At 41.1% G+C, this 121,896-nt stretch overlaps 1 protein-coding gene across 1 annotated transcript; it reads left to right on the forward strand.

Moving 5' to 3' along the window:
• The first annotated feature begins 4,087 nt into the window (after positions 1-4,087).
• SPRED1 (sprouty related EVH1 domain containing 1) lies at positions 4,088-116,464 on the forward strand. Its single transcript, XM_039537951.1, has 6 exons — positions 4,088-5,129; positions 59,485-59,659; positions 79,470-79,638; positions 81,221-81,270; positions 103,264-103,419; positions 113,412-116,464. The coding sequence occupies exons 1-6, from the start codon at positions 5,098-5,100 to the stop codon at positions 114,069-114,071; spliced, it is 1,242 nt and encodes a 413-aa protein (XP_039393885.1). The 5' UTR covers positions 4,088-5,097; the 3' UTR covers positions 114,072-116,464.
• The last annotated feature ends 5,432 nt before the right edge of the window (positions 116,465-121,896 follow it).

A 121,896-nucleotide genomic window follows, 5' to 3' on the forward strand; every position in this document is an offset into this window, starting at 1 on the left:
CCCTTTCCTAGTGGTTCCTAACATTCTGTTAGCTTTTTTGACTGCTGCTGCCCACTGAGCAAATGTTTTTAGAGAAATAGTCACAATGACTCCAAGATCTTTTTTCTGAGTGGTATCAGCTAATCTAGCTCCAATCTTTTTGTATACATAGTTGGGATTACGTTTTCCAATGTGTATTACTTTGCATTTATCAACATTGAATTTCCGATGCCATTTTGTTGCCTGGTCATCCAGTTTTGTGAGATCCCTTTGTAATGCTTTGCAGTCTGCTTTGGACTTATCTATCTTGAGTAATTTTATATCATCTGCAAATTTTGCGACCTCACTGTTTACCATTTTTTCCAGATCATTTAGCCCTTGCAAATATTTTAGGACAGTGATGTCCAACCTTTTACCCCATGGGCCTAAAATATTATTTTTAAAAAGTAAAGGTGCCACAATCAACACAGAGGCAGATTCCCTGCCTTGTTCTGCTCTCTTTGCCTCTCCCAGACACTGCCTAAGGGAGCAGAAACCACTCACATGTCTCCTGCTACAGATTCTCCAGCATAGGAATGTTCCCAGGAGCAGAGCTGGCATAGCTGGTTGAAGATGTGGTGGGAGGCACTGGAGGACCTGGAATCCCCACCTCTTCCATGTACTTGACAGTACTGATTATAACACTTAGATAAAAAGATGCAAGGTGCAGCTCACATTTTCTTCTTACGACACACCCTTGAATGCCTCTGTTTAAAAGGCTACAGGTTCCACACCACTATTCCGGGATATGAAGATATGTTGCAATTATTTGAAATTCTTTGTGTCTTCATGATATTCTGCAAAATGTTTCATCTCGTGAACTACCACAGTGAAACAACATATTTTAAAACCCTTTTAAAAAAACCTCTCCAAACATTCTCTTCTACTTCATGAGCCTCTGTCTCTGCTGCATTTGGATCTAAACGGAGCTATATCATCATCTGACAAAGTGAACTGATTCCTGAGCATTTCTTGTACTGGAACATATTAATCAACTTATCTTTGTAAACTATTAACTTACAGGATCTTAGCCGTTTAAACTTTGAAACCAGTATAAAACAAGGATTAAATTAACAGGAAATCACATTATCTGCCAGTCTCAAAACAGAAAGTAAACTGAAAAACACTCTCACTTAGATAACTAGAATAATCCTGCGTCTATGGCTCAGAGTAAAAAATATTTTCCTTCTTTCGCATGAATGCTGTGATACAAATAACAATTTTACTCTTCTAGATTATATTTAGGGTTTATGGTTTTTGGTTTTAACTGATAAACACCGATATAACAACCCCAAGAAAAGAAACGGAGTGTTTATCCAGTAAACACTGGAAATAATTACTAGTATGTAAGGGTTTGTCTGCACAGAGCAGTAATGCAGACTATGGGAATGTGATTTCCAAAGCACGCTATCATGTTGCACATTAATTGGCCCGGGTAGGCTCTGCTGGTGTGCACTAAAGGTTCCCTATTTTGCCTTAATGTTCGAAACAACACTACATAAAAGTAGAACATTATAAAGAGATTATTCATTACAGTATATACAAAGAGAAAAATACTATTGCTGTATGTTTGAGACATGTGTTAAAGGCCATTATTAGAGAATGGGCGATAGTAGTTTACTGTAATTGTTCCATTATATTTAAGTTAGAACTCTTTTTATACAAACACAAAATTGCTATCAGTAGGAATATTATAGGGAATTTAAATTATGTATAAAAGAAGGACCTTCTTGCATCAATATATCATGCTGTGTTCGATAAAAATGGTTCTATTGAAATTAATTGACAGAAAGAACAAACAAAACAAAAAAAGTGTAAGCTCTTGGGGCAGAGATCATCATTGTTGCTGTATGTTTGTACAGCTCCTAGCACAATCGAGTCTTGGTCCATAACTAGAGATTTTAGGTGCTATGGTAATACAAATAAATATAATATACCTCTCATTGTAGCATCTTCGTGGACAGCTTCACCCATTGAACAAAGGACAGTTCCTCACAAAAACATTTCTGTGAGCAATTGCTGAAACTTGAATGGAAAAGGCACCACATCTACTGAGAAAGGGAAACCTGTCCTAAGCAACTACCCAAGGTGGCCAGTAAGAAACTGTTTGACCAACAGAAGTGAAACAAAATTATACTGGAAACGTGGAATAATTTTAAGTGGCCCCATAAAAGAGGGAGATAATCTTTAGTGCAAGTTTCACTGTATCTCTAATTTTCAATTAAATCAGGCAAAGAAGCTCTTCTACAGTAACATGTTTACTATATAAACTGAAAAGGCTTAGGGCTGGGTTTTTTAACCTCCGCCTCCTGCATACCTATCCTGGAACAGTGACAAATACTTCCATTTTATTGTGTGTTTGTTTTAGAGATGAGGCCAAGTCTGTGTTTCATATATTTTTCATGAGAGGCAAGGTGGGTGAAGTAATATCTTTTACTGAACCAACTTCTGTTGGTCAGAGAGATAAGCTTTCAAGCTCACACAGAGCTCTTCTTCCCAGCTCCCTGTAAGTGCAAAAGGTTCTCTCTCTCTCAGCAACAGAAGTTGGTCCAATACAAGATATTACCTGCCCACCTTCTCTTGCTAATATCCTGGAACCAACACAGCTACAACATCACTGCATATGCCTTTTAATATTGTTTCTCTTCTGTCATAATGTAAACTACACAGGTAAACTGCTTCCAGATTTACAATAAACAAACTAATTATAAAGGAGGCTCTCTTCAAAACTGAAAAGGTACAGTGAGTAATGTGCATTTTATGGATAGTACATCCACAAGGATTTAAACTGGATAAATTAAAGGCAAGCATGGCACATCCTTAAAAATGTTTCTAGATTTTCCATTCTATCCTTGTTCCTAAAAGCAGCATCAATACGGAATTACATAGAGGAGGACACACTGAAAACATAATCTACTAACGATTCCGTTCTGTCCTTTTCTAATCGCCTCCTCCTCTCCCCAGGACAAAACAAAGAGACATTGGTGCTGTTGTTGCTGATATCCCAGAGGTGCATCCACATTGGTAAAGAAGCCTGCCAACCCTATAGGAGAGTTTAACGAGGAAATATTCGATTAACTAAAAACACTTTGCATGTGTCTATGCGAACTCTGAAAGTAATGATAAATTGCAGTCACGGGCCTCCTACGTGTACTGTAGAAGGAGAGGCATTTGTTTGAAGTGTGTCAGGCCACGCTTCAACAACCTCTGACGGCAAACACTATCCCTTCTCGCATTCCTCCATGTCTGCAATCTTACACCTCGTGCTTATTAGCAAATCCCTTCCAAGCATGTCAGAAACAAATCTATGCATTAAAAAATGGACTGAATAGACAGAAAAGTATTGGCTCAGACTTACAGAAAGTATATTGATTCCTTGCATTGGCAAGAAGATTAATGCACGCAATAAGCATGTTCTGCAGCAGCTATTGGCATGTAACCGGAGCAGCATCCTGTTCCCACAGAACTCAACGGCAAAAATCCCATTGCCTTCCATGGGAGCAGGCTCCTTGTAGATTAACCATTCCCTCCTTCGCGAATAGAAGCAAATGCAGTTTAGCCCAGCAGCACTCGGTGAATACCGTGCAATATTTTGTGGTGCAGCAATGCAACCTCAGCACTAGCGCTGCGTGCATTAACCCGGTCCGCCCCCTTGCAGTGTGGCAGCAGAGCCCACTTTATGAGCAGAGTAACAGATGAGTGTGTGCCATGTACACGCTTTGTGCTGCACCAGGGCAGCCTCCCTGCCTGCCAACGACTCCAGCCCTTATAGGAAGGGAACAGCACCGGCCGATCCAACTTTGCAGGACAGGAAGCGAGTTGCCTGCACAGTGCAAGGGTTGCCTTACAGCCCTGCAGCCTCTCTGGGCCCTCACCCTCCCAGACCTCGCAGCAGGCAGCAGCTCTAGCTCTCTTGCTAACTCTCTTCAGTTCTCCCTCACATATGTACAGCCACAGGCTCTCGCTCTCTCGCACACAGAGGAGGGAGAGGGGGTCGCTTGCAGTGCTTTATAGATCCCTCCGCGATCCGCGCGAGTGTATGTGTGTGTGTGTGACACTGACAACTCCTTGGGAAGTGAGTGGAAGGGAAGGAACTACTTTCAGGAAACTAGCTTGCCCTGGAGGCACTGTAGGGGAGGCGCTGCAGGCCTCTACAGCGGCGGGCGTGGGAGGGGGGCCCGAGGGGATTATTTTCTCTGCCGCCCCCCTCTCTCCCCTGGTTATTTGGAATTAAGCTGTGGCGGCGGAAGGAGCCTGAAGTCAACGCTTCCGCCCAGTTTTCCTGCGAGGAGGAGGTGGGAGCAGAGCGCGGGGCTACGGCTAATGGAGTTGCTGCTGCTGCTGCTGGGGACGGAGCGCGGCTGCTGAACTTATCGCCGGCTCCGGCTGGGGGCTTCTGCCTTCCGCCCCCCCACGGGACGCCCGCTGGCTCCTTCCCCCCATTCCCCCTCTCCTCGCACAAACAGCCGTGACGCATCCCGCCGCCCCATCCCCCCCGGCTGCCTTGCAGCGCCTCCCCGCTCCACCCCCACCCCCCGGGCCGCCCGGCTTCTTCCCTGCTCGGGGCTGTTGCTCGCCAGGGAGGGGTGGGTGATTTGCCCCCCCCCCGCTCGAATCGCAGCCGCTGCTGTTCGGAGGAATTTCTGCCGCGGCTGCTCCCCTCCCTGCTGCCCCGGGGCGCGCTGCGAGGGGAGAGCCCGCTCGGCGAGGAGGAGGAGGAGGGCACTGGAGGTAGCTGCATCGGGAGATGAGCTGCAGCAGGAGGACGGCGGCGTGGAGTTCACTGCAGCTGGGAGCCTTCCTCTTCCACCAGCGCCAGCCTGTTCCCGTTAAAGAGCAGAGGGGCTGCGGCTACCAGCCTCGCTGAGGCAGGGGGCTGCGCTCCAGCGCCGGACAGCAAAGCCCCTGCGGCTCTCGGATAAAAGGCTCGCCCCCTGCCCCTGCAGCCTTGAGAGCGATTCTCGTTGGGGAGGCAGATCTGGGGGTTAACAATGGTGAGGTTTCTGGTGAGTTCCTGCTGCGCCCTGGCTGCGTCGGTGCTGCTGCTCCATCTCGCTGTCGGATCACGGTGAGGAGAAAATGAGCGAAGAGACGGCGACTTCTAACAACGAGTAAGCAAATATTACTCCTCTTCTTCGGATTCCTCTATTTCCTGGCTCCCCTGCCTTTACATTTTGGCATTTCCACGCTGTATTGCTCTAGCTTTTTGGATCTGTGTCCGTGTGTATGTTTATATTGCGCATATGTGCGTACATGTATAGAAATCCGGAGGGTCTCTTCTTGTGTTTTAGGAGCTTATTTCATAAAGATGGGGAGCCAGTCTCCATGAAAGTGCCGTGCAATTACAGCATGACAGAAAAGTGGCCAGGTAGTGGCGGCGGCGGCGGCGTGTGTTGAAGTTGGGGAACGGTGGGGGTTTAATGTCCAAACAGATACCAACAGTGCACCCCACTCCTCCGCACGCCGCCTGGGATCAAATCTTATCTCGTAGATGTTCCACATGGAAACTAATGTGTGGGAGCTTCATCCTGCAGGAAACTGCTCCTGAATTTTAATTGGATGAGTCAGTCAATGTAAATAAAGTTTAAATCTTCCCCTAAAGCTTTTTTTGTTGTTGTTTTCAAATGAGCTGTTGGGACTTCTTTTTTAAGGGGAAAGAAAGTCTCTTAAATTTTAATGTACCTAGCTTGGATGAAATAATTCGGCCTCGTGGTTTTTAGATATGTCTTACTGCATTTAGTCTGTGATACTTACATTTTGGATGGAGGGGAAGAAATAATATTCTACTAGTAAATGTGTCTTATGGCGTTCAAAAACAGAAGTGCAACGTGTTTTGCGGTAGGTTGATCTTAGTCTTTATCAGAAACATTTACGGGTATAAAGTGCGTAAGGGTTACTCTTGGCTCTGACTGTTACAGGCTGTGTAATCCTTTCCAGAATAATGATTTGCAATTTAGTCATTTGCTGTAATTTGTTTTACGAGTGATGTGGCTCGTCATAGTGCAGAGACAACTCTTGGTGATGGAAAATAACCGTCGTGTGCTTTTTTTTTAAAAAGTATTTTCAATAGCGAGTTAATTTATTTGACAAAAATCTCATTGGCAGTGGAAGGCAGATTGTCATTTGCTTGCATTCCTCTAAATAAAACCTTCATTCCTTAAGATGTACCTCCTTAAGGAAAAGCATTTTTCTTTTTAAAACATTGACTACATTTTCAAAGTTGGATAACCAGAGTTTTGAGAGACCCTGAGCTCCAGTCTGTAAAGCACGAAGCATTACACTGAGGTGGTTTAGAAGGTGAATTTGCTTCAGTATCAGTGTAACGAGGCAGAAGCAGTCGCCATGTTTTCTTTTTTGTGAATCGTTCTAATTTGCATACCACAATCTCCATTCATAAAAAAATAAAAAAAAAATAAACCACCACCACCGTTGACATTCAACAAGACCTGCCGTGCAAATTGTATAGGCCTTTTCCTGCACGTCAACGACTGGTTATTGTAGGAAGCTTTGAACGTTAGGATTTTCAGGTCTACTTGTATTTTTTTTTAAATTGCTTGTTGACATAGTTATGTGGGAAATATCAGCTTGGGGAGGTGCTGGGAGCACGTGATCTACTCCATTCATAAAATACCTGGCTGTCCATTCACAGTGCAGTACACTGTGCTAACAGACTTGCAGATTAGATCTGCATAGATAGAGGAGAGACTAAGAGGTTTATGTCAAGAGTGCAATGGGGGAGAGACCGCTTATTGCTAGCGAGCCTGGAGAAACCTGTACTTTTTGTTGCTGGTTTTCTTTTTTTTGTTTTTGTTTTTCAAATAAAATTCTTTTATTAAATTTCAAAATGTATTAAGGAAAGGAGTGTTGAGAAGTTAGAGTAATTTCATCATTAGAAACAGTGAATTAAAAATAAAATACTGAAAAACCAAATTCACCGGGGGGAGGGATAGCTCAGTGGTTTGAGCATTGGCCTGCTAAACCCAGGGTTGTGAGTTCAATTCTTGAGGAGGCCACTTAGGGATCTGGGGAAAAAATTGGTCCTGCTAGTGAAGGCAGGGGCTGGACCAGATGACCTTTCAAGGTCCCTTCCAATTCTAGGAGATTGGTATATCTCCAATTATTAATTATTAAATTTTGTTGCATTGCTTTCAAGACAAAATATTAACCATTTTGCCAATTCCCATAGCAATAAACAATTGAAATTACTTTTTATGATATCGGTATAACACTACTATTTATTTCTATACCAAGGAATATCAAATGCTAGTGTTTCCAATAAGTCTAACCTTAATGAGATGATACTGGCTTGAAAATCACTTCTCAGATAATGCTGTATCTTCTGTTAACAAATGCCTCAGATGGTTAAAATTGAAAAGTCAGTGAAAAGGAAATATTTTTCTCTTTTTGTGAATTTTTACAGCACTTCTGTATAGTCACTTTCCTATTTAAACAGACTTTTTTTTTCTCTTGCTGAAAAGACCTTTTTAAATATCAAAGAAGCAGAACACTTAAAAAAAAATTGAACCAATGTAGAGGATGCTGTATGAGAAATTATATTTAATTAGTCTGTTAAAAAAAATTTTGAGCATCCCAATTAAAAAAATAATCAAATATTCAAGGACACTTAGTTGTTGGATTCTAGTTACCCAGCCACAAAACAAATTGAATCTGGTTACCTGAACCCCTTGTTAGAAGTACTGAGTGGGTTGCTGTGTTAAAATGCTTATGTACAGTGTTGATAAACTATCCAAACAATATATTTAACAAATATATGATGGAGGCTTTTTGGAGGGATTGGGGGAGTTTTGTTGTTAACAGACCAGCAGAATGATGTTTGAGTGACTTCAACACTTTATCAGAAATGAGGGGTGAAATTTTGCTTATGGTATTTCAGTTGGGTCCATTTTTATTTTTTCTATATGCTTGAATGTAAACAGATTAATGTAAACATTTACAAGGCACTGTCAACTTAAAGATCATTTTTCTGTGTGAACAGCTTTTTTACCTACTGTGATTGTAGGTAACACTCAAAATTACTATAACTGAAAAATTTTAAACGACCTCTAACTTTTTCATTTTATTTACTTTGTGGTTTGACAGCACTTGGTTTTACTATTTTACCTGTTTGTGTGCATTTTTCACACAGCAACAGAGGAGAGAACATTATTGTCTTAATGTATTCATCTACAAATTTCTCATCAAGTAAAGGCAAATACGGGTACTTGGAAAGACATTTTGTTGCAATGTATGTAACTGAGAACTATGGTTGAAGCTTGGTCATTAGTCTTTGTGCTTGCAAAACTCCCATTCATGCAGAAGGACTAAAGGCTTGAGCTATGTGCTTGTTTAGTTTGATCTCATCTAAGAATATATTGTATCTTACTGTAAATGATGTCCGTGAAATAAAAGGGTGTGAAAGTTAAAAGCTATATGAGGTGTCACTGCTTCTTGTATTTTTAAATGAATATGTAGAAGGCAGCCATAGAAAATTCTGCTTACTATGGACAGCTATTTTTGTAGTTGGGCAAATAGTTGTAGTTTTTTTGTTTAGTTTTTGTTTTAATTTTCATCTTTGTGGTAAAGGGTGAACAAGCAGATTTTTTGTGTGTGCTGGGCTTGGCTGGGACTGTTTTCATGGCAGTTTGACTTGGCTGATGGACAATAAAAAGAACATTGAATCATTTTTGTCATTTTGATATAGTGGAAGAGAGAAGATTTTTCTTGATGCTCTTGGACATGAGCTAATTATGCATAGCTCAAACCAGCATTACGTGAACAGGCACCTTGCAAAGTTTTACCCTCTCCTGTATATACCTCCATTCTTAACCAGAAGCACCCCAATAATTCCACCACTGGGCCTCTGTTAAACAGAATAAACTTACTACTAAATAGAGAGAGAAGGTGGGTGAGGTAATATCTTTTATTGGGCCAACTTCACCCACCATCTCTCTATAATATCCTGAGACCAACACAGCTACAGCAACACTGCATATGACAGTTAAAATTAAGTGGCATTTTTTTATGTGGACAAATAACCACTAAACTTGGATGAAATTATTAAACTCATTTTGTAATACAATGCTGTTTTGGGACCCATTAATCCAAAAGTAAGTGACATCCTACTAGCAGTTTTTTCTCGATATATTGTTGCATATGTTAGTTTCAGGTTGCCCTTCAGTGAGAGAAGTGGTGCCTGATTTTGTAAGCCCTCTTTACTGTTTCTCCTGAACTGAATTTTGGGGGTCGTTTGTGCATATTGTAGGCTTGTACATTTAGGTTCTGATTTGTAAATTGTTCTGAGATTCTTATGGATGAAAGGTGATCTTGTGTTCATATGGCCCTCTCATTTCCTTTAACTATCAAGTCATATATTTCTCCTGTTAAATATATTTACATTTTTTTTTGTGATGGAGGTATGTTGCTGTCCATAGTTTTGACAATGAACGGACAGTGTTATCAGAGAGGTATATCAATCTGTCATGTCATGGCAGATCTGAGCTATCCAGTTGCAAGACGTACGGAACACTCAGTGTGGAGGGAAAAATGTTGGGTTAGATGTATCCCCCAAAACTAGCCTAAAATAATAATAAATGTTTAAAAATAAAATTAGGTTATACAGAATCTAAAACAAATGTAAATATTTTCCTAGAACTTTAAAATAAAATTGCAATGGAATTAATATTTTTAAGTATCCCCTTGTATTTCCATCCAAAATATTGACTGATTAGGTTAATGAGACCTTGACCCTGGAAATGAAACTACTGGTCTGTTTTCTTTCTTCCTTTCTTTCTTATTATATAATGCACCTTTGCAACTTGGACAAACTCTCTAAATAGAAACAAAAATTCGATTTCTAAAATTCTGTCACTTTTAATACATCTTATGTGTACTACAAACAGATTATATAAAACGAGAGAGATTTAAAAACTGTAAATTGATGGTGTCCCTTCTGAATGCACTAATTAGATTGTCACTGCCATTTTATAACTTGTTTCTTTCTGGGGCATAGTTTATTTTGGATTTCTGGAGAGTCATTCCAATTTTATTGGCACTCTCATACTCTTTACTTGGCCTTATGTCCCAGCTATTACTCTGAAGGCAAATGAACTTTCAGGTTACATAGTAATTTGAAAAGTCAAGAAAAAACACGTATGGGTTAGCTTTAGCAGCATTCGTTGATTGTTGTGATATCACAGAATTTTTTTTTCTAGGATGTCATAGTAGAACTGGAGTCAGTGGCATTATTTGGAGAAACTAAAGAAGTTGGTTGTTTTAAAGGTGATTGTGTTACATCAACAGTTGAACTGATTAGTAGGGACATTCAGTATGTATTTTGGAAATTAATGAAATTTATTAATTTTGGTCCTGATCACACGCAGAGGGGACTATTAATGAGTAAAGGTTAGGTGTATGATTTATGTCTGCATGACTGAAGCATCATTTTGCAGGTCTTCTTTAATTTGTCCTTTAGTCATTTTCTGCATATCTATAAAGGTATATGCAGGTTAGTTCTTCATTGTGACAGATATCTGTGTATATGCTGTTTGTCTGTTCTGCATATTTTACAGTCTGTGTCCATGCATCTCTGCTGTGCTTCTGAAATTTATATGTTTAAGTGCGTGGAGATGCATCCATTTACTTAACAAAGTGAACTCTGAGTTTAAACATTTCAAGTTTACAATTTAATTTTAAGACTGAAAGAATATCAAGTAAATTTAAAAATCCTAATTTCAAAATGGATCAACATATGATACTGTTGTAATTTTCCTGATTATAAAGGCAGGATGGGGAACTTCTCTGCCTAGTTTATTGTGATAATCTGGAATTGGACATGGAGAGAGAATTCATTAGGGAGAGCCAGTGTCAGCGTAAATGGATTAAGAGAATTCAGAGATAGAAGTATGAAAAGTTAATGCTGGAAGTGATGAAAAAATAATACAACACAATGTTGAAATGGAAGGCAAAAAGGGAAGAGAATAAGGGTGGATTAAAAATTAATAGATTTTTTTAAAATGAATTTTTTAAATGTAACAGGCTATTTTTAAAAATAAATCTGTTTTTAAAATTGGACATTGAACACCTATGTTAAGGCCTAAATTTATTATAATCTATTTTAAGTTAAGTACCAAAAATAATACTAAGCAGCAACTGTCTGCTTCAACCACCGTTCCAGAGGACATGCTTCCATGCTGAAAACTAGTTCTGCTTGATAACAGTCCAAAACAGTGGGAACTGACGCACGTTCACTTTCATCAACTGGGTCAGATGCCACCAACAAAAGGTTGATTTCCTTTTTGGTGGTTTGGTTTCTGTAATTTCTGCATCTGAGTGTTGCTCTTTTAAGACTGATAGCATGTTCCACACCTTGTCCCTCTCAGATTTTGGAAGGCACATCAGATTGCTAAGGACAGCTTACAGCACTTGACTCAAGATTTATTGGTACCTTCTTTGCATTTTGTCAGATCTGCAGTGAAAGTGTTCTTAAATCGAATAATGTGCTGGAACGTCATCTGAGACTGCCATAACACGAAATATATGGCAGAATGTGGGTAAAACCACAGAGCAGGAGACATACAATTCTCCCCCAAGGAGTTCAGTCACAAATTTAATGCATTTTTTTTAACGAGTGGCATCAGCATGGAAACATGTCCTCTGGAATGGTGGCTGAAGCATGAAGGGACATACAAATGTCTAGCATATCTAGTATGTAATGCAGTGCCAGCTACAAAAGTGCCATGCCAATGCCTGTTCTCACTTTCAGGTGACGTAAATAAGAAGTGGGCAGCATTATCCTCTGTAAATGTAAACAAACTTGTTTGTCTTCGTGATTGGCTGAACAAGTAGTAGGATTGAGTTTACTTGTACGGGCTGTTTCTAATAGGATGAGGTCTACTAGTTCTACAGTCTTGAAGGGCATTGTGACCAGAAACAGTCAATTCAGCTCACTAACTACAAGTAATCCTTCCTTTGTTTAATAAATCAGCATTATATATAACATTGTTTGATAAACCTTTTTTCTTATGTATCCAGCACACTTAAGGTAGTTTCATTTAATAAAAATATGCTGGTTTTGTGCATATTTGTAAGTTAATCTGTATTTCCATTCAGCTAAAATTTAACACAAATCAGAAGTAAAATATTAATCATCTAGTAAATACGAAATGCATCATTCACCATTTTCTAGCATAAAAATGTAAAAATTGAGACTCTGGATAAATTAAGTTAAAACATATAATTACTGACATTACACTTGTATACCTTTATCCTCCTGGTTAGTGTCCCTCCCCCCCCACCCCCCAAAGTCCAAATTTAGCATAAGAGTTATGTTTAGTTACAAATAAGTATATTTTAATGGTTTCCAACCAATGAGAATCAACCATTCTTTGGAGAAATAACTAAAAGTGCAATTGCAAAACAAGATTGAAATTATTTATTTAAATATAGGCTTCCTGCTTGCTGATTTAAATCAGGATTATGTTGGTGATTTTGTTGCTTTGATTTAAATGAATCTGCCCTGCAGAGAAGTGATCTTAGTATTTCTAAGATAAGGGACAGTGTATTTAATTTATGCAAAAAAAATCAGAAAGAAATTACAATATGCATAGAGTTTTAATGTAAATGACATAAAAACATCACATAAAGTGGTATGAAATTTTGTGCTGGCCTAAATATGCAAATATACCCTGCAGATTCCCCCTGGGTTAAGCATGTTTCAATGAATTTGGATAGCACACAGGAACTGCCATATTTATTGGACCTAATGTCCATCTATTCTAGTACTATCTCTCTGACAGTGGCCAGTACCAGGTGCTTTAGGGGGTAGGTATAAGAATCCCACGCTAGGTACTTCTGGAATATTCTGCCCCTATATTAGATCTCATCATAATTCTAAATTGATTTAAGCCATGAAGCATAATATCCCTTCCACACAATTTTTATCTTCAATTATGATAAATTCTTGATATTGACATCCCTTCTTGAATCTTGTTAATTCTTGGCCTCAACTTCCCATAGCAATGAATTCCATGGTAATTCCTTGAATTGTATTTGAATCTCCCGCCTATTAATTTCATTGAATGTCCCCTTGTTCTTGTGTTATGAGACAGGGAGAACAGAAGTTCTTGATTCGCTTTCTTTATGCCATTCTTTATTTTACATACTTTTATCTTGTCCTCTCTTAAACATCTCCTTTTCTAAGGTAAACAGTCCCAACATTTCATCCTTGCTTCATATGAAGAGTTTCCATATCCTTGACTCATGTTGCTCTTTACTGAAACCCACTCTAGTTCTGTTGTATCCTGTTTAAAATGGGATGATGAGTAATATACCCAGTATTGCAGATGAGACTCCACCACTGATGTAGAAAAAGCATTTTAATGGTAATATTTATCACAATCCCATTCTTCGTGCTGCTTAACATTTTGTTCACTTTTTTTTACCACAGCCTCACATGAAGCAGAAGTCTTCATTGATCTGTTTGCAGTGATGCCGAGATACCTTTGCTGAGGAAAGAAAGAAATCTTTAGCACAGCATACTAGAAAAGCTTACTTATCAAGCAACTGAGAGTAATAGGTGGAATAGCTTATTTATAAAACAGCTATCCTGCATAAGAGTAGCATAGCAAAATATGGATCACCTTGGTTCTCCTTTTCATTTATCCAGTATTGGATAAGAAGAGAACAAGTTTTTGACTCAAGACATTAGCTTAAGAAGAAGCAGTTGGTGATTTAAAAATTGCTGGCCCATATCTCCCAGTGGCTTTTGTTGATATATGCCACTGAGAACATGAATATGCTGTATGTCTTTATCAAGAAGGATCTGTAAAAAAGACCAGCCTCTAGATCTAGGGAGGGCTTTAAACACATTTTATCAATATAGAGACCAAGATGACATTTCTTGGTCTTGAATTCATCTAATCCTTATCTACCATTCTCATAATCGTAAGACTGTAAGGCCTGGTCTACACTGGGGGGAGTGGGGCGGTCGACCTAAGATAAGCAACTTCAGCTACGAGAATAGCGTCGCTGAAGTTGACGTATCTTAGTTCGACTTACCTCGTGTCCTCACGGCGCAAGGTCGATTGCCACAGCTCCCCCATCGATTTTGCTTCCGCCTCTCACCGAGCTGGAGTCAGCAGTCGACGGGAGAGTGATCAGGGATCGATTTATCGTGTCTGCACTACACACGATAAATCGATCCTCAGTAGATCGATTGCTACCCACCGATCCGTCAGGTAGTGTAGACGTACCCTAAGGAATCTCAAGAGATCATCTAGCTCAGTCCTACCTTAAGTGCAGGAGACTAAGTAATTATCTAGATTCTAAGTCATTCCTGTCAGGTGTTTGTCTAACCTGATATTAAAAGAATCTCCAATAATGGAGATTCTACAACCTCCCTAGGCAATTTATTTCAATGCTTAACTACCCTGACAAGAAGGTTTTCCTGATGTCCAACCTAAATAGCCCTTGCTGCAATTTAATCCCATTGCTTCTTGTTCTATCCTCAGAGGTTTAAAGGAGAACAATTTTTCTCCCTCCTTCTTGTAACAACCTTTTATATACTTGAAAACTGTTGTGTTCCCTCTGAGTCTTCTATTCTCCAGGTTAAACAAACCAAATGTTTTCAATCTTCCCTCATAGGTCATGTTTTCTAGACCTTTAATCATTTTTGTTGCTCTTCTCTGGGCTTTCTCCAATTTGTCCACATTTTTCCTGAAATTTGGTATCCAGAATTGGACACAATACTCCAGCTAAGTCCTCATCAGTGCAGAGTGGAGCGGAACAATTACTTCTTGTGTCTTACTTAAAACACTCCTGCTACTGTATCCCAAAATGGTGTTTGCTTTTTTTGCAACCGTGTTACACTGTTAACTCATATTTAGCTTGTGATCCACTATGACCCCCCAGATCCCGTATTGTTGGTCCATTATTTCAGTTTATCAGCTATAAAAATGATGGCTTGGATACTATTTTATTTCTACTGTTTGCTTCCTTTAAGGTAGACAAGAATTAATATCAATTTCTTCAAGTATGTTCTTGAAGGGGAGAACATGCATTTAAGTGTTCTAAATACTGCAGTTCACTATGAAAAACACCGTTAGTTCAATAGTGAGTGGTTTCCTGCATATAATTGTAGTCCTGAATAAAATCCCAACTCAATCCAAGTAACATGGGAGAAGAAAAAAAAAAAAAGTAATTCCCAAAGTAATAAATCATGATCATTGTATTTATAGATTCTGTCAGTCGTGCGGAAATAGAAAAGAACACATGAACATTAAAAGCTTCTATTCCACTGGTTCATAGTGCCACCACAGATTCATTAAAAATAGATTAAATAAGTGTATAGCAAGCTTGAAAAAGCTGCACTTAAACTCAGTAGTTTGGGACCTAATTCCCTTATAGGCAGATAGACCAAAAACCACAGATGTCTTAACTATATCCTGCTTCCTAGCACTAACAGAACACTTTTTGTGCCACAGATTTTTATCTCAGATGTACTTGCTTTTGAAGATTTATTTTAAAATATCATTAGAGTTTAACACAAGTTGACATTACAACTATATTGTTTTATCTCATGATCTTTGTGTTAACTTGAAAGGGAAAAAGTCCATGTGTTGTCATTTTAGTGCCTCTTTTGTAAGAATGTATTGCTTTTGACAACATAATATTTGAATAAAGTGATTAGTGATATGATGCCACAGAAATGTAAGTAGTTAGGTTCTTCCCTTCTGACAAGCACAGATTTTAGTTCAGTGAGCAATGCAAATGACCAAATAATAGGATCCCAATGTGTGTCACAGAAGAATGTCACAAACAGTACCAGAATTTGAAATATTTATTTTAGTTAAAGAAAGGAGATGGAGGCCTTCAAAGATAAGAATAAATGCATAGAAGTAAAAACAGATGTGTTCCCCACCCTTCACAAGGTTCCACCCCAAATTCTTAATTAGTATATGCGTATTTTCAAAAGCCAAATATTTCTTTGTTTAAAACAATGAAAGGAATATTGTCAACTTGCATTTGTTCCCATATTTAATTTTTGTAAGAACAAGCTTCTCTAAAACTGTAGAAATGCTTTCCTGTCCATTTTAAAATAACTCAATAAAGAACAATTTTAAACAAATAAACATTTACCTGTAATGTGTGACACCCCATCACTGCAGCACTGAAGCTGAAATTGATTATTAACAGAAATAAAATTGATTTGATTTTTTTTTCCAGGAGCTGAGACTAATGCAGAGAGTAAACAAGAAGCACAGTGAAGAGTAAATTGGATTTGTAAAATGATCTTATTAATTTATATCATTGTTGGTAACATAGCTAAATAAGTTTGTTAAAATAATAGTTTTTTAAAACTGACATGTCCTGTTTTTAAAAAGCTAAAACAGAATCAATAAGGTGTAGCTCACAACATGATGTACTGCCTGTGATTTCCCACTCTGGAACAGCGCAGCCCTATTTTGGTGAAGTAGCAGGTCCTGAATGACAGCAGGAGTGGCTTCTGCCATGCCATTGACATTCAGGAAGGCAGGGGACAAAAAGGGAAGTGGGGAAGGGGATTACTCAAGTTGTTCCCTTTTATGGCATCTTTATGTGGCTGCCTGAGAGCGTGGCTGCAGTCCAGAATTACTGAAGTGCTCCATGCTCTGGTGCTTCCGCTCCTGCTCCCAGTAAACTACTATGCTGGAGCCATGATGGAGGGGCAGGATAGCAGTATGTATGCCAGCTCTATGCCGGGGGACTCTTTCTGTGGGCCTCTCTTCTCCCCTTGTAGCTCCTTACACATCTTGAATGTTATAAAGGGGTAGTAGCAGGGATTTGAATCTGGTCCCAGGTCTCCAGTAGGATTTATTCGATTCTTAATCATACTGCCTTTGAGAATGAATATGGTGAAACTATTTGTTTGGCAATGTTGTCTTTTTTCCCCCCTTTTCCAGAAGAAATAGAATCCAAAATTCCCAATTGCCTTCATTCCTCTGTCTATCAAATACTTTTAAGGCAATGGCAAAGTGCGTCTTAAATCCCCTTCTGGTCTCCAGAGGATAACTGCCTACTTCTGTTACAAGGTACTCATGTAGTTCAAGTGTTAGAGGTCTGTGCCATGGCTTTTAAAGGTCCTGGGCTCCGGCCCGTGTGGGCAGTTACTGTGATTCCTCATGATGGCATTTTTCTATTTTCACTTGGGTCTTTAAAAACACTTGCAAATGGCATACAAAAATATGCCCAAAGAACATTTAATATTGCAAAGTCAAGCACTCAAAAGTTTGAAAATGCCAGCATTTGCTTATTTAACCTTAGTGCAAGCACATAAGTGGGAAGACTTCTGACAGGGTTGCAGAGCCAGGAATAGAACCCTCCAGTACAATGCCTTAAACACAAGGAAACATCCTTACTCTTCTTGCAACCCTCTGCCTCATTCACTGTTCGTCCTGCAGACAGAATGAGGCAGGAGTAGAACAAATAGCATGTGATCATATAATTAGACTATCATGTCTATGGTCAAAGGGCAGAAATAGGGTTTCTAGCCTTAATTCTGACACGATCAAACTTCTGAGTAATGTTCTTTGAAACGTTGACCTTGTCCTAATTTTTTTTGTATGTAATTTAGACAGGATTTTACTCTGACTCTTTTCTTCATATACTAATAAAAGGCTCTCTTGTTTACTGCAGTTTTCAGATATCAGTGGTGTTACTCCTGGGCAAGTCTGTACAATACCCTATAATATTTCTAGCCAGGATTGTTGTGAACTGCTTCTTAAAACTCTTCGTCTTGATGGTACTTTTTCGGCGCATAAAAGGATATTTTAATGCTTACCTGGAAGCTGAGTTATTACATATCAGTTTGGAAGCTTACCTCTCTCCCCGATCTCTTATTCACCTTTCTCTTTCATTGAGGGAAAATTTTTACTCTTAAATATGCTTTAGTCATATTCTTTTCTTAGTCTTCCTAAAACATTATGTGATTCTCCTCATCACACTAAACATTTGAGGGTTTTTTTTTCTGCGTAATTGGTAGTGCACATCTGACAGAAGCACACTTTGCAGGTAAGGGTTAGGGCCAGTGTCTTTTACGGTGTCTATTAATTTGGTGCTTCATTTATTGGGTTCTCTACAAAACTAGTGCCAGGCCTCCTTGTTTTTATTTTCTAGACGTATAAAGCACCTGAGCTGAAGTAAATGAGATTTCTGGGTGCTCACCATCTCTAAAACTGAAAAATAGATGTTTTAAAGGAGATCTTAAAAACTAGTGGACACACTTGAAAACGTTGGCCTTCCTCTGTTTTTTTGCTGATATCAGTGAAAGCATATTGAAATTATTTTTAAGAGATGGTGAGTACCCAGGAGGTCAGAAGAAGGTGGTGGGAGCTGCAGATGCTCAACACTTCTAAAAATCAGACCCTTAATGCATACAAAATCACTAGAAAATAAGTCCTGACGATGAGCAGGCTGAATTTTAATTCCCCTTAACCTGTGCCACCCTTCAGGAAACTTAATTTTTTAGTAGATGAGTAACAAATGTTGAAACTTAATCCTGATAAGGTTTCCAGTATGTTATCCTTTCTATATGCATCCTGAAATTCTCTAGTTTAAAACATCTAAGATAACATAGTATTGATATCATAAACTTTAAACATCCTCTTGTAGAGGCTGCCCCTCCACACACACCCCCTCCAACATTTCATGCAGTGTTGCTATGGCAGTGGGAAAGAATTCTGCATGTTAACAAGCCCATGTTAGGTATTGGAGGTTTTTCACAAATCAGTTAAGTGCTTGCCTGGGGCACTGAAAATTGAGGCTACAAAACAATAAAAGCTACTTACTAACTAGAATTGGCAGCAACATTTTAGAGATTGGGGAATCATGCTCTACCATTTGATATAGACACTTCAGTATTCTATGCAGTGATACTTTTCTGTTTGAAAACCATATCCAAAAAAATTGGAACAGTGTTGCCCTCATAGGTGCCAGGTTTCTATAACTTTTGCTGGTGCCCAGAACGGATCCAAGTCCCGCCCCCTACATGGGAGCAAGGCCATGTCTCTGGGAGGGGCTAGGTGGACAGAGGTAAGGGGGCTGAGGCTGGGGCCACAGCTGGGGATGTGTGTGGGCAGGGGACCGGGCCTCGCTGGCAGTGGAGCCCCAAACATTGGTGGAGCTGGGCCCACGTTCCTGAATATTGGTGGAGCACCATGGGCCCATGGGCCCATATAACTTGCCGCCTATGCCCTATATTTTGTATTATAGGCAAGCAGCACAGAGCATTGATGTGAAGGGAGATGCTTGTGTAAGTATTTTATGGGTATGTTTGTCTTTAATGCAAAAAATACACCTCCCTTTGTTTTAAAATGTACCTTGGCCCTTACTAAGTTCTTGGAGTTTTAAGTGTACAGTTATCAGTCTCTAGTTTTTGATGTTAATATATCTGCCTTTTAATGCAACAAAGATAGACTGCACCCACATTAGTTGCTATGAAGTAAGGTGAAAATCATTACATTTTCATTTGCTAATTAATATCTTGAACAGGGGCTTGTGTACATGGAGCAGTTATTCCAGAATAAGGTAGAGTGCTACCTTATTTCAAGTGCTGTAGCTATTCAAGATTAACTGTCTGTGTGGACACTCTTATTCTAGACACTCTGTATGTTGGTCACTTTCCCCAGAAAACATGATCCTGGCCACTATGAATATAGAAGCCCTCTACGCCAACATTCCATTCAAGCTGTCAGGAACAGTATCCCCGATTTAATGTCACAGCAAACCTGGTGGCTGAACTTTGTGACTTTGTCCTCACCCACAACTATTTCACATTTGGGGACAATGTATACCTTCAAGTCAGCAGCACTGCTGTGGGTACCCGCATAGCCCCACAGTATGCCAACATTTTTATGGCTGATTTAGAACAACGCTTCCTCAGCTCTCGTCCCCTAATGCCCCTACTCTGCTTGTGCTACATTGATGACATCTTCATCATCTGGACCCATGGAAAAGAAGCCCTTGAGGAATTCCACCATGATTTCAACAATTTCCATCCCACCATCAACCTCAGCCTGGACCAGTCCACATAAGAGATCCACTTTCTGGACACTACAGTGCTAATAAATGATGGTCACATAAACACCACCCCATACCGAAAACCTACTGACCGCTATACTTACCTGCATACCTCCAGCTTTCATCCAGACCACATCACACGATCCATTGTCTACAGCCAAGCTCTAAGATACAACTGCATTTGCTCCAATCCCTCAGACAGAGACAAATACCTACAAGATCTCTAGCAAGTGTTCTTAAAACTACAATACCCACTTGCTGAAGTGAAGAAACAGATTGACAGAGCCAGAAGAGTACCCAGAAGTCAGCTACTCCAGGACAGACCTAACAAAGAAAACAACAGAATGCCACTAGCCTTCACCTTCAGCCCCCAACTAAAACCTCTCCAGCGCATCATCAAGGATCTACAACCTATCCTGAAGGACAATCCCTCACTCTCACAGACCTTGGGAGACAGGCCAGTCCTCGCTTACAGACAACCCCCCAACCTGAAGCAAATACTCACTAGCAACCACACAACAAAAACACTAACCCAGGAACCTATCCTTGCCACAAAGCCCGTTGCCAACTCTGTCCACATATCTATTCAAGGGATGCCATCATAGGACCCAATCACATCAACCACACCATCAGAGGCTCATTCACCTGAACATCTACCAATGTGAGATATGCCATCATGTACCAGCAATGCCCCTCTGCCATGTCCATTGGCCAAACCGGACAGTCTCTACGCAAAAGAATAAATAGACACAAATCAGACCATAAAGAATTATAACATTCAAAAACCAGTTGGAGGAATACTTCAGCCTCCCTGATCACTCAATTACAGATGTAAAAGTCGCAGTACTCCAACAAAAAAACTTCAAAAACAGACTCCAATGAGAAACTGCTGAATTGGAATTAATTTGCAAACTGGACACCATTAAATTAGGCTTGAATAAAGACTGGGAGTGAATGGGTCATTACACAAAGTAAAACTATTTCCCCATGCTAATTTTCCCCCTACTGTTACTCACACCTTCTTGTCAACTGTTGGAAATGGGCCATCCTGATTATCACTACAAACATGTTTTGTTTTTTTTCTCCTGCTGGTAATAGGAGGACTTTAATTCATTACTCTCGTTATATTTGGTATGGCAACACCCATTTTTTCATGTTCTCCATGTATATATATATATATCTTCCTACTGTATTTTCCACTGCATGCATCCAATGAAGTAGGTTTTAGCCCATGAAAGCTTATGCCCAAATAAATTTGTTAGTCTCTAAGGTGCCACAAATACTCCTCATTCTTTTTGCTGATACAGACTAACATGGCTACCACGCTGAAACTTGTAAAGCTGTTATCCTAGTGCATTATCACAAGCTAGGGAAAACCCTATCGTCAGTCAGCCTGGGAAAACAAAAAATGGGCTAGTAAAATTTAATTTCTTCATATTGTAAGGTCCACACTTCAATTTGTGCACCATATCTGCTGTAATTTCAGATCAATGTTATTAACTTTTTTATTTTTATTAACTCAGTCTCCAGTTAGTTCATAAAATAAGGGTTCTATTGTATGCATTAATGTGGTACAAAGTGTGCCTTATTGGGTTTATTAAATTTAATAAAATCCTTAATGGTAAATGCAGGGAAGATTTTTTTTTTTTTAAGGAAGCTTATTCTAAGTCTTAAGGGCTTCTTTCTGTTAAAAGGATTGTCAGTTTTTTCAGCCCTCCTCTCTAATTTACCTGTGACTTGTTTTAACTCCTACAGCGCCTCTTTTTTTCCTCCTCATAAGAATTTATTGTTCCTGTAAAAATGTATTTCCTTGGGCATCTTTGAATCCTAAATCTGTGGTTTTGTACTGTGCTGTGTCTTTTCATCATCCTGCTGTAGAAAATGAGTTTCAGTGTTAGAGGAAGGCCTGTAGTGCGGATATTGGCTACTAAATAGAGCAGCTTTTCTGTTCACCTTATAGCTGTTAAATGTTTTATTTTGCATCTGTTACAGAGGATGGGTTAGTAACTGTCATCATATGAAACAAAAATACAACTTAGTCAATCGGTGTCAGTTGTTAAAACAGAAATGAAGTCAGTTATTTTCTCCTGATAGAGAAAAATCTGTTAATTTCCCTTTTACTGAGTATGTAAGAATGTACATAACCTGAATCCATGATTGCTTGATCTCCTTACTCTGTCTGTCTACTTTAAAACTTGTAATTTAGTCATAATACTTATAAGATCATGTTACATTTCTGGGGTTAAATCTATTTGACCCATATGAGAAAAGCCCTTAACAAATAATGGTGTTTGCATGATAATTTAAGGTTTAGTCAATATTAGGATTATAAAACCTGGTTTTAAGGAGGAATTGCAGTTTATATCATAATGGATGATTTTTATACTTTTGTTTAAACCATTAAGCAGAAATTTCAAAGTTAGAAAGGTTATCCTAACTTAATCAGCAAGACTGAAGTGTAAGTGTGTGTGGAAAATGTGCAGACTGGTAGGACCCTTGAATTACTTTGTCTTAAATTTGATGCCCAAATGAGGAACAGTTTCCACCATTCCAGTCCCTTTACAGCTACATTGGAACCTGTAAAGCTTGGGGCGCAGGGGTGTTTAATATCTTGTTTTCCATAAAACGATGCAAAAAAAATACAAGAAAATTATGCTGTTGTTGTTGTAGCTAGGTATCAAATCAAATGTTATGAGGATAACATTAAAACAACCCCCCCAGATGACATTTTCTTCTGTGCTAAAGTACAGTGTTTTCAGTAGCAAAAAAACCCTCTTTTCCTGATGTCACTTAGCAATTAAAATTATTCAGTCACAGCAATTGTGTGTGTAAATAATTTGTTTAAACCTTGCAAGGGGGAGGGGGAGACAGTGAATACTCAGGGAGGAGAGCAATATAATTGACCACTGCTACTAGCTTGCTTATAACATTGGTATGTGGTGAAATGTTAAGACTTTGTTTGGAGGTTTCATCATTAGAAAAATGCTGAATTCATTTTTAACCAGTTAGCAATCAGATTCTCTAGGACTTCATAAATATAATTTAAAAATACTGAAGTTAAGTTTTTCCCTTTGCATTTCCATAGATAGATAGAAGTTTTTTCTCTGAGTCAACAGTAAGTATTGTATTAACTTCCTAATTGTGGGGAGGGAATAAGGATTTGGTCCATGATGAATCTGAATGTTCAGATCAGAGTTATAACCAATGAAATTCCAGTAAGTAATCTTTCCTGTTTTGAAATGTCTTTCCAGATTTAAAGCTCTGATATGCCTTTACTGTCAACACAAAATCTTTAAAAGCAGCTACAGCAACATGCTTTTCTGAAGTTAAAATGGATGCCACATGCTCATGTATTGAAATTTTTGTGGGTCTCTGAATACAGTTTATTGGACTACTGAGACACTTGTGAAGTGATGGGACAGTATTACATGTGGGTCTCAAATGGCAAGTCAGTTTACGTAGCATACAACTGGTAATAGGTAGTGCATAATGATTTAATAGCAGATTTTTATGAATCTGAGTGAATTGTTGCATTTATGGTTTATGCTTAGTTACATACATAATTTTTAATATGATGGAATCAGTAGATGTCTGTGTGCTTTTCCAGAGGAGAATGTGCAGGTGCTGGAGCTAGATTGAGTTCACAAGCTTTTCCTTCTTAACAGGCCCATTTGTTACTATAATTGATTACTATTATAAAAGTATTATTATAATGTGCTTATAATTACAGGGGAAAGTAATGGAGTGCAGACAACAGGGCAAGGTAATTAATTCAGTTATTGTTTTATCATATGACAAAATGAGGTTTGATTACCCTTACTCGCAGAAAATGGTCTAGGGCAAGAAACTTCTGTAAATAAGTATAATAATGTGGGGTTATGAGCACAGGGCAAAGGTAGCTTGCTTTTTATGGTTTTTTTTTTTTGGTTTTTGTTTGAAATAAATTCACATTCACTTAAACAACTTTAATTAAAATCTAAGCAATTTTTAAGGGTTTTAACTGTGATCTTTCAAATTTGCCCTGCTATTAAAAACCGAATATAGTCTCTGCACCAGAATTGTAAAGCAAAATGATGTAGTTTGAGAGAGACTGGAAATAAGCTCTTCTTAACATCTCTAGTTAAACTATCAAGGAAAGGAAACTAACATAATCCTATTCTAGTGCATTTGATCATATAATCCTAGAGCAAAACACTCTTTGACTTTATAAGTCATGGGGCTATGCCCTTGTGAGAAATTTATTCCCACCCTCTCTGCTAAGGAAGAGGGTATGCTTACCCAGATGCTGTCTCTGAGCATTGTTTGTGGATTCTTTCATCTCAGCTATTAGGTGTCTAAAACTCAGACCATTCTCCCTCATCAGCTTTGGAAGTGAGGAGAATCTCTCTCCTTTCCCCTCTTGAGTCTACTATGCTGTACTCCATACCCCGCTTCCTCTGAAGAGGTATGTCTTTACTGCGGTCAGTGGGAGCTGCAGGGGCTGTGTCTGTAGATGGGGGCAGCACGTGGAGCCACCTGCACACCACCACCACCACCCCGCCACTAGGAGCAGAATGGGGTCAGGGCAGGCAGGGAGCCTGCTTTAGCCCCGCTGAGCTGCCGCCCGGGAGCTGCCTGAGATAAGCGGTGCCTGAAGCCCATCTGCACCCTGGCCCCAGCCCTGAGCCCCCTCGCACCTCTTCCCAGAGCCCACACCCTGCACCCCAACCTGCTGCCTGAGCCCTGGGCCCCCTCCTGCACCCAAACTCTCTCCCAGGGCCCACACTCTAAACCCCTGCCTGAACCCCAACCCATGCCTCAGGCTCAGCCCGCAGCCCCTCCCACAGTCCGAACCTCTTGGCCCCAACCCAGAGCCCACACCCACTCCTACATCCCAACCTCCTATCCCAGCCTGGTGAAAGTGAGGGAGGGTGGAGGAGACAGTGACGAAGGTAGGAGGATGGAGTGAGTGGGGCGGGGCCTCAGAGAAGGGGCAGGGGTGTTTGGGTTTGTGTGATTACTGTTATTTCTACATTTTCTTTAAGGTAGATCCTGGGTTGCACTTAAATTCAAAAAGTGATCTTGTGCTTAAAAAGGTTGCAGACCACTGCTCTAAGACGTGGCTAGTTCACGTTAATGTAGTTCTGTGGAGGAACCTTCTAGAGTGCACCAGCATGGTCTAGATAGCATAGTTTGAGCACAGCATGAAATCACCCCTCTCTGGTGTGCTTCTATTGCAGCACCATGTAGAAAAGCCATTACTCTAGCTTTGCACATCAGTACTGTAATACTGTATTGAAATCTGTCCCTTGTGTAAGTAGAGCGTTTTTTTGCTGCTATTAGAATAAACAGACCTGCTAGTTTGAGTTTTATCCAACGTAATGTTTATCAATGTATCTGAAATACAAAATTTAGTCAGTAAAATATGAACTGCAAATCATTATGTGTAATACTAAGTTACAGGACACTGTGCCAAACATAGAGGATACTGATACATGTGTGGAAATTCACATATATGACCAGACTTCACATGCGAGTAAAGCTATGCAGGTACTTTGGTGTTTGCTGGCGTATGGCCCAAATTGATATTGATTGCACTAGGCAGAGGAATTTCTACCACATGATTCCTTAATAGTGTCACTCTACATGTCTCTGTGAAATGTTTAGATTGTTCATATTGAAATGCCTGCATTTCAGGTATATGGAACCTACTTATCCTCAAAAGATACTATATCAGAGCCCAACATTAAAACTTACAATTTCAGATTCCTGAGAGAGACCAGGTGGATGAAGTAATATCTTTTATTGGGCCAGCTTCTGTTGGTGGAAAAAACAAGCTTTTGAACTCTACAGAGCTCTTCTTTCAGATCCCTGTATTTTTCTGTGTTCCAGATAAATCATCAGGGATCCCCACTTAAATAATGGAGTCCTTGTAATGGAGGAATTCCAGGAACTCTTGTAGTGTTCCAGTATATGTCTTTGTTTAAAATAGATTTTTTTAAGGGGGAAAAAAGGTTGCCAAAAAGAGCAAATAAATGCAGATAAATACAGACTAAAGTTGGAGCAAATATAAAGAATCACAATCACTCAAACTAGTAAAATTTATAGAGAGGACTATATAGGGTCCTCAGGACCATAGTAGTTACATTTAAAATTATATACAGTTTTCATATTATAGTACAAGATGAATTAACAGGCTTAATGTAAGTAAGTACGTAGAATAGAAGTATCGTTATAGTTAATGAAGATGGCGGTTTAAAGAATGATTAGTTTCAGTACCCTTTACAGTGGATACTTTTTTATGCTGAAAAGCTTTTTTTCATCATTTACACCTCTTTGAGGCTATTCTTGAAACCAACCTCCTATTTTTTTAGTTCTTGATTTGGTGATACACATTATGTAATTTCTTTTAATGTAAGTGACAGAAAAATGCTTCAACATGCATCAACCTGTGGGTCTCTTTAGACACAGCACATTCATCTGGTATGTGTTAACTTGTTTGAAAATAGTGGCTGGTGGAAGTTCTGAATATAAAACAGGTAGAACAAGATTGAATATTTACCTCTGTTGCAGAAAGTCATGAGTCTAAAGTGATAGATTTTGAGTCTTATAGCTGGATAAAATTGTGTTTAGGCCTTGGTACTGTAGAGAGAACTTTGCTCCTGTTTTCACTCCCCTAAATCATTGCAGGATAGCAAACTCTGAAACGTCAGTATTTTGACAACAAAAATAGAGCATGTAAAAAAAAAAGTGGTTTTAATAATCTAGCTATTTTTGGTAGCCACTAACATATTAACATGAATATCATGTAGTATTGTTTTTCCACATCTCCATATTGAATGAGAAATTCAAATGGGGAGGGGAGGGATAGCTCAGTGGTTTGAGCATTGGCCTGCTGAAACCCAGGGTTGTGAGTTCAATCCTTGAGAGGGCCACTTAGGGATCTGGGGCAAAAATTGGTCCTGCTAGTGAAGGCAGGGGGCTGGACTTGATGACCTTTCAAGGTCCCTTCCAGTTCTAGGAGATATACCAATCTCCTATTATTAAGAGGAAAAAAAAAAGAAACTTCAGAAGCTCAGTAGTGTTTATAATGGTAATAATTTGTTTGTTGCCAAAATAACCACAGGTCCAGTCCTGTTCCTGGTGAATTCATAAGGAGTTTAGCATTAGCTTAGAGTGGAACATTAGGGACTCATCTATTTGGGAGCATCTGTTGCACTAGATAAACTACTAACAGGATTAATCTACAAAATGCATGCTTATAAATACCTGTGGTTATGCATTTGTACAGTCCCTAGTACAATGGAGCTTCAAAACTAGTTAGAATATCTGTGTTACTATAACATATACATTAAATAATTAGACCAAAGTTTTGACCCAGTGTACTTGATTGTTGTTTAAGTGTGCTGTGCAGTGTTGCATAACTTCATTATTTAACTTTGAAAATGTAAATAGAAATATTGTACAATATTTGGAAGCAGTCAAAATAATGATTATCACTGAAGGTGAAAGCTATACAGACTAGATTTGCTAATATTTAAATGTCTGAGATATATTTTTTCAGTTGATTTGTTTGGAATCAACAGTTTCTCTGCAAACCAGTTGTTACCAGAGTTACCTTCTCACAGTGGCCAGAATGTCTGTATTTTCTGCTACCAGATTTTCTCCCCTTCTCATCTTCCCCTTCTAGAACCAATTTTGCTTCCTCCTTGTGTATTTTAGAGTCACACAAAAGTTAAACTTCTTTGGTAACCATCATATACACTTTACCAACTGGACTCTAATTTATCTAAGTAACTCTAGCAAAGAATATTAGGAAAAAATTGATAGAATCCTGGGATGAAGAAACTATGTGCAGTTTATGGTAGCACTCTATTCCGCAGTTGATTTCACATCTAAGAAGCCAGGCTTCTGAATGGGGAAGACTTGAGGCTCTCTTAATGTTTCAGATCCTTATTTCTCCCCTGGAACAGGAAGAACTTCTGAATTCAAGGACTGTAGAAGATGATGGGATCATGGATTCTATTCTGCAGAAAATACCTAATAGGTCAGATTGTTGTGTATCTCTTCTTTCGTCTGACTACAGATTCTTACACTAGTGGTTCTCATTCTTTTCCCACTCCATAGTCCCAGACTATCCACTTTTTTTCTTCTGTGGTGTTTAAACCCAAAATGTGTTTCAAGTCATCAGCACATCTTCATGCAGCTAAAGATTAGCTACTGAAAAAAACAAACTATGTTAATATATGAAAAATAGCAGAACTACACAGTAAAGTTTAGATGTTTGCTACCTGTTTTCTGTCGCACACAAATAAGACATGTTTCCCACCAGTTTGTGTATATTTTAAGCAAGGGCACCCTTGTTCTCCTTCCGATGTGCTTCACTCTCAAGCTGCCACTCCTGCAGGTAAAGATGCACTAGTGTTTTGTTTTTCTTTCTCTTTCATCTCCCTTCACATGGCTACCCCAGATTCTTTAGGTGGGGACAGATTGGCTCAGGGGCTTCTCTGTTCCCCACCCTTGTCAGCTATTTTGAAGCACGATGTCTTATCTTTTATTCCACTTCTGTTGCCAGAGTTGCTGCATTTGTAAGTAGCCCCATCTCCTGTTCACTTTTTAAAAATAGTGGTGAATCAACTAATCAACATACCCTTAGAACCCCGACCAGAGTTATTCTATCTACTACCCAAGATCCACAAACCCGGAAATCCTGGACGCCCCATCATCTCTGGCATTGGAACTCTCATTGAAGGACTGTCTGGATATGTGGACTCTCTACTCAGACCCTATGTTACCAGCACTCCCAGCTATCTCCGTGACACCACTGATTTCCTGAGGAAACTACAATGCATTGGTGACCTTCCAGAAAACACCATCCTAGCCACCATGGATGTAGAGGCTCTCTACACAAACATCCCACACACTGATGGAATACAAGCTGTCAGGAACAGTATCCCTGATGATGCCACAGCACAACTGGTTGCTGAGCTCTGTGCCTTTATCCTCAGACACAACTATTTCAAATTTAATGACAATATATATCTCCAGATCAGTGGCACCGCTATGGGCACCCGCATGGCCCCACAATATGCCAATATTTTTATGGCCGACCTGGAACAACACTTCCTCAGCTCCCGTCCACTCACGCCCCTTCTCTACCTACGCTACATTGATGACATCTTCATCATCTGGACCCATGGGAAGGAGACTCTGGAAAAATTCCACCATGATTTCAACAGCTTCCACCCCTCCATCAACCTCAGCCTGGACCTATCTACACAGGAGGTCCACTTCCTAGACACCACGGTGCAAATAAGTGGTGGTCACATTAACACCGCCCTATACCGAAAACCTACCGACCGCTATGCCTACCTTCATGCCTCCAGCTTCCATCCCGGGCACACCACAAGATCCATTGTCTACAGCCAAGCACTGAGATACAACCGTATCTGCTCTAACCCCACAGACAGAGACCAACACCTAGAAAATCTCCACCAAGCATTCTGAAGACTAGAGTACCCACACGAGGAAATAAGGAAACAGATCAACAGAGCCAGATGTGTACCCAGAAGCCTCCTACTGCAAGACAAACCCAAGAAAGAAACCAACAGGACTCCACTGGCCATCACATACAGTCCCCAGCTCAGACCCCTCCGATGCATCATCAGGGATCTACAACCCATCCTGGACAATGATCCCACACTTTCACAGGCCTTGGGTGGCAGGCCAGGCCTCGCCCACAGACAACCTGCCAACCTGAAGCATATTCTCACCAGCACCTGCACACCACACCATAGCAACTCTAGCTCAGGAACCAACCCATGCAACAAACCTCGATGCCAACTCTGCCCACATATCTACACCAGTGACACCATCACAGGACCTAACCAGATCAGCCACACCATCACCGGTTCATTCACCTGCACGTCCACCAATGTAATATATGCCATCATATGCCAGCAATGCCCCTCTGCAATGTACATCGGCCAAACTGGACAGTCTCTAAGGAAAAGGATAAATGGACACAAATCAGACATTAGGAATGGCAATATACAAAAACCTGTAGGAGAACACTTCAACCTCCCTGGCCACACAATAGCAGATTTTAAGGTGGCCATCCTACAGCAAAAAAACTTTAGGACCAGACTTCAAAGAGAAACTGCTGAGCTCCAGTTCATCTGCAAATTTAACACCATCAGCTCAGGACTAAACAAAGACTGTGAATGGCTTGCCAATTACAGAACCAGTTTCTCCTCCCTTGGTTTTCACACCTCAGCTGCTGGAACAGGGCCTCATCCTCCCTGATTGATCTAACCTCGTTATCTCTAGCTTGCTTCTTGCTTGCTTATATATAAACCTGCCCCTGGACATTTCCACTGCTTGCATCCGAAGAAGTGGGTATTCACCCACGAAAGCTCATGCTGCAAAACGTCTGTTAGTCTATAAGGTGCCACAGGATTCTTTGCTGCTTCTGGTGAATCAATGGTATATTAAACAGCAGATCTATAATTTAATGAAATCTAAGTACTAACAGAGGCTTTCAGATTAATGTCTTTAGTTTGCTGTAGGTCCTCAGGAACATCACTGATCACCAATATCACTAGCGCTTATCACTTGGCCTGAAGGACTTTGCCTGTGCCTTTTCAGGGGAGAGAGTTAGGCTGTGGCTACACTACAGACTTCACAGCAGCCCAACTGTACCGCTGCAGCTGCATCACTGTAAGGTCTCCCATGTAGCTGCTTTCTCCCATTGGCATAATTAAACCACCCGCATTGAGGAGCAGTAGCTATGTCAACGGGAGAGCATCTCCCACTGACCCAGCACTGTCCACACCGATGCTTTTGCTGGTGAAACTTACCTCGGTCAGGGGGTGTTTTTTTTCACACCCGTGACTGACAAAAGTTTGTTACCAACAAAAGTGCTAGTATACTATAGACCTAGTCTTAGCATACTGTCTATTTAGTTGTGCTTTTGGTTTTCTTTTGTTTTGGCATAGGGGATTTTTCCAGACAAAGCATGTCACTCTGCTTCAGAAGATCTTGCCTGGAAATTTCTAGTATCTGCTCTTAAAGGATTTTTTAAAACTAGTATTGTGCCCTTTCGTGGTGTTGGTTATATAAAGTCCTGAAAAGTTATGTTTTATTTTCCTGCTTATTTTAATCTTACAGATATTCAGGAATGAAATGTGGTCTTCCCTGGGTTTGTTGGCAGCTTAGTGTTGGTGGTCTGAAAGATGTTTATTGTGAGCACTGTGGGGAAGAGTGATGAACTTACCTGTAGTGGATGGAGTACAGACTTTGGCGCTTGGTCATCATTGGTAAAAAAGGTGTGTGTGAGATATATAATATAGTGACAAAGTTCCTCCTCTATCTTGGTGGGTCCTGCGCTTATTGGCAGATTTGCTCACATCAGTGATCTTCCCCACAGTCTGGGTCAACTTCTCCTGTGTCTGATCAGGAGTTGGGAGGTTTGGGGGGAACCCGGGCCCGCCCTCTACTCCGGGTTCCAGCCCAGGGCCCTGTGGATTGCAGCTGTTTATAGTGCATCCTGTAACCGCTGCATGACAGCTACAACTCCCTGGGCTACTTCCCCATGGCCTCCTCCCAACACCTTCTTTATCCTCACCACAGGACCTTCCTCCTGGTATCTGATAATGCTTGTACTCCTCAGTCCTCCAGCAGCACACCCTCTTACTCTCAGCTCCTTGTGCCTCTTGCTCCCAGCTCCTCACATGCACTTCCTCTCCTCTGGCTCCCCCTCACCTGACTGGAGTGAGCTCCTTTTTAAACCCAGATGCCCTGATTAGCCTGCCTTGATTGGCTGCAGGTGTTCTAATTAGCCTGTCTGCCTTAATTGGTTCTAGCAGGTTCCTGATTACTTTAGTGCAGCCCCTGCTCTGGTCACTCAAGGAACAGAAAACTACTCATCCAGTGACCAGTATATTTGCCCTCTACCAGACTCCTGTACCCCACTGGCCTGGGACTGTCACAATATATATATATAATAAACACTCTAATTTTACCTCGAGGTAGCTATCATGCATGACCTATCCCAAGCAAGAAACACAGTGAAAACAAGGCACTGAAGTTTTACTGCAAGGTAAACTAGGCGAAGCCAGCATTATATTTCTGCCTGGGGCTGACCTCACAGAGCTTACCTTGTGTAAAACTATAAAGTGCCCTGTCTTCATTTGTTTCTTGCTTGGGAGAGCTCATGCACGTTAGCTGCCCCAAGGTTGTGGGGTTTTTTTGTTTTTGTTTTTAGTACACTTTATTTTTAACAGTGAAGACAAGGCCATAGGTATAGGTGTTTAAACTAAGTGGATGAAAATAAATTAAAAAACTGATTATTTTTATTTAAATAAAACCTAGGATTTTTTAAAAATCTATTTAAAATTATGACAACATATTCTAAGGCCTAAATTTACTATAATTATTAAAATTTGAATTAAATACAAAATATTTAGGCAATATGTTTGCTGCTAGAGTTTTAAACAAAGCCATACCACAGAACTGGTGGAAGTCACTGGTTGAGCACTTAAAACCACAGTTTTGTTGATGTGCTAAATCAACTATTGACCAGTAGTAGCCTCTTCTGTAGGTGCAATGAGAATTTCTACATGTCGACTTATTCAACTGGTTCAGTTTAATGACTAGTTTGTTTCAAAGTTAAGAAACCAACCAGGAATTAAGAAAGCAGGAAAGCTTATTTTCCTCTTCTAATTTATGAATAAAATTATTATATGTGAGGATGAGTTCTGCTAGTTTTCAGTGCTGAAGGAAGCAGTCCAATTTGCTAACTGAACATAATACCTCTTTTGTTTGTTTAATCAGTTTTAAATGCAAAGCATGTTTTGACTAAGAACCATTTAAAAATGTTGGGTTTTATTTTTTATTTGATTTCCAATGTCCACCTAGTGTAGCTTGACGCATATCATGAGGTTTTTAAAAAATCTAGTAAATAAGAAAGGTCATTCACCATATTCTAACAATAAAGTGAAAAATAATTTGAATAAATGTGTTAAATAAATGTAGGCAGATACACTGTATCCTCCTGGTTAGCAAAAAGGTACCAGATTTAATGTAAAGGCTATATTTAGTTGCAAATCAACATATTTTAATGATTACCAACCAGTAAGAATTATCTTTTGTTTAGGAAAAATAATTACAGTACAAAAGCAGAACAAAATTAAAACCGGTTATTTAAATGAGGGTTTCCTGTTTGCTGATTTAAATCAGGATTACAATGAGTAACTTAAATCCTTTTGATTTAAATCATTATACCTTGGTATAAGAATCTCTTACCCTCTCACTTACTGAGGTTTTCAGTCTAATACCACTTATTTCAGTCTAATACCACTTATTCTTCAGTCATGTTAGTCTCCCAGGATAGACCAGATCTGAATTTCTAATGTAACGAACAGTTGAAGATGAGATGTGGGGAACTTCTTCTGTTGACAAAAACCTTTCATCATAAAGAAGTTCTTAAAAACCTCCAGTGATGTGGATTCCACAACCTCCATTGGAAATCTGTTTCAGTGCTTAATCAACTACAGGTCTGTTGCATCTTACACGCATTTAACATGTGCGATTTCAGCTTTGCACGGTTGGGGGAAAAAAAACCCAAACAGTTTAAATACTGTGTCTGCCCTGGAGTGAGTGTGAGATGGGAGAAGCGAATCTGCTGTTCCCACTACAGTACTCAGTCCCCCTGTGCCTCTTGTACTGTGCGCATCTCGCCATGCTGAGTGAGATTCTATTGTGCCTGTACTATTTAAAGAGACAGTATGTATTTTTTGTACTGTATAACATGGCCCCTAAACGCAAGGCACCTACTTCATCTGGTGCTTAACCGAAGAAACAGCGATGTGTTCCAACGCTGGAGGAAAAACTGGTTGTGTTGGACTTATTGAGAGATGGTATGTCCATCACCAACGTGGCGCGTAAATACAGCCGCAACGAATCTCGAATCTTGATGGCACAGATGCTAGAGACAGAAATTCGTCAAGCCGTGGCATCAAGTGCTCCAGTAACTGCTAAAGTGACGAGCCAAGTGCGTGATAAGACTTTAGTGAAGACTGAAAAGGTATTAAACTTTGGCTGGAAGACATGAACCGTGAACGTGTGCCTATCAATAGCAACATGTTGCGAGAAAAGGCTCTTAGCATCTATGCGCTGTTCAAACCTCCCGCCGAAGAGGGACAGCCTTCTGATAAGAAGGAATTCAAAGCCAGCCAAGGTTGGCTTAACAGTTTTAGGAACTGCTTCAACCTCAAAAACGTTCAGACTACTGGTGAAACTATATATGCCAATGAGGACACAGCAAAAGCCTACCCCAAACCATTAAAGAAAATCATAGAGGAAAGGGGCTATCTTCCAGAACAAGTTTTTAATGCTGATGAGACTGGGCTCTTCTGGAAAAAAAAAATGCCCACCCGCACTTACATTTTGAAATCAGAAAGACAAGTCCCTGGCTTCAAAGCAGCTAAAGACCGTGTTGCTTTGTGGCAATGCAGCTGGGCATTTAATAAAGCCGGGCTTGCTCTACAGGGCTGCAAATCCCCATGCCCTAAAAGGCAAGAACAAAAATCTCTTGCCTGTGTTCCAGCAATCAAATAAAAAGGCTTGGGTGACGGCAGCATTATTTCTGGATTGGTTCCACAGGTGTTTCATTCTGGAGGTCAAGCAGTACCTTGAAGAGAAAGGACTTGACTTTAAAGTGTTGCTGATCATAGACAATGCTCCTGGCCACCCTGCGGCACTCCGGTTTGCGCATAATGATGTTGACGTCGTCTTTCTCCCCGCCCCCGCCATACCACTCAACCTCTCGACCAAGGCGTCATTAGCTGTTTCAAGGCCACTTACATGAGACTTACGTTCTCACGGATCCTTACCGCTATGGATGCTGATCCCAATAATATGATGGAGTGTTGGAAGTCCTTCAACATTGCTGATTGCATCACTTGTATTAAACAGGCAATGGATGCAATCAAGCCTGAAACAGTCAATGCATGTTGGCGAAACCTATGGGAAGACTGTGTGAATGATTTTAAGGGTTTCCCAACGATTGACAAAGAAGTGCAACTCATTGTTCAGGTGGCCAGGCAAGTGGGTGGTGATAGCTTTGTCGACATCCTCGAGGAAGAAACTGAGGAATTAATTGAGGGCCATAGAGAAACATTGACTAACGAAGAGTTAGAGGAACTGATAAAATTGTCTATAGAAGACAAAGATGATGACGAACAGGAAGAGCCAGCAACTTAGAATCTTCATAAATTTTCTGAAGTGTTCCAAGCAGTGAAACACTTGAATGATTTAATTTCTGAATATGATCCTTCTATGGAACGAAGCCTCAAAATCACACGTAGTATTATGGATGATTTTGAGACTGTACCAAGAAATGTTTGAGGAGCTCAAGAGAGAACAGTGACAGTTGCCAATTACCATGTTTTTTAAAGAAAAAACAACCACCAGCAGAAGAGCCTACACAATCAACTTCTCGAGCTGAACCAGAGCCAAGCACTTTGTCTACGACTCGCTCTCCGTCACCCAAGACTGGCCCATTGTCTTCCGGATCAACATCAAGCCCTGATGACTCAATGATAGTGTTCTCAGGGGAAGAGGAAGACTAATCATTGGAGTGTGTACAGTACAAGACTAGCAAGAATATCCAGGATGACTGGTGACTGTTCAGGTTTACAGTACTGTACTGTTCATTTTTTATTTTCATTCTTCTGTCTCTGTTGTTAAAAACACTGTAAAATTATATTTTGCATATGTAGTCTTTATTATATACTGTACATTGCTGTACACAATACATAGTATTGTAAAGGGTTGTATTCACAAAATTGTACTTTATGGGTGATTTAAGGGATTTTCAAGGGTCATTTTGACTATACGCAGTTTTCGCTTTACGCGCTGACCGCGGAACGTAACCCCAGCATAAGATGTGACAGACCTGTATCTCGTGGGGGGGGGGGTGGAATTTCTAACTATAATATCTTGCCTAAATCTCCCTGAGTGGTTTAAGGCCATTACTACTTATCCTACCTTCAGTGGACATGGAGAACAACTGGTCCTTGTCCTCTTTGTAACAGCCCTTAACATATTTGATGCCTATTATCAAGTCCTCCCTCACTTTTCTTTTCTCAAGACTAAGCATGCCCCATTAGTTGAACTTTTCTTCAGAGATCAGGTTTTCTAAACCTTTTATGGACTGTCTCTGGTTTATTCACATCTTTCTTAACATGTGACACCCAGAATTGGACACAGTACTCCAGCTGAGGCCTCACCAGTGGCAAGTAAAGCAGGACAAATACCTCCCATGCCTGTCTTATGATACTCCTGTTAATACACCTCAGAATATTAGCCTTTTTTGCAACTGCAATTCAGATTGCTGACTCGTATTCAATTTATGATTTACTGTAATCCCCAGATCTTTTTCAACAGTACTACCACCTAACCGTTTATTCCCCATTTTGTAGTTGTGCATCTGAATTTTTTTTCCTTCCTAAGTGAAGTACCTGGCATTTGTTTTTATTGACTTTCATCTTGTTCAGTTCAGATAATTCTCCAATTTGTCAAGGTCATTTGAAATCTAATCCTGTCCTTTAAAGTGCTTGCGCAAACCCCCCCCCCCCATCTGCCTCCCCGCCTGCCCCAGGCATTTGCCATCCACAAATTTTATAAGCATACTTGCTACTCCATTATTCAAATCACTAATGAAAATATTGAATAGTACCAGACCCAGGACAGACCTCTGCAGGACCCCACTAGATACGCCTCCCAATTTGACAGCGAACCATTGATAATTCTTTGAGTATGATACTCTGACTATGGCCTTTCAACCAGTTGTACATCCACCTTATGGTAATTTCATTGAAACCACATTTCCCTAATTTATTTATGAGAATATCATGTGGGACTGTATCAAAGCTTGCTAAAATCAAGATTCAGTTTGTTACTTCCCCCGTATCCACTAAACTAGTAACTCTGTCAAACAAGGAAATTAGGTTGGTTTGGTATGACTTACTTATTCTTGACAAATCCATGATGGCTGTTCCTGATAACCTAATGATCTCTAGATGCTTACAAATTGATGGTTTAATAACTTTTTTCCAGTATCTTTCACGGTATCAAAGTTAGGCTGATTAGTCTATAATTCATTCGGTCCAATTCCCCTTTTTAAACGTAGGTACACCTCTACCCCAATATAACATAAATTAGGATATAACACGGTAAAGTAGCGCTCCAGGTGGGCAGGGCTGCGCACTCCGGTGGATCGAAGGAAGTTTGATATAACACGGTTTCACCTATAACGCGGTAAGATTTTTTTTTGGCTCCCGAGCACAGCGTTATATCGGGGTAGAGGTGTACTATGTTTGCCCTTCTTCAATCCTCTGGGACCTCACCCCATGCTCCCTGAGTTACATAGATGAGTTTTGTGTTTCTAGGGAATATTTCATAGCTCTTCTTCCTTCCCTTTGAAGAATGGTGACTTTGAGGTTTCCTCCACTGTACTTAAAAGCAGTATTATCTCCTTGATAAAAGAACTCTGTTTCTAGAGTTAGAGTTCTACAGCAGTTCTTACTTGGCGAATACATTGTTACTTTCATGGTTTAAAAAAGACCAGAGAAAGATGGCTTGTCTTGGATCCAAAATAGGTGACCCTTTGTCTACAGCCAGAACTTAAAAATAGTATTGTAAATATCTTCCCTAGCTTCTTAAATCGGTATGAGGAATTTTATGCCTGTAAATTTACAAGATGCTTATGTGAATGTTACTAGAGGTATTGAATGGTCATCATTAGAACACTCCACTTGAAGTAGCACACACTTGCCATTTATTCTGGTCTCCGCTCTGAGGACTCTGAATAAAATCCTGATGATGGTGGCAGCATTGCTTCTGATAGTACACCAGTTTTTTATAACTGCCACTTTCCTCAATGACTGGGATTATTCAGGCATTACAATCAACAGAATCCAGCTAGGCTTTCTTTGACATTTTTAGTAACACAGAAGAGTGATTGTTCACCTAATATCAAAGATGATCTACAGGAGGTTAATATTAGTCCCACACTTGCAATCTGTGGCTCGTGGTTAGAGAAGATATCTCTGATCATGGGTGGGGGGAGAAAAGAGGCAAGAGTAAATATGCTGCTGCTGTACCCTGTTTGAATTCTTATTCCTTGGTCTTTACCATATACAGCTGAAGTTAGGAATTAAATATGCAGAATGACAAACTGGATGGTGTGTCTATCTTCCTGTAGGCAAGGTCCCGGCTTTTATAACTCTGTTGGAGATTTTTTTTTAAGACACTATCAAAATCACTTGAAAGAGGCAATTTCTCTAGGTTATGGCAGCTACATAGATGTGGGAAGATAGAATTATGTGGTCATGGAGAGGGAAACTAATGTATATCCACTTCCACTGCTTGAATAAGGTCCCTTATTTTGTAAATATTATGTATGATAAGTAGAAATGTAATAGGTTGGATTGATTTAACCATGGTCTAAGTAAACAGTTTGAATTTTGTTTTGCACTTGTGCTTTTTAGTTATTTTCCTACAGCAAGGGTCATTTTCATTGGTTGGTTGGTTCATTTGTAACTAAATATATCCTTTACACTTAATAAATATACCTTTTACACTACACTTCTTTTTGCTAACCAGGAGAATACCTTGTATCTATACATATTTATTTAAGCAATATATGTATTTATTTATAGCTTAACATTCAGATTTTTAATTTTTGCATGCTTTTTGTTATGTTAGAAAATGGTGAATGGATGTATTTCTTCCTGAGAAGATGAGGATTAATTTTTTACTTGTGATTTTTGTCAAACTATATTTGGATGGAAATTTACATTCAATTAATGCACAAAACCAGGTGGTTTGGGTTTTTTTTTTAAATAAATTAAACTACCTTAAATACATGGATACATAAGAAGAAATGAAAAAATATGATCTGATTTACTAAACAAAGGAAGTATTCTCTGTAGGTAGTGAATTGAACTGTTTGTTTCTGGTCACCATGGCCTTCAGAGTTTTAGAACTAGTCTTTCTCATACTGTCACCCCTAGTTTTTATTCTTAGATTGGCAGATGAAGACAAGTTTTCTGCCTTTTCAGCTCCCAATTGTGTGTGGGTTTTTTTATTTTTATATATACATTTTTCGATGAACTAGACATTAAATTGAACTAGTTGAATAAACTGGAACAAGTTGAATAAATAGAAAAGAAGAAAATATCATCTCAGCCCCTGCAGAAGCTGCTGTCAAAAGCTAGTTTGTTGAAGTGCTAAACTTGTTTCCAGGTGCTTAGCCAATGACTTCCACCAGCTCAGTGATTTGACTTTCTTCAAAACTTGGCAGTAAAGAGATACCGTTTTTTTATTTTTAATAGATTATAATTTTGGATTTAACATAGGTTGCCATAATTTCAAATGATTTTTTTAAAGTGGTTTTTATTTAAATAAAATTTCATTTCAGATCAATAGACTTTTTGACTTTTTTTAAAAAATAATTGATTTTATCCATCTTGTTTAAGAAGTAAGTTGACTAATAGAAAACTAGTTAAACATTTCTTCGAGTTTGCTAGTTTTTATATTGTCTTAAACTGTGTAACTTAAATCAAATTGCAGCAAGAAACTCCCTTGTTCTGCTAACAATGCAAAAGTCCATCCCATTCTTCTTAAACTGTAGGTGAGGTTTCACCTCTTATATTGGATGGTACTTGCTAACTTGGATACATCTACCTACTAAACAAAACAGCTACCTAATGTGGAGTTTGCATTCTTTCATGCTGAGCCCACTTCCTGGAGCAGACTGCTTGACCCTGTATGCCATATAGACTCAACCTGCTTCCTTTTGAATCCCTCTTCAGAATTTATTTCAGCTAATTTCATCCAACCTTTGTTTTTAATAAGTGTAATCTTTTTTTTTAAAAAGTCCAAAAAGGAAGCAAAAAGATGCAGGCATAACAAACCATCTCATGATCTCTGTTTGTAACACTTTGCTGTTGTCAAAATAAGGATATGTAAAAATGTATACATGGTAGATTCCCCTTGCAGTTGCTTTTTTTTTTAAACAGAGTGGATAATTATGCTAACTAATATTGTAGGTATGCAAGTTCAAATAATACATTCAGCTTCATGGATGTTATCTTTGTTCAAGAAGAAAATATCTCTCAAAAGAATACTGCACTATTAATTGCGCGCTTTTGCACAACTGATGAGGAAGTTCTCAACTTTTTCTGACGTTGTTTGGCTGCTGCTGGACTACATCGACCAGCAGCACATAATGTTCCATTACAGTTAATTCCTTTGAATTAAGATATATGTTTACTGTTTTGTTGTACATTTTCTTCATTTATGCACACCCACTTGAAACCCTTACCTAACTTCCATAACTTGGTCCTTGTGAAAGATAATAGCTTTGCAGTAGTTGGAAACAAAGTTGCCTAGCCACGCAGGAGTTAAAATTAAGTGGTAGCTGTCAAAGGCTCTCCTTACAATATCCTGCCAGTGTTCCTCAACTCTCTGAATTAGAGGGAGTATTCAGAGCATAGTTGTCACCATTTCCTTTCAATCACTGGCATTTGAGACTGCCAAGAATAGTGCTAATTGTGACTGGGATTGTAGAAATATGAATCATGAAGTTGCACATAGGCTACTTAAAAATCATTTCTGGTCCCTACTGACTTTATCTGGATTCTTACCAGTGACCGACTGCAAAACCACTAAAACAACCCTGCATCGTACAGTTCCTCTCTTCTTTTAAGGACTGCTTAAATAGAAGCCTGTGCAATTTCCTTTTGTTAGTCTGTATGCCTCATTATAGTCTCTCTACTGAAAGGTATGCAGTTGTGAAAATAGCTGAACAGCTAATGCAAATCAGTATAGGGGGTCTTGCATACTAATTATTGTGTAGCTTCTCTTTGTTCACTGAGTGGTGCATTTAAAATTGGTATTTAGATTTCATAGGGTTTTTTAAGCTAGATCAGAATTTGAATCTAACTTGCATATTGTCCCTTTAAATATTTTTGCTGTTTGAAAAGAAAATCTAATGAAAGATTGCAAGCTAGTAGTCCACATTTAAGGGACAAAGTCATTTCTTTGTTTTGAAACTAGCAAATTTACTAGGGCTGTCAATTAATTGCAGTTAACTCAAAACAAAATAATCATGATTAATTGCCATTTTAATCTCACTGTTAAATAGTAGAATACCAATTTAAATTTATTGTAAATATTTTGAATGTTTTTCTACATTTTCAAATATATTGATTTTAATTACAACACAGAATACAAAGTGTACAGTGCTCACTTTATTATATTTTTATTATAGATATTTGCACTGTAATAAAGATAAACAAAAGAAATAGTATTTTTCAATTCACCTCATGCAAGTACCATAGTGCAATCTCTTTATCATGAAAGTGGAACTTAAAAAGTAGATTTGTTTCTGTTACATAACTGCACTCAAAAATGAAAAATGTAAAACGTTAGAGTAGGGGTCGGCAACCTCTGGCACGCGGCTTGCCAGGGTAAGCGCTCTGGCGGGCCGGGCCAGTTTGTTTACCTGCCGCATCGGCAGGTTCGGTGGACCGCGGCTCCCACTGGCCACAGTTCGCTGTCTCACGCCAACGGGGGCGGCAGGAAGCGCCGCAGGCTGAGGGATGTGCTGGCCGCGGCTTCCCACCTCCCACATTGGCCTGGGACGGTGAACCGCGGCCAGAGGGATCCGCGGTCTGCCGAACCTGCTGACGTGGCAGGTAAACAAACTGGCCCGGCCCGCCAGAGTGCTTACCCTGGCAAGCCGCGTGCCAGAGGTTGCCGACCCGTGTTAGAGCCTACAAGTCCCATCAGTCCTACTTCAGCCAATCGTGAAGACAAACAAGTTTGTTTACATTTATGGGATCCTACCTCTAATTCCCCACCCTGTAATGCACTTTCACAATAAAGAAATAGCACTACAGTATCTGTAAGAAGTGAATTGAAAAATACTATTTCATTTATCTTTTTTTACACTGCAAATATTTGTAATAAAAATATTGTAAAATGAGCACTGTACACTTGGTATTCTGTGTAGTAACTGATATCAATATATTTGAAAATATAGAAAACACCCCAAAATATTTAAATAAATGATATTCTATTATTGTTTAACAGTGTGATTAAAGCTGATTAATAGGGATTATTTTTTAAAAAATAAATCACAATTAATCCCGAGATTAATCATTAACAGCCCTAAAATTTACTAGTTACTAATACAAATATCTAAAATGATAGGGATACATATAAATGTGTGTGTGTGTGTGTGTATGTATGTATATACACACACACACACACACACACACACACACACACACACACACACACACACACACACACACACTAGTAGTGTTTCCATATATATAAATAGCTTTTGCTAAAACTCTTAAATACTGAGTTTCATTTTAGGAGCAAATTTATATAACCAATTTAACTCTTTTTAGAAGTCAATCTTTATAATGCAAATATTGACACAAACTTCACTGTAATAATAATAAAAAGTGCTATAAAATCCTGTACATTTTTGTTCAGCATACTTTTATAATCCATAATACAATTTATACACAAAGTTCATAGCCCATTTAGAGATTAACAGTGATTTAAAAAACAAAAAAGAAAATTATTTTCTCTGTTTTATTTAGTTATGTATTTGCTCAGGACTGCTTGATTTGATGCGTTTCTGCCTGCATTTCCCACCCAACCCATATGGGAAGGGAAACAAAGAATTATATGGACTTGTAAACAGATATAAGTGGAAAGGTAGGTTTAAACGAAAGGTAGGCTCTAACTACCTTAATTCTGTGATTCTCTACTTCATATGGAACTGTTTGAGTTAAGAGTAAGCTTATTGAATTTAGGTGTAAATTGAAGGATTGAGGGCTAGACTGCCATTTTTTCTTGGGGAGAAAGGGTGGTGGAATTTGTTGGTAGCTCTGCATTTGGTCTAACTAAATATGCCAGATACCTATTGTGGAAGGAGCTGCCACAGAGTTGGAGGCACTAGGATGCAGAGACCACTTGTGTATCCTAGCTGCAACCTGCCCCTGTGGTATTGCTGGCTTTAGAGCTTTACAACCCATGTGAGGAGGTGGATCTGGCATGTTGTTAGTAGTAGTGTTTCCATAGTGCTGAGATCCCCATTGTGCTAGCTGCTGCACAAAGGCAGAACAAAAGGAAGTTCCCTGCTCCAAAGAGCTTAAGATCTAAGTAAAAGACAAGAGACAATATGTCTACAGACAGAGAGGAGTACAAGGAATCAGTAAGACAATACTGGTTGGCAAGATAGGTAGTGGTCTCAGCACATCAGACACCTCTAACCATTGCCAAGTGGGTGGTGGTGGTGGGGGGGATATGGATTTTTTTTTCTTTATTTTTTTTAAGGCATCACAGCAAAGTTAGGGATGTTGAAGGATGATAATGAAGTGGCCTTCTGGATGTTTACAGAGTTTCTATTAAGTGTGAGGGGCAGCATAGTAGACAGCACAAAGGTACTTTGTTTGAAAACTTCAATGAGTGGAAAGTGGCATGAATTCTTAGCAGCCACACTTCCACATAAAATATTACTATAGTCTACTTACTTATTTATTTTAGGTATCCCAGTCTCATTTGATTTGTCAAGAATTAATCAACAAGTAATTTTGTTCCAAACATGTCCGCACCTCAGTGTGCACATTGAGGGTGATTTTTCTGCCATCCTTAACCAAGATGACTAGTACCTTACTCTGTGTGTGTGTGTGTGGTCTGACTGCACTCACATACCCTGGAGGTGCCCACTTACTAAAGTGATACAGCCTATATATACCTAGGATGGCAGAAGCTGGCCTTGAGAAAAGAAATAATTGTAAATTAGTGAAATTTAGCTTGTTCAGATACAAACACTAACTGAAAATTATTTACCATTAAGCCAGTATTTTATCATAAATTGTAATAACCAGTGCTATTCCAGAGAGAACAAAAGTCACTGCTGACTCCAAACTTTATTTTTGCATTTTTTTATAAAGTGTTGCAGACTTGTTTCCTTGGGGGCTGGGGGTTAAGTCTGCCTTAGGATGCATACCTGTACTTGTCCTCAGGTTGGTGAATTGGCTTAAAAAGTTACAAAGCCTGTCTTCCTTGTAAATGTTGGTGTTTTCAGACTTAATTCTGCTGCTAGACAAAATATCAAACTGTTCTAGTGCTGTTTTTATTTAAAAGGTCTTGTAAAACTTTCTTTGGGTTTTCTTGTCTTTTTCCAAGCATTCTGGTGGAGGCACCTCACCAGTGGCAATATGGTCTCTGCTCATAAAAGGGTACAGTTTTGACTTGATGTGGCACAGCACGTAAGGATCAGACAGACAGGTAGATGATGTAAGGGGCAAAGATGGCAATAAAGTTTTTTTTTTTTTTTTTTTTTAAATAACCAATAGTATTACAGACACAACTGGTATCACCTGCTATATTTATGGTTTTCCAACACTTTCCATTATAAAATCCTGTTCTCTCAGTTGCTTACAGCTTTGGCAAACTTTACTTGTTTGAGCTGAATTGTCCCATACAGGGGTCTGCCTCAGGCTTTTAAGTTTATTTTACTCTTTTTAAGTTTAAGTTACAACAGCTCAGCTGTTAGGGGGGAAAAATTATGTGTGCCCATGTTAAACATGGTAGAATTTCTGTTTCTCACTTTTGCTTTTTTAATTAGTAAATTATACCCAAAGCCTGCAACTAAGTAAATGGGAGCTCTGCTTTGAACATATAAAGTATCCTAAGTACTGTGTAAAATCAGGCCCTAGATTCCAAGTTACACATACAAAATTAGTGGAGAGTTTTGAGAATTTTGGCCTTAATCTCTTTGTGTCTTGATTCTCCAACTGTTAAATGGGGATAATAGTACCACCTAATCTCACAGGGGTGTGTAAGGATAAGTTAACTGCCAGTGGGAGTACCATAGAAACATCCCAGAAAAAAACTGAATAACTTTTTGCATTCAGTGCTAGGTTTGGGTGTTGTGTATTAAATAAGGACTGGAGGGCAACACATTGAATGTGGAGGATAAAAATAAATATTCAGCAACTGAATGAATGAGACAAGGATTCTATGGGGTAAATAGTATGTGATTAAAACTGTACCGAAATAGGGGAGCTGAAATAAGGTTGTGTGACCAACCTTAATTCTGGCATTTCCTAACTTTGAGTGTTTACTAAAAGGAATATTAAGGTTGCAAAATTATAGTTTTTGGTTGTAATATACATCCTAATGGTTCAGTTTCCTTGTTACAGGTTCTTATTTCTTGGTAGACAGTATTGCCAGCCTTAGGACATCAGATCTCATGAGGTGGACAGACCCCTCAAAACTGATGAGATTGGACCCCAAAATAATGAGATTTAAAAACCATCAAATCATAATATTTAAGTCTGTCTTTTGACTTTCCTCTATGCTCCTCTGCCAATGTGTGTGATGATTTTAGGTTGAAAACTCAACCTTTAATGCTCACAAAAATGCACACCTCTTCCTGGCTACTCAGATGGAAACTTCACTTACCCTCTCCTCACACCTCAGATAGGAGAACTGCTATCCATTTCCTAACACTGTCTTGACTTTCTCCTCTTCTAGTTTATTTCCTTTGATTAAATCAAGGGCTGGATGGTAAATAATTTGAGAACCACCGACCTAATTAATGCATAATGGTTTACACTAGTGATTCTCAAACTTTTTTACTGGTGACCCCTTTCACATAGCAAGCCTCTGAATGTAACCCCATCAATTAAAAATACTTTTAAATATATTTAACACCATTATAAATGCTGGAGGCAAAATAGGGTTTGGGATGGAGGCTGACAGCTCACGACCATCCACGTAAGAACCCTGTGATCCCCTGAGGGGTGCCGACCCCCAGTTGAGAACCCCTGGTTTACACTCTCAAATAAAACTCATTACCTTTTTAGGGTTGATAAGTTATTTATATGTATATGGAATTCATTCATTCATATAAGCGATAATGTCACAATAAAAACAATAGGGGATTGGTTTAGTCTTTTTCAAAAAGTAACACTTCCCTGACACCCTCTACCCCTTCTCCGCTCACACGTTGCCCGAGACTGGACAGCACTCCCCTCACTCCTCTGCTGCCACCCCCTGCAATCACTAAATCCACCTCCAGCTCCCTACAGTTGCCCGCTCACCCTCACTCTCCATATCCACCTTTACAGTATTTCTGCTGCTCCTCACAGACCCTGTGTAGCCCTTTGAATCAGAGTGGAAGTCATTTTGCCTGTGGGCATGGCTTCAATCTCATTGAAAACAGTGGGAAGGTGGCAGTCAGTTTTATCAAGGACAGCATCACTTCCACATGCAGATAGACTGTAGAGAAATGGTGGCCATTGTGCTGGCTTCAGCCCCAGTTGGAGATGGTGGCTAGTTTGAAGAATGGAAAATGTGTGAGTTGGCAGCCTTTCATCTTTTCATGAGACGGGTTAAAAAAAAACAACACCCAAAAGGTGCTAGAGTGGCAATAAAATTGTGAGAGTTGGGAATACTGGTTACATACATTCTCCTCTACTTCCAGGCTTCATAACAGGAAGTGGGTTTTAGGAAGGCTTTGAATTGGGCACAGGAGGATGAGCAAATTCTCAGAGGATATTAGAAGTATAATGAACAGAAAAAGACTCTTTGCTTCAAACATAAATACTTGGCTTTGTAGTACATTTGCCCTTGTACTTACTACTGTGTCCTAAATTATGAGTTTTAGCTTTTATTTTATTTGTTTTTTTTTACTCTTGCTGGAGGTGGCTTCTGAGTATGTTCTAGTGATTGAACCTTCTGAATGGTTACCATTTTAAACACGCCTTGTGGGGGAAAAGTAATAACTGTTAAAACCATCTTCCTTCTGTCTCTCTCTCACACACCTGAATAAGGAATAGTTTTTACTAAAAGGACACTGTCAAAATATTTTTCATATTTCTTAAATGCCTAGTTGCTGTCTATAATCATCTCTTGAATTCAGATCAGTTTCTTACCAATTCTCCATTTATCATGCACCTAACAGTGTTTTATTGTAGGGCATCCTGTAAGGGCTTCTAATATGTCAAGTGGGAGGTTGGGAGCAGAAGAGCACTAAAGCATTTTTATACTCACAGTATCAAATGTACATAATTTTTAAATAAGGAAAACCTAGGTCTAGTGATCTTGCTCAGTTTGCTTTCAAGGAATCCAATATTAATAAAATTCAAGAAAACGTGATAAGTATGTTACACTGTCTGGGTTCTGGGAATAGAGTGAGTAGTCGTTCATGCCTCAGAACTCTCACACAATGCATTTTGAAGTAAAATCTCCATTCCTGGTGTCTGATTTATTAAGGTACAACACAACAAACAGTTCTCCTGGCTTTGCAAGATGAAAACAGTTCCGTCACTGGTCAGCAGTTTCACAATTAGTCCTTCCCTCCAGGCAGAGTCCTTTCTGCCCCAAGGTGTGGGGCTCTCCAGCCTCAAGACCCTAAATAATGAAGCAGTCATCCATGTCAGCCTTGTCCATCTGCAACATTTGGAAGTATTTCCTGTTCTTATCACCTGGCCTTCCTCTTAGGCCGTTTATCCTAACCCTTTCTCGAGTTTCTTTCTGTACTCCCTTCTAAGAATTCTTGGATCTGGTCTGGCTTGTGGACTCCATTTCCCAGGCTTAGTTGCTGTCCGAAGCCCCACTTCCCCAGGTCTTGCCAAGACTCTGGTCTCTCCCTTACTTGAGAGTAGGCTGCCTCTTCCATAGCAGCGGTCTTGCTTTCATCCTGTGGTCACATGACCCTTCTCAGGCTATGTTTATACTTAAAAATTTTGCTAGCATAGCTTTGTCAGTTAGGAATGTGTATTGGGGAAGGGGGAGAAATAGGAAATCACATCAGTAACCAACATAGCTAAACCAGCAAAAGGCTTTGGGAAGATGCAGCTATCCTGACAAAGTCTATTTGCCGGTAAAAGCGGCATCTCCATTAGGACTTAGTCACGTCCTCTATCTGGAGGCTGCCACTCTAAAAACTCCATTTTCAAAGGGCTACATACCTAAAGCAAACATCCCATTCCACACATGTGGCCGAACGACTAGCACCCTGTTGTTACAAGTACAGATATTCACCTAACTTAAACAGTAGATTTGTCTGACTTTATTTTGGTGTTAGTACGATACCCTTTATGTAATCCACACATTTTTATCTTGTTTCTAATTATATATACATAAAGGCTCCCCTGCTCTGTGTGTTTGCAATCATAAAGTGCTCTCCTGTTTGGATATTAGGTACTCTAAGTGGCAGAATAATAGCTCTTGCAGTCTCTCCCAAAGAGCAAACAAAAGCATTTTATATTGCCCTCTCCCCAACAAAAAAAACCAAAAAACTTAAAATCAGCTTACAAAGCACCAACCTGAGGTAGGGAGTGTGGATCCAGGAAGAGCTCACTCTGACCTGCCAACCTAGAGCATGGCGGAGGTTTTTTTGTATAGTGGTCCTGTAGTTGGTACATAGACTTTTGTAATATTAAAAATTTATTTTCTCTCCTCTTCCAACATAGTGAAAATGCATCAATCTGCTAGACACTCCATGGCACAAATTGATTTTTCTCTGACAAATTGACTGCTTAGCCAATATAACAACTATCTTTGCCATAATATACTGACCATGGATTTATGGGAATTCATCTTATACTATGTTAGCTATATTTACAAAAAGTTAATTTTGTTAAGACATTTTAGTTACATACTTTCAAATAGAAAGTTTAGTAATATTGAAACAAATTGGAGGGAAGTATTTACATATTAAAAATAAATAAATGAAATCCTAGATGGTAGTCAGTGTCACATGCATTACAGTTAGTAATTCCAGTTGTGAATCCAATTTTTGGAGGTGACTTTATAGTTTTAAAATGCTGAAAAATATTTTTCTTGAGTTCTAATAATATGCACAAGGTTGTTGCCTATCCATAGGTTCACAGTGTGACTTCAGATGTGATCACTATTTCTTTGAGTTACATTTCCAGTTTATGAGGTTAAATAAAAGGATGGTGATGGTGAATGTGAGAATGGAATATTGGCACTGGTAGTTTCAAAAGTGGAATACTGTAGAAACTGAAAGGTGGTGTGTTTTTTTTCTTTGCATGGAAGTAGGCTTTTAAACTTTTTTTTTCCTGCTGCTGATAGCTCATCTTAATTGATTGACCTGTCATGGCTACTTCCACCTTTTCATATTCTCTGTGTGTATAAATATCATCTTTCTGTGTGTTCCATTCTATGCATCTGAAGAAGTGAGCTGTAGCCCACAAAAGCTTATGCTGAAATAAATTTGTTAGTCTCTAAGGTGCCACAAGTACTCCTGTTCTTTTTGTTAATGTTTAGTAATACATTCCAGTGGCTTAGTATCACAAGCATGTAGGACCGCAGATCTAGTGATTGTAAACAAATATACAAAGTAATAATAAAAAAAAAGGCTATTGTGCTGACTTTACAGTTCTGTAAGGATGCATCTCTTATCTGAAAGAGTTCACAGGGTATAGATATCTGTTTCACACATTCAAGGAAAAAGTGTAATAGTAATTTTCAAATAGTTAAACTATCAGCTGCTAAACCAAAAAAACGTAACAGCTCTTCAGGGCAGGGATGCATCTTTTCTATGTTTTTGTACAACATAGAACAACATTAGGACAACAACCCCAATTTGGGGCATTACTATAATATAACTATTTACATAATATCCAAAACCAAACATTTTTTTAAATTTCTAGTTGTGTATGTTAACTGAAATTCTTCTTCGAGTGATTGCTCATGACAATTCCAAGTAGGTTTGTTCGCGCCGCATGCACAATTGTCGAAAGATTTTTCCCTAGTGGTACCCATCAGGTCAGCTGTGGAGCCCCCTGGAGTGGCGCCTTCATGGCTGTGTACATAGGTCCCTGCCAACCCACTGCCTCTTCAGTTCCTTCTTACCGCCAGTGGCAGTGGTTGGAGCAGCTCTCTCTTGCATTAGCAAGAGATTCCCTAGTGGACTCTCCCTTTCTCTCTGTAAATAGTTTTAAAGTTATAGTTCGTGATAAGTAGTTAGTTAAGTTTTAGTTGGGGGTTACCCCACACACACACTGCTTTGTTCCCGTCCCAGGGACTGGGGCATGCCTCAGTCTCAGGACTTCAAGCCGTGCAGGTCCTGCCTGAAGCCCATACCAAAGGAGACCCACCCAATTACTATCTAAAGTGTCTCAGAGAGGGACACCAGTCTGACAGGTGTAAAATCTGCAAGGGTTTTAAGCCCAGAACTAAGGAGTGGGACTTTTGCTTAAAGCTTCTTCTAATGGAGTCGGCTCTTCAACCCCAACTGCCCCAGGTAGCATCCGAACCAGTGCCAGGTGCTTCAGCGTGCCGGACTTGGTATGAGAAGCCCCAGCACCAAGGAAGGGCTCATCTAAAGGGCTATGGCACTGCCATTCCCTGGCACCGAGGACCAGCTCTAGTGCAAGGCACTGCTCACAGTCACTGGTGCTACACAAGGAAAAAAAGATCTGCACCTCCCTGGTCAGATTCGGACTTCTCCTCGGAGTCGGAGGTGGACTCCTATGCTTCCAGGCAGAGCTGGCACCGCTCCCGGCACTGCCCTAGGCAAGATGAAGGGTAGCCAATGCCTGTAATGTCCTCCACAGTGGCAGGGACCAACACAGTGGCCCTTCTGGACACCATCGGCCTATCGCCAAGTCTAGGGTCCGGGTTCCAGGTCCCTGCGGGTGGTGTTGGAGGCATTAATCCCACCATCAGCCACGTCTGTAGCCCAGGAGCCTCTCTGGGGTAGGAATGCACAAGCCCAGGCTAATGAGGACGTCCGCACTGAAGCAGCTGTGGCGCTGGGTGCTAGTGTCATTTCCTGCACCTCTCAAGGGTGCAAGGGGATCCCCTTGAGCCGGAGGTGCAAGGGGATCCCCTTGAGCCGGAGGGGCAAGAGGACCCCGTTCCTCCAAGGACGTTGTCCTTGTCCTCCTTGGATGAAGTGGTAGCAGGCACCTCCACCACTCTTCCTGCTATGGACACCAGGGCCCATCAAGACCTGCTCAGGAGGGTGGCCCAGAACCTGAACTTGCACGCAGAGGAGGTCTCTGAGGATACGGATCCCTGAAGGGCCCTTGAGGATGGCTCTGCCTCTCATCAAAACCATCCAGAATACCACCAAGGCTCTGTGGCACACATCCACCTCTGTCCCACCGACAGCCAAGGGTGCAGAACGCGAATACTTTGTGCCTTCTAAGGGATATGAGCACCTCTGGTGGTGGAGGCAGCGAACCACAAAGAGCGCCAGGGGCAACTGGGGCCTACCCCCAAATCCAAGGACGCTAAGAAGCTGGACCTCTTCAGTCGGAAAGTCTACTCCACCATGGGGTCCAGCTTCACTTAGCGAATCAGCATGCAGTCCTGAGCCCCTATGCTTATAATTCCTGGAGCTCTCTGGCCAAATTCCAGGAATTACTCCCAGCTGACTGCTGCTCTGAGTTTGGAGCAGTTCTGGAGGAGGGAAAGGTGGTCGCCAGGATCTCTCTTCTGGCCGCCTTGGACTGAGCTGACTCGGCCACCCACGCTATGAGCATGGCCATAGCTATGAGATGCAGCTCTTGGCCTCAGGTCTCAGGGCTCCTGCATGAGGTCCAGAACACAATTCAGGACCTGCACCTTGACTGCTCCAGTGTCTTTGCTGAACAGACAGACTCAAGACTGCATAACCTTAAGGACTTGTGGGTGACCCTCAAGTCTTTGGGGCTGCACACACCAGCCCCACAAAGAAAGGCATTTAAGCCTGAGACTGCCCAGCGATTCTACCCTGCCCCTCCTAAACAGGACTACAGTAGGAAGTGGGGCAGAAGGAGGTGCTTATCTCAGTCCTCCTCCAGCCAAGGGAAGGGCTCGGCTAAGCAGACCTCGGGCTCAGAGCCAAACTTTTGAAGGTGTGCCCCAAGACGCACCTGTTCAATACCTGGATCTTTCCCCTCCCTTGTGAACTGTCTGTCCCATTTCTACCATGTCTGGGCTCAAATAACATCAGACCATTTGGGTCCTGAGCACAGAAGAATTGCAGTGTTCTCTCCAATTCTGTTTCCTCCTGCCCTCCCTGTACCTCTTCAGGGACACGTCTTCCGAGCAAATTCTAGAGCAGGAGGTGCAAACGCTCCTACAGCTGGGGACGATAAAGGAGGTTCCTCTGGAGTTTAGGGGCAGAGGATTCTATTCCCGCTACTTCTTAATCCCCAAGACCAAACGTGGGCTCAGGCCCATTTTAGACCTGTGAAACCTCAACAAATTCACAAAAAACCTGAAGTTCCGCATGGTCTCCCTGGCCTCCATCATTACCTCTCTGGATCCGGGTACTGATACGCGCCCTTAACTTGAAGGGCTTCCACGTACTTCCACATCTCTATAATCCCTTCCCACAGACAATTTCTGCTATTTGTGGTCAGTGGCACGCAGGGGTGAAAGTAATTTACAGGACTTACCGGTACTGCGGGAGCCCTGAGGGGTGTGGCCTCATCCGGAAGGGGCGTGGCCTCTCAAGATTTAAAGGCCCTGGGGAACCAGCTGTGGCTGGGAGACCCAGAACCTTTAAATCAACCATGGGCTCCCAGCTGCAGAGGTGGCTGGGAGCCCCCTGGGGCTCAGGGGCAAATTAAAGGGCCCTGGGCTCTGGCCGCCAGAGGGAACTCCGAGCTTTGCGGGGCTCGGGCAGGGATTTAAAGGGCCCAGAGCTCCTGCCTCTGAGGGAAGCCCGGAGCCCTTTGAATCCCGGCCACAGCTCTGGTGGCCGGGCTGGGGCCAGGATTTGAAGGGCTCTGGGCTGCCCACAGTGGTGGGGAGCTCTGAGCCCTTTAAATCTCAGCTGCGGCCAGGATTCAAAGGGCTCAGGGCAGCCCAGAGCCCTTTCAGTCCCCGCCGTGGAAGTCGATGCGGTTGAGTACGGCGTACTGGCTCTTGCCGTTACGCCGTATGGGACCATACCGGCTTACTTTCACCTCTGGCGGCACACATTATCAATTCATGGTCCTCTCCTTGGGCCTATCGGCGGTGCCTCAGGTGTTCACCAAATGCACGGCAGTTGCGGCGGCCTTCCTTCGAAAGTGTCAGGTGCAAGTTGTCCCATATCTAGACCACTGGCTCATCAAGGTCTGGTCCCAAACCCAGGTGGAGGAACCTGTGAGCCTGGTACGTACAACGTTCCTCAATCTCTGTCTCATCCTCAATGTGGCAAAATCAACTCTGGGTCCCACTCAAACAATAGAATTCATTGGGGCCCTCCTGGACTCCACCCAGGCCAGGCCTTCCTGTCTGAATCTCGTTTTCTAGCCACGGAGACCATCATAAAAGGTTTCCACTGGTTCCCCACCATGATTGGTAGAAACTGCCTAAAATTACTCAGGCATATGGCAGTGTGCACTTTATGCAACATGCAACGCAGCACGCAAGGCTGCAGCCTCCATCCCCCTCCATGTGTGGCTGGCCCAAGCGTACAGCCCAAACCTGGACCATCAGGACAGTCTGGTCATGCTTTCTCCTCGGGCTCTCGAGTCCCTCCGGTGGTGGCTCGATTCACAGTCAGTCTGTGTGGGAGTACCTTTTTCCAAACCTCTCCGACTAGGCGTCATCAGCTGTATCTTCCTGAGGTAGGGATCTCACGACATGAAGCAACAGGAAGTGCCAGCAGGTCTGCCCTTTCTTGAATCACAGCCCTGGCTCGATCACGTATGCCTTTATCCTCTCACGAATGGGGCGCCTACTGTATGTGTGCCTGCAATTCCCTCTCATCCACAAGTTCCTCCTCAAGGTCCAACAGGACAAGGCTTTGCTGATTCTCATAGTGCCAGCGTGGCACTGCCAACATTGGTTCTCCAGGCTGTTGAACCTCTTGGTGGACATGCCCATGACATTGCCCCTGATTCCAGACTTTATCACACAGGACCACGGCCACCTTCAGCAACCCAACCTGCAGTCTCGGCACCTCACTGCTTGGAAAATCCATGGCTAAACCCACTAGAGCACCAGTGCTCTGATTCGATTAGGCAAGTTCTTCTTGGCAGTAGAAAGCCACTTATCTAGTCAAGTGGAAAAGGTTCTGTATTTGGTCTGCACAGAAGGGCACCCCTCCGCTGCAGTCCTCAATCCCTTTTATACTGGACTACTTACTCTACTTAAAGCAGCATGGGCTGGCAGTCTCATCAATCCAGGTGCAGCTGGCAGCTATTTCCGCTTTCCACCTACACGCAGCAGGGCAGTTCGTATTTGCTAACCCCATGGTTGGATGCTTCCTTAAAGGGCTAAACAGACTGTACCCCTAAGTGTGGCAACTGGTGCCCCTTGGGACCTTAACATGGTCCTCTCAAGGCTCATGAGGCCTCCTTTTGAACCTCTAGCAATATGTTCTCTGCTTTATCTCTGTTGTAAAGTGGAGTTTTTCGTGGCTATAACGTCAGCCAGAAGAGTGTCTGAGCTCAAAGCTTTAATGTCTGAGCCTCCTTTATACAGTATTTTATAAGGACAAGGTACAATTGTGGCCACACCCAGCCGTTGTCCCTAAGGTTGTTTCACTATTTCATGTAAATCAGGACATCATTTTACCAGCGTTCTTCCCAAAGCCACATATTAATGACCGGGAATGCAGGCTCCATTCCCTGAATGTTAGACCAGCGCTGGCTTTTTATATTGAGTGGACAAAGCCATTCAGGAAGTCGACACAACTCTTCATTGCCATTGCTGAGAGAATGAAAGGACTGCCGGTCTCATCCCAATGAATCTCTTTTTGGATTACGGCCTGTATCAACATGTGCTACGACCTGACAAAGATACCAGCCCCAGCATCGATGGTGCGCTCCATGAGAATGCAAGTTTCATCTGCAGCGTTTCTGGAGCAGGTCCCCATTCAGGATGTCTTCAGGGAGGTGACATGGTCGTCTCTTTGTACCTTTACGTTGCAGTACGCCATCATGCAGCAGGCTAGAGACGATGGTAGAGCTATGCTACAGTCTGCAACTCGGTGAACTCCGACCCTTCCTCCAGGGGACTGCTTGGGAGTCACCTACTTGGAATTGACATGAGCAATCACTCGAGGAAAAAATGGTTCCCTACCTTTCGTAACTGTTGTTTGAGATGTGTTGCTCATATCTGTTCTAAGAGCCATCCGCCTCTCTATGTCGGAGTATCTGGCAAGAAGGAACTGAAGAGGTGGTGGGTTGGCAGTAGGGTGACCAGATGTCCTGATTTTATAGGGACAGTCCCGATTTTGGGTTCTTTTTCTTATATAGGCTCCTATTATCCCCCACCCCCTGTCCCGATTTTTCACATTTGCTGTCTGGTCACCCTAGTTGGCAGGGACATATGTACCCAGCCATGAAGGCGCCACTCCAGGGAGCTCCACAGCTGACCCGACGGTTACTGCTAGGGAAAAACCTTCCGATGATCATGCACATGGTGCGCACACCTACTTGGAATGGACATGAGCAACACATCTTGAAGAACAACAGTTACGAAAGATAGAGAACCATTTTTTATAAGCTTTGTTCAGGCTGGGATTTCAGGGTTTATATCTGCATTGTTGTTGCCCATTAATAGTTACATTTGACATGCTAGTTATTCCCTGCTATCTTTTGTTTCAAATGTAATTTCAGAAGTATCTTATACTGCTAATGAAGGATGCTACTTTGCCATCAGACCTCACAGACCTTTTATCCAGTTAGAACTCAAGACATTTTATAAATTTCTGATGTGCCATATTAAAACAAATTTTGTTGCCAGTTTAATGGGTATACAGCAGATAGGTTACAGATCCGATACTCTGTGTGAAACTAGTAGCTTTTAATCTAGTGCCAAGAGGAGTATAGTGGTACTCTCGGATAACCTTTTCTATTTCATTCACAAACTGTAGTTTGGTTCTTCTCTTCTTACCAAGGGCATCCAGTCCTTGTAGGTGTAATTTGTATGTTCATAATTGATGTAAACTGATCTTTGACTTTAGCGTCACCCTAGGGAGTTTTAGAAAAGACTTTGTAAGACTGCTACCCCTTTTCAGCTGTTTGTGATAGCTCTTGTGAGACTAAGTAGAGACTTCCAGTTCTGTTTACCACTATGCCAATTAAACCTTTGACAGTTGTTTAAAAATCTCATGTCATAGTTTAATTGACTCAGTGGTGGTAATTCTGAAAGATCTTGGAATCTTGTCTACGGAAGCCAGTGGTAGCACCCAGTAGGAATTTGTTCCTAAAATTCCCAAGTGTAGATTGAGTTCTAGGGCACATGAACATGTGAAGTGTTAGAGATTTTAGGGACTAATAGCTCCAATGGCATGAAAGTTAGAGCAATCTCTGCTTTATTTGCAAAAGATACTGGAAAATTAACCTTTTGGTTGTTGCAGTGCAATTTAAAAATATAGATTTGCTTTTGTTACTTAACTGTACTCAAAAATAAAACACTGTAAAACTTTAGTGCCTACAAGTCCACTCAATCCTACTTCTTGTTCAGCCAATTGCTAAGACAAGTTTGTTTCCATTTACAGGGTCCTACCCCAAATTTCCCCCCTCCCCCGTTTCCCCACATAATGCACTTTCACAATAAAGAGATTGCACTACAGTACTTGTATAAGGTAAACTGAAAAAAATACAATTTATTTTGTTTATCTTTATTACAAATATTTGCACTGTAACAAAAATTAAGTGAATACTATACATTTTGTATTCTGTGTTGTAATTGAAATCAATTTATTATTATAATATATTTGAAAATGTAGAAAAATATCCAAAAATATTTTATAATGAATTTAAATTTTGTGTTCTATTATTGTTTAACAGTATGATTAAAACTGCGATTAATCACAATTTCTTTTTAATCATTTGACAGCCCTAGTTTATTCCTTTGATGTTTGGATGAGAAATTTTCATCATTTTAGTGAAGGGGTTGTTAATGTACTGTACCATCTTTATTTGTGTTGGGAATTTTAATTTTGGAATCTTGCACTAATTGGTCTTTATCAGTTGTATAAATGGATTTCACAGTAGTTGATCAAAATGTCTATGGTTTGAATGTTGTCATAGTTCAATATACTTGATTAGATTATACAATTAAGCATAAGGTTAAATGTGAAGATGGTGTTACTGTAACTTGGAGAGCTCTTGGACAAAGGAAAGTTCTATATCTCTGTAAATTGTATTTGGGGATATAGTAAAAGTACAAATTAGTAACATTGGAAGTAGCAGTACTTCTGTTAATGTACAAAGGAAAGTACTAAACTTTAGTTCTGAAACCTCTCTAGGTACTGTATTCTGATGGTTTGTGAACTTCAGTTTTCTTACATTAAATTTGAAGTTGGCCTGGTGGAAGAGAGCAGAAATGTAATATTTTGTCAGACAAGATTGTGGCATTGCACACTGTTTTTTCCCTTATTCACAGGGAAGCCCTAATATCCTTGATTTCCTTCAGAAGGAGCAGTTTATATGCTGTCAAGGGAGCAGTGACCAGGGAAAGTATGAAGCAAATGGATTTTAAATGTATAAGCAGACACTTTAAGATCTTGTCTTTACAACTGAAATTCTCTTAATCTAGATCTGAGACCAATTATTAGACTTGCAGTAATACTGCACTGTGAAGAATTAAGTTTGAGACTCATACTTGGTTATCTGGCTGCTTCTGGGAATATAAGAATGAGTGAGTGTATGGCAGTGCTTCTTTGATGCTTTTTGGGATGTCTCTGGTGAAGGAGATGCTGCTAATTGATAATGGTGCTAAAATGGCTCCCATCGGTGTCATTACACAAACCACAGCAAATGTTTACTTTAGCTACCAATTTTTAGCGACGAAAGACACAGGTTCAGTGAACAACTTGTATTTCATTTGTCACCCCTAGGCTAAAATGTTCTTGTGTACTTTTGTTTCATTTTCCAGTTTGTTCAGCCCCATTTGCGCAACTTTATGTATTTGATCATTAGATATTTACATCATAATGCTTATTTTATTTATTTGAATTACAAGTTAAAGCAAGAAAGCCCAACAGTGACTTCTGGTGTGTTAAGTTTTTTAAAAGATCAGCATGGAATATCAGAAATTCCTAATGTGTTAAATTTGAACAGTTTGTGAAATAAAACATTCTCCCACATCCCAAAAAGATTTGATTATAAATAGTACTCTTGTACAGATATCCTTTTGTAAATTTCTAGTTCAATTCTTATAGTTCATATAACATCACTCAGGTGGCATAACTATGCAAACTTGATTTCTGAAACCCTCTATAAGCCAAACATATGGTCCTCATTTCTTGCAAAATAGTGGATTGCTTTTTTATAAAGTGCATAAATGATTGTGCAAAGGGGATGATCACACAGGTTCCTGGGTAAACCCACGTGCTCTCTTTAATTTCTTTAAACACAACAAGTTGCAAATTGGAGGTCACAAACTAGCATTTCCATTTTTTAAAAACAAAATAACCAAGTTGGCAGAGACTTCTGAAGAAATAATATAGCACACTTTTTAAAAATCAATTTTTAGATTTCTCTGCTTTACAGTATTTCAAAAGAGCTATGTAAACTGGAAATAAATTTCATCATGTATCAAACAGAAAAGATGATGTTGGGAGCAAATGGTCCTAAAATAAGTCTCTTTAAAATGCCACTTCGGTACAAGAAGTAGTTTTAGGTGTTCATAAAAATTACATAGTTCAATCAGCAGAAATATCTATTGTCAGTTAAGATTTTCTTTATTCATAGGACCCTGTAGTATATATGATTCTTTTATTATTTATTTCTTTATTTATTGCTTATAGAACATAACTTATGTTTTCACCAGTTCCATATAGTTTGTAAAGCAAGCCGGGGGAAAAAAACAGGTTTCTTAGATTAGGAGCAGGCCCTAAGCTGATTTCAGTGGGAGCAGGATCAAGCCCTTTCTCATTTGTTTACTTTTCTGTACAACTGATAGTGGAAACCTGACTCACTTCATAATTAGTCTTCAGTCAGAAGCTGATGCTTCCTAGATATAGTTAGACCATTAAATATATGGTTTCTAAATCCGTTTGTATCTTTATTGAAGGCTAATGTTGGTTGGTAAGATTTCTTTCCTAGTGTCTCTGATCACCAGATATTTACCACAACAAGAAATTATATCAAAAGCACCCAAGGAAAAGGAGAGGCATACAAAACAATTTTTTAAAGTTAGATTTAAAATAAAAGCATGTTAAAAGTTAGTTTAATATTGGGCAGATTTCCAGGTTCTAGCGTCTGCTCTCTTTTCAGTTGACTGTTAGGAAAGCAGAAAGCACTTAACAGACATTTATTTTTATTTATTAATGTGGTTGTGGTATTTCAAATAAGATTGGGTGCTCAGCCATTTTGTGTTTATGGAAAAACTAATTTCTTCATGTTGCATCTCTTTCAGTAATAGTTATGCAAGAGTGCGAGCTGTGGTGATGACCCGGGATGACTCAAGTGGTGGATGGTTACCACTTGGAGGGGGTGGACTAAGCTGTGTTACAGTCTTCAAAGCCATTCATCAAGAAGAGAACAGTTGTGCTGATTTTCTTATCCACGGAGAACGACTCAGGGATAAAACGGTAACAAATTACATTATGAATACAACATATGTATAACTTGATAGAGCCTAAAAGTAACACCTACATGTTGTTGGTCTACAGAATAATTAAACTTCTTAGCCATAGTTGTTTCCACATTTTGTTGCGTATTTTACACTGTCTAAATATTCATATGCCTAAAAGAGCAAGTACCATATTTTATTTTTTGACTCTTTAAATTTTCTTCCTGTATCTCTAATATTAAGTGTTGCCTTTCAGAAGTTCAAAAATACACTTTTTGGCAAACAATTAGTTTTTTTCCCCTCTGTCTTTCTGAGGAAGCTTCAAACTAAGCTTTTTCTGTTTGTGCATTGGCAAAATCAGTGAAGTCAGCAAAGTGCAGAAAAGTACAAGCATGCAACATTCTTGAAGTTTATTTAAAAAAAAAAAGTCCAGAAAGAATTCCATGTTGCACTATAAACATTTTATTCTGGGTCAAATTTTTCACCTAGAGTAAGGCAGTTTCTATAATTATTGCTTGAAAATAACCTGTCTGGACTCTGATAAAATAAATACTAGAAAACATTGCATTGCTTGAAAACCACACAGTCTGAACTGCAGGGCTATGAACTCTTTAAAAGAGTTTCATCTCTTACATGTATGAAGTGTGCAGTTTCCTTTTAGGATAAAAGATCTGTGTTGCTAATTCTCACATGTGAGTACCTGCTCCTCCAGTACTGATCAATTTTCTGCCTTTATCTCTTCGGTTAGGAAGGAGGTCCTATGATGCTGTCACCGTCCCCATGGCAAGTGGTGGTTGGTTCCCAAACCCTGTTGAAAGCCTTTGACCCTCTTCCTCCTCCCACTGTCTAGCACCCAGCAGTCTCAGAAGCTGAGGGTATTAGTGATCCCACATTGTTTAGATTTTTCTCACAAACCTTTTTTCCTAGCCCTAACCAGCCTCTGACTAGACCTCCATAAACTCTAAGATTCTAATAAGGTGCTAAATTCCATCAAAGTAGCACTGTCTCTTTTTCCCCCCTGCACAATGCAACCTGTGACATGCTTAGGCTGTCAGCCAGATCCCTCTCTGCAACACGCTCTTTTGATTGGATAAAAGGGGGTGACATGACCAGAAAGGGAAAAGCTGTTAAAAGGAGTTTCTTGGTGAGCTTTGACTTCGGAAGAGCTGGTGGATCACGCAAGTCATCAGTGGAAGAGGGCAAACTTTCCCCATCATCCTTGGACTTGGGGGGAGAGATAGCTCAGTGGTTTGAGCATTGGGCTGCTCAACCCAGGGTTGTGAGTTCAATCCTTGAGGGGGCCACTTAGGGATCTGGGGCAAGAATTGGTCCTGCTAGTGAAGGCAGGGGGCTGGACTCAATGACCGTTTAAGGTCCCTTCCAGTTCTAGGAGATTGGTATATCTCCAATTATTAAATCAGGGGTTGGACTAGATGACCTCCTGAGGTCCCTTCCAACCCTGAGATTCTATGACTAGTTCAGCGTAAAGGAAAAGGTACCAGTATTTGAAGTTGACAAACTTGGTGAATCTTATTCACTCACCTGTAACAAATAAAGAGCCTTCAACCCATTGCCTATCTCATCTAAAGAAGCTGTTAAGAATGTGTAGGAAGATCGGAGCAGTTGTTCCAAATCTTAGATTCTCTGCTAAAGATTGTGAAATCAATGATCCACTCAGAAGGGAAAATCCATTTTCAAAGTTAATCCAGCCATACTATATTCATGTAGACAAGTCAGTTAAGTTATCGTCAGACTGCAGGAATGACTCTTCTTTTCCTTATCTCAATCAGTACTTCTCTCAACACAAAACATTTCCATTGAAGTGACTGGAGCTGGGAGCATCCCCGAAGAGTTGTTTGCAAACCAGATAATGGAGAGCTTGCTAAAATGATCTTTGAATCCTTTTCTCCTGCTTTGCAAGCAGCCATAGCCTTCATAGTCTCTGCTTCAACAGTCCTTTTTATCCTCTGCTCCCAGTTTCATGAGCCAGAGAGGCTACCATTTGAGACAGCTTCTCCTCCAAAGTCCTGACATCTCAAAACTTGTTCCTCACATAGGAGGTCTGAAACTTTTCTCTTCCTTTGCTGGTACTATGTCCAGCAGCTATGCTTTCTAAACTGGGACAATTCCTCATGGAATCCCAAGACACATCCTCTCTGACCTTCTTTCTCATTACTCTGGTTCTAGAGCACAAAGAGGTCTTTTAGTTCCTGTTTGGGAATTTAGTGGGAGGGATATAAAAAGGAAATATTCGCTCAGTACTGCTTTGGGTTTTGTTGTTGTTTTCTGGAGTTTCATGTTGTATGAACACAGATTTTTAGACCAGATGGTATCATTATGATCATATAATTGAATTTCCTGCATAATACAGGTCATTTCCTGTAACATACCCAACATCATGTGGTTGGACCAAAGCATGTGTTTTAGAAAGCCATCTAATACTGAATTCAGTACACCACATCCCTTGGAAATCTGTTTCAGTGGTTAATTATTCTGTATTCAAACTGAAAATAAAGTGCAAATTTATTATTTACTCAAACATCAAACTACAACTTTTAGAACTTGTTAAGCCCATTGCAAAAGTAGAAAATGGGCAGATTTACTAAGCTGATGTGAGGTGAGGGGTTGGAAATTAAATTAGTTTTTGTTGTTGTTGTTGTTGGGGGTTTTCTGGACCAAATTTTTTGGTTCCTGCCTCATGTGATCTATTTGATATCTAGTTCACTGAGAAGATAGTGAGGTTTTGCATTTGGCATGAGCATGCTCTGGTCCTGGAGGGCAGACCCATTATCTAGTTTTCTGGAATCTCATACACATTCAGAACAATCAACTTTTGGTGTGTGTGTATACCCCAATTTCAATACTATATTTTTTTTTCTGTACCACTGACATACACCTGACTACACCTGTACTTAGATGTTACTTAAGTTCTAGGGAAGGTGCCTCTTTAAATGAATACCAGTAGAGTATTCTACCAATAGAAGATAACTAGAATGCAGGCAAGAAGTTTGTTTCCAGTGCAGTCTGAGCAAACAATGTGAGAAACTCCTGTAAAATACAGATACCAATACAGCTTGGAAAAGGAGTTGCTGTGTAGCTAATTATGGGGATAGATGTTTGGTAAGAGAGTAAAAGGAAGCTGTACATTTGTATTGTCCCTGACTTCAAAGGAAAGCTGCTGTAATCAAAAGCTAATGTAGTGACTCAACAGGAAAGATCTGATACCTCAGGTGATTTAGGATAACTGTTAGGATAAAAGAAACGACCCCATATCCAGCTAGTAGCTAGGGTAGGTGGGGACATCCTCAGACAATGATATTTCATCAGAGGGACTATAGCAAGCTGTAAGACAGCCTTTTAAGGTATGTCTACACTGCAATGTAAGCCCAGGGTTAGTGGGGCTTGAGTCAGCTGACTCTCGTTAGGTGACTCTGGGCTTGAGCATCTCAGTTGTATTTTAACCATATTTTAAGACTTTTTTTCTAATGTGTGCTTGAACCTAGTGCTCTGGTGTCCATATTGCAATGCACAGACCCAAGTCAAAGTAATAATATCCCAGAGTCCTTAGTGCCCCCGGAAATGTGACCAATCTCGCCCTGGGACTGGGAAACTTGACTGCCCTCCCTACACTTTACCAGGAAACAGCTTGTTTGGGAAAAGTCTCGATCAGTTTGCTCTCCATTGCAAAGCCACGAGGCTCTTTGATAGTGTGCTTTTAGATCAGTGATCAGAAGAGAATGAGTTAATGCTGACTTGAGCTGCTGCTCTTTGCAAAGGGGCGGTGGTGGGGGTGGGGGCTTCTGTTTTCAATAGGTTGGATTTTAGATTGTTGGGATAGAGAGGACTGAGGAAGTATCCCCATACAATTGTGGGATACTTCCAGCTGACTCCCAGGATCCCAGTCAAGTGGGGCGGCCTCAATACTGCAAAGCAACAGGGCTCAGACCCTGGGTAGTGGCTTTAGTTGAGCTGCAGGATCCTGGGTTAGTGTAATTACAGTGGAGATGCAGGGGGTAGGCTTCAGCCCGGGCTCGAGCACAGGCTTACTTGCAGTGTAGTCAAGGAACAAATGGATGATGCTAAGAGCTGTTAGATTAACATCCTTCCTACATTGGTAAAATTTGTGTAGTTGCTAGTTTGAACGATCTTATTGTAAATTCTATGTTCAAGCATGTAAGTCTTGGCCTGTTCTCTTCTCTTTTCTGCAAATGGACAGGAAGTGTGTGCTTTTTTTAAAATCTCAACTCTGTTCAGATTTGGTTGTGTTATCCCTATCAAGTTGTTTGCTAGTGCTCTGGAAGGAAACAGAACTGTGTCCTTAAGCCAAGAAAGTTGGACACCACAACTGTTAAAGTCAAAGGAATGGAGAAAGTTTCTGTCTTCCTCCACAATAGAGCCTGTAGAGACCACTATGACACAAAGTGTGAGCCGCTGCCACCCCTCCCGCAGCTCCCCCTCCTCCAGCTGCCTCAGCACTCTGCGAGGGAGGGGCTGTGCGCACAGCAGCCCGGCAGCGTGTTTTGCCTCCACGTGGAGCCAGCGTCTGGCCAGCATGGGCATGGTAAGGGAACAAGGGGAGGATTGGATGGGTCGGGAGTTCTGGGGGTCTTGTCAGGGGACGGGGAGTGGTTGGATGGGGCGTGGGAGTCCCAGGCGTCTGTCTGGGGGTGGGGGTGTGGATAAGGGTTGGGGCAGTCAGGGGACAGGTAGGGGGTAAGGTCCTAGGGGGGCAGTTAGGGTGGGGGGGCCCTCAGGAGGGGGCAGTCAGGGCACAAAGAACAGGGAGGCTTAGGTAGGGGGTGGGGTTCTGGGGGGCAGTTAGAGGCAGGGGTCCCAGGAGAGGGCAGTCAGGGGACAAGAAGCAAGGGGGTGTTGGGGTTTCTGACTGGGCAGTCAGGGTGGGAAATGAGAGGGAGTTGATGGGGGCTAGGGCAGGGCTCTCCCCTCTTCTTTGATTGTTGAAATATGGTAACCCTAGGTGAGCGGGGAGTCGGGGGGCGCATAGGTGCTGGCGCCCACATACATCCATTGCAGCCTGCAGGAGCCCCCGGGGGAGTGCCAGGCCGCAGCCTGGGCAGGAGGGGTGGGGGGGCGCGGCCGCTCCCCGCTAGCGGTGCTGCCGCCGCCTTTGCAGGGCTGCTGCCCCCCTGCACCGTGCCAGCTCCTCCATGGCTGGGGCTTGCTGCTGCTGCAAGCGGGACGCTCTGGCTCTCCGGTGCCTCCGGAAGGCAGCTCTTCCCTGCCGAGCTGCTGCAGCGGCCCAAGCCCGGCAAAGCCAGTGAGTGGACTTGGGGCGGGGGCCACCGGAGTGGGATGGGGAGGGCTCACGGAGGGGGAGGGGGGCTGTGCACCCTCCAGGGGAGTTCAGGGGGTGGGGGGAACCTGGTCTGGGGAGCAGCCCCTGGGCATGGCTGGCCCCTGGGGGTCTATAAAGGCTTGTTGGGATTTGCCCCTCAATGAACCGATGTGCAAGGGGGCGCAAGGTGGAAGTTTTGTCTAGGGCACAAAATATCCATGCACCGGCCCTGCCCCAGGGGTTGCGTGCACCCCAGGTTAAGAACCACTGCACTAAACTGATAAGATCTGCATTTTAATTTAATTTTAACAACTAATTTGGCTTTTTGTTTAATTATGGTGCTTTTTTGTTATGGCTTGCACATTTCTCCAGTTCTTCCTTGTAGTGGAACCCAGTAAAAAAATAAAAAGAGGAGGCTGGCTTAATTTGGTTCACCCATCAGAAGTGACAGATGGAATAGGTTACATTTTCTGGGAAAAAAAACATTTTTTGATTAATTTGAGAGATGCAGGGATGCATTTGTATAAAGGAGGCACACTATACCTCAGTATATAAATCCAGCACTTTAGGAGACTCCATCCTGTTTTTCAGTCTCTTCTGACTATAAGTTGGAAAGATATTAACAGGCATACTTGTGCCAGAATGCTAATCAAATTCAAAAGCAGCTAAACCATAAGCTTGCATGCTAAAATACATAGAACTGTTTCTTCTTCTTTGAGTAGTGTCCCTATGGGTGCTCCACGCTAGGTGTATGTGTGCCCCTGCGCCTCTAATTGGAGGTTTTTACTAGCAGTGTCCGTTGAGCTCACGCATGTGCTCTCCCTCCCTTGTGGTCTGCCTCAAGGCTATCTAGCACTCAACCGCCTTTGGCCTCCAACAGAGCGAGCAATCATCCCTTCCTTATCTGCGCCATTAGCATAAGTAAGTAGTTTTTGTTTCTTTTGTTTTCCTTAATAGTTAGTGTGACAACTGGGAATGTTCTTGATGTGTTCTTTGAATACTGAGTGGGGAGTATTGACCTGGGAAGGTTGCAGGGGAGTTTTGCTGGGACTGTCTGCATTGGGGATCGGAGACTTGCCTTGAGGGAAGATACCTGAGCACGTAACATGAGAACTCAGGAAGGGAGTTGGAGGCCAGGTGACACCTCTGCCCCAGAAACAGGACAAAGGCTGGGGGAGGAGCTGGGGGAAGGGGGAGTGAGAGGGCTGGAAGGAGTTTCAGTTTGGAGCTGGCTGGGGAAATGGAGGGGAGCCAGATGGGGCCTCCCAACTGGGCTCTGACCTCCCTGCCCTCCTCTTCCTCCCCCCCCCCCCCCGCAAGATGGACCTGACTGAGGGGATCCTGTTGTCTGTACCTGCAAGACCTGTTTTGGACTGTGTTCCTGTCATCTAAATAAACCTTCTGTTTTACTGGCTGGCTGAGAGTCATGGTGAATTGCAGGAAGCCGGGGTGTAGGGCCTTGTCTCCCCCACACTCCGTGACAGCTAGTGTTTCCTTTTTTTATATACTCCTTTGGGATTAAAGGAAAAATTAGAGAGAGAGAGAAAGAAAAAGAACTTTCTTTCCTGCACTGTCTGGGAGCATCCCCACCACCTACCCCCAGGCATTTAGTAGACTCTTAAGTTTTTTTCGGTTTAAAGGACAAAGGGGAGGAAGAAGAGGAGTGAAGAAGACCTTTTTCTGCATTCCCCACTGCTAGCCCCCTGCTCAGGGGCATGCCTGGTTCTCCCTGCTCCAGAGGCACCTCTCCTGTAAGGAGTCGATTCCTGTAATGGCCAGACACTAACACTGTGTCTGGTGCTTGGGAGAGCCTCACAGAAGTGCTTCACCTGCCACAGCTAAAACAGCTGTCTCGCAGGAACTGGCAGCTGAAGTTAAAACTCCTCCTTATGGAGAAGGTACTTCAGTCTCCAGGAGACTCTGGTGCTGACCCTGGATCATCCGTGGAGTTTTTAACTTGAAAGGGGATAGAGCAGACTCTTCCTGTAAAGGCTCATAAAAAGGGCTCTGAATAGTTGGCCAGCCAGAGGGGCTCCCCAGGGCCTCGGTCACCTCGGTACCGACAGCAACAACAACACTGAAGCCTGGTACCCAGAAGGGGGCCTCTGCTATGAGCTCTGTGGCACCGGCTGCACGACCTGGAGAAGGTGATGGTAGGGGAAGAACTGCAATCCTCATTACTCGGTACCAGGGCCCCAGTACTGAGCAAATCCTGGCACCCAGAATCGTTCTTGGCATAAGGCCATGTACCGTCAATACCCCAGACAGCATCGCCCTTACCCAGTGGCCGGAAGGAGTTCATTTCCCTGGTCCCTCATCGTGGCCCCCATTCCAACCCTGCCGTGTCCCCTTCCATGTGGACCCTTCTCATGAGAGTCTACTTCATCAGGAAATATATCATTTGTTATACCTAGGGGCCATTGAACCAGTCCCAGTGCAACTCAGGAGCAAGGGGTTTTACTCTTATTTCCTGATTCCCCAGGAGAACAGAGGTTGGAGGCCCATTCTAGATCTAAGGGCATTAAACAAATATGGGAAGGCACAGATGTTCAAGATGGTCACACTAGCAGCCGTTGTTCCAGCTCTAGAGCAGGGAGATTGATTTCCAGCCCTCGACCTATAAGATGTCTACTTCCATATCTCAGTACAACCATCATACAGGAGATTTCCTACGGTTTACCTTCGGGGCAGGATCATTATCAGTACAGACTGCTCCACCCAAGGTATTCTTCAAGGTTCTCTTCATTGTAGCTGCACACTAACCCTGGTACAGTGACTGGAGTTTATCAGCACCAACCTTGATGCAGTACAAGCGAGAGCATTCCTCCCACTACACAGATTCACCACCCTGGGATGGATGCCTCCCTTATAGGCTGGGGAGCTCACCTACACAACCACAAGGTTCAGGGCAAATGGTCTTCCACAGAAGTGACCTTCCATATCACTCTGCAAGGAAGCACTCAAACTTTGGAATTGATCCATCCATCACAATGTGCTCATCTCAGCTGTCTATCTACCAGCAATACAGAACTTGACAGCCAACAGTCTGTTGGAATTTTTGTCACAAACATGAGTGGTTACTGAATTCAGAAGTGCTTCAAGATACATTTGCCCTTTGGGGAACCCTGACTACAGATCTCTTCGCTACTTACTGGAACAAGAAATGTCCTCATTACTGCTCCAAGGCCGGCCTGGGGAAACATTCACTGGGAGAATCCTCCCATGGGACGGGGCCCTCTTGTGTGCCTTTTCCCAGTTCCCTCTTCTATCTAAGGTCTCGTTGAAAAGTCAACAAGACAAAGCGAGAGTTATTCTGATTGCCCTTCCTGGTCATGACAAGTCTGGCTCCCTAACCTGACACAGATGGCAATATGCCCTCCTGTTCCTCTTTGGCCCATTCCTCACCTGCTTTCTCTCAAAACAGTGGGCTGATCCTTCACCCTAGCCTGCGGGTCCTCCGCCTCCAGGCTTGGCTCCTTCTTAGTTCCAAAGCTTAGGGCTTGGCTACACTTGCAAGTTGCAGCGCTGGTAGAGGCTTTCCAGCGCTGCAATTAGTAACCGTCCACACCTGCAAGGCACATCCAGCGCTGCAACTCCCTGGCTGCAGCGCTGGCTGTACACCTGGCCAGGTTGGGGTGTAGCAATTGCAGCGCTGGTGATCCAGCGCTGCTCATCAAGTATGGACACACACCAGCGCTTTTATTGGCCTCCAGGGAATAAGGAGATATCCCAGAAAACTTTTAACTAAATTACTCTGTTTTGTTATGCAGCCTCTCTTTGTTTTGTTGTGAACTCCGATCGGAGCTCCGTTGAACTGCTTATCTAAAAAACAAACACTGATCACAGCAAACAGGAGCTATCTGTACCTGGCTGTGAACGATCAAATGAGAGGCAGGGAGTGAATGTTTGCTTGACAGAGAAACAGCGTTGGAGGCAGGCTGTTTGCAATTAAGACCAAGGGTTCGTGAACATTTTGTGATTTTTCAATCCAGGAAGCTAAACTGTTGGCTCCAAAAATCCACTCTCTCTCTCTTCCCCGCTCCCTGTCACAGTACACCACCCTCCACCCCCCTCTTTTGAAAAGCACGTTGTTGCCACTTGAATGCTGGGATAGCTGCCCATAATGCAGCACTCCCAACAGCGCTGCAAATGTTGCAAATGTGGCCACACACCAGCGCTGGTAGCTGTGAGTGTGGCCACACACCAGCACTGCTCCTACACAGCTGGACGACCAGCGCTGCAAACTGTAAGTGTAGCCAAGCCCTTAGAGGCAGAATGCTCTGAGCGGAATGACATGTTGCTACACAGCCAAAAGTTGACAACTTGACATATTTACTTACAAAATGGAAACTATTCCGAGTTGTCATTCTAAACACATAGACCCAACCTCATCTTCCCTCCTTTTGATTTTACACTACATTTTAGACCTCAAGAGGTCAAAACTCTCACTCAGCTCCCTTAAGGTACATCTTGCAGTGAAAACGGCTTTTCACTGCTAGGTAGACAGATTCTCAGTGTTTGCTCACCTGCTGACATGTAGATTCCTTAAGGGCATTGGGAATCTCTTCCTGCATGTGACACCACCTGCTCCAACCTGGGATCTGAATCTAGTTCTCAGGGCTTTGACTAGACCTCCCTTTGAGTTCATGGCAACTTGCGCTCTCTTACACCTGTCCATGAAGACAGCATTTCTAATTGCCATCACCTCAGCTAGGCACATAGGAGAAATAGTGGCCCTGATGGCACACCCATCATTCACGGCCTTTTTTTAAAGACAAAGTAACTCTAAGGCCATCTCCCAATTTTCTCCCTACTTTTTCTGCACTTTCCATATAAATCAACAGATTCATCTCCCTGTTGTTTTTTTCCTTAGAACCACATTGTGACAATGATTCTGCATATGCTAGATGTTAGAAGGACACTAGCACTCTACTTGGACAGGACTAAGGACTTTAGGAAATCCCCCAAATTCTTCCTTTCATCCACAGAAAGATCTAAAAGCTCTGTGATATCGGCTCAAAGACTATCCAAATGGGTCTCTGGTTGCATTAATCACTGTTATCAAGGGCTCAATCTGCTTCCATCCAGAGTCTATATGCACTCCACAAGGTCAATTTCTATCTTCGTCACGTTCCCTAAAGATATCCCTATCTCAGTAATCTGTAGAGCAATAACTTGGGCCTCTACCCATACTTTTGCAGAACATTATGTGGCCCCCAATGCTGTCTTCGACTCCACAGTACTCTCTGTAGTAACAGACTCCATTCCAAAGTCCCAGCCTCCAGTGGTGGGTACTGCTCAGGAGTCACCTACAGTGGAGCAACCATAGGGACACGAAGAAGAGGAAGTCTCTCACTTTGTGCAGTAACGATGGTTCTTCAAGATGTGTCCCCCTATGGGTGCTCCACAACCTGCCCTCCTCCCCTCTACTTCAGAGTTCTCTATAGGGATCTGCGGTGGAGAAGGAAGTGAGGAGGGGGGGTTCGCCAGCACAGTGCTAGATAGCCTCGAGGCAGAGCACAAGGGAGGGAGAGCACATGCACAGGCTTAACAGACACTGCTAGCAAAAATCTCCAGTTAAAGGTACAGGGGTGCACATACACCTAGAGTGGAGCACCCATAGGGGGTCACATTTCGAAGAACCATTGTTACTGCACAAGATGAGTAACTTCCTCTTATTACAGTTTGTTTAATTATGCTAAAATGAATTTTTTTTAAGCAGGATATTGGATTGTGTGTCCAAAGTTTGATTTATCTTGTTACTCTTACTAGATAAATTACATGGTTTTTTGTTATCATTTCATACTAAATGTTCTTCAGAAAATAAATGCTTCTATTTCTTCTAATAACAAGGAGCAAACACACAACTGTGGGAAAACAGTATTACAAATAGGAAATGTGTTTTTCTTTTACAGGGTTTATTGTAAATGGCTAGTAAGCATATCTGTCGACACTAGTGTGAGAGAGAACTTTGAGTGAGTCTTCAGCATTCTGCTACAGGGTGGAGCAATTTAGATGAGTTTGAGGCTTTTGTGAACCTAATTTGAAAATTAGTTCTATTGCAACTTGAGAATAAAGTGTATAATAAAACTTTTTTAAAACCACCATTTATAATTTTTAAAAATGCTACTATAGTGGGATATCTTACTTGACTGCTACAAAACCACTAAAGAGAAAAAAACAAAATATTGAAAAGTAAGGCCCTAATCTTCCAAATGCTAAGGCAGATAATGCTACTTACTTGAATAGATCAATTGACTTCAATGAGACTAAGCATGTGCTTAAAGTTAAGCATGTGCATAAGTGTTTTCAGCATCATAAACTATGATTGTATTTTTGAGAGCTTTTCAAAACAAAATTGCCTTGGTGTTAACAATGAAAAGTTATTTAGTCTTCCAATACATTAACAGTTAGTCTGAAGTTTTTCTTTCATAGTCCAAAATTTTCAAAAATAGAAGGCTAATGTTAGGCTCCTATCCCGGAGTTAGACACCTAAAGATAGGATATTCATGTGCTTTTAAAAGCACAAGTCCCATTGACTATATGCTGCAAACCCTGAAGGAGTATGGCTTGGTCACAGTATTTCAGCTTTCTTGACTGCTAGAAGTTCAAGATATTGGCATATGTTGTCAGTTTCAAACATAGCACAAGCCACTTGCTTACCTGTTTCCTCTTTTGAGTTAATGTTATCATAGTAAACATTTTAATGAGGCAATGGACTTGTCTTTCTCAGCAAACCTGGGCATTTTATTTAAATGTGAAGGTAAAAAAAAAACTACATAAATTCTAAAAAGCTGGTACCAATTAAGAAATTTAAATAAACAAGTAAAAAAAATCCCAAATTAAGAGAATAAAATGGGAAGAAAGTGAAGAACTAGAACCATATACATAGAAATCACGGATATTTATCTATCCTGACTGACAGGAAGGGAAGTAGCCCAACCCCTGAAGGCCCAGCCAATTTTTATTCTGCTTCTGCAGCTGTCAGAAGACAGATTTGGTGCACCAGCTGCAGAGCCAAATCAGCTAAAGCAACAAAATGAATTTCTAAACTAATGGTAGCTGTGCTTCTAGAGGAGTCCTTCCCAGGAACAAGGGTGCCCCCTATTCTCTCTCCATAAATTCAGTCCCTAGTATACTCTGCTCACTGTCACATGGCAGGTAAACTCATAAGAGCAAGTCACAAGTCTGTGGTAACTTGTCTTCACCCCTCAGGGTCTGGATGGACTCAGAGGTTTGTGTCTTGTGGGATCAGGAACTGGGTCCCTCCCTAGGTTTCACCCTGGGATTTGTCTGTCCCCTCCCCATTGCAGAATAAAGCATACATTGTCTCAGACAAGATGTTGCCTCCAGCAGATGGTATAAGTCTTTTGTCTCCCTCTGCTTCCCCGCTCCCCAGCAAGCCCTTCTGCCCTTCGAGTGGTTGTGGCTAATTTGCCTTTGAAGAACCAGAGCAAGTCTTGCTCTAAGATGCCTAAACTGATGTTCACAGCTTCACCACCAAACACAGAGTAGATTTCCAACTTCCAAAATGACCGTAGAGGGAGCGCTACTCTGAGCACCCAGAGTAGGCGTCAGTAATGTATGAGAGGGGAATCAAATGGCTTAAACCTCCCACTTTGGGCACAGTCTGTGTGCCTTGTTTTAAGCCCCTCCACAGTCTGCCTAAACTCTTAGGCTATATTTTTTTCTTGGGTGGAACAGTAGAATCTTCCTTTATGACCTTACCACCCAGTGGGGCTTTTCTCACAAATACAAATCTGCAGGCAAGGAGTCAGCCATTTTTTAACCCTGTCTGGAGGGATACTCTAAAGGGGAAGCAAAACAGAGTGGCACCATAAGGGGAATGTTTGTCTCCACAGGACAAGAGAAGGCTATGCCCAAAATGCAGAGTCATGAGGGGGTGCCTTTCCTCAAGGGTTTAATTTTTCTGTCTAGAAAATTTTCAAACCTCAGATCTCCTTCTCGTGAGCCCAGAGAAGGAGGCTTGCTTCAGGAGTTGCTGTTTCCCTCCACTCCTCCACAAAAACATCTCTCTCCTCCTTCAACACAATCCATGTGAAAAGCAAATGGAAATACTTTCCTTCTATCTGGACTTTCTTCTACAGCAACTTTTTTGCATTTTCTGCAGAGTTGAAGGAGGTTAAAACAAAGTATGGATTCCAAAAGGGGTCCTCCCATTTCATGTGCCCCAAGAAGAGGATTTAGCACCCTGTCATCTTCCTCCTTATAATCTCAATCTGCAGAAGGCCTTAGTCCTCTAAACAGAAGGACATAGACAGGCACAGGATTTCTCCTTCCCCTGTCCTCCCTTGGAGACTCCCATAGGTGGCTTCAGTCTTCAAACCATAAGTCTTTCTTTACATGGGGTTGTATAAATGCACTATAGACAATTACACCCCACCCAAAGAAGTCTCATGAATTGGGAGCATCTTGAAATCAGTTGGGCTACTCAAGGACTAAGGTGCTCAGCATGAATAAGGGTGTCTGACTCTCTAGTCCTTAGAAATTATTAACTGGTTATAGCAAGGTCTAATGCACATTTTAAACAAGACTGTAGTTGCATAATCCTACGAAGTATGCCCTGCCAATTGCGGCAGTTACTAGTGCAACACAGCAGAAGGTATCCTAGCATTGGTTATAGCCACATTTGACCAAGGTGACCTCACTCTGGCAAACCTAAGTATTTTTCTGTTGCATATAATTATAGCCCATGATTGTAGGTAGATTGCTGTAATAGCATAGTGGGTCACCATTTATTCTCTTACATGTGCCTACACAGTTTCCCAAAAAAGTAAAACCTCTCTGCTTTTCTTGCTTTCTTTCCCACATTTTAGTGATTTTTGAAAATAGATAGAAGGCTTCATTTATCCTATTGATTTCAGTCAGACTACTCCATACAAGTAAAATTACATGCGTATATGTTTGCAGGGTTGAGCCCTTTGTGATATATTATGGGACAGTATCTACTTACGTATAATGATATACTTTGGCTTCCAGTTGTGCTTCTAACAATTAGATTGTGTAACTTGCTTAATTAGCTTCCTGATGGAAGCCAATTGTGTGTCTTTGGTAATTGCCATTCTCAAAACTTTGCTTAAATTGGCAAAGGTGTTCAAAGCAGAATGGAGGCGGGGGGAAGGATAGCTCAGTGGTTTGAGCATTGGCCTGCTAAACCCAGCGTTATGAGCTCAATCCTTGAGGGAGCCACTTTGGGTTCTGGGGCAAAATCAGTACTTGGCCCTGCTAGCAAAGGCAGGGGGCTGGACTCAATAACCTTTCAGGGTCCCTTCCAGTTCTATGGGATAGGTATATCTCCATATAAGTAAGCTTTCAGTTCTGAGGCATACTATAAAAAAGGAGCTGTACACCAAATAACATGTCTTTTTATACTTACAGAAATTTTTTTCTGTGTAGTGGTACAGGTATCTTGAATGTTAATCTTGTGTTAAATAAATTTAACTGTTTGAAAGTGTAAATTTGTAACTTGTATTTCAGGCTAGACTTGCTTACCCAGGTCAAAAATTGACTTGAACACCTTTGCCAATTTAAGCAAAGACACACAAAATGAATATTGTTTTTTATAATGATAGAAAGGAAAACCACATCCCTTTGTTACTGTACTTAAGAATGTATTAATCTCTGCTAATATTCTGCTTCTAGGGTCTAAACCTTGTTACTTTGAGACTGTATATACTCCTTATATAAAATGGTTCTGACTTGCACTACACAGAAGTAATATTCTGTTTGTATTTTTAAAAGGTATAATAGCTTTATTTTTGTAACCTTTTAGTGTTTTGTCCATTGAGTGTTCTCATGAAGTCTATAGGTTCTCTGCTGTAACTGTTATGAGATTATGGCATTCAAACCAATGAAATGTTAATTCAGGGTGAAAATCTAAGATAGTTGGGATGCATGATAATTTAGCAAGCAATAATTCCTTTTCACAGCACACTTACACGTGTACACTTGCATGTTGTCTCTTGAATATATATGCACACATTCTACTAGGGAAAAATAGTAAGTATTATGTGATGCAGAATTAGAGGCTGATAATAGCTGATGGTAGTAAAATGACATTTTTCTGGCCGGAATCATGGAAACAATTATGTACATCTTATGTGAAAGTATAAATATTTAGCTTTTGGTATGGTAGGTTGTTAAACCATCCTTTTAAAACAAAAAAGTTTTATACAGAAAATTCAAATTAATCTATCTTTTTTTTTTTAAATTGATTATACCAAATAGATGCAAAATTATATGTATGATATGGCAAATGGGACCTAACTTCTGAGAGTGAGGTCCTTGGATTATGGTATATGAAATTGAGAATTTTGCATCGGCTTCAACTGAGTATTCAAGTGGAGGGTTTTTATTCAGTATCAAAAGGAATAATCAAAACAGTACCCCCTGTTAAACCCAGTTTTTTGGACTATGCCCACATCTTCATATTTTAGTATACCGCAGATTTTTGTTGTTTTTTGGTTTTTTAAATTGACATACATAACACAGGGTTAGGAGTAGGCAGTGGGGAAGCTGGAACCTTTGTTAGCCGCATGACATCTGTAAATGTGACCCAGGGGCTTCTTGATGGAGTCAGGGAGCTGACCCACTGCAGACACAGTCCTTACACTATGGATAGGTGATAGTGAGCTGCCTCATAAACCTGAGTGCCCCTGGAAAGCATCGGATTAGGCAATTCAGGATTGTGGGAAAAGCACAGTAGAGAAATAAGTATTGATATTTAGATTGTCTTATTTAGGTTTGAGTTAATCATTTACTATTAGCAGGCCAGTTCACAAATCAGCACTGTGTTTCAGGATATCTGCAGGCTTGGGAAGACAAAATTGCATTGATATAAACTTAGTTCATGTTTCCTGGGTAATCTTCAGAAACATGGGTAGTAGCTATTTTAAGGAAAATTTTTAGATTCTACAGCATGATTTAGCAGCATTGTATGGATCAGGGAAAATTCTTCAACCACAGAATATGCAGGGACCTAAATAGATATCCTGTTGGATGTGGCACAATATTGTATGTCTCTCCAGGATGACTATTGCATTAAGACAGATGAGCGGTTAGTAAGCACTTTAAAAATGGAAGAATCCAAGATATTTGTAAGGAAGTAGAAGGAAGCTTGATTCTTTGATCCAGAGAAATAGCATGCTACCCATTACTGAAAGAGCTTTTCTCTACAGTTCCCTTCTCCAGGATGAAATCTTTTATTCTACCTATTTTGGAAAATTATATCATGGCATTATATTGAATTGGGGACTTTTTAAGGAAAATTTCAAATCTTGGGTGACAGTCTTAAATACTGTTTTAGATGTGGGACCAGATTGTACCTACTTGATTTATTCCAGCCACGAAATCTGCCAGAGATCAAGAATATCTACCTGTACCACCTACATGTATTGCCATTGGCCTTCATACCACCCAACAAGAGGGATGAGGGTAATTGCAGAGTGTTGGCAAAACTGGCATAACTTAATGCCAAAAGACAACTCAAACTCTTGATGGGCAAGACCAGACACTATAGAAATGGAGTAATGTTGCTTCATTCGAACCAGAAATCTGCTGGTGTTTCAGGGACACGTGCTGAAAAAGCACATCCATGGGTCCATATAAACATAATTCCTAACAAGTTTGTTTAACTCTTTTTTCATCTAAAGATCTCTAAGCACTTCATGGAGGTGGAATTCCTGAAAATCCCCAACTACTTTTCTTTAGCACAGAGAGTTATCTGTGGGCTTAAGAAAATGAGGGAGGCATTCTTGACATTCTGCTTCTTTTGGGGAACTTTAAGAGCAAGTGAGAGATTCTTCTGTTCTGTGCTGCAGAGAGGAAAACAGGGCCTTTGGGTTTACATAGGATATCAGGAGTAATTTGGATATTTGGCTATGGGCTTGCAACTTAGACTTTATCCTAGTGTCTAAACTGGGTGAGGGATCTATATGTATTTCACATAGAGAAATATATTGAGTACTATAAAAAACAGATTAACAAATGCGGGGGACGGGACGACACCAAAACCCCTTTCTTTTGATCAGGTGATAGTCTGGATTTGTGAATAGCATTATAATTTATAGGCAGCCTGGAGGTTGACTCAGTGCTAATGTATCCTGTATAAGCATTCTTGCCATCCAGAAATGCTAGTTTTCAGCAAAAGGTGGTTAATGCTACTGTAAAGGACGTTTGTCTCAAAATAGACTTCCCTCACATGTTAGCATCAAAATTAAAGCACTGATTTTTCTCCCACCCTTCATTTAATTTTATCTCCTAGTGTTTAAATTAACACAGCTGGGAGCATATGTCCAGTCAGGTACTGCCGGAATCAGTGTTCCTGTACTTCACATCTTTCATTGTGGATTCAAGTGTAAACAACATAATTTTGGTTCCAGATTAGGAGGCATTTTGAACAACATAAGACACACAAATAATACAAATGGACCTAGTGATATATTATTAAAAATGAAGAAGAAATATTAATGTTGGGGAAGAAGAGGAACAATCCAAAAAGAAGACATTGAGCTGGAGGAAGAAACTTACAAAGCACTAGTACCAAAAGAGACATAGGGTGATAGTGGGCTGCAAATTAAAAATAGACCTTTTTTTTTTTTTTCTTTGCTACCATATCACACTCTGGTTTGGGTTTTTTTTAATGCACATGTAAAGGCAGGTAGACAGAAGCCATAATTTCTTTCTTTGCAGACAGTTATACCTAGAATAGAGTACCTCAGTATCAACTATTTGGAGGGAGTTGAGACAAGAGCAACAAAAATAATTATGAATCTGAAGAGGAATGTAAAGAAAGAGTAAAAGATCTAAATTAAAATTAATATTGCATAGAGAGGAGTAATTATCGATGATAGAAGACAATTGAAGTCTGAAAAGTGGGATGAATAAAGAATACAAAGGCCAAATAGGAAGATAAATAGTCCTAAATTCACCTTAATTGTGTAATGGTTTTCCAAGAGAAGCAAAGGAAGTTCCATCACATCACATGCTTCAACTAGACAAAGCGTTTAAAAAAAAAAAAAAAAAAAAAACCTGGAGAACAATCCTGGATTGGGAGAAGGAAGGCTAATATAGGTAATCTAACAATTAATGTTGTTTTAAATATAGGACTTTGTCATCAGAAAAATGCCAGTGATTGGCTTAAGAACCTCATATTTCTTACACAACATGTTGATGGCCCAGAATGACACTCTGTTTTTCTTAACTGTAATCTTTGCAAATTATTTTCTATGTTGGTTTCCCCAGAAAATGCAAATGACCTATATTTAAAAAATATATAAATAGTGCAATCCAATGGCAAATATGCTTTTGTGATGAGGGAATCTTGGAGGTATAAGGAAACAGAATTTTGCTTTCAAGAGGTATTTATAATTAGTGGGTAAAAATGATATGCAGAAAACATTGATCGAGTCTTCTCTTTAATCAAATACTGTGTTCAAAATAATCCTTATTTTTCATTTACTATAAGAGATTTTATATTTCATATGTGTGTGTGACAATATGTTGTACAAAACAAATGCTAACTTCAGCATTTTGAAAAGACTATCTGACAGTGTTAAAGGAAAAAAATAGTATGTAACAAACATAACGAAAACATGAGATAATAAGGCTCCTGTTACAGGTTGTTCACTATTGACATTTTTTTTAGCAACAAATGTAATATAACTGAACCTTACTGTGTGATAACTTTAAAACAGAAAAATGACAGAGTGATAGGAAGATTGTATTGTTTAATAACTAGACAAACTGCCTGCATATGCCTGAAATATTGTTGTGGTCAGATGTTGTCTTTATATTCTCCTTTCTCTTAATATTATCACTGTTTTTATTCCAAATGTAGTATAACATAAATCATAGATTTTTTTTAATGATATTTCTGGCTGTTTTAGCAAACAGAGTGCAAAACTGCAGCTGTCTGTGTCCTGCTTGTTTTCAGCTTTAATTTTCTTTAATGTTTTAAATAGGTTTGTCTTACTTACAGATATTCATTCTTGCTACTGTGTTAATTTCTGGGTCCAGTGACTTCTCCTGTAGAAGGTGAAGATAAATGGCTTTGAAGCAGTATACAAGTAGTATACTGAAGTAACTGAAGTTTTGTAATAGAGCTATGCCAGCAAAATCTTCTTTGTGTAGATGCAGCTTATACAGGCAAAAAAAGTGCTTTTGCCACTATAGCTTATATTGGTTTGGCAAGCAAAATAAGCTATACTGACAAAAGCATTTTCATGCTGGAAAATAATGTCAAACCTAGGGCTCTAGCTGGTATAGAAATGTCAGTGAAGAAAAATCTCACTCCTCACTGACATTGCTATATTGGCAAAAGTTTCTAATGTAGACCTGGCCTTAGTTGAAACTGATTGCTTGTACTGGGAAAAAATTAAACAAGGACTTGTTAACTGTATTTAAGAAGTCATTTTTCAAGTAAAATTCCAAAGATGTATACTGAATATCCTTTCTTTACAAATTTGTGATCTTTTCAGAGAATTACAATTTTTTTCCTCTTAATTTCTGGAAGGTGGTTTTGGAATGTACGTTAAAGAAGGACCTCATTTACAACAAAGTTACCCCAACTTTTCACCACTGGAAGATTGATGACAAGAAGTTTGGCCTCACATTTCAGAGTCCTGCTGATGCACGAGCATTTGACAGAGGCATCCGTAGAGCTGTAGAAGATCTCTCTCAAGGTATGTCTTGGTTTGTTTTTTTTTTTTAAACGTATCTGTATTTACCCTTTAAAATTCTACCATAAAAAGTATTTTGATGTAATGCTGTTAAGTACTTAAACGTTTGCGTTGTTCCACAATATACTATGGTTGTAATGGTTAGACAGTTTAATAATACTTTTGAATTTCTCTCTAGCACTTTCCATCTAAGGTCCTAATATTTTGCTAATGAACTAATTCTCAAAACATGCCTGTGTAATGAAGAAGCATTATCTCCATTTTACAAATGAGATAACGGAGGTTATAGAGAGGTTTAGTGACTTACCCAGATCATGCCAGAGGCCTGCGATGGAACTGGTTTGACCATATCCATAAATTCCCAGTCCATCATTCCCATTTGTTGATACTGTTTTGTATATATCAATGGATCCACACTAGTATCTCTAGGGGCATGTCAAACTATATGTTCTTAGCATGTGAACTATGTAGCTGAATGGTCAGATACCTTTTAAGATTACTTTCTTTGCTGAGATGCTTAGTTCATAGTAAATTTTTAAAATGACGCTGTCAAAGTAACTTCATGCATGAATTTTATGAAGGATCTGTGGGAAAATGTCTCATGAAAAATCTTAAGCACTGGTCTAATTGACACAAAGTCCTAGAGCTGTGCTTGTATCATAGAAACTGATGCATAAGAAAGACAGTAAAACAAAGACTGTTTTGAGGTAGAAACTCAGTAAATGGAGAGGAGGCAAAAAAATATTTGCCAATGGAAAAGGGAGGGAATGTCCCTTTCAGACATATAAAAGGAAAGGTCAAACAATGGAGAGTTTGATATTCTATGTAAATATCCTTCTGAGATTATTGTTTTTATGTGCATGAAGCAATGCAAGTAAAAGGCAGAATGCTAATTATTTTGTTCTGTTAAAAAGACTTGTCATGAGTTGAGCTCTGAGAGAAAATGCAAGACTAATCAGTGAACATTTGAGCACACACTGTTTTTTCCCTTTAATGTTTATCCTTGTGTATTGTGTGTGTGCACTTATTGATGGTATTCCAAAGTAACTCTTTGAAAGAAATATTTTTGTCTTTAGATATGTGCAACATATTGCCTTTTTACCAATTCATGCAGTTTAAGGCATAATTCTTTGAGTTGCAAGATTCTAGTATGAGGGAGTAGCACAAAATGCATTAATGCTTGAAAAATCTGTAAAATCTTTAATCCAAAAAAGTGTGCTTTCTTAATTCTGATTCATGGTAGAGATTTTTGAGAGGTGGGGGGGGAAGCTTTTACAAGACAAGGAGAGAAAAACAAATAAGTAGGTGACTTGAAATAGTCTGTGGTAAGAACATAGCAAAGCAGAACTGCAGGCTAGTTAGAAGACCATGCTGACAGGAGCAGCAGAAGTACTAGGAAACTGTATGATAGGCTTGTCACCATAAATGATAAAGCGGTTTATCTACTTATTTAAAGATCTATGTATTTAGTTCAGTTTTTATATCCTAGGTGGTTATTGGAGGTTCAGATGGAATGATTGAAGCAATATATAGCGAAGGAAGTAAAACGAATGTTGTTTATTTTTCCCTTTTCATTTTTCCAAAGGTTGTCCACAATTGCACAGTGATGCTGAAGTGGCTGAAGATGGCTTTCAAGTAAGTGTGTTAGCTTTATACCACTCACATAATTTAGAGCAAATGACGATTGACTTCTGTAATTTTATTTTGCCACTTCTTCCTAGTACTTTATAGTATTTTAAGTTTTGTTAAAGTGAGTTTCCTAAATTCATTATTTTGGAAAGTAGTTTATAATCCAGCCCATCTCATATCTTTGTAATACATATTAAACAAGGAGATGGTTTGCCATTTTAAAAGTCCAAAAGTTTGTTGTCTGTTCCAGGGGAACATATGTCCTGTTAAAACGAAGTCTGATCCTCTGGTAACATTTAAAGAAAAGCAGAGGAGCCAGGGTCTTTCAAAAATATACAGTTTTATTTGCTGACCTGGATGTCATTGTGGTATTGTGTACTCTGCTGGCACTGGGCACAATTAGGGTCGTGGGATTTTTTGTTTGGTTTGTTTTTTTGGCAGTGCAACACAACCTAAGAGAGTCATAGAGGAAACAGTGGGAAAAGCCCAGTCCAAACAGGTTAATCATATTAGAAAACTTCAGATAATTTTAAATAAAGCTGGTGCCATAGTTAAAGCTGTCCCTAAACATCTTTTAAAGGTTTTATTGACCCTAGCAACATTACAGGATTAATTTTCATTTGACTGTTCTTCAGCAATTTCTATAGATGACAATGAGATTAGAGGTTAACAAGCTTCCTTATTCAGACACCATTGAGTACTCTGAAATTGATATGTAGTAATAACTACCAAGTTATATAATTAAAAACCCATGTCACCTCTGTATAAAGCATAGGTGCTTTTCGTCATTTATAAGTATGCATGTAAGTCCCAACTACTTATTGTAGCAAATACAAAGAAAATCTTTGGTTACTTTTTTTCCTTTTAAGATATCCCATTTAAATAAAAGATTTATTTTTTTTTGTATATGCGGTTCTCCTTAAAGACTTCAGACAACTGATGGTATTCTAAAGCAACTTTTTGAAGGAAATATTTTTGTCTTTAGATATTAAATTCTGGTGCTGCACATTGCCGTTTTACCAATATACTGAGCTAGAACATAAGATGCACAAAATGACAAAGATAAGATTAGCAGACTACCTGCATAATTTGAGGTCCTGGTTAAGAAACAAACTACTAGTAAGGGGTTTATATAATTCCAGTGTATAAAAAGGATTGTAATGCAAGTGGATAGGCAAGAGCAATCTAATTTTATAACAAAATAAAATAGGGAACACACACACACACACACACACACACACACACACACACACACACACACACACACACACACACACACACACACACACACACACAGAATCTGTTTCCGCTCACCCCCACCCCCGGTCTGTTACAGCAAAGTTGTCTCAGCAGAGGAGCTTGGGCTGATGATGGAGCTGGGGACAGAACTGGGAAGGAGGAGGAGCTGGCCTGAGGACAGAGAGTGGAGCTGCAACTGCGGGCAGAAGAGAACTGCAGTTGGGGGTGGAGTGGGGCTGTGTGGTGCTCCCTTCCTGCCTCCCATGGTGGCTGGCTTGGTCCCTGACACATGTCCCCACCCAAAATATTCCTTTGTGCCGGGCCCCCCCCTCCCAGAGGGGGCACACCCCACAGTCTGGGGACACTGTTATAAAGTATAGATAGAAGGAATAATAATCTTTATAATATTGTTAGGGAAAATCACATTAACATTTTATATATTTTAAACTAACATAATTTAGACAAGTTTATAATGATAGAATTACTTGTGTTATAGGGAGAGTGGGGAGTCAGTTTTCTTCACAAAAGATGGTTGTTACCCCTATTCATAGCGATTAGTCTGAGTTTACAGATAAAATTCATCTGAGTACAGTATCCCAGACAGTCCAGAATACACAGTATAAAGTGCCATCATGACTAGCAATCCCTATTGTAGTCATATTTCTTATCTGTCTCTTGGTGGCAAAACAAATACCAAAATAAGTTCTCCCATTGTATCTGCATGGCATAGTAAAGTAAGGGATATTTTTGGTAATGAAGAAATTCATACAGCAGATGAGACAGAAAAAGACACGTGTTTATTGGGTACCCTTACTTACATTTTCAGACAAGGATTTTACATTGCTAGTGAAACCAAAACTTCTACAATCATTTGAATATTAGAGGGGAAAATTAAGGCTTATTAATTATTTGGAGCAACTGCTGTAGCCACCAGGGATAACATTGTGAAAAGATGTATTAACTGGGTAGCTCAGGATTCCCTCAGTATGGAGGAATCCTAGGCTGGCATAAGCAACTCTACACCATCCTTTCCTACTTCCTTAGAGTAGAGAGTGCATTGATGGTAGGGAGAGGCATGATTAGAGCACACTTACAGCCTCACATGGGGTAGACCAGGTCTGTGGTTCACTGTTGTTGAAGTGTGTGCGGTAGTGGTGGAGTTAGATACCATTTATTGGGGAGGTTATTTTTACGATGACCAACTTCATACTTCCTTAATCTCCATTCTGGGTATTTCACAGGCTGTCCCTTTCAGAACTGCCAAGTTCCATGCAGTCTTGCATTTGGCACCCTGTCTCATTCTTGCAGGTCAGACTGAATCTTGCATGTTTGGTTATGCTGTGGGAATAGGGTGACCAGACAGCAAATGTGAAAAATCGGGACGGGGGGGTGGGGGGTGGAATAGGAGCCTATATAAGGAAAAAGACCCCAAAATCAGGACTGTGCCTATAAAATCAGGACCTCTGGTCACCCTATGTAGGAAGGCTGCAAGCATTTATTTGTAGGTTCTGTTTTGGCCACTCTGTCTCTGAACAGGCAGCCAGGCGCCCCCTCTATTGCTGTTCCCCTTGCTGCATCCCATTAAGGAAGGAGCACTTGAAGAGGAAGCATACTACCACAAGGTGAGGGGCCCGATACTAGTCTCAGGCGCCTGCGTGCTCTCCTTCTCCTTCCCATAGTCAGCTGCACCAAGTTCACCTATGAACTCCCTGACTTCCAGTACCATTATCTGTAGTAATCACGGCAGCACCCCAGCCAGCTATGCTTCTAGATACCCTTGAGGACCCACCTACCCAAGCCACAACTGCTAAGTTTTGTTCAGCTCCGTGTTCTACCACCACTGCTACTCAGAGCATATTGAGTTGATCAGAAGTTTAAGTTTATGGTTATGTGCAAATTAGATTAAATAATTGGCACTAATGTCACACATGGAGCAGAACAAAATGCATCAGCTATGCCCTATTGCTTCTTGACTGCTAACAGGTAGCTCTGCCCTTTGAAGTATGAGGAGTTTCTTGCTGAAGCTGCAGCACAGGGCAAAGTCTGACTGAATTTTGAACTTTCTGTTTATCCATATGTGTTCTATGGACTGGAAGGGTTCGGGAATCTGTCACACGCTAAGATCTACTAGTCTGACTAAAGTTAAATAACGCATTTCACCCAGATTCAGTACAGCAATGCCTCTGTAGGGCTTGGTGCTCTTTTATGTTACTTCATTGCAGGATTAGCGTAACAGCAGCATCACTAGATGATTTCATTGATTGTACCGCATAATTTGCTTACTCTTCAGACCTATCCCTCTAGACTAAATCCCCCCTCCCCCGCCTTGTTTGAGAGCCTAACCTCTCTTCCATCAAGGCAAGTGCTCCAGCTCTGGACTCTAGGGGGTTTGCTATATGAAGAGGTCTATAATCATTTCCTTGACAAAAGCTCCTGTGCTAAATATCTGGAGAGACAGGGCTCATCCAGTTTTATTGCACTATATCTTAAAAGGCTTCATCCCCATTCCACTGTTCTAATCCAGACATCTCTTCCAATTATTAGGTAGTACTTTCTTTGATATGTGCTTAAATTTAAATGTGCACAATAAGCCCCTTTAGTTTAAAAAAAAAATTGGGAAGGGGGAGGCAGGGAAGAGAGGAGCAGGAGAGTGTTTAAAATATTGGCAGATACATCTAAAAAATAAGCCCCAAAATTGACCTAATCTGAACTGTTCTTTGCTCAGAGATGAAAATGCTAAAATATTTATTTTAATCTTTGAGGCATAATCCACTTGCTTTAAACCAGAATTTTGTTGTAATATGTCCAATAGAGTTCATCCTCGCAATCTGTAGTTAAAATACAAGGGGGTAGACTTGTATTCAAACTTATAAAGATGTTACTACAAAAAGTAGTGTCTTGAAATTCACATCAGCACAGTAGCCTCCTACTTGCAACTATTTTTTACCATAAAGCAGAATTCTGCAGTTCATATTATTTGTTAGTTGGGATGCTGGACAAATTCACTGAGATTTCAAAGATGTTTTGCTGATGTTTGTAATAGGTTCTTAACTGTTAATCCACCTTTTTAACATCATTTTGCAGTTTTCTCAAATCACATATTACACAGATCCCACAAAAAGATTGTGTACCTGTGCAGTAAGAATATTGTAATATTTAGCATGTAATATATTTTACAATACAATACAGTAACTCCTCGCTCCCTCCTTTCTGAGCCCTATCATGTAATCCCCTCCCCTCCATGGAGATGGGGTAAGTGGGGTGCAGGAGCGGGGGGAACGGGGATACCCTGACATTAGCCCCCTTCTCTCCCCCACCCTGCACAGCAAGCAGGAGGTTCCCGGGAGCAGCTCCAAGGCAGAGGGCAGGAGCAGCACATGGCAGCTGAACTGCCAGCAATTGACTGCCGCACAGGGAACTTAGGGGAGCGGGGAGTTGATATGGGGGCTGCCGTTCCACCCTGGTTCCAAGCCCCTACCAGTTAGCTCCAACAGGCTGCTCTTCCTGCAAGCAGTGGACAAAGCAGACAGCTGCCAAACGACATTATAAGGCAGCATTGCACAACTTTAAACAAGCATGTTCTCTAATTGATCAGCAACGAAACAACGTTAACTGGGATGACTTTGTGAGAATTTACTGTACAATATTTACAATACAATATTTAGCATATAATACATTTTATTATAAAACACCTAGTTATTTAAAACTATCAAAACCCTAGAAATTCATAGTAAAAATCTACATAACATCTCTGGACTCATTTGTACTTCTACTAGTGTAGAGCTATTAAAAGATAGGTATATAATAACATGGCACTGTTATAAAATCCCTTTAATGTGGGGAGCTAAGTTTGGTGATAACTGAACTTCTTGCTTTATAACTTTTTTTTTAAGGGTCTGTAACTTTATGTTCAGATGGCTTTTTGGTTTAAATGTATGTTGGAAAGAAATGTATGTTAGAGCATAAGCTCTGCTGCTACTGAAATCCATAGGAATATTATTAGTATAAAGACTACAAGTTTGGCCACACAAAATTTTAATAAAGGCAAGGCAGGTTACAGAACATGAATTATTAAATATTTTAAAAAATGAAAATGAGTTCATACCTTCCAATACAACAGCTGAAGGATAGAATTATCTAGAATTATCTGTGTATCTAGAATTAATGAGGGAGAAGGTAGGTTGTGTAAATGAAGAATCCTGAAGAAACTTAAGAAAATTCCCAGCTGACAACCAAATTCAACAGGTTCTTTCTCAATTGAGGAGATTTTCATTTGACCTTCATACTATATAATTTAATATTTACTTTTCAACTGCAAAGAATATTATTGAAATCCTAAACATACTTTAAAGAAAAAAATCAGCACTTCAGTTTTTCCCAAACTGCTATTAAGTGAAAGAATGGTACAGCTATATTTATTGATTACAGTGAGACTAAAACTACCATTTATTAAATCACTTGTGTGTTGTATCTGAAGACTTTCACTGCTAGCACTCAGTGTACATATTTTTGTTGTTTAGCACCATAAAATACCAATTCACTACCATAAGTGGTTAGCTGACATTATTTATTTTTCAAAAACAATTTTCTTACAGTAGGATCAACAACATTTTAAGTACAATTTATTAACTAGTTACTACATTAATTTAAAATGTAAATTTATATAAAAAGGTTAGTGCAGTCATAAATGGTGTGTGTGTGTTTATTTATATATATATATATAAAATTTATAAAATCTACACACGCGCGCACACACACAAATTTAGCATACACATGTATAGAGTCTCTAAAGGACAAATTTTTAGCTGTGAGTACAGTGGGTGCACAGAGACCCATTTATTGCTCATGAGTGGGAAGCTAAGCAATGAGGCATGCATTTATCAGATTTTCTTGTTTAAATATAGGACATGTGGGCTCAGCTGAAGTGCATGTTTTTGCATAGGGTGTACCTGCAGTTTTAAGTGGCTGGCCATAGTTTTCCTCTACCAAATATAAACTCATAGATAGGGGTGATTTTTTTTTTATTTTTTTTTTAAATGAAGTTAACAATTATAAACCAAAAGTGAAGAACTAATCAAGATCTTTTAATCTGTTTTCATCTGATAGTGAAGTCTAAGCATACAGTATTGTTGGAATACTTGCTTATTTCTTTCAAATTGATATACTTATTGTAAATTTTGATTTTGAGACTTGCAAGATACATCAAATATGTTACAATGCCTTACAGATTTTGTTGTGCAGGTATATTGGTGTGATCAACAGGCCACTGACACTGTTTCACTACAGCTTTGATGTACTAAGACAAGAAGTTCTTCCTTGAGTTTCCTGCTGCAGGCAAAGACGGGAAAATTTAAACTTGATGGATTAAAAAAAAAGTTTTCATATTCTTTGACTTCAAGGAAGTGCTTGATCATTGTTATCAGGATTAACTGCTTCAGGTTTTTAGCTGAAGTGGAGAAAAGGCCGGTGATTCACACACACTGTCTAAAACAGTCTTACTGCAGCAGACAGGATGTGAGTTGATCATCTTCGTTTTTGTAAAGGTAATGTTTAATGAGTGTCCAGGTTTTTGTGTTCAAATGAAGTAAGTTTAGGCTTCATCTTACCAAAATAATTTATAGCATTATGGCCTCTTGCAAGTAACTGCAATCTAATTCAGCAGAGATACTATGATGTTTGTAATTTCATTTGTTTCATGTATTACGGGGTCAAGAAATTCTTTCACGAATTATTTGTATGCAACGCAAATAGCATATTAATTAGGTTTAACTCCAAGCAGTAAATGTGACAGTCATCTGTATTTCTTATTTAAATTTAATATAGCAATTCTGTGTGTGGGATAGTGCATACTAAACAAGGAAGAGGAATTACTATTTTTTCTGATTAATACAAATTATTAGCTATTTAATCTCTCCCTATTTACTTTTTCAAAGGTAGACCACCTCCTGTTATGGGTTATGAATTTGTATATCAGATTTGACACCAAAAAATGTTAGTGTTCCATTGTGGTTAGGCAAAGCAGACTTAGGAGAAGCAATATATGTCGTATGTCTTATTTATTTTTCCTTAAACTGCTTAAAAATATTCAAACTAATCTGGACAACATTTCAACACTTTCAGAATCTAGGCCAAAAAATGCATGTGATTGTTTGTAGTGAAGGCTTTACTGCCAAATCTGAAAATTGCTCCATCACTCTAAGAAATAGCTAAAACAGAAGGTGGTTACTTTAAATTTATTGAGATCTGTTTCACTTACTCAATTGGAAAAAAAAATTACTTAAAACCTTCACCTGATCGTTAGAATCAAGCAGCAAAATTTCAGGCCTCATGGAAGCAAAGTACAAGTAAGGGAAATGTGGTATTTTATCCTTCCTTCTGTATAATCATTCAAAATACTGAAAACAGAACATTTTTAACAATGTTTGCAAAACAATGCTGAATTCTCTCGAAGGCTTAGCTCTGGCAAACTGGAAGAAGGGAAAAGTGAGGAGAGAAGCTTTGAAGAAGAGAGAAGCTCTTTCTGGTTTTCATTTTCTCTACAGCTGTCATCTGGCTTTGAATTCCGCTGGAGAGCTACAGCTGGATTCATTTTATTGCTTTTCCCAGCATCCTTTTGCCTGTGAGCACAGAAATGTTTTAGTAGTCTTGGGGAAAAAAATGTTAGTATCTCGTAGCAACCATAGGACAGTAATTATTATACCAGCAGCTGAGAGCAAACCAGATTTCCGTTGTGCATTAAAAACTGGCATAGATTACTTTACAGATAATACTGACTAACCTATGCTTGTGCTGAACTTTGATGGCTGTGGTAAAAGGATATTGAATGTGGGCGGTGTGTAATTGCTGTGGACAGTAGAAAAGGGGGACGTGTGCATGTGTGTTTGTGTAATATATATAATATAACAAATTTTGTTCTTAAGGAAGATTTTACATGCTTGGTTCTCATTTAAAGAATTTTTTCAGTATAACTGGAGTTTGTTTCTAGGACCGCTTCTTCAAGTTGTGTCAGCATTTCCTTTATAAATGCTGTTTTTCAGATGTTCATAACTATGCCATAAAAATTCACATTGGACTAAAACTTGGCATATTATATCCTCTGTCCAAAGTAAAGCTTTTTTCAAATTTAATAAAATTGCTTTGGATATTTCTGAATTATGAGTTCACTAAAAAAGTTTATTGGTTCGTTTAACTATTTTGCACCCATATAAAGTAAGCAGCTTTATTTAAATCTAGTCATTTCTGATATTCTGAAAAGGAAAAAAACTGACGATAATTAAAAGGACACTGTCTGTGTCATTAGGCAAAAGTCAACCTTTCTACAGTTTTCCTTCCTTGGTTATTACCTTACGAATTTCCAGTACATTTTTCTTCTTATCTCCACCCTGCTCTGAACTGGGGGGAGTGGGTAAATAATGAAGAGGTCATGACACTAATTCAGAAAGATCTGGATTGCCTGGTAAGCTGGGCTCAAGCAAATAGGGACAGATAATAGGAAGGAACTCCACACAAAACATACTATAGCAACTCATGCTGCTGTTTGTATGTCACTTATTTTTTTAGCACTTTAGCTCAAAGCTAGCATGTGTACATTTTACCCAAGCAGGAAATTTTATACTTCCAGCTGCAATGTAGACTTACCCTAACATGTGCCTGCAAACTATGCTAATACATACACAAATGGATGCTTTGCATGCTTCTGTTACATGGCTGAATATATGCAAATTTTGTAGATACAACTTAGGTGCCTTTCTTTGACAATTTAGCACTCAGAAATTTGCACATTAAATCCAGCGTTTAGCTTTTTTACGTGTGTGTGTGTGCGTGCGCGCGCGCTGGAGCATGGATTTATAGATTTAAAGCCAGAAGGGATCATTGTGATCATCTAGTCTCACCTCCTGTATAACACAGGCCATAGAACTTCCCCACAATAATTCCTACAGCATATCTTTTAGAAAAATATCCAATCTTGATTTAAAAATTTTCATTGGAGAATCCAACATTGCCCTTGGAAAATTGTTCTGAGAGTTAATTACTCTCACTATAAAACATTTATGCCTTATTTCCAGTCTGAATTTGTCTAGCGTCAGCTTCTAGCCATTGAATCATGTTATATCTTTCTCCTCTAGATTGAAGAGTACCATTATTAAATATTCCTATGTAGATACTTACAGTGTAATCCAGTCAACCCTTACCCTTCTCTTTGTTAAGATAAATAGATTGAGCTCCTTGAATCTATTGCTATAAGGCATGTTTTCTAATCCTTTAATCATTAGCCTGGCTCTTCTGTGAATGCTCTCCTATTTATAATCATCCTTCTTGAATTGTGGAAACCAGAACTAAACACAGTATGCCAGCACTGGGTGCACCAGTACCAAGTATAGAGGTATAATAACCTTCCTACTCAAGAGTCCCCCATTTATGCATCCAAAGATTGCATTAGCCCTTTAGTCCATAGCATTGCATTGGGAGCTCATATTCAGCTGGTTATCCATCTCCACCCCAAAATCTTTTTCAGAGTCACTGCTTTCCAGGATAGAGTCCCCTATCCTCTGAGTATGGCCTACGTTCTTTGTTCCTAAATATGTACATTGACATACATGTATACATTTACATTTAGTCAAATAGATATTTGCTTGAGTCCAGATTACCAAGCAGTCCAGAGCTCTCTCTGTACTAGTGACCTGACCTCTTTCTTATTTACCACTCTCCCAATGTTGGTGTCATCTGCAAACTTTCAGTAATGATTTTATGTTTTCTTCCAGGTCATTACTTAAAAATACTAAATAGCATAGGGCCAAGAACCAATCCCCATAGAACTCCACTAGAAACACACCTGTGCAATCATGATTCCCCATTTACGGTCACATTTGAGACCTAGAAATTAGCCATCTTTTAATCCATTGAATGTGTTCCATGTTAATTTTATATCTTTCTCATTCTTCTTCAAATGCTTGCTCATATCCATTCCATTATAGGTATATGTGCTCACCACATGCACTGGTGCCGGAAATTTTTCCCTCAGTGGTATCCGTAGGAGACCGGCTCTGGTTCCCTCTGGAGTGGCCCGCATATGCGCCAGTATAAGGGGCACCACCGGCTAACCCCCGCCCCCCCCCCCCCCCAGTTCCTTTTTGCTGCCAGTGACTGTGCTGGAATGTCTCCTTCCTTCACAAGCTTTCCCAGCTGTACTATATCTAGTAGTGAATTTGTTGTATAGTTAATTGTTCTCTTAGTGTTAAGTTAGAAATAGTTAGTCCCATGTGGGATTCAGCCTAGGGACGGGGCATGCCCTGGTCCCTGGGCTTCAAACCTTATGACTGTTGCAAAAAAAACCATGCCAGTCAGTGATCCCCATAAAAGCTGCCTGAAGTGTTTAGGGGAAACCCACATGAGCGACAAGTGTCGCATTTGCAAGAGCTTCAGCCCACAGACTAAAAAGGAGCTGGACATTCATCTCCGAGCGCTCCTTATTGAGTCGGCCCTTGCACCGGCCTCAGAGCCGACAAGACTGGACTCTGCTCCAAGTACTGCAACCTCGGAGTGGAATGCACCGCCGGCACCAACCTCTAACTGGCACCATTCCTCATCCCTGTACCAGCTAAAAAGCAAAGTAAGTCCAGGAGGGGGCGTTCTCCTATGTCCTATAAAGTGAAGGAGAGAGCCAGAGGAGAGCAAAGACCTGCATGGGGTAGCTCTTCCCCTCTGGATGGTGGCCAGGCTGTGACTCTCACTGAGCTGTCAAGACCTGCCCCCATCCCAGGAAATGGCAGAGACACTCAGCACCTGGTGCTGCTGTCCCCTCAGGACATACTGTCCCTTCCGGTGCCGCCCATGCCAGCCAGTGAGGTTTCCCATTTAATGGGTAAACCTGCCTTGGGACCTTTCCTCCAGTCTCCATCAGGGCGGCACTGCTCCTCACCACACTGGGTGCCCCATCAGCACTTGCCTGAACAGCACCACCAGTTCCCCAATACGGGTCAGCTGTCCTGCCAGAGTCCCCGTCGTCAGTCCCTGGACTCTAGGCACTGTTCCTTGGGCTCTAGGCATCAATCGCCAGTGATCCACTGCAGACACGCAGCACCAAAGCCCAGAGCACCGGTGCCGGGAGCACCCTAGCTGCTCTCACAGCTCACAGCACCATTCTGGAGGGTCGAGATGCCGGAGCCTGGTCACCAGATCACCAGTACAGTTCACCGTGAGCACATTGACGGTCTCTGACATGTCAGTCTTCTTGCTCCCTTTCCCAATCTACAAAGCGGCACCGCTCTCTTAACTGATGCATCGATCGCCAGGTTACCATCACCGATCCACCAAACACTGACACCGGTCATTGGGGTCATGGCACCAAGAGCCATCATCCCTGCACAGGTCCTCAATAGAAGTCCACAGCCAGAGCTGACAGGATCAGGGTAGACAGGTGGCCTCGGTACAGGGGCGGCTCTAGACAGTAGGCTGCCCCAAGCAGCGCAGCGCGCGCCGCCGCCGCCCGGTCCGCCCGGCCCCCCCTCCTTCGCGCCCTCCGGTGAGCTCCCGGCAGCATGCAGGGGCCCACACCAGGCCGGACCAGCGGACGCGCCTGCGCCCTCATGGCTGCGGGAGAGCCGCGGGGCGAAGCGGGAAGGCGGGACCGCGCCAGTCATGCATGCCCGCAGGTCCCCCGCCCGTCGAGCTCCGTGGCATGCGCCGCCGCCGCCCCGGCGAGGCGCCCGACGCCGCCACCCCGCCCCCGCCGCGCGCGCTGCGTGCTTGCGCTGGCCCTGCCTCGGTACCATCCTGGTCCCCCAGACAAGTTTCTCCCTCCTCGGGCTTGGACAGCGAGGAGGAGGACCCGGTTCACAGGCCAAGGCCGCCCACCAGGGGCATTGGCATTCCCCTCTGGGCCACCAGGGGCAACATGGAACCCCTGGGGATTTTCCCACCCGTCACAGGGCATAGGTTGGTCTTGGGGGCATCTGAAAGATGGTCAGTGACAGTCTCTCGCCCACCCCCTGACTTGGACGTGGAGTCAGAGCAGTTTCCCCAGGACTGTCCAGCCTTGGCCAAGTTCCCTTAGCAGAAGCAACGGAGTTGGCAGACCCACCTGTACCTGCCTCCTCCTCATCTTTGCCTGATGAGGCGATAGCAGGGCCCTCCCACTTGGTTCATCAGGATGATGCAAGGGCCCACCAGGAGATTTTGAAGAGGGTCGCCTCAAACCTGGGGATGGAAGCTGAGGAACTGGCAGAGCCCTCAGACTCCCTGTTGAATGTGCTAAGTGCAGCAGCCACTTCCAAGGTGGCATTGCCAGTGCACGAGAGAGTGGTAAAAATTACTAAGGCCCTGTGGCAGACATGCTCCTTCCTGGCCACCATCGTCAAGCAGGCAGAAAGAAAATACTATGTCCCCACTAAAGGGTATGAGTATCTTAATACCGACCCTGCCCCAAGCTCACTGGTTGTGTCAGCAGCCAATGAGCGCGATAGGCAGGACCAACTAGGATCGACACCTAAGAACAAGGAGGCGAAGAAGCTCGATCTTTGTTAGAAAAAATTTAGTCTACGTCCACCCTCTAGCTGAGAGGGGCCAACCATCAGGCCTTACTTGGTCATTATGGTTTTAATATTTGGCAGTCCATGGCCAAATTTACGGATTTGCTGCCAGAGGACCCCAGGAAGAAATTTCTGGCTATCCTTGATGAGGGCAGAGCTGTGGCCAGGGAAGCCCTCCAAGTGGCCTCAGGTGCAGCAGACTCTACAACCAAGATCATGGCTTTGGTCATTTCTATGAGGCGGACATCCTGGTTGCAGTTGTCGGGCCTATTGATGGAGGTTCAGCGATCCATCCAGGTCCTCCCATTCAATGTCTTGGCACTGTTTTTGGAGCAAACAGACAGTAAATTACATGGCCTGAAAGACTCTAAGACTACCTTGCGCTTCCTGTGCCTTTACGTGATGGGGCCAGTGAGGAAGCAGTTTAAGCCGCAACAGTGCCACAGATTTGGAAGCAAACTTCAGTCAGTGTCCTTCCACAAGGGCTGTAAGCGCCAGCAAGGCCATCAGCCGGCACCCTCAGCTCACCTGAGCTCCACCCATAACCAGCCAAGTAACAAGCAGGCATTTTGAGGATGTACCCAAGGACAACCTTCCAGCCTGTGTCCTGGATCCTGCTCCCCTGTTACTTTCTAACTGTTTGTCCCCCTTTCTCCTTGTTTGGGTCTCTATAACATCAGACCAGTGGGTCCTCAGCACAGTAGCGCGGGGGGATATACCCTCCAGTTTGTTTCTGTTCCACCCCCACCAACCCCTGTCCCTCTTCAGGGACCCTTCTCACAAGCATCTGCTCACTCAGAAGGTGCAAGGCCTACTGCGGGTGGAAGCCATGGAGGAAGTCCCTCTGCACTTGAGGGGGAAAGGGTTTTACACCTCCTATTTTTTTTTATTCCAAAAGCCAAGGAGGGGGGGTGGAATCCACAACCCATCCTTGACCTGCGGAGCCTCAACAAGTACCTCAAGAAGTTGAAGTTCCCCATGGTCTCCTTGGCCTCTGTCAAGGCTAATTCCCCACTCTGGCACTCTGAGTGCAGAAGGTGGGGGCCCGCAAGGATTCTAAAAATTAATACTGGCCACTGCACTCTTGTAGTAAACTCTGAAGGTTACAGCTTTTCTCCGACCTTGGATGGGTAGATGCTGCCACCACCCAAGTGCAAAACCCCTTTGAGAACCCAGGAAGGCGCACTTGACAATTCCTTCCTGTGAGTACCCTGGAGCCCTTTCACCCCCCTTCTGGGGAAGAGCTGAAAAAGAAAGGAAATAAGCTGTTGCCACCAACTAATTAAACAACATGTGCACAAACCTTTTAGGACACAAAAAAACAATTCTGCTCTTAAAAAAGGTAAATTGTATTTAAAGAAAAAAGAAAATACATCTGAAAACTCAGGCTGTTACTAAATAAAAAAAAAGAGAGCAACTATAAGAATTAAGCACCAAGAATAGCTTTCTTGAGGTCCAGCTTAAAGGTTAGAAGCAAAACAAAAGCATCTTGGGTTAGCACAGAGGAGTCCACAAGCCATAAAGAAATAAAAAAAGAGAGAAGTCTAATCACGTCTTCCTAGACATTTCCTGATCTACTTGCATATCTGGGGTTTCAAATGAGTAGTTTCTAGGTATGATACTGATGATTTTTCAAACCTGGTCCCAAGCTTCTTACAGCATAGTTGCTGCCCTGTTTTCCCCTCTCTGGAGAACAAAAAAACAGAGACAAAAGGGGAGCCTTGTTTCAATTCTAAAAAGTTCTAGCCTTCCCATTGGCTCTTTTGGCCAGGTGCCCATTCACTTCCTTTTACCTATGCATAGCAGTGAGACTTTTAACCTTTTACAGGTAAAGTAAGTAGAGAACAGCTACTAAGAGGGATTTTATAGCTAACTGGCTGGCTGGGTCCATAAAAGGGAGCTACCCCCGCGCCCGCCCCCCCCACACACACACTCCTTCATTTATCACAGCCTCCATCATTCCTTCCCTGGATCCAGGAGACTGGTACACTGCCCTTGATCTGAAAGACGCTTACTTTAACATATTGATATTTCATGGATACAGATGGTTCCTATGTTTCATAGTTGGGAACCGCCCACTACCAATTCGCAGTGCTCCCTTTGGCCTAGCAATGGCGCCAAGGGTGTATACGAAATGCATGTCGGTGGTGGCGGCCTACCTCAGATGGCAGGGTATCCAGATTTACCCATACCTTGACAACTGGCTCGTCAAGGTCTGCTCCAGGTCCAGCGCAGCATCGAGATTTGCAAGCCACTTGTCAAGCTCTGGGCTTGTTGATAAATGAAGAAAAATCAATATTGATCTCAGTCCAACGGATATTGTTTATCAGCGCGGTAAGCAACTTTACCTGAGCCAGAGCGTTCCTGCCAGAGGCCATGTTCAGGGCAATGTCAGATCTGATTGCCACTTCACTGCCCATCCACTTACCACGGTCCTATCTCAGACTACTGTGGCGCATGGCAGCATGCATGTACATTGTCTGACATGTGAGACTCAGGCTGCGTCTTCTCCAGATGTGGCTGGCATCGGTCTGCTCCCTGGCCAGACATCATCTAGACAAGGTCATCACGATCCCTCCGCGGATATTTGCGTCTCTGCAGTGATAGTCCGACCTGATTCTGGTGTTGGAAGGTGTGCCGTTCACGAGCCCACAACCCATGGTCTCCCTGATTTCAGATGCGTCCGACCTCGATTGGGAAATGTATCTCGGTACACAGCGGACTCAAGGGTTATGGTCTCGAAAGGAGCTTGCATTGCATATAAATGTCAGGGAGTTCAGAGCCAACCACCTAGCTTGTGATGTCTTCCTTCCCCAACTGTCCGGCTGGGTGGTGCAAATGTTGATGGACAACATGGCCTCCATGTTCTATGTCAACAGGCAGGGGGAACTTGACTGTCAGCTGTGCGCCAGGAGGCCCTCCATCTGTGGGACTTCTGCATCCAGCATGCAATCCACCTGAAAGCCTTGCACCTCCCCAGCATCAGGAACACACTAGCAAGTTGCCTCAGCAGGTGGTTCTTCTCTCATCATGAGTGGTCCCTTCACTTGGAGATTGTCAGAATGCTCTTCCAGAAGTGGGGAGCTCCCCACATGGACCTGTTTGCCACCAGACAGAACAGAAAGTGTCATCAGTTTTGTTCTCTCCAAGGCTTCAGCAGAGGCTCACTATCTAATGCCTTTCTCCTGTCTGATGTATGCCTTCCCGCCAATTCTGCTCATCGGCAAAGTCCTGTCAAAAATCAAAAGGGACAAGGCATGGGTCATTATTGTCGCCTCAGCATTGGTTCGGCATGCTCATGAGCCTGGTTGTAGCAGCCTGTGGCCAATTCCCAGCCCCCTGGACCTACTCTCGCAGGATCAGTCGACTCCTGCACCCGCACTACACCTCTCTCCGCCTCACAGCTTGGATGCTGCATGGCTGAATCCAGAGGAACAAGCCTGCTCTAGTCGGGTATAGCAGAAAGTCCTCTACCAGAGCAACTTACAAAGTGGAAAGCGTTTCTCTTGCTGGGCTTTGGAGCAGACTATTTCCCCAACTGAGTTGTCTCTGCAGTCCATTCTGAATTACCTGCTTCACTGAAAGCACCAAGGGCTCGGCTTCTCTTCAATCAAGGTGCACCAGAATGCCATATCAGCATTCTGTCCTCACATCCAGGGTAGCTCGATGCTCTTGCATGAGATCTTGATCGGGTTCCTGAAAGGCCTTGAAAGACTCTTTCCACCGCTCCGGGATCTGGTTCCCCAGTGGGACCTCAACCTGGTCCTCTCCAGGCTCATGGGTCTCCCCTTTGAGCCTACGCTTCTTGTTCCCTTTCCCACTTCTTGTGGAAGGTTACATTCCTTGTAGCTATTTCCTCGGTAAGATGTGTCTCTGAAATTAAAGCCCTCACTTCGGAGCCCCCATGCACAGTATTTACAACAACAAGGTCCAACTGCAGCCCCATCAGGTCTTCCTGACAACTGTGGTGTCGCACTTCCATGTCGACCAGGATATCTTCCTCCCGGTGTTCTGTCCAAAGTCTCACATGACAAATGAGGAGAAGCGGCTGCACACTCTAGATGTCAGGCACACCCTGGCGTTCTACCTGGAGCACACCAAGCCTTTCCGTAGATCGACCCAGCTTTTTATCGCGATAGTTGACAGGATGAAGGGCCTTCCGGTGTCTTCTCAGAGGATTTAGAATCGGATCACTACCTGCATCCGTACAGCTTACGAGTTGGCACAGGCTGTGCCTCCACCGATAGTAAAGGCTCATTCGACTAGGGCTTAGGCGTCTTCAGCTGCCTTCCTTGTGCATGTCCCTATCTAGGACATCTACAGGGCCGCAACATGGTCTTCGGTACCCACATTCATGATACATTATGCCATCCCCTACCGTATGTTATCCACCTCTACCTTTAATCTCAAGACCTGACTCCAAACTGCATCAGAAAAGAGTGAAGGTTATCTTCATAGCACTGTCCTGAGCAAGGTAAGTGTGGCACTCAAGCCTGCTACACCTCTCTGTGCCAACATCTCACCAACTTCATCTCAGGAAGGATCTCCTGTTGCAGGACTCAGGGACCCTGATTGACTCCAATCCCTCCTTCTTGAACCTGACAACATGGTTCCTACATGGTTCTCTAGTATGGAGCTAGACTACCTTCAAAAATGGAAGTGCTCCACTCCCAGTGTTCTCTTTAATCTTCCCAAGCCTCAGAGGGCCTGGTCTCCAAAATCCTGGCTACCTGTTGGATTTGAAAACCTGTCACTACGCTCAGAGTACATTTGGCCACTATTACAGCCTTCCACTCACCCATCAAAGGCTTTTCAGTCTTTACCCACCCTACTACAGCTAGATTCCTCAAGGGTCTTAACCATCTTGTTTCCCCCTGTACAGAATCAGCTCTCCCAGTTGCAACTTCAATTTGTTTCCTATTGTCCTAAGGAAACCTACCTTTGAACCAGTAGCTACATATTCTCCCAGCTCTCCCTCAAGACTTCATTCTTCATTGCCATTGCTTCAGCTAGACAAACAGGAGAACTCGGTGCCCTTAAGGTTGGGCTGCCATATACCATCGTTTATGAAGAAAAGGTGATACTATGCCCTCATTCTCACTTCCTCCCAAAGGTATCTTCAGAATATCACATTAATCAGAAGATTTGACTCCCAGTATTCTACCCAAAACCTCATACCTCCACAGATGAGACTAGTATATATACACTACATGTCAGAAGGGCCATTGCCTTCTACCTTGATGGGACTAAGACCTTCTAGGCCTCTCATCATTTTCTGAGAGAATGGAGGGATAACCTATATCCCCACACACAAACTGGCAAAGTGGGTTTCAGGGTGCATCTTTTTACCTGCTGTCTTAAACAGATAGTTAAGGGTTAATGCCTCTTTTACCTGTAAAGGGTTAAGAAGTTCACCTAGCCTAGCTGACACCTGACCAGAAGAACCAATGGGGGAACAAGATGTTTCAAAAGAAAGGAGGGAAGTTTCCTTTGTTTAGTCAGTTTCAGCAGGAGTGAAAAAGATCAAGGAACCAGCCTGTTATCAGAGTAGTAAGTTTTAGAAAGGAATAAATAGGTTTGTTTATTTTCTTTTGTGACTTGTCTTGGTGCCATTAAGGGAATTATCAAATTGGGTATTCTTGTGTGTATTAAGAATTTTGCCCAGGGGAACATCCTGTGTTTTCAATCTATTGTCTGTGAGATTAGCTGATCTGCTGTCCCTCAGAGCTTTTTTTCTTTCTTTCTTTTACTTTTCTTTTCTTTAATTAAAAGCCTTCTTTTTAAGAACCTGATTGATTTTTTTCCCCCCTGTTTTTTTAGATCCAAGGGAATTGGATCTGGACTCACCAGGGATTGATGGGGGGGGAGGGGGAAGGAGTAATTCTTCCTTGTTTTTGAGATCCAAGGGAATTGGATCTGGACTCACCAGGGAATTGGTGGAGGAGTCTCTCGAGGCTACCCAGGGAGGGGAAGGTTTTGGGGGGAAAGGGAGTGATCCAGGTACTCAGAAATTCTGGATGGTGGCAGCAAGACCAGATCTAAGCTGGTAATTAAGCTTAGAAGTGTCCATGCAGGTCCCCACATCTGTACCCTAAAGTTCAGAGTGGGGGTGAGACCTATGACATGGTAGCAGCGCTGGGATGGGGGACACTAAGGAAGGAAACTGGAATCATGCGTGCTGGAAGTTCACCCCAATAAACATCGAATTGTTTGCGCCTTTGGACTTCGGATATGGTTGCTCTCTGTTCATGCGAGAAGGACCAGGGAAGTGAGAGGGTGAAGGAATAAGCCCCCTAACATCTTGGTGCCGGTGACTCAGATGCATCGCATCGGATAGGTGGGTGGCAGCCTGTAAGTCCCCCTCTCCAACAGTCTGCGCAGCTGCTTGGAGGGGGTATAGTGAACTCTTGTGATGGTAGTTGTGGGTTCTGGCAAGCCAGGGTAAAGGATTTTTTGGATAAATGGATAAGGAAGAACCAGGGCCCATACCAGGTTCAGGGGTCAGCCTGAGATAAGATTAAAAAGGAAACTTCCCTCCTTCCTTTTGAAACATCTTGTTCCCCCATTGGTTCCTCTTGGTCAGGTGTCAGCTAGGCTAGGTGAACTTCTTAACCCTTTACAGGTAAAAGAGGCATTAACCCTTAACTATCTGTTTGACACCTGCTATGAGTCTGTTGGGGTGCAGTACCCTCACAGAGTGGTAATACATTCCACTAGATCTCAGTCCACATATATAGCTCTGTTGAAGGATGTTTCCATATCAGAAATGTGTAGGACTGTGACTTGGTCTTCCATCCATACCTTTGCCAAGCATTACACCACCATTCCTGTTTTCAGGGATGCTACTACCTCTGGTGATGCAATCTTCTGAACAGTCTTGAATGTGCCTCCTCAGCACCCACCTCTTTGTTAAGTTACTGCTTGGGATTCTTCTACAGTGGAGCACTCATAGGGACATATACTCAAAAGAGAAGATACCTACCATATAGTAACTTGAGTTCTTTGAAATGTTTTGTCCCTATGGGTGCTCCACCTCCTGTCGTCGCCCTCCTTCTCCTCGGCTGTGAAGACTCTCAACAGCTGAGAAGGAGCTGAGTGGCAGTGGGTCCTTGCCTCCTTATATCCCTTGGTTTGGAGGCACAAGATGCTACTTTGTGCAAGTATGGGCCTGTGGTGGGGTGACTACCCCACACTCACCCTGCAGGGTTTAATCAGGCCAGATGGTAGCTGATTAAAGAACTTCATCTGGCCAGGAATTTGTGGGCCTATAAAGCCCAGGAGCTGAATGGAGAAAAGGCAGTCACTCCCTGGGAGGAGACTTTGGGAAACTGGTAGGCCCAGGAAGAGAAGGGGAACCGGTAGTAGAAAGCAGCCCAGGGATAGACCAGTGAGCCCAGAGAGAGAAGGCCCAGACTGCTGAGCTGAGGGTTCCTGGGCTAGCACCCAGAGGGCAGGCCTGGGTTGCCCTATCAGCCACTAGGCGAGTGGCACTGAGGCAGTGAGTGAGGGGACTGCCTGACTATTGAGGAGTTAAACTCCCCCAGAAAGGGGGAACACAGACAGTGACACGGCCGGAGGGCTGAGCCACAAAGAGGACGTTGCTGCCCCTCTTGCAACCTCAGGAACTACAAGTTGATAGCAGAGACAGAGTGACGGTGTGCAAACCACAGACAGGCCTTTGGCCTCGAGATAATCCCCAGAGTACCACGAGGAGCCGCCAGGCTGGCGGTGAGTGATGCGCCCCATGACAGTGCCAATGGACATTGCTTTGTATTCTCCAGTCGAGAGGGCACAAGCATGCATGCATCCTATGGTGGAGCACCCATAGGGGCAAAACATCTCAAACTCAAGTTACTGTAAGGTAAGTAACCTCTCCTTCCATCTCATCCAGATTGTCAAAGATCCAGAACATGAAGCTTTTCTCTACTTCAGATGCAGAGCTAATTTAAAGAAGAAATGACTTTAACATATATTTACCAAAAGGAGAGTCCAGGGTCTTGCACTTTCTGTATCTTTTGGATATGCCAAAACCCTTGGTTTGCAGTCTAAACATGACTACCTCATCTGGTCCTATGCAGTAGTTTGTGTTGAATTGGCTTATTCAAATCTTTTGGATCTCTACAAATCTTTAACTTGTTCGGTTTTATTACAGTGACCATCATTAACCCAAAGTTGAAGTTTGACCTTTTTCAGTAACATCAGTTTTTATCACCCGGTCAATTCTAGTTTTTAATTATATCTGTCAGTGCTAACAGAACTTTATATGGCATATAGGGTGGTTGTTTGGGGGGAGGGGAGGGCAGCTAACTGGGATCTGCCTCATTCTCATTCACTACATCCTGTTCTTAATATATCCCAACTTATTAAACACATCAGATTCTTTAAGATTATCTCCATTTTGTTCAGTAGATTGATCATTGGCACAAACAGACCACTGTTCAAGCAAAGCACGCTTCGTGTTCCACAATCTCAAGCTATGAGTGGATTTATCCTGCAGATATCTTAATATACATTTGCCACAGGTTCTTAACCTTGTGCCCATTTGTTTCATGTAAACTTAGTTTCAATATTGGATAGTCAGTAGTAGTTTTGTGTATGCTTCGTGTGACTATGTGGCGCTCAGCTCCGGTATCTATCTTGAAATTCACTTTTTGTTCGTTTATTTTCCTGTATAGCAAGCCAATCTGTTAAACAAACTTGCTTTCTAAATTTGAGACCCAAACAGTAATTCTGTTTGTGCATCATTACTTTCAGAACTTTTTCCTCCAGCAGTATGTCTGAGTTTTTGTTTCTTTACAATGTGTAGTGAAAGCTATACAATTTTGCAAACACACAGTACAAGCAATAATTAACACGTTTGTGGACATTTCTAGAACAAATAGTATTGGAGACTGGACTAAACACTCCCTCCTAGAAGTGGTTCTTCCATGTCAGATTTGAAGTGCATGGGTGGGGTAGAGAGGCTTGTATTGCTGCTGCCTATGCTGTATCCGTTCTCTGGACAGGGAATTTCATTCTGTTGGGCAGACTTACTTTGTCGGTACTGAAACCATTTTTTAAAAAAATGTTGTTTGAGACCTTGTGAATGTTTCTTTCTAACATGTATCTTGTAAAATATATATGTATATATTAGAGAGTTTGAAGATTTTATGGTTTGATATTCATAGAGATTTTTATGTAAATGTTAAATCCATATCAAGAACAGAATAAAGTTGAATTCTTTCTATTTTAGGCAATTCAAGAAGATAGTTCCAGTTCATTAAAAGATCACCTTTTCCAGCATGAAACCGTAGTAATCAATGAACCTTATAAAAGTCCAAATATAAGGCCCTCAACGTTTGAGGAATTGAACTCTAGAAGAGCCTACTTTCCCAGCCAACCCAACCAGGTGAGAGATTTCCAACTGGGGATGGCATGGTATTTACCAGATGTGATTTTTACCATGTGAAATTGTAGTTGTTACCACCCCAGGAAAGACTAGTTAGTTCCAGTTCAAGGCATTTTCTATTTTAAAAACGGTTTTGTTAATTCACATCCCATTACGCTTTGTTTTAATTACATAATCACATTGTGGTTACATAAGGCAGTAGATTCGGAGATTGATTTAAAATTGTACAAATAAAAAGTAAAACTGCAATAGGTGTAAACTAATATATTTAATGAGATACTGAACATCAGAATGTATATTATATTTCAGTATTTTTGCAAGGAAGTTATACATGTTATGACTCATTTCAATTTAAAATATTATATATACTGCAAAACTATTATTTAAATTGCTGGATTTTGTTTTAGTAATTTTCATTATTATATTATAAGAATTTTTATTTTTCCCAGTTTCAACTGGTATTTGCCAGTGACCTGTCCTAACCTAGTTTTTCCCCAGGAAATTGCCAATCCTGCTTTCAACCATAGAAACATTTCTTGTGTCACTTACCATGTAATTCTATATTAGTCATTTAATCCAACACTACATAGGTATGGCTGGAATGACACTTGAATTATAAGCCACTATATGTAGATACTGCACTGAATTACTTTCTGAAATGTGGTAGATATATCCTCTTTGGATGAAATGTCAAAGGATTTTTACCTCACAAAGGATGTTTTGGAGGTTAAGTTTTGTAAAACTGTTTAGCCATCCTTGAGTTAACCAGATTAGGTGAAAAGCCATTATTTCCACATTCTGAATTTTTTTTCAAGTCTTTATTACACATTTCTGTGCTTTGATACGCCATTTATTTTTGAAACTTTTGATTTGCCATGGTCTTAGTCCTCAATGAAACAACATCTTTGGCAAGTATGGAAAAACTGTGTGTGTTAGAAACTATACATAAATGTATACTTGGGGTGTATTGCATAGAGTATTTTTCTAATTAATATTATTAGAGAAATTTCATTTATAGCATTGTCAGAGACCAGGATATAATGTTTGGTACAACAGGAAAACAATATATAAATTGTACATTAATAGTATTAAATAGTTACAAAAGGAAAAGACCACTGACACAGGAAAAGGCACTTTACTGCTTCAAATGTTAAAATACACTTTCCAAAAGATAAGTGTTACATACAATATTAAGACTAGGGAAAATACTGACCTTAGTCTTCCAGTATGATGTGTGCATGCTGCTGCTGCTTAAGTGTCAAAGCATCAAGGTTTTTGATAGACAGCATAGAAGTAGTAGGCATTTTTATTGACTTGGGTAACAAATTTATTATAGAGGACTATATGCCAAGAAGTTTTTGGGAACTTTTTACTAGTGAAACTCTAGAGAGTATGTCCATAACATGTGCTGAAAATGTGGAAGTTCAAATAATAGTTCAGTGCATTTTATTAGAATGTACTTCTGCCCCTGGAACAAGCATAAGGAGGAAGCCCTCTAATACATTAGGTATTCTTCCAAAGAAAGATAAGCTCCCCTTTCACAAACTTGTATCAGCTAGGGCAGGAGTTGACTAATTACCCAAAAGTAGTAAAATAAACATTCTTCTTTGATTTGAAAGACAGTCCTATCTGGAGAAATAGGCAAAGGATTGGGATTCATGAGGTTCTGAAAACGAGGAGTACTTGTGGCACCTTAGAGGCAGAGGGGCATTGCTGGCACATGATGGCATATATCACATTGGTAGATGTGCAGGTGAATGAGCCTCTGACGTGATTAGGTCCTATGATGGAATCTCTTGAATAGATATGTGGACAGAGTCCCTCTGCCATGTACATTGGCAAACCGAACAGTCTCTATGCAAAAGAATAAATGGACACACATCAGTCGCTGAGAATTATAACATTCAAAAACGAGTCGGAGAACACTTCAACCTCCCTGCTCACTCAATTACGGACCTAAAAGTCGAATTCTTCAAGAATAAAACTTCAAAAACAGACTTCAACGAGAAACTGCAGAATTGGAATTAATTTGCAAACTGGACACCATTAAATTAGGCTTGAATAAAGACTGGGAGTGGACGGGTCACTACACAAAGTAACTATTTCCCCATGCTAATTTTTCCCCTACTGTTACTCACACCTTCTTGTCAACTGTTTGAAATGGGCCATCCTGATTATCACTACAAAAGTTTTTTTTTTCTTCTGCTAATAGCCCACCTTAATTGATTAGTCTCATTAGAGTTGGTATGGCAACACCCATTTTTTTCATGGTGTGTGTGTGTGTGTGTCTTCCTACTGTATTTTCCACTGCATGCATCTGATGAAGTAGGTTTTAGCCCACAAAAGCTTATGCCCAAATAAATTTGTTAATCTCTAAGGTGCCACAAGTACTCCTCGTTCTTTTTGCTGATACAGACTAACATGGGTATCACTCTGAAACATGAAGTTCTGTGTTTCTCTTGGTTCTGCTGCTGACTCATTGTCTCCTTGATAAGTCACCAGACCTTTCTGTCTCAGTCTTTGTGGTTGTGAAGTGGGGATATGTGCCTACCCCCATCAAAGGGGTATTGTAAAGATTGTCTTTACTGTGCTTTGAGCATATGTCTCTATAAAAATGCCTTAATATAGATTTTCCATGAAGTACTAACATTCAAATCTAGACTGTTGAATATCCATGGAGACTGAGGTAAATCTTAGATTCCTAAAGCATTCTTTCAAACCTAAGGACCAGTTGCATCCTGCACATCCCTCTTTAGCATAAGCCCTCAAGAGTCCCATTTAGAGCATGGAATATCGTTGATTTTTATTGGTTCTGGATTTGTTCATTTACAGAGTTTTAGAAAGATTAATGTATGTTTCTCCTGACTTTAATGTGCAGCGTTTCAATTATGTATACACTAATATGTATGTGGAGTTCTACGTAATGAGGTAAATGCCAGTAAGTGTTTTATTTTGATCATATATTCAAACAAACCCTCTTGGGGTGCAGGGATAAATTTGAATAAATATTGAATAAATTATAGATTTTTATCTTGACCATAGCATACAAAACTGCTTAGTGTAGTGTTATGATTAAGAATTTTAATGGACAAGAGTAAAGAAATTCAGCCATAACCCAATCCTTCATGTATAATTGTGTATTCAACCTACCATTGTAGGCTGACTGCAAACTAAGCAGAGCTAGTCTGCAAACTAAGCAGAGCTGGATCTGCCCACTTCATTGGATGGGACACTGTCTAGGAAAATGTTGGAAATGTACAGTACTGAACAAATGTCCAAGCCTAATTTGGATGTACTGTCTTTCAAACAAAATGCAACATTAAGGCACTGACCACAGTGAAGCCATTAATCTTTTGGTACTTCTAGCAAGACTAAGCACATTAGCACCAGTGTTCTAACTAATTTCCAGCTGGGTAATTTTATTAATGAAATTCTCACTGGAGTTCCAATCTGATATAGTATTCTTTCTCACTCTCTTTCAAACTGCTGTTTAGTGTTGCTACGTGGTGTTCGGAGAGACCATATTTCACTATTAGGTGATGTGAATCCTGAAATATATAAATGTAGGTGCAGGTATATACTCTGAAGTTGATTTAGAGAATGAGATTGTTCTGAATGAAAGGCACACTGTAAACATAATTTATTTTGCCAACAGTGTTTTGTACATAACTGATCCTGGGTCACATGCTGTTGTAGTCTCCTTTACTTCCTGCTTTTGAATTGTTTAAAAGGGCACTATCAAGGTGTATCACCTAGCTTTTAAAATTACTTTATACTCTTCGTGTATAAAACCTTTGGAAGTTCAGTACTAAAACTTGTTTCCTTTTTTTTTCCCCCCCCCCCCCCCCCGCTCCCTTGACCATTGATTTGTTATTAGGTTGCTATTGGGGTGGACTGCTGCCAAGTTTTTAATATATCAGCATTGAAGCATTTGAGCAGGTGGTAGATTGGGGGGGTGATTTGGGGAAGGAGAAGTTTATACACTATCCATGTGTATGAATGAATAAATAAAAATAACGAGCTTTACAAACACAAAGGAGGAAGGAGAAAAGGTCATATTACAGGACTATTAACCCTAATCTTGTCCTTCATGCTTTATTAGTTAACCAGTTTTTTTAAGGAAGGACTTATTTCTGTTTAATTAGAATGCATTTTCAGCATTTTGTGTGAGTGAAGGACCCCTTTAGAGGGAAATGTGTGATAGTGTAATACACTTCTAAGGAAAGAATGAACAGATTTATGACAAATATGCAGTAACTGTTTAAAAAATAACTGATTATCCAGTTCTAGTGCTAAAACCGTAACTACTTCTGTTCAGAAATGTCCCTAATCTTTAGGGATATCTCTGCTTCCATGAGCAGAAGGGAGCCCTAACCCCTTAATTCAGGCCCAGAGGAAGCATGAAGAAAGTAGTAGTATTGGCTGCATGCCATAAGTCCTCCGTTCGCACATTTTCTCCTAGACCAAATGGAAGCCCATCCTCAAATTTTCTATGGATTAGGGCCAAGGGAACAAATACTCTTCATGGCATATTCCACCCCTAAACTCAAAACGCAACTCAACTCTAGTTCTTCCTTTGCATTTTGGAAACCCACGCTGAGAAGGGCTCCAGATAATGTTAGTCCGAAGGGCTGGGTATCCCGGGTAGAACAGCTTCTGTACAGTCTAAATGATCGTACAGAGGCCGCCCCTGCCTATGGTATCATGTGGATCTACTAAATTAGGGGGCTCAACCCCCTCAGCCTTTTCTGTTAGAAGGTTCACAAATCATGCACCTGAGAGCAGAATGAAAAAAAAACCTGACTTGAAAGTTGAAGAGTTTCCATTCTCTTGGTCTGGGTTCTTCTATAACCCCCAGCATAGTACCAGAGTTCCTCGCTTAACCTAAGTGAATTCATCCTTGCAGCACCCCATGAGGAAGTTAAGTATTAGTATTCCCATTTTATGGATGAACCGAGACTTATGATTTCTTTCAGCTGCCTCTTATTTTATGGGAAGTTTCTGCAATATGTACGTGCAGAACCTTTATGCTATCCTCCTCCATATCTCTCTTTAAAACTCACCTGTGTTTTCATATCAATAAAGCACTCAATAAAGGCTATGCTTGTGATGTGCTGTGACTGCTGCTAATTTATACTGAACATAATTGCTTCGCTATTGCCTGTCTGTATCCAGCTGTTGTCTCCTCTTATACTTTGATTGTAAGCTCCTTAGTATTTCCTTTCAATGGATTTTCATTTAATGTTCCCTACTCCTTGTATTTCAAGATAGGGCAAATAGAAGTTCTCTATCTGCTTATTCAGTTCCATTCATTATTTTGTATGCTTTTATTGTCTTATTTGTCTTTTCTTTATGGTAAACAGGCTCAGTTTCTTTCAGTATCCTTTCTGAGAATACGTGACCTCTGCAATACTGTTTGGTATTGGTCACCCCAGTTTCAGAAAGGATATTGCAGAATTAGAGGGAGTTCGGAAACTAGCAACAAGATGATATGGGGCATGGAAAAATTCTCACATAGACTGTAAATATTGGGATTGTTTACTTTAGAGATCAAACAAACAAGAGGGGACATGATAAAAGTATACAGCAGTAATGAATGGTATTGAGAAATTAGATGAGGAACTTCTGTTCTCCATGTCTAATATACAAACACAAGGGGACATCCAACGAAACTGAAAGGTAGCAGTCTCAAAACTGATAAAAGGAAATACTTTTTCAAACCACTGAATGGGTGAAAGTTACTGGTTAAGCACCTGGAACTAGTTTATTGAAGTGTTAAACCAGCTTTGACAGCAGTAGGCTTTTCTGCAGGGGCAGATATAATATTTTCTTCATTTCCGTTTATTGAACTATTTCAGTTCTATAGCTATTTCTTTCAGACTATTAAGAAACCAGTTGGGATTTGCAAAAACAAGGAAGCTTGTTTTCCTCTTCCAATGTATTAATAAAAACTAGATGTGAGAGGATGAGATCTACTAGTTTTTAAAATCTTGAAGGTCATAGTGACCAGAAGCAGTCGGTTCAGTTCACTAACTACAGATATGTCCTTTTGTTTAATAAATCAGTTAGTTATAAATAGGGCTACATTTTAGTCACAGGTATTTTTAGTAAAAGTCATGGACCATTCACAGGCAATAAACAAAAATTCATGGCCTGTGGCCTGTCCATGACTTTTACTGTATACCCCTAACTAAAACTTGGGCAGCGGGCTGCAGGTGCTCTGAAGGGATGGACCGGGGGGGCCACAAGTGCTCTGGGTGGGTGGCCTAGGACCCCTGCTGGTGCTGGGGCGGGAGGCGAGATGGGCTGTGCGCAGGCCAGGCCCCCCACTGGTGCTAGGAAGGAGGGGCTGGCAGTGGTGCATGGCCCAGGACTCCCACTGGTGCTGGGGGGGGAGGGTTGGTGGGGCTGGCAGGCTCCCTACCTGACTTTGTGTCCCCCTGCCACTCCTTGGGAGGAGAAGGGCAGGGGGGCTCCATGTGCTGCCCCTACCACAAGCACCGGCTCCCATTGGCCGGGAACTGCAGCCAATGGGAGCTGCAGGGGGCAGGGCCTGCAGGCAATGTGCGGAGCCCCCTGGCCCCTCCACCTAGGAGCTGCAGAGACATGCTAGGGGGAGCTCCCCACCATGAGGTAAGCTCCACCCCTCACCCCAACCCCCTAGCCCTGAACCACCTCCCATATACCCAAATTGCTGCTGCTGCTGGCTCAGGCAGTCCCTGAGCCAGCACCAGCCACTGCAGAAGTCACAGAGATCACGGAAAGTCCTGGAAAGTCTCCAGCACACTGAAGCATAGTTGCCAACTTTCACACGGTAAATAAGTACCCTGACTTTCACAATAAGCCAAAAATCAAGCTAATCCCATTTCAAAACAAGGCCAAAACAAGCCAGTCCCTAAGAACCCCAACACTCTATGTGACTAGATCCCCCCGGCATGCAGTCTGGGGCTGTGGTGGGTCCGCTGTGCACCCCTGACTTTCTCCTCTGCTTGCCCCTGCTTGTCGTATCCCCCCTCCCTCCCCTGCCCCTGCTTACTGGGACCCAATCAAAAAAAAGAAGCTACAAGCTACTAGCCAACAAGCAACTCTCACACCAATTAACCCAAAAACGAGCCCAATTCCTGCATTTTTTTTTTCCCCACGGGTTTGGCATGTCTGATTTAAGGTCATTTTATTGAACTAATAAAAAAAAGTTGGTTTTGCCCATTGAATTCTAATTTCCATCCAAGTAGCGCTTAACACAAATCACAAATAAAAAACTAATCTGGTAAATAAGAAATGGATCATATATCCATTTTACAAAAAGGCATCCATTTTATAAAATATAAAAATTAAGAATCTGAAAAAATATATGTTAATCTATATAATTGTTTAAAGAAATGTGTATAGATATACTGTATTTTTCTGGTTGCAAAAAGGACCAAAAGGCTTTATTTAGTTGCAGTTCAGCATGGTTACAAACAAATGAGATTCAGCTTTTCTTTAGGAGAATGCCTAAAGTGCAAATGCAGAGCAAGATTAAAATCAATTATTTAAATGAAGGTTTCCTGCTTCCTGATTTAATCATGATTACCATCAGTGATTTAAATTGCTTTCATTTAAATCAATCCACCCTGCACAGGATATTGTAGAAGTCAAGAATTTAGCAAGATTCAAAGAAAGATTGGATATTTTGTATGGCTAACAAGAATAAAACTATTATAGTAGATACTAAAAGACTTCATAAAGAATATAAAACTTCATGCTCCCTGGAGAGCAGTTATCACATATGTCTACTGTGGGATTTCTTGCACCTCCTCAGAAGTCTGTTGCTGTAGAGGAATCCCCAGTTTGAGACACCTGAACAGGCAGGTGCCAGTGCCAGGCCTCAAGCCTACACCATTACTGTGTTGCCACAGGCCTTTCCCTTAATTTACTTCAGTCTTCTATGGAGGTCATTCTATATCAGGGGTCTCAAACTCAAATGACCCCGAGGGCCGCATGAGGACTAGTGCATTGGCCCGAGGGCCGCATCACTGACACGCCCCCTTGCTGCCCCTGGCCCCACCCCCAATCCACCCCTTCCATGAGGCCCCGCCCCTGCCCTGTCTCTTCTCCACCTCCTCCCCTAAGCGCGCGGCTCCCCGCTCCTCCCCCCTCCCTCCTGGAAAGTGCTAAGCGCCACCAACAGCTGTTGGTGGCTTGGCGGCGGGGCACTTAGGCGGCGGGTCCCGGAACAGAAGGGGCCCCCCACCGCCGAAGACCGGGCTGCGCCGGCGGTGGCGGGTCCCTCTTTTCCCCACCCCGCCGGTCCGCTTCCCCGGCCCGGCCTGGCCCGGCCCCGCAGGTCTCGCTTCCCTCCCCACCACCCGGCCCGGCAGGTCTCGCTTCCCTTCCTCGGCCCGGCCCAGCCCAGCCCCGGCGGGTCTCGCTTCCCTCCACCACCCGGCCCGCCCGGCCCGCCCCGGCCGGGTCTCGCTTCCTTCCCACCCCGGCCCGGGCGGGTCTCGCTTCCCCACCCGCCCGGCCCGGCGGGTCTCGCTTCCTCCCCACCCCCGGCCCGGCCCCGCGGTCTCGCTCCTCCCCACCGCCCGCCCGGGCGGGTCTCGCTCTCCCACGGCCCGGCCCCGCGGGTCCCGCTTCCACCCAGGCCCGGCCCGCCCCGCGGCTCCCGCTTCCCCTTCCCGAGCGCGTCTCGGCGAGGCCTGAGCTTCCCCGCTCAGAGCCGCGTGGTGAGGGGCGGGGCCGAGCTCCAGGAGAGGCGGAGCCCAGCCTCCGCTTCTCTTGGGGGCCCCTGCGGAGCCCGGGGCCCAGGGCAAATTGCCCCCTTTGTCCCCCCCTCTGGGCGGCCCTGGGGAGCTCCGCGGGCCGCAGGGAAGAGCTCCGCATGTTTGAGACCCCTGTTCTATATAATACCTTCAGACCTTGAACAACATAATCCTCCCCAAAGTTCCCTTGCCTTCTTTTCTGCTGGTCTCTAAGCCTCTTAACAGGTCCTTCCCACAGTCTGTCCTTTCTGCTGCCCTAGCTGCCTTAATGGAGAGCCCCACTCCAGGTTTTTCCTCATGTCTAGTGTTTCTTAGAGCCACTGTGGAGAGCATAAAGCACAAACTGCCCCATGAAGCACTGCAGACAAAACTATTAAATTTTATATAGCGCTGCCTTTCCCAGCATCCGTTGCTATCTCACCCCCAATTCTGGGCTGAAGTCAGGTATATATGCTTGCCATTAAAGACCCAGCACCACTACAGTACCTTAGATTTCTGTTGCTATATTTTTATTGAGGACTGTGCTCTGCAGCTTTTCAAAGAGTCCCCTCTCTATCTTGCTCTACAATATTAGCGTGTTTACCATTGGCAGGGTTGGCTGGCTCTGAACTTTATTCCATGGAGCCAACTAAATCTTCATGAATCTCAAGTATTTCAGCAGAGGTTAACCTCCCCTATAATTGAGGGACTTGTTTGCTGTTGGCAGCGATGGGAAAGGATTGTTTGCTTTTAATCGTTGCTCATAAACGAAAACTTTATAGCAAACTTATTTTCATTAATAGTGAAAGATGGCTCTCATCACCAGCCAATCTTTATAGAACTATGAAAAAGTTATGTCAATCTTGGTTTAGCAAAATTTCCATTAGATGCCAGCTGTGTTTTAAACCCCTTTTGTGGTAACTGGCTGTGAGCTCCCACCATAAGCATTAATGCATTTCTTGTGAAGTACTGCTTCAGTAAGCAAAGACAACTCCATTAGAAAGTATTTTGAAATTATTCAAGAATCGATGGTGGTGGCTTTTGCATTACAACCTGTATGTTATTTGATCTGCTTCACAAGATAAGTTGAGCTTACACCTTGTAAAAGTCTGTTATGCAGATTGTGCTAGAGCATATATAAACTGAAAGCACTATCTCCTGGCAATGGGGAAAAGTTCTGTGCCCTGATTTGTATGGTAACTGAAGTACTAACCTAACTGTGTTCCTGTACATAATTTAACAAGATGCTTCCATTTACCATTTCAGGTCCCATTGAAATCAATCAGACACGTCAGCTTTCAGGATGAAGAGGAAATTGTTAGAATAAATCCTCGTGATATTTTAATACGTCGTTATGCAGACTACAGACATCCTGACATGTGGAAAAATGATCTGGAGAGGGATGAGGCGGACTCCAATATACAGTTTTCGAAGTCCGACAATAAAAAATCGGACTATCTGTATCCATGTGTGGATGGGACTAAGCTGAATTCACTAAAAGACCCGAAGAGTTCTGTGGTATTTAAAACACAGCCTTCCTCGTTAAAATTTAAAAAGTCAAAAAGAAGGAAAGAGGATGGTGAGCGTTCTCGCTGTATATACTGCCAGGAGAGATTTAATCATGAAGAGAATGGCAGGGGAAAATGTCAGGATGCTCCAGATCCTATTAAAAGATGCATATACCAAGTTAGTTGCATGCTTTGTGCAGAGAGCATGCTATATCACTGCATGTCAGATTCTGAAGGAGATTTCTCTGACCCCTGCTCATGTGACACTAGTGATGACAAGTTCTGCTTACGATGGTTAGCCCTGATAGCTTTGTCATTCATTGCCCCATGTATGTGCTGCTACCTCCCCTTGAGAGCATGCCATCACTGTGGTGAGGTGTGTGGGTGCTGTGGAGGAAAGCATAAAGCTGCTGGATGAACAGTCTAGTGCCAAATAGAGCTGAAAATCTTTGTTTCCAGGAAGCATCTATCTTGGATTTGTGGAAGCTTTTGGCAAGCAGAAGGAAATCTTATCTCGTGTAAGAGAAGCCTGATGTGGAAGAAGCAGCGAGACTTGTCAGACCTTAGCATTTTACAAATGCTAGCAGCCATGCCTAACTATTTCCTTTCAGTGCATGGTGTTTCGTTGCAAGTTGTGAAGGAGTTTGGAAAAGGAAGCCTTTTCTTATTATTGGCTATAAAATGAGTATATAAACTGCAGTTATACTAAAAGGGATTAACTTTTGCCATTTTGTACATTCATGGTTTAGGTGTTGGGGCTCTTAAAAGAATTACAAATTATTTGAGAGGAAATTAAAAGTGCACTAATGACAGTTGATTTAAGACTAAGAAAAGTTAATACTTGGCAAATGAGAAATGAAACTGATTTAAGTGCAACTAAATCACTTATTAATAGATTTTTGGAAGCAACTTTATATATAAATAACAAATGTTTATATTTAACTAAATGTGTAAGGTACGAATTATTACATATTAAACTTTCCTTCCCCCTTCCAGTTATATAGTAGGTATGAATCATATCTACAATCACATTCCATGATAGTATTTTAAATATTTAATTAGTTTATTTAGTAGCATTTCTATTCCAGATGGACAAATTGGTATTTTTCAGTCCTATTTCCCGTCAGCTACAGTTTGTATTGAGTTGTATCCATGCATTCTGGTAATCTCTAAAAACCTTTTAAAATATTAATTATTATAGTCTTGAGTGACCAATATTTTTTTTTGTTAAGCACAGATGTAATTGTCTAAAATGTTCTAATAAGAACACATTTATTTTTCTATATAAATGACTTTGGTTTCAATAATATAGCAAAAAGGAAGTTGTTTTCTGTTACTCAACCAGCAAGTTGTTTTCTTTTGGGGTGTCTTCCAAAAAAGATTTTACTGCATTTACAAATGTTCAGCAAAGCAAAAGGTCCAATAAGGGAGTTGCAATGGTATGTCAACAGTGTTCTCAGTTTATCCTTCTGATAAGATTATGTTCAACCGTTTATCAAGTACGATGATTAAACTGAAAGATTAATAATTAACAAACATGGAAATTGTTTTCATTATTTTGAATTGTAGCATCTTTTTTATTTAAACTGGCAAGAATAAAATTATTCTGTTCAAAAAAAATTAACTTACAGCCCCTTCAAAATTGGAATAAACTTGTGTGTGTGTGCGCGCGTGTGTGTGTGCGCACGCGCAAAATGTTTATAAAATTGGCCCTGGTATTATATTACTAAATGTTTAATTTACAGAGCAATTGGTCAAGTATTCTAACAGGTTAACTGTTAGAGAATCTTTAAACGAGTTGTTGTCATGACTCTTATTACATGGTACAACAAAATACATTCACTCATAATGTTTATTGTCATGTTAAAATTCTAACAGAAGTAAAGGCATTCATTCATTTAGAAGATATCCCAATAGGGTTGGAGTGGGAAGGAATGTCCTTTATACACTTTTCCTATAAAAAATTGCATAGTTGATTTTTTTTTTAAATAACCTTAATTTTCTATGCATTTTTCCCTGTGTGGGTGTATGTAACTTTTCTTTCTTACATATATTAAAACTTTTGTTAGTTCTCTTCTGTAGTCTAGGAATCAAATTCTGAACAAATGTATATAACACTATATGTCTGTAAAATACTTTTTTAAAGAAAACATTTATATTTATATGACAGCTCGAATTGACAGCATTGTGTACATAGAGCATCTTGAAGTATTATTTCACATTGAAAAGAAGACAAATATATTGATAACTGTAGAAGTTATGAAAGAGCTTCTAGTTTTGTACTAAAAATTGATTGGATGAACTAAGTCCAAGAATATGACACTGTAGCAGCAGTCTTAAGTATCGTTTTTACTGTTAATATATTTGAAAGCTGCTACTCTGGATGATTTTCATGCTTCACGTGTTTTCAGATAAACTTGGTTGCCTAGAATAGACTGTTACTTAAACTATTCATTAGTGAAATGGGAATGTTTTCCTTGTGAATAAAAAATATTTGTAAGTGCTAGGTTTTTAACAAGATTGAGCGAGGTGTGAACAACCTAAGAAAAGAACTTGCTGGCTGTATAGGAAAATACTGTAGAATTGTATTGTGTATATACTTCAGGAAAAAATGAGTTTAACAATTTCCTCTGAGCACTATTCAACATAGTGCAACTCCTGGTCCTGTACTGTATTTTATATGCAACATATATGCTTTAATATTTTTACTGAATGTGTGCAGTAATATTTTCAATTCACATTTAACCACTTTGCTGCTAAAATTTTGTCCCCATCCTTTCCTTTACTCTTTTTAAAAAAATTGATCCCTTTTTTAAAAAAAAAAAAAAAAAAACCCTTAATGCCATTATCATCTTTTTTCACCATGGGTCTTTCTAGCAGTTCACCCAAATTAAGGCTAATTGAAAGAATTACCGTGATGTACACTGACACATGGGTTGGAGGTAGTAGAGCACAGAGAGGCATACATCTCTGTACTGTTTGGGTTCTTACTCACTTTTGGAGGCACTTTCTGAGTATCCAAAAATAGACACTTTGCAAAATCATTCAAGGACTGTCCCTTGCATCCCACCCCTTGTCTGTGGCAGTGTTAAGTGACGTTTAACTTTCCTTCTGAAATCTTTTCTCAAGTTTTTGAAAGGAAAGAGGGAAACTTAATACAATATTTTTTTTCAGAAGTCAAATTTTACTCATGTGACTTTGTAACAGAGCTCTGTGCTGCCATATGGGAGACCTAAGTTTTAGGAAACAGCCATAGAAGATTCACTTTCCTGGCATGGTGAACTCTACAGTTATGAAAAGAAGGCATTTAGTCTCTTGGGGAAAGAGGTCAACTGTAGCACTTGGGCACCACCTATTGGAAAAACTAAAGGCAAGCATGATTACATAGCCCAATCATGTATTGTAGCTATATTCCCGTACAAATTGCCAGCTAAATACAACAGTACGTTGTTTGAGGTATGAATTTAGTAAAAACTATCCTTAACTGGAAGTTGGAATAAGAACCCTTACTCTGATTCCTGAGATCTTATGCCTTTTAAATGTTTCACATTTAAATGTACACATTTGCAAAGTGGACCATAGATTATATGAAATGGGCCTACAATATAAAAGTGTGTGTCACTAAAATCAAGATAATGGCTAAAATCATGACTGAAAAAAGTGTTCTACCAGTGGACCTCCAAGAATAACTGGGTCGGGTTTTTTTGCCTTTGTTTGGGGTTTTTACTAGTTCCAAGATGGTGGTACAAAACACGTAGATAGAGAAATTTAATTCTTTGGGTAACTTTTTTTAAACAAGCATGAACAAGCACACCATCAGCCCAACAGTTGTGAAGTGGGGTGCCTATAATCTTCTAAGAAAGATTAAAACAAAATACTGAGAAACCTCTGGTAAGTAATTGTTTGTAGAACAGCACAGTAAATGGTTGCATAAAATTCACAAGTTCCAGAGCAAAATAAGGGATGCTTAGTGCACGAGTTATGCTCTGGATAAACTGTTTCAAAGAATACGTAGATTTTTGCATGTTGAAATGAAGCACTCCCATTTCTGACTTGTTCTCTTTTTTGAATGATCTTTCCATGTGTACTTAGAGTATAATGTTGAAAACCCCCATGTAAATAATGCACAATTTTTAAATTGGACTTTACATTTTCACAGAATTTACACCACTGTATGTGGACAGTACAGTGATGCATACATATTCATTAAAGAAATATCAAGATAAGGATTTCCAGAGGGGGGAGAAAGCCTTATGGTACTATTAGTCAGCAGCCAAGTGGTTAAAACTTCCATATGCTTTGGTGCACTGATAAACGTAAGCATTTTTTTCTTAAAGCTTCTTAAATTGCAAACGTTGTTGTTAGTTTTGAGATTTCTAAAGCATTACCTAGTGGAGAAACAGTTGTATTTGAAGCTACAGTATAATCTGTACATAGATTTTCATTTGTGAACACTGCCACTTCTTTTGCTTAGTGCCATTTGATTTCCACCTAACGACCTCAAAAAGTGCCTCACTTGTATATTATTTCCATTAAAATCTTAACAGCTATTTCTTTCTACTAAATGATGTATGATTTAGTTTAACTCATGTCATAGATGTATTTCTTCTATGTATAAGAATATAGCTTGTTACTTTTGAGTATATAATGTAAATATGCATATACAAGTTTGTAACTGTTTTGTTACATCATACACTTGTAAGTTGACATCAGATAATATCATACAACAGTTTCAATGTTTTTCTGCAATTACCTGATTAAAACTATCATGAAATTAAACCGCGGACATGTTTTTTCCACTGTCTTTTGGGGCTGCTAAGAACAAACAGTACATAAGAAGTTAAGTAAAGTGTAATCAAATCTCTAATACATTTGAAAAGTTACCAACCACTGTGTTACTTTGAAGCTCTTGCATTCTTTACTCGATCAGGTTTAAAGGTGTTACTATTACAACTTAATCAAATACTTGCCTGTTCCAGATTACTCTGTGTACATAAATAGTACAACATGAATTGTACCTGCAGTCATACTATGGAGCTGACTATTTTTAGGTTTGCTGTTTTATATCAGGTTTGTTTGTTTGAACTTCTGTTGAACCATGCAAGACAATTAACCACTTTCATTAAAACCTTATGTCTGGATTTTAATGTTTAGATTTTTCACAAACATATTAGAAAAATGAACACTCGCTATAGAAGGAAAAATTGAGTAGGATAGAAAAAAATTAAATTAGCCAAGTATATGAAGGACAAAAATCTGTTCAACAAAGAAGAAATTCAGTGGAAGATGGACCTATAGAAAGCATCAACGTTGGATATGATTTGAAAGGTCAGTTGTCAAAATTTAGTACAGACTGTTCTAAATTGAATTCCATGTGCCTCTAGCTCTTGCAAATGCTTTCACATTTGTTACACATGATAAAGTAATCTCTAGAGGGGCTTTGCTGCATGCTTCCTCAAACTATTCCCATGTGTGAATACAGCCACTCATCTAACAAATACCTGAAGATAGTTGGTCTAGTTATGGTCAAAAGGACTGAGCATGTGACTGACATAGCTGACTTCCTGGGGCAGCTAATAGATGGAAAAGGTAGATATTGCCATAAAAGGGAAGTAGGCAAACTAACAGAGACCAGTAAGTCTGTGGTTTTCTACAACCCTGGGGTTGGGGAGAGAGTACCCTGGGGGAAATTCCAAGTTGAAATGCATAAGCACCAAAGGACACTTGAGGTAGTGTTCCATCAGGGTCTATTTATAAGAATTAAAAATGTAGGCGGTGCCTACTGTCTGCCTCAAGAAATCCATCTCTACCATTGCCACTGTCAACTTGTAAATAACAAATACCTTTGCACATCCTGCCCTTCTAAAAGAACAAAACAAAACAAAAGGCTAGATGTGGCTGCTTTTAGCATTAAGTACCAGAGTAAACTCAGGTTCTGGGGTATCAAAAAGTTAAATTTAGAACTGAAGGCAACACATAACATACTCTGTAGCTTGCAGCTAGAAGAAGTCTGAGGGGACAAGAGTGCAAAAACTTTCCAGCTGCTCTTAATTGCTTTGCAATTACTGTACAGAGCATGATGTACTTTTAACAGTGTGTAGACAGACATTCATGTCAGCAGGGCCGGCTCCAGGCACCAGCGCACCAAGCAGGTGCTTGGGGCAGCCAGCAGCAAGGGGCGGCACATACGGCTCTTCAGTGGTAATTCGGCGCGAGTCCCTCGGTCTTTCTCAGAGGGAAGGACCTGCCGCTGAAGAATGAAGTGGCGGCGGTAAAGCTGCCACCGATCGCGGCTTCTTTGTTTTTCCCCCACCACTTGGGGTGGCAAAAACGCTGGAGCCGGCCCTGCATGTCAGCAAGAGACCTTACTATACGTTGTATTGAAAATAAATTTTTAAAAATCCTGAAATCAAATAAAAGGTGTGTAACAAAACAAATTAGATTCACTCGGGAGAAAACAAATTTTGAAGTTGGAGTAGTATGAAAGACTAAGAACTATGTTTATATTTATGTAGAAAGAAAATGGAAACACTACCTTGAAAATCTGACTGGTAGCTTTAATCTTTATGCCTTGATCTAAGAACTTAATGATGTGAGAGGGGAATGTTTCCAAATTTCCAAAGTAGAAGAAATCATCATCCATCTCAGGTTTGCTGTCAGTGGAAGTTGCGAACAGTAACTGTTGCCAAACTCCATTCCCTAAAGAATCATATCAGCCGATGAATTATCGGGAACATATATTTTAAGGAAGATATCTGTTTCAAATAAACAATGCACAGGAATTATTTCACATTTGCATCATGCCCATTTTTAAGGATCTGGAAGGCCATGGTGGATTGTCTTGTGTTTGGCAATGACGAAAAAAACAGGCAGCAATATAAATACCAGCTGAAATGCCTACAAAGCAAGGAAAGGTGAACTGAAATGTTAGCATGGATGCAGAAGCAAAATCCACATGTAGAGCCCTGAGCAGATACAAAATGTGTATCCACATCCAATCCACAAAAATGGATTGCAGGGTTCTAGAAGAAAAATTTGTTTCCACATTGGTGTGTGGATATCCAGTTGTGGGCCCTATCCATATGTAGGTAACTCGCTTTCAAAACTTCTGAAAACCAGCACAGCATGAAAACAGACAAATCTTAAGGAAAAGCTACTGTTGAGTTTGACCCCCTTTTAAAAAAAATAATTTTTTTTAATAGAAGTAAAGGTTTAAACACATACCTGGGGAAAGTCCATACTAAACCTATCTGACTTGACAATCTCACACAGAGAGCTATTTCAGTATATAGCATGACTTTGAGGAAAAACATGCAGATTTAATTAAAAGTAGTGCACTTAGAGCTGGAAAAAAAATCTTATGTTCTTAGATTATCATGATAAATACAAGGGGCATCTGATTTTCAGTTTTAACTGATAAACACTAGAAATAGTTAGTGTTTTTATCTAAGAGCTTTTCTATGTGGAGCAGTAATGCAGATTCAGTAGTCTGAGTCTGATTTCTAAAGTGTTGTGAATTAATTGGTCTGTGTAGACCTTGCTTGTGCACACTAAGGTTTCTCTAGTATATTTACCATAGTGCTGTTTGAAATAGTACTATGACAAAATACACCAGGGAATATTACAAAGTTATACCATCATAATGAATGTGTAAAATAGATCTCGGAGTCATTGTGGATAGTTCTTTAAAAATGTCCACTCAATGTGCAGCGGCAGTCAAAAAAGCGAACAGAATGTTGGGCATTAAGAAAGGGATAGATAATAAAAGAGAAAATATCATATTGCCTCTATATAAATCCATAGTACACCCACATCTGAGTACTGCATGCAGATGTGGTCGCTCCCTCTCAGAAAATACACTGGAATTGGGAAAGGTTCAGAAAAGGGCAACAAAAATTATAAGGGATATAGAGCGGCTTCCGTATGAGAAGAGATTAATAAGACTGGGACTTTTCATCTTGGGGGGATATGATTGATGTCTATAAAATCATGACTGGGGTGGAGAAAGTAAATAAGGAAGTTTATTTACTCCTTCTCATAACACAAGAACTAGGGGTCACCAAATGAAATTAATAGGCAGCAGGTTTAAAACAAAAGGAAGTATTTCTTCACATAACGCAGTCAACCTGTGGAACTCTTTGCCAGAGGATGTTGTGAAGGCCAAGACTATAACAGGGTTCAAAAAAGAACTAGATAAATTCATGAAGGATAGATCTATCAATGGCTATTAGCCAGGATGGGTA

The sequence above is a fragment of the Mauremys reevesii genome, linkage group 4 (genome assembly GCF_016161935.1).
Source record: "Mauremys reevesii isolate NIE-2019 linkage group 4, ASM1616193v1, whole genome shotgun sequence".
Taxonomy (NCBI): domain Eukaryota; kingdom Metazoa; phylum Chordata; order Testudines; family Geoemydidae; genus Mauremys; species Mauremys reevesii.

Bases quoted from the DNA above. Each gene is read 5' to 3' on its own strand.
- SPRED1 (XM_039537951.1), top strand. From the start codon at position 5,098: ATGAGCGAAGAGACGGCGACTTCTAACAACGA. The intron at 5,130-59,484 runs GTAAGCAAATAT...CATCTCTTTCAG, and splicing joins ACGGCGACTTCTAACAACGA to TAATAGTTATGCAAGAGTGC. The intron at 81,271-103,263 runs GTAAGTGTGTTA...TTTCTATTTTAG, and splicing joins TGGCTGAAGATGGCTTTCAA to GCAATTCAAGAAGATAGTTC.